General features: G+C 44.1%; 3 protein-coding genes across 11 annotated transcripts in view; 1 reads left to right on the plus strand and 2 right to left on the minus strand.

Moving 5' to 3' along the window:
* FMNL3 (formin like 3) overlaps nt 1-4,440 on the plus strand; it is a 170,891-nt gene extending 166,451 nt beyond the window's left edge. For all 4 annotated transcript variants that reach the window (XM_068267709.1, XM_068267710.1, XM_068267713.1 and 1 more), the window contains one exon: nt 1-4,440. This exon is cut by the window's left edge and continues 2,683 nt beyond it. The gene's annotated coding sequence lies outside the window, so the exon portion shown is untranslated.
* An 11,510-nt stretch (nt 4,441-15,950) lies between these two features.
* On the minus strand, nt 15,951-116,237 carry PRPF40B (pre-mRNA processing factor 40 homolog B). Of its 5 annotated transcripts, none has more exons than XM_068267716.1 (27): nt 116,154-116,237; nt 108,952-109,035; nt 100,272-100,415; nt 97,895-97,960; nt 97,417-97,474; nt 93,132-93,157; nt 87,847-87,906; nt 78,775-78,885; nt 77,548-77,668; nt 74,377-74,422; nt 71,948-72,127; nt 70,180-70,291; nt 61,248-61,312; nt 58,347-58,511; nt 57,021-57,129; nt 49,077-49,227; nt 48,446-48,579; nt 42,628-42,742; nt 42,115-42,206; nt 36,491-36,607; nt 36,258-36,395; nt 31,333-31,428; nt 30,340-30,486; nt 28,982-29,120; nt 25,520-25,581; nt 21,967-22,113; nt 15,951-16,427 (listed from the first exon to the last, which is right to left on the minus strand). In XM_068267716.1, the coding sequence occupies exons 1-27, from the start codon at nt 116,154-116,156 to the stop codon at nt 16,335-16,337; spliced, it is 2,781 nt and encodes a 926-aa protein (XP_068123817.1). In that variant the 5' UTR covers nt 116,157-116,237; the 3' UTR covers nt 15,951-16,334. The 5 variants fall into 5 exon arrangements, with proteins under 5 accessions (XP_068123817.1, XP_068123818.1, XP_068123816.1 ...); XM_068267717.1 differs by lacking the exon at nt 116,154-116,237 and adding an exon at nt 115,867-116,094 and having other exon boundaries at nt 97,441-97,474; XM_068267715.1 differs by lacking the exon at nt 116,154-116,237 and adding an exon at nt 115,867-116,094 and having other exon boundaries at nt 15,951-16,423.
* A 3,753-nt stretch (nt 116,238-119,990) lies between these two features.
* ATG101 (autophagy related 101) lies at nt 119,991-127,844 on the minus strand. Of its 2 annotated transcripts, none has more exons than XM_068267721.1 (3): nt 127,709-127,844; nt 125,968-126,237; nt 119,991-122,065 (listed from the first exon to the last, which is right to left on the minus strand). In XM_068267721.1, exons 2-3 carry the CDS (start codon nt 126,217-126,219, stop codon nt 121,661-121,663), a joined length of 657 nt encoding a protein of 218 aa, XP_068123822.1. In that variant the 5' UTR covers nt 126,220-126,237; nt 127,709-127,844; the 3' UTR covers nt 119,991-121,660. The 2 variants fall into 2 exon arrangements, with proteins under 2 accessions (XP_068123822.1, XP_068123821.1); XM_068267720.1 differs by lacking the exon at nt 127,709-127,844 and adding an exon at nt 127,470-127,668 and having other exon boundaries at nt 119,992-122,065.
* Between the last annotated feature and the right edge of the window lie 16,335 nt (nt 127,845-144,179).

Consider the following 144,179-nt stretch of genomic DNA (forward strand, 5'->3'; position numbering starts at 1 on the left):
TGTTCTTCAGCTGCTTGTTCAGAGCTGTGGTATTATAAGACTACATAAGAAATAAAGGCCTTCTAAATTGAGCTTGAAACTGTACCACTAATCTGCAGCTGCTGGTTCAGGCATGTGGTATTAATAGACCTTTCTTGGTTCCATTTCTTTATAATGGAAGCAAGAGACTGTACCACTGGTCTTCAGCTGCTTTGTCAGAGTTGTGGTATAAGGCAATACAACAAAGATAGGCATTTTAAAGTAGGCTTCAGACTGTAGCACTAGTCTTCAGCTGCGTGTTCAGACGTAGTTATTGGAGGCCCTTTCTTTGCTGCATTCCCTTATAACAGAAGTAAGAGACTGTACCACTAGTCTTCAGCTGCTTGTTGAGAGCTGAGACATTAGGGGACCTTTCTTTGTTGCACTCCTTTAAGGTAGGCTAGAAACTACACCACTAGTCTTTAAAGCTCAACTATATGTAAAATTGGACAGGGGAAATTCCAATAGCAATCATGCTGATGCATGACCACATACTGTGTATAGTGGTGCACAAAATACCAATTTTATTAGCAAAGTATACTTGGCAAACTGCGCACAGCTCAATCCCCCTGCTCCCTATATATTTAGCCAATAGGCAGGTCAATCTGACTATGTAAATCGCAAAGTAGGAAAACAATAGATGCCAGACTACATTTCCCAGCAAACCTCCATCACGGTACAAACCATGTGCCTAAACAGAGGTGGACAGGACATAGGTAGTGAGGTATTATACTATCTGCTAACAGGTCACTGCGGAGACTGAAGTCTTACGCCTGTATGGCTAGCTGGTGATCTGTAGGCAGGCAGAGCAAAACGATAACATTTTGTTTTATTTGAAAAACATTGTTTCAAAGGTAATACTTATAGTTTACACTAATTAACACTTTGATTCTTTGAGAATTTCCCATGTTCAGTTTGTATCTAGTTGTGCTAAACATGGTGCTGTGTCTGTGTGAATTGTGTAAGACACAGTGCTGAGATTTCAGCAGGAAATAATCTGGTTAGGAGATTAGACACCCTTTAGAATTATAAAAGGAATCCTAACTTCTGTTTCTTATAAAGTGTACCTGTCACCTACACAGAGCAGACAAATTGGCATTCTCACTATTCCATTCTATCTGAGCATCACTAAAGAGTGAGAAATGTTATGCCTCTTGAACACAGGGGGGACTATAGAGGTTGTAAATACATTCACAAGTCCCCATCATGATAGGTAAACATTAGTCCATTTACAAAAGCTGACTTTTTAAATTTAAATACAGTAGTTCTATCTCTGGTCTGCACACACACATTTTATTCGGATCTATATATTTGTATTTTAACTGTACCTGGACTGTGTATAAGCAGCGCATCCCTTTCCTACCCGTACATACGTCAAGGTGAAGTCTCTGTACTTGGCTAGGTTTGGCATTGGCGTATTGGACAGTCCTGTAAAGTCCTAATTCAGGTACATTTTTATAATTGAGTTTTGTATACATGTATTTGTTAAAACAAATATGTGTTGTGAAGATCTTTGTTTCTGCAATATAAAAAAAAAAAAAAAATCCACATTTTACTGGCTACCATGTGACTGATGGTGGAACAGCCCACAAGTACACCTTCCTGGTAACTCTCAGCCTATCCATTGGCTCTTGTTTACTTTGCAGGGAGTCTCCCCCCCCCAAAAAAAAATGCTGTGGTCCCCTGTGATCGCTCAATTGCCCCTCTAACATCGTGGGTCAGGATGGGTGCAAGGGGAGTCCCAGGTTTTTGGCTGTACAGTGACAGCATGCAACCAGAAATTTGGCTTTTTATTCTGCAAAAGCTAAATGTTTTGCAATATAGTTTTTAATACTTTTTGTTCTTAAAAGAAATTGTAAATGAATGTTTCCCAAGTATGCTTTATTCTACCCCTTTTATTTATTATTTTATGTTGCCCAGATCATGATATTTAAATCCAGAATGTCAAGTATGGAATGGCCAATTAGTTGATGCAGGATTGTGCAAAAATATGCTGCTTGAAAATCTCATTGCATCTAATTTTCCATCCCTTCCGTCAACCTAACCTCAAGCTAACTGGACTATTTCTGGCCACTATTTCTGGCCATGGGACTTTCTTCATATTTCTGGAAGTCTCACTGTTTGTTTGCTCTATTATGAGTTGTAGTTTTCTCCTATTTGATTTGTATTTACAATGAAACGGTTCTTATATGAAGGGCAGCTAAACCCAAGAACATTACCCAGCCATGTTTGTATAAAGTTGGTGAATAGGATGGTTGCCACTAAGGCTTCAGTGGATTCATCATAAAAGTTTATTTTTATAATTGAGAAGGTTGAATCCCAGGGTGATCAAAACAAATGGAATCAATTCCAGACAGCACTATCTTCAAAAGGCAGCCACCGTTTACTGTGAATAGAATGCAGCCATCAGCCCATGTTATCAACCGCTTTACAGGTACTCCAATGTAACTACCAATATCATGGTTACAAATGGATATGGCAACAGGCAAAATGTTATTTGTATAAGCTGCAGGTATTTTTATACTCATTTTCAGGATGATGTGAGCCATGTTGTTTTTAATTGTTTTCATGGTTTGTGGACCATTTTGATACATTTTCTGTGATTTGTATTTACTTTCTCCACATAACGGGGTCTTGTTTAGTTTTATTTGCTATTCTAATTGTTGGATGTATCCTTTCACTCCTGGGGCCCAGATGCACGAAGGGCCAGACAGCACACTGCAATTCAACTGCCACAGAAGGAGTAAACTTGCGGGGTAACGTGTGTTGCTATGGTAATAAGTTACCCCGGCAATTTGTGGTGTTCCAATAGCGTAATGTGCGCTGCTTCCCTGGGTTAGTACCATTAGGCCAATATTCACAAATCTTTTTGCCCCTGTGGTGACTTTATATATGACAATTATTTTAATCATTTTTACAGTTTTATTACTCCTTTTATTTATTTGATGCTTCATGAAGGACTTGTTGGAAGTCACGACTATTGCCATCGCTATCTGTAACCAGGAATTTGGTAATGATTACATTGGCGTACATGTGAACTTGCTTATCATGGGTTGATGGTTGAATTGCATTCTAGTCACAGTAATCTTTAGTTGCATTATGAATGTGAACTTGGACAGAAGAACAGTGCAGGTATTCCAGGGAAATTGCTGGATTTGGGCAGGTTGTTTTGTTCGCTGCCATCACTTTCTAACCTCGTGAATATTTTGGTAACTCGCATTCAATATGAAATGAGGAGCAAAGCATTGTAGGAGGGGTTGCTGCTTTACAAAACAGGCAACTGATTGGTTGGTGAACCTGCTATTAGACCAGGCATGGGCAAACTTGGCCCTCCAGCTGTTAAGGAACTACAAGTCCCAAAATGCATTGCAGGAGTGTGACAGCCACAGCCATGACTCATAAAGGCAAATGCATTGTGGGACTTGTAGTTCCGTAACAGCTGGAGGGCCGAGTTTGCCCATGCCTGTATTAGACCCTTTATAAAGGTTTGACCATGCTGTAGGAAAGGAACAATGAAAGTTAATTGAAATACAAGATATAACAAGCCTAATCCACAGTCTACTGGCCAGGAACTTGCTGAGATGGCAGAAACATTCCATGTGTTCTTTTTCTACATGCTGTACATTGTTGGGACCAATACAGTGTAAATGTGTAACATTCCATGTTTGCTGTCTGCTCTGCTACAATGAACATTCCCCAGTTAGCAGTGCGGCCAGCCCTCACAATGCTGACTCCCCATACACTGCACAAAGTCAGAGCGAGCAGCAGATGTGCACATTCTGTAGGCAGCCGTTCTGAGACCAAAGCCCAGCCCAGTCGATTTTCTGTGTGCTTTCTATCTAAAGTTGGGAAGAGCCATATTGGACACTGCTGTATGCATCTATTGTAGTACTCCAATTAAAAATACTGCTAGTTTGCAGGGCAGCCCTTATAATACACAACATTCCTGTCTCACTGTGACATCAGCACTCTCCTCAACATTCCATTTTTCATGCAATCTGTTTTTGTGTTGTAAATGACGTATTTTATGCCTGAGAACACAGTATCTTCTATATCCATTTCTGACTCAGAAATAACAGCTGTGATGGTTTAACTCTGGAAGCTGCCCACCTCCATGTAGATTTCTCCATAAACAAGCTCTTATTACTCAGCTGATTGTCATCTGCCCCTCACAATCGATTCTACACATTCCTCACCACCTCCAGAGCCCACAGGTCACTATGGTGAGTACACTCCAGCAATGGAGGAGGTGCCCGTACCTTTCAGTGTATTAATCCTGTACAGTATATTATTTCTTATGTAAGAAGCCAGTAATTGTTTATTACAAGTCATTTGTATCTGTCAGATTTCAGGAAAGTATTTAGTGTTCTGTTATATTGTCTTAATTTGTCATCAATAAATGTGCAGAGCCCTTCCATTTCACCTGTGTGAGTTGTCTCCCAATATTGCTTCACATGGAATACAAATACTGAGGCAGCTGGTTGTGAGGTGATGCAGACTTGTTGTGAGGGCAGAGACAGATTTGAGTATGAATGGTGTAAGTGAAGAATGAATGAGGGTTCAGTTGGCTGTGGCTTGTATATGCGCTGCCGTTCTGTGCGAGGTACAGTAGTGGTGAAGTTTGTAGTTATGAATCAGACTTATAACATGTCCTTGGTTTTTGCTCTTCTGCCATTTGCATATGATTACCACGGAAAAGGGTGAGTTGACACTATCGGCGTGCCTGCATGTCAACGTCCTACCCATATAATTCTATGGGCATGGTCACATGTCTGTGTTGTAAAAAGCCACACTGTACACGTTGCGTTATGCTCATGTTGTAGTGTGGACATTACTCAACGCTTATGTTTCAACATAAGCTGTGTACACTCGCTAGAAGAAGCTCTGTTGAGGCGGTGTATGACTGCTTTTGCCAAGAATCCAGCGTGTTTGCAGCACACACATGACCCCCTTTGGCCGCCCAGCCAGCGATCAGCCTGGCAGATCACTTTAGCAGGGCGCCAGCCAAGAGCATTGTTCTCACCTGCCTTTTAAGTGACATCACTCCAGTGCCACTCTGTTGGCTCTGTGAGTAGATGATGCAGAATTATGAAAGTTTTATGCAAATTTGTGCAGCTTGGAAATGGACCATTCAAATGAAAAGGTTTGATTCAGTTGGTCAATTTCCAATCTGCATAATTTTTTTGATACAGAATAATTTGCATTTCATGGACCAATCCCGATCTGAGTGGGACAGTACACAAAACACACTACTAGAAATGCCAATCCCTGTCATTCCTGCAGGCTTTTGCAGACCGCGTTGTCACTTCCTGCAAGCTTTAGTGATCAGCAGTGTAACTTCCTGAAGGCTCCTGTGGCCATCAATGTCACTTCCTGCAGGCTCCTGTGGCCATCAATGTCACAGCTGTGTCACTTCCTGCCATTCATATTATGGAGAAAATACTGCAACAACCTGACAATGGTTAAAATTTACAATTCATTTTTATTAGCATTCCAGTAAAAAGTTCCTTCTGTGCTGCGCAGTTTCATGCTGTAAGATTAAAGTTAAATTGTAATTTCTGCAACATAATGATGCCACACAAACATAGGTTAAAGCCAAGTATGGGTTCCACCTAGGTATAGTCAATAAAATGGAAAATATTCTGGCTTCCATGCAAGTTTAATGCAAATTAAATGCAGCCTGGAATTGGACCAATCAGAATGAGCAGGACTTGCATTTGATTGGCTAGCTCCATGCTGTATACAACTTATTTGCACTTGGTTGACCATCTTTAGTACCACAATAATTAAATATATACAACATAAAACCTAAATAAAGGGCACACAAATGATTTTCATAGGGGTTATGTAGTCATGCCAAAAAGAGCTAAAGGTGGCCATACATGGTACAATTTTTCAATTAGATAATTTAGTTCGATTATTCCATTAGATCGAATATAAAGATTTTTCCAACATGTCCGATCATTTTTCCAGAAAAAACGGGATAATCGTTCGAAATTTCTTGATCGAAAAAAAAAAAACATTTTCAACTTTTATTCAATTTGATCATTTAGATAGAAGAAACGGGAAAATCGAACGTTTTTATTGTACCGTGTATGGCCACCATAATAATGACTCGGCCACCCATGGAAACTCTTATTGCTGATACACAACTGTCGGAGTCTCTACAGAAGAGATAAATGCAGAGGTTTTTAAGCTCTGGTGCGGAGTTGTACTCTCTAGGAGGCAAGGCAATGTATGCTGCTGACAGTGCAAGGACCCAATGCTGGTTATGTTATACTACAATTTTCACACACCTACTGTACATTCTATTACTTTTTGGACCATTTGATCAACTACTGTAAAAGTCTCCCTCAGCTAAGTAGTGAGCCCTTGCAAAATCAAACTGGACAAGGTTTCAACTACACTAATGTGTATCCCAGCCAATGTATGGGCGAGCTGCTCCATTTATTCACATTTTGCTGGTCCCAATGATTTCCTCACATGGCAAAGCATCTTTTTGTTCTTCCAGGCCATTTTCATGAACTGAGCTGTATATGAAGAAAACGTACCCATTAACCATAAGGAGCATTGGAATGCTAACTTCTAACTTTGCAAGTCTGCAAAATATTGTGTGAAAGAATGCTCTTTGCTGGTGTATTGCTAAACTGCAGACACTTGTACAGTACTGTGATTTTTGTTTTAATGTCTGCTTTTTATTATGATTAGGACTAAAGATTTAAGATGTTTATTGTACTAAAGACCTTATCCTAGTTAGCACATAGCGGCTCTCAATTTCATAGGTAACATAAGTCATCCAATCAAAGTGTATTACTCCGCTTCTACCTGCACAAGCTTCTGGCCTACCTGTCCAGACACAGCCCCCAAGCCGCACCTCCAACTAGTACACTGAGGCAGTGCTGTGTTATGTTTGTGCTGAATCCACATATCTCTGTGTGTTGTCCATCCATCAGGATTTACACCTTGAAAAACATGACTTTTTGTCTAAAGTGAAAGTTTCATACAGGAAGAGGAAGGCTTGCAGCGATGTTCCCTCCCAAAAATCGTTTCTTTGTTGATTGAAATCATTTGAATAGTAGCTGACTCCTTTACATTTGACCAATGTCTTCCATCTTGCTCAACTGACCAATGTGATTCACTGAGATATCAGTCAGTTATTGTTGACCATGCGTACTGGAACACACTCAATTTTCTCTTGTTTCAAGAAAATGATTGAACCGGTTGGTTGATGGGGCCACCTTCAGTGTCCACTGACTTTGCAGAGAAAATGAACAAAAGCCCGTAACCTCTTAACCTTTTCAGCTATTTTTAGTATGAAGTGCATTAGCCGGTCTGTCTCTAATCATAAAGGTGAGTTCTTTAGGCTGGGAACACAGCTGAAAACGCATGTGAAGTCACATTCAATGAAAGTCTTTGGGCTGCATAGTAAATCTCATCTCTGTGATTCACAATGTGCAGGTTCCTTCTTCCCACATACTGTATGCAAATTGAATGTGATTTGCATGCAGTGATTTCCTATGGAGCCGCAAAAACACATGCATTTTTGTAAATTTAACCACATGCAAAAATACAAATCCAAAGATGCAAACGCAGAGAAAAATGCAGAAATGCACATGGCAAAAACTTTTTTTTTTTTTTTGCACAGACAAGTGTGCTCATAGCCTTAAAGAGAACCTGAGACGGGTCACTACCCCTTATTTATACCTGTACCTATACCACATGAGAACCGTGGCCTTTCTCGCTGTCCTGTTTGGCCCCTCCCTTCTGCCGCCATGACTCCCGGTAATCTGGGCAGTCGCAGCCTTCTGCACATGCGCAGCTTGGCCGCGCACGTACTTCTCTTTGCACTCGTCCCCTGGAGCGTTCTGCGCCTGCACAGTAGTAATGCGCAGGTGCAGAACGTTCCAGGGGTCAGGAGTGCGCGGCCGAGCCACGCATTTGCAGAAGCCAACAACTGCTGGCAACTGACTGCATTACTGGGAGTCTTAGTGCCAGAACGGAGGGGCTGAAGAAGACAGGGAGGGAATCTCCGGTGCTCATGGGGCTGGAGGAAGCCCCAGCTAAGTATAAATAAGGGCTAGTGTACCATCTCTGGTACACTTTAAGGTTGTAATGTGGGTATATGGGCATGACTGAGACAAAGGCACCATGTTTTCAAGCCATAAAACTTTAAACTTATTACCTGTTTTTTTTCTGGGGAAAACATTACTCTAGTCACTCCTGGAAGTTGCTTATGATGCATCTATAAATCTGAGTATTGGTGTTGGAAAAGGGATTGTTGAAATCTGGGAAACCCAATCTCACATCAGCACCCAGGCATGTGGAAAGGACCAGAACGAGTTCACTTATTTGCGCTTGAAATGAGTCACAAGAAATGCAACGTGAAGCACAAATAAGTGAACTCATCGACCCTGTCCACATGTCTGGGTGCTAAAGTGTGGTGACTGGCTTTTGCAGGTTTCCAAATTTCAACAACCCGAATTCGAAGACCAACGTTGTGCTACCTGTTTTATGTGAATATTTAAAGGATACCTGAAGTGACATGTGACATGAGATAGACATTGGTATGTACAGTGCCTAGCACACAAATAACAATGCTGTGTTCCTTTTTTTTCCTTCTCTGCCTGAAAGAGTTAAATATCAGGTATGTAAGTGGCTGACTTGGTCCTGACTAAACAGGAAGTGACTACAGTGTGACCCTCACTGATAAAAAAAAATTCCACTATAAAACATTTTCCTAGCAGAAAATGGCTTCTGAGTGCCAGAAAGAGATAAAGTGTCAATAGTTCATAGATTTTACCTCTGGCATACTTCAATGAATGTGTCATTGAGCAAAAACAATAAAACAGTTAAACCTTAAAAAGTGGATTTTAAACATAAAATAAAACTGGAATATCTTATGTCATTTTTAGGAAAAGGAAGATAGATGCAATTGTTTATTACATTAGTTTATTTTCACTTCAGGTGTCCTTTAAATAAAACATTAGCATTGACTGAAAGGTAGGAAAGCATTGATTTTTCCAGACAATACAATTATTTGTGAAGTCTTCAGGGCCTACAAAAAGTTGAGTGGTCTTCTGTGCCACGTTAAAGTTTATGTATTTGCAGATGTAGTTTCCCTAAAGAACATGGGTGTATAATCTCAGGGGAAAATGAATGTTCTAGGCTGGATTGCATCAATAGATGAATTATCTGGGTCAGTATAGTGGATATTCAATACTACACCATGATCACCAGTAAATGTATCTGATATAGAACCTACTGCTTTTGAGGTCCAGGCTATAAGTGCACCCCTATGATATTGTTTCTCTTTTATATCTCAGAAGGAGCACATCTGTGTCCATATTCAATTCACTTTTTCTCCTGAGTTTTCCCCTCTACTGCGTTAGGAGATATTTTTAATCTAGTATTTAAAATAACTTCAGCACTCTGCAATTGAAGAAGTACTGTCAAAATTATTTTGAGTATTTTCTTGCTGGTGGTTTAACTAGTTCACACCACAGGCTATTTACACTTACCGCCAAGAGCCATTTTCACCTTTCAGCCCACATGTGCGCTGGTGGGTTGTGTTTTATACTTTTGTGGACATCTTGATGCTTGACCATAGGTGAGTGGTGTGTTGTGTCTCCAGATGTTTTGCTTCCAAGACATGAAGGAAAAATAATTGTAGGTAAGAACAAATGTCAGCCTCCTGTTAATTTCTGGCATGCCTATTGTAATTCCCATCCTGCTTTTAGGAGGCTAGAGTAGTTTCCATGGAAACACAGAAACTTGTGCTCTCTGGCTTCATCATGCGTTTGCAAATATATGTAACTAATGCCTGTGTTTGTAATGGAAGAGATCTGCTGAAAGTAACCCAGAGCTCCTGTTTCCTATGTTTTGATACTACATGTCTGTTCACATTGGTAAACACCAGGCTATGAAGCTTGCATGTGTATCTGTTATGCAAACAATCCGCTGTGTAAAAGGCTTTGAAAGAGATCCACCTATCAAAGAGCTTAGAGGCTGCCATATTCATCTCTTAGAACCCATTACACGTTCACATAGCACAAACACTACTTTACAGAGAACATTAAAGGACAACTAATCCTTAACAAGAACAGGCAGATCAGGTGTTTCTGGCATTATTGGCAGATCTGACAAGATTAGCTATATGCTGGTTCCAGGTTTGATGCAGACACTACTGCAGCCAAGAAGACCAGCAGTACTGCCAAGCAGGGATGAGCAACGGATGAATACCGAATAGGTTTTATTTGGAATTCATCGTGATAATTAGCACGCCTGAGCGAGGAAGGGGGGGGGGGGGGGGAGGGATTAGCCGGGAGCCTTCTGCTTTATTCCGTCCCACGCTGCATTCCAATTAACGATCATGTGACTACCGCTCTTCCTCCTTTCGGGTTGAAGGAGGAAGTGCGCTGTGGGACGGATTAAAGCAGAAGGCTCCTGGGTAAGTTTAACCCCCCCCACCCCTCAGGTGTGCTAATTACCTAGATGAATTCTGAATAAAACCTATTTGGTATTCATCCGTTGCTCATCCCTGCTGCCAAGCAACTGGTATTCTTAAAAAGGAAATAAATATGGCACCCTCCATATTATTCTCGCTTTGGTTGTCCTTTACTGCAATGCTGGTCAACTGGCTGCAGTGCTTCCCAGGTTAGGCCTGGTTCACATTAGCGTTCGCTATCCGGATTTTCCGGATCTGATCCGGACCGCATACTGTACAAACGGAACGTACGTTTCGCATAGCAATGTAAAGTCTATGCGGACGTTCACACGCGTCCGTTCCGTACGTACCGGATCGGATCCGGACTCTTTTCCAACATGCGCTATTTTTTGGGTCCGGATCTCCGGCCCACGCACCCGGACCGGAGCCGGACCTGAGCCTGACAGCACCATCCGGAACACAGAAACCAATGGGAAACGGAAGGCACAGAACACACTGCCTACAAAAACCTGACGTTCTACCCCACTTCCTATGCGTATCCAAGCGGCCATTTCGGATGGGGACACATGGGCCAAGCATGTCTGGAGTGGAGCAGCAGTGACAGACGTGCTGGAGCTGTTTGGCAGAATGTCGGAGGTGAGGCCTACAGTGGAGGAACCTGATTCTACAGGTGCACCTTCTGCTGACCCCAACATTTTTTTTATTTAAATTTAACTATTTTTTGCCCACGGATCCGAATGGCAGCCTGATGTATGCCTGATACAAACGGTCCGGATCGGAACCGTAAGGTTCTGATCAGGATCAGGTCAGGATCCGGTCCGTTTACTTGCCAAAACGCAAGTGTGAATGGGGCCTTACTCACCTTTATGAGATCTGCAGATTGGAATTGTCAGAACAGAGGCAAGAGAACCTGATCTGCACTCATGTTTCCTGTTACAGACAAACTAGCATTGTCTAGAAAGTGGTAAACATGGCATCCTAGGAAATCTTCCAGACCAAGGCAGGCTTCACAATGTGCGCACTGCATAACATAAGCATTAATGTGTGTGTATTGCAATGCATACTGCGCTCGGTATCTCAAAGCCTGGCCAATATCTATGCACTGTGTGCATATAGCCACACATATTAAAAAAAAGTCACTGATATTTGCTTCAGTTAACAAAATATTGGACTACAGAAAACACAGTAACAGCCACCCTATACCGTATCTTTCGAACTCTTAAGACGCTCCTGACCATAAGACACACCTAGGTTTAGAGGACAAAAACGGGGGGAAAAAGTATATACTAAAGCTGGTGCATCCATGGTGATGGGGCATATTGTGGATTATGCCCCCCTTGTCCCCATGTGTCTGCCCCTTTGTGTCCTCAGTTTGTCCCCATGTCCTCCTCTGCATGGGCACAGTACAGGGAGTCTAGAACAAACTCGGAGACTGCACACAAACAGCTTTTTAAAGTGACTGTATTAACAGCATACAGAGCAAGCCAAGGCACACAACATGTTTCAGGCGTAGGAAGGGCTACGCCCGAAATAAGTCATGTGCCTCTGCTTGCTCTGTATGCTGTTAATACAGTCACTTTAAAAAGCTGTTTGTGTGCAGTCTCAGAGATTGTTCTAGTGTACGGGTCTGCAGGAGTGGTGTACCTGCAGGAGGCTTGCACCGGCATCTGGGTCTTGAGTCAGAGACCTGTAGAGGTGGTGAAGTGTGGTTGTCCTGCACAGTACAGGGAGTCCCCGACATTGCGGCAGGTTGGAGGTTCGTATTGGCAGGCGTTCACAAGTCAGGAACTCCCTGCATTTGGACTATAAGACGCAGTGACTTTTCCCCCCACTTTTGGGGGAGAAAAAGTGAGTCTTATAGTCGAAAAATACAGTAAATAAGCACAATAGCCATGTATGGTAGACCTGATGCTATGCAAACCTTAAAAATCTTTAATGGAATACTATCGATACCCAAGTGTTCTAAAATAACAGTGTGCAAATAATGTCTAAGTAGCTGTGTAAACATTTTCCTACTTTTCATGTTAAATATCAGAGGCAAAAACTGTAATTTATTGAGGGTAGGATTTAGCTATATTGGGACAAATCAATTGCAGAAGGGGTGTCTCCTTCAATGCACAGCCAGAGTTGCATATCAGACTACAGAAAGCAAATATCAAACTCTGAAAGCAAAAACAGTATGAAAAAGCTGTGACAATTAGTTACATTTCCTCTGCTCTCTTCAGACAGGTCAGTCAGGAACACAGGACACAGGATCTGCAGCTGTTGGGAGCTCTCTTCTCTGTCACACACAGAGCTACACATAGAGTTAACTGATCAAGTGTGAGGGTAATTTTTCCCCTCCTCATGGCTCAGTCAGCCGTCAGTCTTGGTGTCAGTAAAGTTTGAAAGTATTTTGCTAACAGTAAACAATTAAGTTGCTACTAAAATGTATACACCAGTACTTAGCAGCACTTCCCAAACAATTCCTGTGTCAATTGAAAAAAATATGTGAATCGATAGTATTCCTTTAATGCACGTCCTTAATGTCCTTCTCATACTTAAAGGGTGCTTAACCTCCTTAGCAGTAATTCAGAGTCAGGCTCGGGACGGAAATCCACAGCTCAGAGCGTTTATCCCATTTCTGAGTGAGTTATATGCAGGAGTTGCTGCAGACCTCTCTGTAGTATGTTTTTTTCCCTTGTTTTTAGAGTCTAAAAGCTTGTAGAAATAAATTAAAACAGCTTTATGGGCTGGAACCCACAGGAGCGCTTTTGGCAGCGCTGCGATATGCTAGCACTTTGCCAAAACTCTGGGCTAATGTTAATGGATGGGGCAACTTCCACAGAAGCGTTTGCGTTTCCAAGAAACGCAAACGCAGGACATGCAGCATTTTGGGAGCGTTAGCGCTTCAATGTAAAGTATTGAAACGCTCAGCAAAACCTAAACTGAGCGGTTTTGCTAGCGTTTTGCGGTTCAGCACACTAACAAAATGAAAAATAATTCACAGGACCAATCAAGATAAAAACGCGAAACGCAAACCGCTACGCAACCGCTGAGCAAAAAAATACACTGTTGCAAAATGCGACTGAAAACACGCATGAATCCGCTTGCAAACCGTTCAGACAAAACGCTAGCGTTTGCGTTTCGCGTTTGCTGATTTCGGTGGGTTCCAGGCCTTAGACCCTCAATCTGGGAATAATCATAACTCCAAGGAGGAACAGTAGTAAAAATAACGCAACAAATAAAAGGGTTTAATTTATAAATTATCATTTAAAAACAGTTCTTAGCTTTGCCCATTGTAAAATCTTCTCTCACCCCAAGTTAAAGTCTGAAATGTATCGATTTATATACTGAGAGTTCTGAAGCCAGTAATAAACATACCTGCTCTCCCAGAATGCCCTGGGAAGATGATTCTGCATATAGCCTAGGCATCACGGGAGGGTGGAGTTACATACCAATATATAGGAAGTGTTTCTGATGCTGTAACCAGGAAAATTGCTATAAAAGTGAGTATCCTGAATAATTTACTGCATTCTGCCTTGTGTCACTACAAGTGCCTCTTTAAAATTGGTCCCTGATCAAAAATACAAATGTGACCCTTTTTCTACTATACTGGTATGTCGGCCTCAGTATATGCAGTTTTAACTGCTGTACACTGACAGTATTCATTTTGCAGGTCTCTGTTTGAATTAAGTGCTTTGATACTTTATATTTTCAGTTGTAAGTTGACTCTCTGCACTCACTGGCACAATGAGCTTGGCTGCTGATGGACCCATTTTTATAATGTAAACAATGAACCAGTCATGTTTGTATTTTAAAACAGAATTAAAATCAGTAGTGCAAGTATGCTGCATTGCTGGCAGAGTTTCAGTCTAAGTACTCAACGTGAGGTACATAGATTTATTTCCTTTCAAACAATACTAGTTGCCTGGCAGTCCTGATCATCTTTCTGGTAATAGTAGTGTCTGAGTCACCCTCAATTAAAAAAAACAACTGAAGCGAGAGGAATATGGGGGCTGCCATATTTATTTCCTTTTAAGCCATACCAGTTGCCTAGCTCTTCTGCTCATCCTCTGCCTCTAATACTTGCCCTGAACAGGGCCGGCGCTACCATTAAGGCAAAGGAGGCAGCTGCTCCAGGGCCCCAGTGCTTGTAGGGGCCCCCAGTGGCTACAAGAGGAAAAAAAATTCAAATCGGCCTTATCGTTTTTGAGAAAATCGATTTTAAAGTTTCAAAGGGAAAAAAAAATACACATTTAAAAACCTGCCGACTTTAATGGTTAATAGCAAATCCACCTTAAATGCTAGAAACCCTAAATTTGCAGGATATGTTAAGAGATCATTAGGAATAAGAGGAAAAAACAATTTTTCAAAAAGACCTTATAGTTTTTGAGAAAATCGATTTTAAAGTTTAGAAGGAAAAAAGTATACTTTTAAATGCGGTAAATGTCACTTTTAGTAGCAAACCTAACGGTAGTGTAATTTTACATGCATCAAACGAAAGCGCAATAAATTTCCTGACGGGGTTTCCAGGAGGTCTATACGCAGCCGCAGCGCTTTAGCCAGGGATCGCTATACAGCCGCAATATGGCTGTATGAAGATCCCTGGCATTTTTTCCTATTTTCACAATTTATTTTTTTTATGTTTAGAGTGTGGGAATTAAAAAAAAAAAAAAAAAAAATGTGGGGTCCCCCCTCCTGAAACTTTTTAACCCCTTGTCCCCCATGCAGGCTGGGATAGCCAGAATGTAAAGCTCCAACCGATTGGGGCTTCATACCCTGACTATACCAGCTGCAAAAAAGGTCCCCTAATGCTGATTTTTGTTCCGGGGTATATGTTGGGGGGCCCCCCAGGTTTATTTTGCCCTGGGGCCCCATTGTTGCTTAAACTGGCCCTGAATAAACATGCAGCAAATCAGGTGTTTCTGGCATTATTGCGTGTTTTTCTAACTCTAAACCACGCATGCGCTGTACTGTCATGCCGGCCGCCGTGATGAAGACGAGCGTCACCATTCGGGAAGTGTCAGCCCAACACTCGGCCCCGGTGTCGCTGGTCGTGATTTCTGCGGAGGGACCGGGAGAGGACACCGAGGGACCTCTCGACCTAATGTGGGCTGGAGAAAGCCCCAGGTAAGTTCTGATTTTTTGTTTTTTTAACTCCTTGGAGTCTCTTTAAAAGTCTAACTAAAAGTATTAGAGACACAGGATCAGGAGGACAGCCAGGCAAGTTGTATTGTCTAAAAATAAATATGGCAGCTTCCATTTCACTCTCACTCAGTTCCCTTTTAATATAGGCACACTAATGCTTTAGAAAATAATTGTTAAAAATAGAGCAGATAAATGTTGGAATTGGAGGACAGCTGTTGGGTTTTGCTATAGCAGGTGTAGATGTGTAGTATAAATACTGGGTGGTGACGAGTTGTTGAGTCATATCTGGTTTTCATGCATTAGCTCTACACACATGAATGGCCTTAGGGACAGTCATCAAGGAAACCTTCCAGGACAGTTTCTTCCAGTTTTTTTTAATAAAGTATTTGCACTTTACAACAAATGTCAGCCAGCCACTATTGGGGAGTTGTACAATCACACAACTACTGCTGCAGAGGCCTCAATGCTGCGGATGACACGTTTCATGAGGACACTGATTGCTTTGGATCAATCCAAAGAACACATTAGACTTGATTTAATAAGAGTACAAACCAGTAACCTGTAGTGAGCAATCAGAGGTCTAGCTTTCATCAGTGTGAGTATTGCTGAAGACTGGAGACAGATCCGTTGCCCTGAGTTACTGTGTGATTGCACTGTTATAAATCAAGCTGATCTGAATGCAGACATATTCACAGCTGACGGCTCCATTACAAAAAACCCCAAACAAATAGAATATCACTATCTACTGATCGTCATCGAGCTGCTGTAGTAACGTCCGTCGCCTCTTCTCCAGCTCTCCTTCACTGAGCTCGCTCTCTGATGTGTCCCAGCCTGTCTGAAACATAGGCAGGAGTGAAAAAACAGAAAGAGGGGCTGATATTAAAGAGAGGGACAGAAAGAAAGAGGTCTTCCATGATTCAAAGAATGTTCTAATTTAGAGCTGAAAAGCTGCACTTGCCATTGAAATAACACTGTGTGCAAAGCCACCCAACTAGGTAAACGTTTCTATGTCCATGCAGTGGTGCACCTAATCTACTAGGAATATTGTACAACACACAGCAACTGTCCATTTATGCAACCATGATACATTACTGCACAACTACAGCATACAATTCAGGAATAAAGTTAATGCTAGAAGATACTTTTATCTATGCAGAGGCACAGGAGCTGAAACATGACAGTGAGGAGCTATCAGGCAGCTAGGCTGCAGGAGCTGTAATATGACAGTATGGGGCTTTTCAGGCGGCTAGGCTGCAGGAGCTGTAATATGACAGTATGGGGCTTATCAGGCGGCTAGGGTACAGGAGCTGTAATATGACAGTATGGGGCTTATCAGGCGGCTAGGCTACAGGAGCTGTAATATGACAGTATGGGGCTTATCAGGCGGCTAGGCTACAGGAGCTGTAATATGACAGTATGGGGCTTATCAGGCGGCTAGGCTACAGGAGCTGAAACATGACAGTGAGGAGCTATCAGGCAGCTAGGCTGCAGGAGCTGTAATATGACAGTATGGGGCTTATCAGGCGGCTAGGCTACAGGAGCTGTAATATGACAGTATGGGGCTTATCAGGCGGCTAGGCTACAGGAGCTGAAACATGACAGTGAGGAGCTATCAGGCAGCTAGGCTGCAGGAGCTGTAATATGACAGTATGGGGCTTATCAGGTGGCTAGGCTACAGGAGCTGTAATATGACAGTATGGGGCTTATCAGGCGGCTAGGCTACAGGAGCTGTAATATGACAGTATGGGGCTTATCAGGCGGCTAGGCTACAGGAGCTGAAACATGACAGTGAGGAGCTATCAGGCAGCTAGGCTGCAGGAGCTGTAATATGACAGTATGGGGCTTATCAGGCGGCTAGGCTACAGGAGCTGTAATATGACAGTATGGGGCTTATCAGGCGGCTAGGCTACAGGAGCTGTAATATGACAGTATGGGGCTTATCAGGCGGCTAGGCTACAGGAGCTGAAACATGACAGTGAGGAGCTATCAGGTGGCTAGGCTACAGGAGCTATAATATGACAGTATGGGGCTTATCAGGCGGCTAGGCTACAGGAGCTGAAACATGACCGTGAGGAGCTATCAGGCGGCTGGGCTACAGGAGCTGTAACATGACAGTATTGGGTTTATCAGGTGGGTAGGCTACAGGAGCTGTAACATGACAGTATGGGGCTTATCAGGCGGCTAGGCTACAGGAGATGTAATATGATAGTATGGGGTTTATCAGGTGGCTAGACTACAGGAGCTGTAATATGACAGTATGGGGCTTATCAGGCGGCTAGGCTACAGGAGCTGAAACATGACAGTATGGGGCTTATCAGGTGGATAGGCTACAGGAGATGTAATATGACAGTATGGGGCTTATCAGGCGGCTAGGCTACAGGAGCTGTAATATGACAGTATGGGGCTTATCAGGCGGCTAGGCTACAGGAGCTGTAATATGACAGTATGGGGCTTATCAGGCGGCTAGGCTACAGGAGCTGAAACATGACAGTGAGGAGCTATCAGGCAGCTAGGCTGCAGGAGCTGTAATATGACAGTATGGGGCTTATCAGGCGGCTAGGCTACAGGAGCTGTAATATGACAGTATGGGGCTTATCAGGCGGCTAGGCTACAGGAGCTGAAACATGACAGTGAGGAGCTATCAGGCAGCTAGGCTGCAGGAGCTGTAATATGACAGTATGGGGCTTATCAGGTGGCTAGGCTACAGGAGCTGTAATATGACAGTATGGGGCTTATCAGGCGGCTAGGCTACAGGAGCTGAAACATGACAGTGAGGAGCTATCAGGCAGCTAGGCTGCAGGAGCTGTAATATGACAGTATGGGGCTTATCAGGTGGCTAGGCTACAGGAGCTGTAATATGACAGTATGGGGCTTATCAGGCGGCTAGGCTACAGGAGCTGTAATATGACAGTATGGGGCTTATCAGGCGGCTAGGCTACAGGAGCTGAAACATGACAGTGAGGAGCTATCAGGCAGCTAGGCTGCAGGAGCTGTAATATGACAGTATGGGGCTTATCAGGCGGCTAGGCTACAGGAGCTGTAATATGACAGTATGGGGCTTATCAGGCGGCTAGGCTACAGGAGCTGTAATATGACAGTATGGGGCTTATCAGGCGGCTAGGCTACAGGAGCTGAAACATGACAGTGAGGAGCTATCAGGTGGCTAGGCTACAGGAGCTATAATATGACAGTATGGGGCTTATCAGGCGGCTAGGCTACAGGAGCTGAAACATGACCGTGAGGAGCTATCAGGCGGCTGGGCTACAGGAGCTGTAACATGACAGTATTGGGTTTATCAGGTGGCTAGGCTACAGGAGCTGTAACATGACAGTATGGGGCTTATCAGGCGGCTAGGCTACAGGAGATGTAATATGATAGTATGGGGTTTATCAGGTGGCTAGACTACAGGAGCTGTAATATGACAGTATGGGGCTTATCAGGCGGCTAGGCTACAGGAGCTGAAACATGACAGTATGGGGCTTATCAGGTGGATAGGCTACAGGAGATGTAATATGACAGTATGGGGCTTATCAGGCGGCTAGGCTACAGGAGCTGTAATATGACAGTATGGGGCTTATCAGGCGGCTAGGCTACAGGAGCTGAAACATGACAGTGAGGAGCTATCAGGCAGCTAGGCTGCAGGAGCTGTAATATGACAGTATGGAGCTTATCAGGCGGCTAGGCTACAGGAGCTGTAATATGACAGTATGGGGCTTATCAGGCGGCTAGGCTACAGGAGCTGTAATATGACAGTATGGGGCTTATCAGGCGGCTAGGCTACAGGAGCTGAAACATGACAGTGAGGAGCTATCAGGCAGCTAGGCTGCAGGAGCTGTAATATGACAGTATGGGGCTTATCAGGTGGCTAGGCTACAGGAGCTGTAATATGACAGTATGGGGCTTATCAGGCGGCTAGGCTACAGGAGCTGAAACATGACAGTATGGGGCTTATCAGGTGGCTAGGCTACAGGAGCTGTAATATGACAGTATGGGGCTGTGATAGGGTGTCAGTTGCCTTGCAAGAGAAGGTTGTGGATGGAATATATGTATCACCTCGTTTGAGGTATTGGGTTAGATAAAGCTCCAGGGAAAAAAAAAAAAAAAAAAAAAAACTGCATGAGTAAAATATGCTCTTTCAAGAGCTGGTTTAGGGTCCTGGAGTTGGCCAGGGGAGAGTGGGTGGGTTTCCTGGCCATCTGGCCCAGCCCGGGTTTTACACCTGTGCAGGGTGGAGCACAGGTGCTGTATAAAAGTCAGCCAGGCTGACCAGGAAGTAGCTCACTGGGTTCCTAAACTCTGGAGGGAACAGAGCTCTCACGCATGGAGGAAAAACTAATCTTTGCATGTCTAAATGTAAGTTGCCATTTGCTGGACTGTCTTATTGAAACCCTGTTTATGTGTAGTCAGTTAGGGACTAAAAGTGAGACAGGTAGTTGCTCAGCCGAGCAAGGTTTTGTTTTGCTGTTTGTATTTTCTGGCAACTGTTTATTTTCAAAAATAAACCAGGCAGGAGCCTGACTTTTACAAAATTGGAAGCCTGCTGTCTCGTCTATGAACTTTCCCATCCCCGTTGCTAGGGGAAACCGCTACAGGGCTTATCAGGTGGCTAGGCTACAGGAGCTGAAACATGACAGTATGGGGTTTATCAGGTGGCTAGGCTACAGGAGCTGTAATATGACAGTATGGGGCTTATCAGGCGGCTAGGCTACAGGAGCTGAAACATGACAGTATGGGGCTTATCAGGTGGATAGGCTACAGGAGATGTAATATGACAGTATGGGGCTTATCAGGCGGCTAGGGTACAGGAGCTGAAACATGACAGTATGGGGCTTATCAGGTGGCTACACTACAGGAGCTGTAACATGACAGTATGGGGCTTATCAGGCAGCTAGGCTACAGGAGCTGTAATATGACAGTATGGGGCTTATCAGGCGGCTAGGCTACAGGAGCTGAAACATGACCGTGAGGAGCTATCAGGCGGCTGGGCTACAGGAGCTGTAACATGACAGTATGGGGCTTATCAGGCGGCTAGGCTACAGGAGCTGTAATATTACAGTATGAGGTTTATCAGGCGGCTAGGCTACAGGAGCTGTAACATGACAGTATGGGGCTTATTAGTTGGCTAGACTACAGGAGCTGTAATATGACAGTATGGGGCTTATCAGGAGGCTAGGCTACAGGAGATGTAATATGACAGTATGGGGCTTATCAGGCGGCTAGGCTACAGGAGCTGAAACATGACAGTATGGGGCTTATCAGGTGGCTAGGCTACAGGAGATGTAATATGATAGTATGGGGCTTATCAGGTGGCTAGGCTACAGGAGCTGTAACATGACAGTATGGGGTTTATCAGGTGGCTAGGCTACAGGAGATGTAATATGATAGTATGGGGCTTATCAGGTGGCTAGGCTACAGGAGCTGTAACATGACAGTATGGGGTTTATCAGGTGGCTAGGCTACAGAAGCTGTAATATGACAGTATGGGGCTTTTCAGGCGGCTAGGCTTCAGGGGCTGTAACATGACAGTATGGGGCTTATCAGGCGGCTAGGCTACAGGAGCTGTAACACGACAGTATGGGGCTTATCAGGTGTCTAGGCTGCAGGGGCAGTAGAGTATTTTTTCCCTGCTAGGTTACAGAACACTCCCTTTTGATTACTTTTGGCACTTCAGAGACTTTAAAAAAATGATAATTTTCTAAATGTACATTACAAAAAATAGATATTCTTGGGAAAACAAAGACAAGCAGGGCAGTACTGAGGCACTAGCAATGCTTTTGGTTTTCCATTTTTAGATGGGTGTAAAGGGTTATGGGATTATGGGATGGTATTGGGTCCATTGTTGCTAGTGATAGAAGAAATGATGCCAGTGAAGGCACAACTAAGGTAAATGGAGCCATGCGCCATGGGCTCTTGTAATTAGGAAGTTGTAGATGCACTAAATCGTGGCTAGCTTTGGGGTTGCTCACAAAGATCACTAGTTGGCACAGTGGCGACAGCTGGAACAATGGTTGTGAGCATTGGATAGTTGTACAATTTATCATACAATGGACAGTGCAGCGTAGTTTGGAACCATTTTCAGAGTCGTCATAGCAATAAATAACTAGCAGGAGACGATGGATGCTCTGAGAACTGCACATCTTTGCTTTGCTTTTGCTGCATTCACAAGTTTAGCAAACATGCCATTATGTCAGCCACTGGATACATTATGGATATTAAAAGAGGTCTTTGGATGGTCATAAAAGCAATAAGCCCTGCGTTGTATGCTGTATGTATTACCATAAGCGTAGAACTCTACTTGATGATCATGCAGAATGATGCAGATAGCGGTATGGTTAGGGGTACATGCTTTGCCCAGTTGAGAACCACCCACTTACTTTCTCCTTCTTTATGGCTTGCTTTATTGCTCTGCAGTGACTGTCTGCAGCATCCTCTTCCTCCTTCGCTCTCTCTTTCAGCTGATCGCTTTCCCCATCTCTATCTTGCTTCAATTTCACCTTCTCTGCTTCACTTTCAGGACTGTTCTATCAAACAAAAAGATGGCACAAGTTTATTTACGTTCTTTAAATACTATAGAATCTGCTTTACAAAGGCGCTCCTGAGCTGGAAAACATGAAGTCCTCCAACAAACCTGGCCTGAATTTATTAAAGGAAAAGGAAGGAATATGGAGGCTGCCATATTTATTTCCTTGTAAACAATATCAGTTGCATGGCTATCCTACTGATCTATTTGGCTGCAGTAGTGCCTTAATCACACCAAAAACAAGCATGCAACTAATCTTGTCAGTTCTGACAATGTCAGAAACACCTGATCTGCTGCATGGTTGTTCAGAGTCTATGGCTAAAAGTATTATACATGGGTCGATCCGGCGGCCGATTAGCCGCCAGATCGACCCCCTCCCCGCTCGTGCGCGCGGATCGATTCCTGCTCGTCCCTGCCGACGGTCCTTATCAGCCGCTCGATTCCCTGCCATTGTCCGCCGGCGGTAATCGAGTGGGCGGGGGTCGAGCGGCTTAATCGGGCCAGCCGAATATTATCAGCTGGTCGATACACGGTACAGAAACGTACCGTGTATCCCCAGCATTAGACATTAACCGAAAAGCGAAATACCAGGGGAAACTGAAATGAACACTGTAGTCCAAAGGACACGCAGGTACATAAGGTACATAAAAAAAGTTTGTAGCTTTATTAAATAAATTAGAAAACAAAACGTTTTTACACGTATGTTAGCACCTTTCTGTGTCCACCCATCACTTTTACGGATGTGGATGTGAAGCAGCACCTTCTGGGCTCTACCACTGTCTGTCAGCTCTGCCACTGTGACAGGGTAGTAACCTGTCTGTCAGCTCTGCCAGTGTGACAGGGTAGTATCCCTTGCCCTCGCTCTGCTACAATTGACTGGTGAAGTTTTTTTTTCAACCCACTGTGGGATAGCTCCACCCCACTCCTTCAGACAAACAGGAGGGGAGGGGGATAAGCAAAGACCCCCTCAGTTCATTTTGGGTTGACATACCTATTTAGGGGCTTCCCAGTGGAACATCCACGACGGTGGGGATCCTTTTATTTTAGATTTCTAATTTATTTAATAAAGCTACAAACTTTTTTTATGTACCGTATGTTTCGGGCCATAAGACGCACCTGACACCTGACCATAAGACGCACCTAGGTTTGAAGGACAAAAAACAGTGAAGAAAAAAAAATTTAATAAGCCTGGTGTGTCCATGGTGCAGGAGTGTCTTGTGGAGCTTTTTCCCTAAACTTTCTCTATCTAAGCTACACTGCCCAGCTAAAATAACCCATACCCCCCCCCCCCCCCCAGCTACAGTAACCTTCACCTATACTAATCCCCACTGCCCCCCAACTACAGTAACCCCTACCTACACTAATCCCTACTTTCACTCAACTACAGTAACCCCTACCTACACTAATCCCCATAAACCACTCTAAACCTTTCGTGCATAGCACAATAAACATATGATATAAAAATATATATATTTTATATCACTAATCCCCACTTCCACCCAGGTGAAGTAGCCCCTACCTACACTAATCCCCATTGCCCTCCAACTACAGTAACCCCTACCTACACTAATCCCCACTTCCACCGAGGTGAAGTAGCCCCTACCTACACTAATCCCCACTGTGATCCTGTAAAGTAACAAACTACCTATGGTACATTAATCTGGGGACTCTACACCGACATGCTGAGATGTCAGCATGGGGAGAGCAATCGATATCGGAAGTGTCACCCGGTGCTTCTATTTCACCTTCCGAGTATGCAGAAATGGAAGGTCTTGGTGGGCGAGGAGCTGTGGTCGCGCTGGTACAGTGCTCCAGGAAGCCGGCGCTGCTTCCTTCCTCCCTGCGGATCAGATGCCGGGTCACGCTGGTGCAGCACTACCGAAGCGTGATGCCCAAGGTCCAGGAAGCCGGCGCTAGTTTTTTCCTCCCCATGGGCGAGATGCCGGGTCACGCTGGTGCAGCGCTACCGGAAGAGTGATGCCCAAGGTCCAGGAAGCCGGCGATGGTTCTTTCCTCCCCATGGGCGAGATGCCGGGTTATGCTGGTGCAGCGCTACCGGAAGTGTGATGCCCAAGGTCCAGGAAGCCGGCGATAGTTCTTTTCTCCCCATAGGCGAGATGCTGGGTCACACTGGTGCAGCGCTACCGGAAGTGTGATGCCCAAGGTCCAGGAAGCCGGCGCTGGTTCTTTCCTCCCCATGGGCGAGATGCCGGGTCACGCTGGTGCAGCGCTACCGGAAGTGTGATGCCCAAGGTCCAGGAAGCCGGCGATGGTTCTTTCCTCTCCATGGGCGAGATGCCGGGTCACGCTGGTGCAGCGCTACCGGAAGAGTGATGCCCAAGGTCCAGGAAGCCGGCGCTGGTTCTTTCCTCCCTACGGGTGAGATGCTGGGGCACGATGGTTGCAGCGCTACCGGAAGCGCAATGCCCACAGTCTAGGAAGCCACTGATGTTCTTTTCTTAGTGGGCGAGGTGACGGAGTTGCGCAGGTGCAGCGCTACAAGAAGTGCGATGTCCGCAGTCCAGGAAGCCACCGATGCATCCTCCAGCAATCCATAGCTTCTGACGGACTCCTCCTCACGGCTAGGCTGAGTGCTTCCGGGTGCCGTGGCCTGTGGTTGAGCTCGCAGTTACTGGCAGACCTCCTCCTGTTGGGTAACCTGATGGCACCGAAGTCACGCTGTGAAGACGCTGGATCAGGTAATTGATTTACCGGAGACACAGCAGGGCTGGCTGCGGCGGCGATAGTGTTTTGAGGTCACTTGGCGGTGGTCAAATTTGTATTATTCGGAACATAAGAAGCACTGACTTTTTGCCCCAAGTGCGTCTTATGGTCTGAAAAATACGGTACCTATAGGGCTTGTCCTTTGGACTACAGTGTTCACTAAAAGCATTAGAGGCAGAGGATAAGCAGGAGAGCCAGGCAACTGGAATTGCATAAAAGGAAATAAATATGACAGCCTCCATATCCCTCTCACTTCAGCTGTACTTTAAAAATGTATTTCAAGTGCTAAAGACAGCATTGACGGCACACTGATCATGAAGACAGATGCGTGTTCATGGGTACCATATTTCATGCAGTCATTGACTGCAAAGGATTTTTGGCAAGTTTTAACAATGATTATAAAAAATGGCTAATTCCAAAACAACTCATACAGTCTTATTTTTAATTCAATCACATATTGTTGGCTGCATTTCAAATCCACTGCAGTGACGGAGTCCTAGTTCTTCAAATTGTGTCACTGTCCAAATACAGTACATGTACAGCCCTCACTGTACAATACTGCGGCACTATTGGGCTGCATGCTTTTGCCACCTAATAGCAAATCTTGAATCCAGGCCAGGTACTCAGCCCCTTGTGTGAGTGATGTGCAGATTGCACCGTGTCAGCATCCCCCCCAGGCTTACCGATCGGTGCCTTTTCTTCTTGCCCTTCTTCTTTTGTCTCTTGGATTTTTTGGAGCTGTGCTCTGTGTATGAAAACACAGGTGAGGTCAGTAACAGACAGAAGGGGTGGGAGGGAACATCGCAGCAAGCCCGCCTCTTCCTGTCTTAAAATCAGACTTTAGCCTAAAGTCACATTTTTCAAAGAGTGATTATGGGGATCTATAAAAAAAGAGGAGAAGGGACAATGCACAAAGGTATGTGGATCCAGCAGGAATGTGTCTGTGCTCACCTTTAGTAGCTTTGCCTCAGGTCTGGTGTGGTTATAGAACTGTAGTGAGAAAAATATAGAGACTGCCATATTTAATTCCTGTTAAAACCAGTTGCCTGGCAGCCCTGCTGATCTATTTGGCTGCAGTAGTGTCTGAATAACACCAGAAACAAGCATGCAGCTAGTCTTGTGAGATCTGACAATAATGTCAGAAACACCTGATCTGCTGCATGCTTGTTCAGGGTCTATGACTAAGGGCCCGTTTCCACTAACAAGTGATGCGAGTGTGGCTACCTAGCCGCATTGCATCACTTCCGCTGGTGTCCACGTCACTTCCGCATTTCCCGATCTGAGAATCGGCATGCTGCAGATTCTCGGATCGCTCCGCACGCAATGTACGCAATGGAAACTGTTCCATTGCCGTGCATTGGGTTCAGGACACCCGCGGTGCGATGCAGCTATGCAGCCCCATTTCACCGCTTCTAGTGGAAACGGCCCCTAAAAGTTTTAAAGGCAGAGGATCAGCACAACTGCCAGACAACTGGCATTGCTCAAAAGGAAATAAATATGGCAGCCTCCATATACAGTACCTCTTGTTACAGTTGTTCTTTAAAAACAAAAAGAAGACTATGGTTGTACTTTCAAGGTAAATTATAAAAAAAAAATAAAAAAATGAAAAATTAAGAATGTAGGCTTTTTGCATAGGCAATAAACACATACCTTAGCATTCCCCCCCCCCTCCCCCCTCTTTCCCTAGACTGTTTAACTAACTCTTGTCCAAGTTGTTCTGTAGCAGTGCACCTTCAGAGTATGCTGCTAATGTTAAGCATAGAGATTGGTATATTTATTACACTTCCCTGCAGGACTTTCCTGCTCCATCAGCAAAAGCCTTCCTGTGTGTGAAACAGGCACATCTTACTATTGGAACAATGAAAATGCTACTGTAGAGTAAATAATTACCCAGGAGACACGCTGACTGATTTGCATCCTGACATTCCTCCACATCACAATAAATAACAGCCATGCAAAACGTGACTCAGTCTATTCCCTCAATCTCTGCGCTGTGATTCCCACACACATGCATGTGCAGCAGCATGTAGACTGCTACAGGTGGGGAGGAGAAGGGGATCTACTGTTGCCAGGGAATACAACAGAATTCAGCCAACAAAATTGAAAGGGGACATTCATTATTTCTATAAGGGTCATCTGTGCAGACTGTACAGACATTAGTTTTTTTAGACCACAGATATCCAATCGATTTTTACGCTTCATAGTTTTTTCCAACATATCTGATCAGGTTTTTATTGAAAACTATACTACCTACACTGGGGGCAACTATACTAGCTACACTGGGGGCAACTATACTACCTACACTGGGGGCAACTATACTACCTACACTGGGGGCAACTATACTAGCTACCTATGCTGGGGACAACTTTATTACATATACTGGAGCAACTATGCTACCTATACTGGAGCAGCTATATTACCTATACTGGTGACACCTATTCCTGGCATTACCTGACGTGGCACGCTTAGTATGCTGCACTCGCTCCTTTCCTTTTTTTGGCGGTGCCCTTGTGAGCCCCGCCTGCCAACCCTTGTGCCCCTTTTGAGTCCCTCAAAAATGTGAAGCAGTGTAAAATGTACAACGGTGTAAATTTGCTGTCTTATGAAAGTAACTTAACACGCAGCCTTTACGGTCTAACCCGCTGACAACAAAAGTGAGAACACCTCTAATTGAAGAATGTCAAACATGGGCCCAAAGTGTCAATATTGTGAGTGCCCTAATTTATTTTCCAGCACTGCCTTAACTCTCTTGGGCATGGAGTTCACTAGAGCATCACAGGTTGCCACTGGAATCCTCTTCCACTTCTCCATGACAACAACATGAAACCGGTGGTTGTCAGAGGCCTTGCACTCCTCTACCTTCCGTTTGAGGATTCCCCACAGATGCTCAATAGGGTTTAGGTCTGGGCACATGCTTGGCAAGTCCAACACCTTCACCCTCAGTTGCTTTAGCAAGGCAGCGGTCATCTTAGAGGTATGTTTAGAGTCATTGTTGTGTTGGATTACTGCAGCCCAAATTCTGAAGGGAGAGGATCAGGTTTTGCTTCAGTATGTACTGTACATGTTGCCATTCATGGTTCTCTGAATGAACTATAGCTCTCCAGTGCCGGCAGCACTCATGCAGCCCCAAACCATAACACTCCCACCACCATGCCTGGCTGTAGGGAAGACGCACATGCTTAATCTCCTCAGACCATATGACATGGTTCCAGTCATTGCAACATCACACCTATGCGCAGAGTGCTTTCGGCTGCGGTTGCAAGCTGTAGTACACCTACAGTCCATCCAGCGCAGACACACTGGATCCCAACCAAGCCAACCGGAAGACGGGGCCACAGGGCAATTCCAGGTACAGGAGGGGGCAGAAAAGAGAACGGGGGGAGCGGTGAGCATCAGGACAGCTAATCATACATGCCTGCTTCCCCCGTTTCTCATCTTCTTTTGAGCTCTGGTATCCTTTAAGGTGGCTGCCGCACCCCCAATACATATGAAAAACAGTAGAGAAGCATAGTGAGACTAGCAGGGCAATGCTAAACTACTAAGCACTAGCCCTGTGGGTCCCCCCCCCCCCCCCCGAACTACTAAGCACTAGCCCTGTGGGTCCCCCCCCCCCTGAAATTAGAGTTTAAATGCTTATAAATGCCCATGACTAGGGGATGGTCATTGAGATGCAAATAATTCTGAGTTGATACTGGATTATGGAAATGTTATATGCTAATTTATGCAGCTTGAAAATGGAGCAATCGAACTCCACCTGAGTGGGATTTCATTTATCCATTTTTAAAGCCGCATGCACTTGCTCACAGTCTTGTTTAAACTCTTAAAGTGACCCTTAAGCCAAAAAAAAAGAAAAAAAAAAAAGAGTTTTACTCACCTGGGGCTTCCAATAGCCCCCTGCAGCTGTCCGGTGCCCTGCTATAGCATATAGCATGAAGCGTATAGCAGCATAGAGGGAGCTATTGTGGCTGGGAACACGCGTGAGGGCACCGGACAACTGCAGGGGGCTATTGGAAGCCCCAGGTGAGTAAAACTCATTTTTTGGGGGGCTTAAGGATCACTTTAACGATTTGCATATCACTGACCATCCCTATCCATGACTTTCATCCTCCACATCCAGTGATCACACACAAGCACGCTGGATAAACCTGAATCAACTGATGACGAGATGTCAGAACCGGATTCTAAATGATTTCTCTTCTTTCTTTTCTGTGATCGATGCGGATTATTCTCCTCATCGGTTTCAGAGGCCTTGGATGAGATAGCAGAGAACTCAGTTCTAAGAATCTGAATAAATGACATGAGCAAAAAAAAAAAAAAAATTACACCCAAAAAATACCTACATATATTTAAATGTATTTACATGAATATTTATTGCAAACACATTATTTTATGACAAAACTCAATCTCAAAGTGAAACGCCTGTTGCAGGTGCTTGTGAGGAATGCTAATCTTCTTCACATCACAAGCTACATACTGCTACTATGGGAGCTATTGCCAGAGATGTCACTGTCTTGGGTCTATGACATGCACTGTTGTGAGAGGCAGAATTTATCATTGGTTAGGGCTTCAATTAAGGTGGCCTAATCTGCTACCAGATCGACCATGAGATAGACCCCTCTCTAACCAAATCTGATCAGAGAGGGATCTATTGCCGTGTATGTATGAAATCGACGCCAGGAGACCTGGGCGCAGGGTACAGCCGATATACAGCTTACCCTGCTCCTGCACAAGTCCCGGCGGCGTTATTTACTATTCCCCCTCCAGGTCCACGTGGATGGTGGGAAATGATGTAATTCGGTGGCTGAATTAATGTTTTAAAAGTAACTTCAGCTGGGTCTTACTCACGTCGCGAAGTTACTCACAGTGCGCTGCTACAGCCGTAATTCCTATTACAGTCTATGGTGGCGCTGGCTGTGCCCAAATTTTCTGCGCTGTTATTACAGCGCTCATCTACTGCCTACCCATTCACTGCACACAGATTCCCTATAGACCAGTGTTCCCCAACTCTGTCCTCAAGGCCCATGAACAGTACATGTTCTGTGGAAATCCAGAGAGGCAGTTTATAAGCTCTGCTGAGATGCTAATTACCTCACCTGTGCATGTTTGTGGTTTTCTGCAAAACATGTACTGTTGGTGGGCCTTGAGGACAGGGTTGGGGAACTGTGCTATAGACCACAGCATGAAATCTATTAGAAATCATCCTACTGCCACCTCCAAAGTTTATATGTTTCCCCCATCCCTGTGTGCAGTGTTGAACCACCCTGTCATACGCTGGCGCAAATCCTGGCCTCCTGTAATGCTCGGCTTCACCGCGAACACCTGTACCCCGTGCCCATGTGCAGTGTCCCTCACAATCAAATGATCGATCAGGTGGCCAATGTTGTGGCATCTATTTTCCTTCAATCTGATAAAACTATTGGATCGAAAGGTCGATCTACCCGCAAAATGAAGAGATGCATGAGCACCTTTAGGATTTAGTTGTGTGATAAATTCAGTATCTCACCTTCTCCATGGCCCCGGGATTGTCCCATGCATTGAACTCCTTCTTCAACCAATCTGTAGGACTCGGGGAGTGAGAACGTTTGCGGTGGTGTTTCTTGGATTTCTTTGAGTGCTTTTTTCCTTTCAAGTGATGATGCTGACAATCAATCTACAAAAGTTAAGAGAATGTTCCAACATTAATGGTTTATTAGCATCCCTGAACGTTACACAAATACGCAGGGAATTGAATCGGTCAGTCCTCCTAGATTTGTAAAGGTGGCCATACATCAGGCGACTTGGCGGCCGATCAACCATCCGATTCGATTATCATAATCAAAATGAAAATCAGTGCCTCCAAGTGCATGCCCGACTGACAATGTGACCAATTTTGGGACGAAAATTTGTCGCACTGTCAACCGCGCACGCTGCAAGATGTTGGGTTGACTTGCTCGTTCGGGTGTGCAGCAGGAACGGAGTGAAATTTTGCAACGATCGCCGAATGCAAAAAAAACAACAAAAAAAAGTTGCATTTAAACTGGCTGGGGGGGGGGGGGGAGTTGGGGGGGGGGGGGGAGTTAGAAACTTACCTAGGTAAAGGGCAACCTCTGGATAGTCTAGAGGCTCATGTCCTCCTCAACCCACTGTTGCCATGATCAAACCCTCTGAACATATCACAAGAGCTTGTCATATACCGTATATTCCAGTGGTCACACCCCCTGCCGTGTATGAGTGTGGCCATACTTTGCCTGCACAGAAAGCCGAAGCCGCTTGTCAAACGGGGGCACAGCCACAAACTGTCAGAGGGTCTCAGCCAGCAGAAGTGGGGTCATGGAGGACATGTGAAGCCTCTGGGTCGGTCAGCTGAGTGCAGCTCAAATATATGAAGAGTGCACGAAAACGAAAAAAAAAGTTGTGTGAGAAAGTGCAAAAGTCAACTTAAATAATTCACTTAAGAATTCTAAAAAAAAAAAAAACCTTAAACTATGATAAAGACAAATTTTAAGGTGCAGCAAACCTCGACAGATGGAAGAAACTCCTTAAACAGGCGAATCCTTTCCGATTCTACAGTGATTTGATTGAAAGCACTATCTCCAACAAAGCGCTCCCGTACCTGAGGAAACAGGGATATCATACAATCTTACTCACTGTAGTACAGACATGGTATCATCAGCTGCTTCAGGCTTCATTTATACTGTGTGCAGTGCAGTACAGTGTTGTGCACTGCCTATTGTGTCCAGCACACAGGAACACCAGACATTGTATAGAAAGCAAAGTCCAATGTTCCCAGGGCCAGCGCTACCATATAAGCAGGGGGGGGTGGCAACTGCCCCAGAGTCCATAGGGCCCCCCCAAGTGTCCCCCATCACCTTCACTCAATATGAGTCACAGCCACTGACCGCCTGTGCCAGGTACGGAATTATGTGAAAAGGACAGGGCACTGGGCAGCAGGAGGAAGTGGACATACATTACTTGCTATGGGTGTTTGGTCCTGTCTCTTGGCTCCATCTTGGGTCCACAACCTCTTCCTCTCCAAATCCCTCACCATCCTCGCACTCACTGAGACATGGCTCACCCCCTCTGACTCTGCCGCAGAGGCTGCCCTCTCATACCGGGGGCTTCACCTCAGTCACACCCCTAGACCAGACAACAGGACCGGGGGAGGGGTGGGTCTGCTCCTCTCCCCATCCTGCACATTCCGTGTCCTCACTCCACCTTCCTCCCTACAATTCACATCATTTGAGGCCCACACTATCCGCCTCTACAATCCTCTCTCAGCCATTGTTGCAGTCTTATACCGCCCTCCGGGCTCCACACGACAATTTCTCGACAACCTTGCCTCCTGGCTCCCACACATCCTCTCCTCTGACCTCCCCACCATCATCCTCGGGGATTTCAATATACCCATCAATGAACCCAAGAACTCTGTTGCGACCCGGCTACTCACCATAGCCAACTCACATGGCCTAGTACAACACACCAACGCCCCCACTCACACTGCACGTCACACTCTCGACCTTATATTCACTAAATCCACCACCATTGCAGACCTCGACATCGCACCATTTCCACCCTCAGACCATTACCTTCTCGCCTTCAACCTCCTCACGGAAGGCACCTCCAAACTTTTCGCCCACCCACCTGGTCGATGGCAGCGAGACCTACGCAAGCTCAACCCTGGCGTCCTTGCTGACTCCCTCCATGGCCTATCCTCCACCTTCCCCACCCTAACCTGTCCTAATCTTGCTGCAGCTCAGTATCACCAAATTCTCTCATCAGCCCTAGAGAAAGCTGCTCCACCAATATTCCGCCGCAACCGACCCCCTAACCCCCAGCCCTGGCGCACTACCCATACTCGCAACCTCCAGAGGGAAACACGCGCCACTGAACGAAAATGGCGGAAAACTCGACTAAACCAGGATTTCCTACAGTACAAGACTAACCTGCAGCAGTTCCACACTGCCCTTGCTCATGCGAAGCAGGAATACTTTACCAAGCTCATCGGAGCACAAGCTTCCAATCCCCGGCGTCTTTTTAGCACCTTCAACTCCCTGCTTAAACCCACCCCCCCCCCCCCCCCCCACCTTCTGTTTCCTCCCTCTCTGCCACAGATTTAGCCACCCACTTCACCAACAAAATAGTCTCCATCCGTCAGGAAATATCCAATCTTCAATCTTCACCTCCCACCTGCTCACAACCTACTCCTTCTCCACCCTATCCTCCCCTCACCTCCTTCACTCCTACTACCACTGAGGAGGTCAACCACCTACTGCAGACTTCCCATACCACTACCTCCCCCCTTGACCCTATCCCTTCTGATCTACTTCAGCCTCACTTCACGGATCTGGCCCCAGTCCTCACTACCATGTTTAACCTCTCCCTATCCACAGGCACCTTCCCCTCAGACTTCAAGCAGGCCACTGTACTGCCTCTGCTCAAGAAACCCTCCCTCGACCCCTCGCTACCCTCCAACTACCGCCCGATCTCCCTCCTCCCCTTCGCCTCAAAACTCCTTGAGCGTCTGGTTCACAAACCCCTGACCCAGTACCTCAATGCCAACTCACTACTAGACCCACTGCAATCTGGATTTCGGCCTGCCCACTCAACCGAAACGGCTCTCACCAAAGTGGTCAATGACCTTGCCTTAGCTAAAGCTGAAGGTAAATACACCATTCTCCTCCTCCTTGACCTTTCAGCAGCTTTTGATACAGTAGATCATCCCCTACTCCTCCAGTCCCTCCAATCCATGGACATTCACGATCTCGCCCTGACCTGGCTTTCATCCTACCTCTCCAACCGCTCCTTCACGACCTCCTTCAATGAGTCCTCGTCCACCCCCAACCACCTCTCAGTGGGAGTCCCCCAAGGCTCGGTCCTTGGCCCCCTACTGTTCTCCCTATACACATCCTCCATTGGCAAGGTTATCTCCTCCATGGGTTTTAACTATCATCTGTATGCAGATGACACCCAAATCTATCTCCACACCCCTGACATCTCCACCACTACCATGGACAAGGTCTCCTCCTGCCTATCTGCCATCTCCTCCTGGATGTCCGCTAGGTTCCTAAAACTAAATCTAGACAAAACGGAATTTATGATCTTCCCACCCCGGTCATCCCTGGACCTCCCAGATGTGCAGGTCACTGTTAACCACACTACTATTCACCCTACCTCTCAACCCCGCTGTCTGGGTGTCACCCTGGACTCCGCACTCTCCTTCACTCCCCACATCCAAAACCTCACAAAGTCCTGCAACTTCCACCTTCGTAACATCTGTAAGATTCGCCCTTTCCTGACCCCTGCCACCACCAAACTCCTCATCCATGCCCTCATAATTTCCCGCCTCGACTACTGCAATGCCCTTCTGTCTGGACTCCCTAAGACCCGAATAGCCCCACTGCAGTCCATCATGAATGCGGCTGCCAGAATTATCCACTCCTCCCATCGCTCCACCAGGGCGACTCCCCTCCGTGAATCCCTCCACTGGCTTCCTATCCAGTCCAGAATCAGATTCAAGATATTGTGTCTGACCTACAAATCCATCCACAAAACCTGTCCAACCTACATTTCTGATCTTACTCAGAGATACACACCAAGCCGCTCACTCCGCTCCTCCAATGAACTTCGCCTGACCGTCCCCCGCATCACCCAGTCCCATGCACGCCTCCAAGACTTCTCAAGAGCCGCTCCGACACTATGGAACTCCCTACCTCCACCCATTAGGGCAGCCCCCTCCTTCAACACCTTCAAGAAGGCCCTCAAAACTCACCTTTTCACTCTTGCCTACCACCCCTCACAATTGCTCTAAACCCAGCCGAACTCTGGTCCCCTACCTTTCGTGTCCCTACCTCTCCCTCTAGATTGTGAGCCTTTGGGCAGGGTCCTCACTCCTTTTGTGTCCTACCTGATCATGCACCTCTATTACTGTGCACCCATGCTATGCATTTGAGTGAACCTAACTTGCCTAACTCCATGCTCCCATCCAGTGACTGACTAAGCATTACCTTGTACTCATACTGTGCTGTGTGATCTGGTTTTCTTGTATTCCTGTATTGTCATATTGCTGTTTGTCACCCCTAAATATTGTCTGTAACCTAAATTAATGTCCAGCGCTGCGTAATATGTTGGCGCTTTATAAATACAACAAATAAATAAAATAAATAAATAATAAATGCCGTGACCCATTGCTATGGCTTCTTGGACAGCAGCAGCAGTGTCACTCCCCATGATGTAGGGGGCAGCGGGGAGGGGTCTCAGAGTGCCTGCCATTAATGTCAGGAACACTAGATCTACCAGGGAATACTGTGTGGGGCTGGGTCGGATGGGGGCACTATTAGGCTGGCAGTGAATACTGTGGGAGGATGAAGGAGAATTTTCACCAGAAGCAAAGGAGACCCTAATCCCGCTTATGGGAGGAGGAGGCTAGGGGTGTCAGGGGCCCACAGGTTAACTTTACTTTGGGGCCCCATCACAGCTAGAACCAGCCCTGAATGTTCCTGCATTGGGCTACAGTGTTATGTAAGAACACACTGCTCCATGCATATCTGTGCACTGCCCTCTTCAGTGGAAAAAGTAACAGTTGGTGGCTCTATTCAGTCTAAATAAAAAAGGGCAGTCTTTATGGAAAAAAATCTCTGATAGGATAGATCAGGTAATATTGACCATTCTATACCATTATATACAATGACCTAGTTAGCCCCCCTGAGCAGCAGGGACTGCACTGACTGCCAGATGCACAGGTCTCTCCAGCTGGACTGTACTTCCTGCACAGCAGCTCCGTCCTAACAGGTGGGCCACTTTTTTTTATGGCAAATAAAAGTTTGTATTCACACTGTGATCGGAGGGGTGTTTATTTCTTGTGTATGTTTTGTTTGGTAACCAAAGTTTTAGTTTAAAATAAACCTTAGGAAAGATTGCTTTGTGAAATGGGGTAATTAGTGTAAGGCTACGTTCACAGAGGGCGTTGCGTTTCCTGTGACAACAGGAACGCAACAGATCAGTAAAGAGAAGCCTGACATTATCTGCCTGTTGCGTCGTATACAGTGAAGCATACAGTCAAAAGTATGCTTCACTGTAACAGTTAATGCATGTTTTGTGGTAACACCCTGCATGCAGTGCATTACGATGCTGCATGCTGTAATACCGAAACGCACTGGGCCTGGCTGCACTGTGAACGTCTTATAGGTTGTGCACTGCAGTGCGGCAAGTGGCATTACAAAGTGGCCGTTCCACCGAAGCGCAGCAAACCATTGTGGATATAGCCTTAATGTGATGTACACCCTGTAGCATGAGCTAAAAGTGTGTGCCAGCAGGCTTTTATGTATCTGAAACTACTGGAAGCTGAACAACCATAAATAGTCCATTACAGTCATGTGATCTATGATGTCACGTCACCATCAGTAAACCCCCTGGCAGGCCCATCAGTACACACTGTTCTCTTACATCATCCCAGCTGCAGTCTGGTTCCAGAGGAGGAGCCGCCTGCTTCAGCATGCTCTTAAATGCAGCTTCCTTCCTTCGAAACTTGCGAGCTTCCTCCTTTCCTCGCTCACGCTCCCGAGCCTCGGCTTTCTCCAGCAACTAGGCCAAATTAAATAAGGGTATGAGTCCTGCAGCAAGCTGCATCCTGCTGCTCTCACACTCTCCACACTTGGCAGACGCACAGACTCACTTACGCTATTAAACGTTAACTTAATGTTTCCTGCATCAAGTGTAGCTGCTCGCTTGTCAAAGCTGATAATATGAGCAAAGTCTTCAAATGTTGTGTTCACTTCTACCCCGAAACTCCGATCCTAAAGGGACAAAAAAGACACAGAGAGAGCACTGCACAGGATTAGGATAAATACTTAATGAAGTTTTAAAGCAGGATTGTCATCCATAAAATCAAATTTCCCATTACCCATTGCTCTGTGTTTATTATGTAGTCTACATCCTGACCCTGCATGGCAAGCATTCCAATATAATCATAAATGTGTCTGCTGTAATGATGAATCTTATCTCAGTAAGCCTGGCTCTATTCTGGTACATTGCCGGGGAGAGGGAAGCTTGTTATCTCCCCTTCCATGTTCCTGCTCCACACTGATTGGCTGAGGGCAGTTCAGTGTGACAGGTTTTACTGCATAATTGACATAAGCCTTGTTACCCTACTGCCGAATAAGGCCAGATCTATAAATGGAGGGGAGCCTGTAGATAGATTAGTAGTTGAGCAAAAGACTGCTAGAAACTTAGAACAAGAGCTTCTACCAACATAAAATCATACCTGACGTGGGAAATAAAGTGATAAACTGAACATGTCTCCGTGTAATAGGGTGTAAATGTGCAAAACTGCAACAATTATTTTCTTCCTCCCCATCAATAAACTGGAGTAATCCCTTCTGTTAAATGGAACCCAAAGTAAGACATATGGAGGCCATATTTATTTCCTTTTTGGACAATACCAAGTGGTTCTCATGATCTTTCTGGTAAGTAGATTAATTACGCAAAACCATAATGTAGCTAATATTGTCAGATTTTTGGCAGAAAGTTCTGATCTGCATGCTTGTTCAGGGGCTATAGGTTAAAGTATTAGAGGCAGAGGATCAGCAGAACAGCCAGGCAATGTGCAGAGTTTAAAAGGAAATTATCCAGCCTCCATATGTCTCTCACCTCAGCTTTCCTTTAAAGAGATTCTGAAGCGAGTCTTAAATCATGTTATTACTGTAAAGCACTATAGATAGTGCTAAACTGCCGCATCCCCGCAGCAAAACTAGGGTTTTTTACCCCCCAAATGCCCTCTGTAAAATCCACCACTTTCTTGATCGTGGATTTTGCTGCTCATGGAGGCAGAGCTTTGAGCTGCAGCTCTGCCTCCATGCGCGTCAATTGCCACGCATGGATCTCCGGTGATCAGCGGGGATTGCCGCGCTAAGAGGCAGAGCTACAGCACTAAGCTCTGCCTCATCAGGAAGCGCTCCCCCGAGTTTGCAGAGGGGATGTGGGGGGTATAAACCCCTTATTTTGCCGCAGGGATGCGGCGGTTTAGCACTATCTATAGTGCTTTACAGTAATGACATGCTTTAAGACTCGCTTCAGAGTCTCTTTAAGTTCTAGGTAAAGCCAATTGTCAGAGCAGTCACCTGTAGCTCAACCTGGATGCATTGGAAGCACTGCATCTCTCTGCCCTCTCTGTAATGTAAAGGTGAATACACACATCCAATTTTGGTTGGCCAATTTTACCACCTCCATGTAGTTTGAGGGCTTACCAACAGGGCCCTATAGAGGGCTTTATAGTATTCAAAATCTGTTGGCTCTCATAGTACATGGAGGTGGTAAAATTGACCACTCAAAATTGAAGATGTGTACCAGGCTTAACTCTCTGCCCACCTTCCTCTTGGAAACCTTAGTGAGGGAAAATCGGGAAAAAAGTGATAATTTACTGTGGGCAGAGAAGGGCGAAGGCTGCTTCAGGCTATTACACTCCTGACTCACTGACATCTCCCACAGTACTGTAAAGAGTATATATAGTCTTGTCACTAGCTGTCCCTCCGAGGGGCTCACAAACTAATCCTTACCATACTTTTATGTCCATCATTGTCTACAGCCAATTTTGGGGAACTCCAATTAACTTATTTTTAGGTTTTCGGATGTGGGTAGAAACCAGATAGCCCTGAAAAAAACCATGCAAACCCACAGAGATTGTGTACTGGCCCACATTCAAACTGGGGACCCAGCACTGCTAGGCAAGAGTGTTGCCCATGTGTTGTGCCAACTATGTGCAGGGTAATGCTTTTTCTGTAAAACTACTATAAACTCTACATGTAATAGATTGCACAAACAATTTCAAACAGCCATCAAATAATCTATTAAAAATATGGCTACCAGTTATCTTTCATTGCAGTAAACATAGATCCAGCTAATGTCCAGGAGGACTACTCAAGGGATTTTACCCGCAAGCGATGGGCAGCCAAATAGCTTTGTACTGTATCAAGTTAGAAGCTAGCAATTGCCAGCATTCTAATTTATTTTATATTAATATGGAGTTGTACACGAAGGTAGAAAGATAAGTTATTCTCCGATCTTCATGCTCACCTTTAGGATAAGTAAAGCAGAAGAGGCGCCCAAAGATGATAAAATATATTAAAACTATAAAATAAAAAGTAACGAGGTGGTAAGCCCTCTCATCAGCCTTAGATGAAACTGTCCCTCTAACCTTCTGCCCCAACAACCCCCCCCCCCAATCCCCAACCCTGGCACACCACCCACACATGCAATCTCAAGAAAGGGACACGAGCCGCTGAGTGGAAAAGGAGGAAATTGCCTCTCAATTCCGATTTCCTGGATTATAAAACTAAGCTGCTACTTTTCCACACTGCACTATCAGAAGCTAAACAAAAGTATTTTGCAGCCATGATTGGAACTCAAGCCTCCAACCCAAGATGTCTCTTCGCCACCTTTAACTCCCTACTTAATCCCACTCCTCCCCCCCCCCCCCCCCCTCCTAGCTCCACCATCTCAGCCAATGACTTTGCCACTCACTTCACCAGTAAAATCACAGCTATCCGAAATGAAATCTCCCTCCTACATTCTTCAATTCCCTATAACTCCCCCCAGGCCACTGCCATGCCTCACCTTCCAGGTCTCTCCCATGCCACCCCCCCCCCACCTCCTCCATCCTGACTGTTCCAATGCACCCCCCCCCTCCCTCCTTCACTCCTGCCACCATTGAAGAGGTGAATCTATTGTTTGCCACTTCCCCTGCCATCTCCTCCCCCCTCTACCCCGTCCCCACTTCCCTGACCTGGCCCGTGTCCTCACCTCCTTGTTCAACCTCTCCCTCTCCACTAGCACCTTCCCCTCAGCTTTTGAAGAGGCCACTGTACTCCCCTGCAGAAAAAAAAGCTCACTCGACCCCTCCCTACCCTCCAACTACTGCCCAAGCTCTCTCCTCCCTTTTGCCTCAAAGCTCCTCGAACCCCTGGTCCACAGATGCATCACACACTACCCCAGCACCAACTCCCTACTCGACCCCCTACAATCTGGTTTCCGCCCTGCCCACTCCACAGTAACCACTCTTGTCAAGGTAGTAAATGACCTTACCCTTGCCAAAGCTGAAGTAAACTACTCGATTCTGCTACTGCTTGACCTTTCCTCAGCATTTGATACAGTTGACCATCCCCTCCTCCTTCAATCCCTGCAGTCCTTAGGGATTTGTGACAGTGCCCTGGCCTGGATCTTCTCATACCTCTCTCATCGCCACTTCACCACCTCTTTTAATGGTTCCTCCTCAACTCCCACACCCCTCTTGGTTGGAGTCCCCCAGGGCTCTGTTCTGGGCACCCTACTGTTCTCAATTTACATCTCCTCTATCAGCAAAGTTATCTCCTCCCTGGGCTTCAAATACCACCTATATGCCGATGATACCCAAATCTATCTCCACACCCCCGATCTCTCCCCCTCCACTATGGACAAGGTCTCCTGCCGGATGTCAGCTAGGTTCCTGAAGCTTAACCTGGATAAAACCGACCTCATAATTTTTCCACCCCGCTCTGCCCCACCCCTCCCAGATATTCACGTCAACAGCACTACCATCCACCCTACCTTCCAGGCCCGCTGCCTGGGCGTTACCCTAGACTCTCTCTTTCCCTGCCCTCTCCTTCAGCCTACACATCCAAAATTGTTACCAGAACCTGAAACTTTCACCTTTGCAACATCTCCAAAATCCGCCCCTTTCTGACCCCGGACACTACCAAGCTTCTCATCCATGCCATCATCCTCTCTCGCCTTGACTGCTGCAATGCCCTACTATCTGGCCTCTCCTTAAAAAGCATTGGACTCCTTCAATCAGTCATGAATGCAGCAGCTAGACTCATCCATCTTTCTTACCGCTCTGCTTCCACTTCTCCCCTCTGCAAAGCCTAACTGGCTCCCTATCTGCTTCAGGATCAGTTTTAAGGTTCTGTGCCTTACCTACAAATCTGTGCACAAGACGTGCCCAACCTACAATTCTGAGCTCGTCAACAGATATATACCTGTCCGCCCCCTGCGGTCCTCCAATGATCTCCGCCTGACCTCCCCACGCATTTCTCATTCCCATGCATGCTTACAAGACTTTTCAAGAGCTGCCCCCACCCTATGGAACGCCCTTCCACTCCCCCTCAGACTCACTGCTTCCTTCAACACCTTCAAGCAAGCCCTAAAAACACATTTCTTCAAAATGGCCTACCCCACATCTACCACACTCAAACTCTCTCAGTCAACCACCTTTTCCACAGTCCTACCTTATGTGCCCCCCCCCCCCTTTAGATTGTAAGCCTTTGGCAGGGCCTCTTTCCTCCCTTAGTTTGTCCTTCTTTCTTAATTTTACTACCCCAGCAATGACACCCTTCATTTTATACTCTGCATGTATAACCTTGTGCTATGTTGTATAACCGTTTGCTATCTCTCCGTCTGTCACCCCTTGTTGCAATGTATGTATCCCTATCCCAGCACTGCGTAACATGTTAGCGCTTTATAAATACAATTAATAATAATAATATATTTTATCATCTTTGGGCTCCTCTTCTCCTTTACTTGTGCCTTAGGGCTCTTTCACATTAGGGCAGATTTTCTGCGTTTCAACGCAAAGGATAAAGTTTGCGTTACCCAAGGTGAAATGAAAGTCCATAGACTTTCATTTTAGCTTTCACATATAACGCAGCCTTTTTGTGCGTTGCGTTCCACTGCACCCAGGCGCAGTTTTTTGGCCAACGCTAGCTTTATGCGTTACAATGTTAGTCAATGTAAAACGCACACTATGCGCGTTTTTAATCCGTTAACGCAGGCAATCAGTCCCAGAATGCAACAGAGGAACAATGTAGAAAGTTGACAACTAAAAGAAAAAAAAATTACCTGCGTTTTTCTATGTGCAGTAACGCATTGAAAACGGATTAAAAACGCACACTCACTGCAGTGCAACGCATATCAAAACGCAGTAAAAGGCATACAACAAAACGTATGCTTTGAGCGTTCTCCAACGCAAGCTCTGATGTGAAAGAGCCCTTACCCCCCTCTCCCTGAGGGAAGTACCTTAATGTCTAACCTTTATATCAGAGTGTAGGTTTCTTTTAAAGAGACCGACCAGCGACCAGCACCCGAGTGGAGTCGGGGTTGTGCTTCTGTACCTGTCTCAAGCGTTCGTTGCCCTTCTGCAACCCACCTTTGTGAGTATTATTTTTTCAGTTCATGCATTGTACACATCTAATGTGACGTACTGCACCATTCGGGCTCCCGTTGTCTCTGTGTTTTTTCCTCTGTAGTGTGTTACACTCCACCCACAACTCACCTTTAGAATATCCTTAATGATCTTTTTTTCGTCATGGAACCGAGCCTTTAGATCTTCCACGTAGAACTTGAAAAGATCAAGAGGAGTAGAGCCTGAGACATTCACAAGGGTGGAGAATGTTAAAATATTACACTCAACATCACACACACAGGCATAAAACTCCAATAACTCATACTATTATTTTTTTTTTCAACAGAAGCATATTAAATATTATAAACAAAAATATTTAGTTAAATAGTACATCCCGAGGAAGTTCCTTGGACCTGGCCAGGTAGTTTACTATATCAGACATTTACTATATCACAATTTGTCATACACTGTATATTCATACAGGCACATGGTTAGCACCTGGGGACAGAGTTTACTATAATGAGATTATACTGTATTTAAAAATGATTATAAAGAGAGGACTATTTATGAAACAAGTGGCAAAGGCTGGTCTGCTACATATGCTCCTTCCAATCATATAATGCAGATAAAGGTTATCCATTTAGTATGTATAAGCTAGAATACCTGTCTGCCCCAGCATGCTAGCAAAGCGATCATCTGTGCTGACAAATGGGTAGAGCTCCATCCAGGTAGACATGGAGTGTAATTGGCCAGTCTCATGAAGCTCATCAAGAAACACCTGAAAGAAGGAATATATATGTTACAGCAAATCTGGATGTCGGCATACAAGAATCTTTAGTTCTCTTATTCGCAAGGCTATAGGTTGATATGCTAAAGTGTACTGAACAGGTGAAACCTAAAAGCAAATGTAACATCACCTGAAAAGAGAGTTAGATACTCACCTATGGAGAATCCCATAGAGCCTTCCAGTCTAGAGCCTTCAGTCCACCACTGCCCCCCATTAAAGAGTGTACCTATCTGTGTGGATTTCTACAAAACATGCACTGTTGGCGGGCCTTGAGGACAGGGTTGGGGAAAACTGCTCTATGGGATCCAGAGCCTTCCATCTACTTAGGTATCTAACTTTTTTTTTTCAGGTGGCTCCAGTTGTACTTGAAGAATATAAGTGATCCTCCAAACCTGGACTGGATTTTTCAGAAGTGTCTGCCATTAGATGTGTACAGTTTGGGGTCCTCTCCTGGGTCACACTGAACTAAAGTGAGACATGCAGAATGTCTGGTTAGGAGCGTTACTACACAGTAGCAAGCACACATCCATCACAAGAACTTTTGTTTAATTAGCCCAGACATTATTAATGATGTCTAGGAATTGCGGCCATTGAGCTGAGGGAAATTTTTCCTCATTTACATGCCAGTAATAAGGGGACAGATGCAATAAACTAAGTAAAGTTTAGAGCACCGCACGTTAACGCATTAGCGCCATGGGCGTTACTGCGGAAAAGTGAACGTTGCTATGGTAACACATGGGGCTTGATTTACTAAGAGGTGCTAACCTACTTAGCACGTCTAAAGTCTTAAGACGCGCTAACCAGGGTGCTAAGTAGGTTAGCACCGGATTTCTCAATCAGATCGCGCGCAAAGTTTTGCGCGCAAAGTTTTACGCACGCAAAGTTCTATGCGCGCGCTAAGTCCCATAGGCTTTAATGGGCACTTCGCGCAGAGCGCCCTGCGCTCTGTGCAGTGCGCGCGCAAAACTTTGCGCCCGGTACTTTGCGCACGATCACTACTTCTCACATTTCAACTGAGTTTAGACGTGCTAAGGGCCAGTGCTAAAGTTAGCACCGTTTTGTAAATCAAGCCCATGGTGTAACTCACGTTGGTCCATTTTCAAGGCGCATAAATTTGCATAATCCTGCATCATCCCAGAATGATTTGCATATCATTAGCCATCCCTACTCATTAGTATGCCCCATTAATACTGTCACCAATATAGGGTCTCATTTTGATGCTCCTCTCCTTATGGTGTTCATCCACTGATAATTCCCATCACTTCCCTGCAGAGTGTGGATACACAGGGTATAAGAGGTGACAGCACATCCACCTTCCCACATTCCAGCTATCAGAACTCCTCTGTAGTCTACACTGCTCATGCAGCAGTATTCTTTGCAGTTCATGTGACTACACATATGCACAGCAAGGCTGTAACAGTGAGGGCCCGTTTCCACTAGAGCGAATCTGCATGCGTTTCCTGCATGCAGATTCGCATAGACAATACAAGTGGATGGGACTGTTTCCACTTGTGCGGGATTCTGTGCGGTTTGTTGTGCAGAAAAAATCTGCACGGCAGACCCATCAGAATTTGCACGCCTCACACCCGCACGCCATTCGTTGGTAATGTTACTAAATAGGAAAACCGCAAGCATTTGAGTCTTGCGGTTTTCCCAGCGTTTCCGCATGCGTTTCCGCTTAAAAACCCATGTCAATGCTTGCCAGCATTGGCATGGTTAAAATCGCGTTGTAGAAACCGTGAGTGATTCCACGTAAAAATCCGCATAGAAATGGCAACGAAACCGCAACTGCATGCGGATTTGTTGCCGCGATTTTCCCGTCTAAATCGCGCCGCAGTAGTGGAAACGGGCCCTGAGGAATATAGAGGCTGGACTTCTCTATCTGACTTAACCTTTGTCATGTTCTAAATAACTAAATAATATGTTTTTATTAGTGCATAGTGTCATCTCACTTTGCTGACCAGCGCTGCAAAATATAGGGTCTTTAAAGTGTACCAGAGATCAACTAAAGTAAAGAATCGATACTTACTGGGGGCTTCCTCCCACCCCATAAACACTTGTGAGTCCCTCGCCATCCTCCCGTGGTCTGCCGTTCAGCCTCGATCAGCCCCGGTAACTTGCTCAGTCACGTCCAGTCTGGGTCTTCTGCGCATGTACGGACCTACTGCACATGGGCAGTAGACCCGGACTGACGTCACTAAGCAAGTTACCGGGGCTGATTGCGGCTGAACGGGAGAGCATGGGAGGATGGCAAGGGACTCTTGTTTAAGGGGCGGGAGGAAGCCCTGGGTAAGTATTGATTATTTACTTTAGTTAATTTCTGGTTTCCTTTAAGATAGCTGCCACCAGCACGGCAGTGGTTATTAAATGAAAGCTAACAGTTGCTATGGACACTTGGGTTATCTCTACTTATTGCTTACAGCAGTTTGATTACAATAAAGGGGCAAAGCCAGGTCCAACAGTCAAACAGTGCTGTGAAGTTAATAAAGTCAGTGACAGAGGGAAATTCCTACTAAACAGAGCTGCACCTGCAAGTAAAAGGTATGTGTGGCGCTATGCTTGAGAAGGGAGCTTAGCTATGTATCTGAATATAACAGTTTTAATTTTTCATGTCTTTTTTTTTTTAGGGTAAAAAAAAGTTTGTTTATATTTGAATAAATGTCAAGAATGAATATTAATATTCAAAGATATCTATTTAGAATTCTGGAGACCAGAAATGGAAGCACATAAAGCACATGCTGAAACTGAATGCGAGTCCCAAAACTTCTCTTCAAGTAAACGAAGACAGGAGAGAAGGGAGGTGCTAAGAAGAAAGTCAGACTTCACCCTTGCAAGTAAAGTCAAAACCTGCATATTATTCACCAGCTCTTTAAGCTCGCAGGATTCTTCAGGACTGAATATGGGTAACAATGTGATTTGTGAAACTTTCCTTCATTTTAAAATGTAATTGTATAACTCTGTTTTGTTTTGGTTGGTGTAGAAAGACCAGCATGCAGAATCTTTTTGGAATATTGGGAGAGGTCGTGCAAACTCTGATTTCACTCTAACGTTATCTACATGTTAGATCTGTAGGAAATATTACGTTCAGGAAGAGGTTCCTTCCACCCATTCTCTCCTGTGCTGGGATGCGCATAGCTGGATAACAGCTTCTTCTTTGTCTTGGTAATGACTGCCCTCTGCTGGTGGCATCAATGTTATTACAGCTAAATTAAAGCGGAATATAACCCTGCATTTTAACTTTGCTCTAAAACATTATTTACAGTATATTATATGCAACCAGCATTTTTTTTTTATTAGACCAGCATTGGAAGGGTTTCACAGGGCTTTAAAGTTCCTGGAGATTTCTGCAGATGCATCCGAAGCTGAAATAGAAACATTTTGTTTACATAAATGTATCTAAGTGTTGAATGTGACTCATCTCTCTGACTGAGAAGGAGCTTGGAGAACAGCCAAAGAGTGTGTAACATTTATCAATAGATACATATAACTAGATAGAATGTAACAATCTGAACTTCTGCATATCTCTCCACAGAACTTTAAATTTCTGTGTTTAACCCTTCCAATGCTGGTCTAGTAAAAAAAAAATGCTTTTTGCATATAATATGCTGTAAATAATATTTTAGAGCAAAGTTGAAATGCAGGGTTATATTCCGCTTTAAACCAATTGTGTTCTGGGGAATAAAATACTGCACTCTCCTGATCAGACAAAAATACTGTATTTGAAGGATTTCAAGTTAGCCATACATGGGTCAATTATGGCACAATATGCCAAGCAGATTGGTCCCTATCAGCTTGGAATTCGCTCGCACAGGACAAACACAATTTTGATGGATTCTGAACTGCAGTTGAACTGTTCAATGCATGTAACCCTATTGGTCTTCGATCTCCCACCACTCCTGCCGCACCTGCATCGCACTGAGATTTTCCAACAGGTTCTGATTACAAAATTGCACAAAATTGATAGAAAGGCAATTGACCGCATTTGTTGATCGATTAGAGCTAATTTAAAGTGACGGAATCTGCCAGAAATGGAGCAGATTAATTGATACAGGTATAGGCATCTTTAAAGACCACTATAGTGAAAAAGTAAGCCGTTAAAATCTGACAAAACCAACAGGTTTTCGACTAGTGCATCTCCTCATGGGGATTCTCAGGGTTTTCTTTATTTTCAGGAGCACTACAGTGCTTAGGAGGATACCAGAAGTTGCTTGACAATCTTATGCCTGCTACTCACCATGCAATATTCCATCAGATCGATGGGTCATCTCAAATCAATAATTTATGATAGGTCCGATCAGATTTCCAATCGTTTTTTTCTGATGGATTTTCCGACCACTTCTGTACAAAATAAATCGAAAATCTGATCGGACCTGTCGGAAATTATGGATTCGACCCGTCAACAGTTAATTGCATGGTGTGTACCAGGCATTAAAGCAGACCTGTCAGAAACCTGGGCAACAAATGATCACATACGGTAGTTAAAATACAATTAAAGGGGACCCAAACTACAACTGATCATGCCTCGTACAATAATTAACATTACATTTTAAAATGAATTTTTTTCTTTAATATAATAAATATTCTTTAAACTGCTTCCATGCTGAAGTCTCTCCCCCCTTACCATTTTGCTTAGGCAAGAGATGCAGCAGAATAGTGTTGCACGCTGGGACAACTACTATGCAGTCTCCTAGAATCGCATACTCAAAAAAATCACATTGGTTTGTGTTTTCCAAGATAGCGATAGCCTGCATTTTATGCAGAAACCCACTTATCAAAAATGTGCAACAGTGGGTGAGGTTTATCTAGATAGTATTGGTGTATTTTCTATTTATAATGATGTGGGTTTAATAAGTTCAAAGCTCTTTTTGAATTCAGTTTCTCTTTAAAAATATAAATCCTGTGAAAAACAGGCAGCTGAAAATGAATGTGTGACGCTCCAGAGCTTTCGTATTCGTCAATAAAGCCGTCTATCACATTATAAAACAGAAAGATTTAGGCCCCTTTCACACATGTAGTGTTGCGTTGAGGTACTCTCCCCTGCCTCAGTGGCCATTAATATCTATGAGACAGGCCACAGTACCCGCAATGCAGCGGAAGTGCCCCGGGTGCCACAGGGAACCACAGAAGCTGCAGTGCGTTATCCTGTGATTCCCAGAAGTAAACTGGAAGTCCAATGTTTTTTTTTTAATGGTTGCAATGCGGGAGTAATGCGTGGTGCAACTTTCCTAGGCCGTTGTGGTGCAATTATCTAGGTAACGATGGATGATCACACTGCTGTAGTGCACAACCAGCCATAAGAGGCATAAGGGGTTAGGACATGTTCTCCACTCTCAAAAGGTCTTAAAATGTGCATGTTAATGTCTGCCATCCTCCACTACTGCTATAGCACTGCAGTACTATGGCATACTCCCTCTTATGCAGGCACAGTGCTGCTTCATGATTGGCAGGAGAAAAATCAGTGACAGAAGAGCCTGCATTATGTAAGCCATTTCCATTTTAGGCATTGGTTGATAATGCATGAATTGTGAGGTGACTCTGCCTGGAGTTACTTATTATGATTTTTGTATTACGATGTTTATGCCTCGCATTGCTCCTCTTGTGAGTAAACATCTCCTCAGCAACTTCATGCATTGAAATACCTAGATTATTTTTAAAATGGGCCCTAGACAACAGATTACAGAGATTTAGAAATACCTGAAAAGACTCTCGATTTTTGCGCTGTTGACGCCTTTCCCGAAGTCGGCTTTTCTCTTTCTCATCCACTTCATCTTTCTCCAGAGCCCTGATATGCTCCTCAAAGCAAATGAGAGCATCTTCTTTGTCCATATCTAAACGAATAATAGTAAAATTGTGCTGGCTATGGTTCTTCGCACGCACGCGCACACACACACACACGCACGCACGCACGCACGCACGCACGCACACACACACACACACACACACACACACACACACACACACACACACACACACACACACACACACACACACACACACACACACACACACACACACACACACACACACACACACACACACACACCTCTTCCCATTATGATATGGGAGGGGGGATGGCTAAGCTTTCACTTAAGTACCCTCCAATACCGTTTCAATGTGGTGATGACGTAGCTAGAGGGTGATAGAGCTGTGAAGGAACAGCTCTCTAATTATGACCATGCTGTCACTCACACATAAAAGGTACAGGAGTGGCTATCAGACACCAAATTAAAGTATATTGTCTTTTTTCTAACTTGTCAAGCTTTATATTACTAGTGGGTGGGGGGAGGAGGGGGAGTTTGACCTGAGAAGGGCTATAGGCACTTACTCTGGAGCTCTTCATCTTCAGCAAACGCAGGATTGTCCATGAGGTACTGCTGTGCCTCTGACCATGTGGTCTGGAAGCTGACGTTGCTCATATTATCTAAAATATTCTTCAGTGCTTGAACATTGCGTTTCCTCAGCTGCTTTGCCTGTTCCTAAACAGTAAAAGGAAAAGTTAGTGCAGTACTGCAAACTCATTTCTGCACTGCACAAAAGTGCCACCAAGGCTACGTTTCTTTATCGTAAAATCCCATTCCTGAAAAATATCAGATTATCAAGCAGGATAGCACTGCAGTGAAAGGTGCTGTGAGTAATCTGTCTGAAGTGCATTGATGCATTGTACGGTATGTCTGATGAAGACTTGTCTGCTGGCAACCTGAATAGCTACACTGTCCCTTTGTCTTTATTCACAGTATCTCTGTAGGCATGTGGCAGGGCAATTTCAAGGAGTGATCCATCACAGAGGCTAGTACAATGACAAGTGTAAACATTAAATAACACTCTGTATTATCCATGTAATAAATCAGTTGCTAGCTTCAATAACAATCAGTCTTCTTGCAGAGTTGTTTATTTATGAAGAAGAACTAGAATAAATGCAGGGTGATCTCAGACATCTACCAAATATGATATGAACTGCTGTTGGGTAATACCTCTATTATTAAGTTAGGTTATATTTGGCATTTATTTTCTGCCGCAGGTTAGAATAAAGATGTGTACACATGTGCAACTACTGTAGCCCTTAAAGGGGACCTAAAGTGAAAAAAGTGTCCCTATGGGGTACTTACCTCGGGAGGGGGCAGTGGATTCTAAAGAATCTTTCCCTGTCCTCCTCCGCAGGCTCATTCCAGCCTGGACCCCCCGAAAAAGAGCTGGCCAACAATTCAAACAAACACACTAGCACCATCCTGCTTTCTTCTGTAAAAGCCGGGTCAGATCTGGTCCACCCTACTGCGCTGGCACGAGCCGTCTTCGCCTGCCAGGTAGCACAGGCTCAATTGGGCTCAGCCATTTCCACCAGAGCCCAAGCCGGACAGTGCTGACACCACTCTTCAGGGCTGCCAGTGCTTGAGCGGGTTGACGAACGAGGACAGGAGTAGCCTCTTTAGTATCCAGAGGCTTCCCCCTCCCAAGGGAAGTACAGTGGGTTGCAAAAGTATTCGGCCCCCTTGAAGTTTTCCACATTTTGTCATATTACTGCCACAAACATGAATCAAATTTATTGGAATTCCACATGAAAGACCAATACAAAGCGGTGTGCACATGAGAAGTGGAACGAAAATCACACATGATTCCAAACATTTTTTTACAAATAAATAACTGCAAAGTGGTGTGTGCATAATTATTCTGCCCCCTTTGATCTGAGTGCAGTCAGTTGCCTATAGACATTGCCTGATGAGTGCTAATGACTAAATAGAGTGCACCTGTGTGTAATCTAATGTCAGTACAAATACAGCTGCTCTGTGAGGGCCTCAGATGTTGTCTAAGAGAATATTGGGAGCAACAACACAGTGAAGTCCAAAGAACACACAAGACAGGTCAGGGATCAAGTTATTGAGAAATTTAAAGCAGGCTTAGGCTACAAAAAGATTTCCAAAGCCTTGAACATCCCACGGAGCACTGTTCAAGCGATCATTCAGAAATGGAAGGAGTATGGCACAACTGTAAACCTACCAAGACAACACCATCCACCTAAACTCACAGGCCGAACAAGGAGAGCGCTGATCAGAAATGCAGTCAAGAGGCCCATGGTGACTCTGGACGAGCTGCAGAGATTTACAGCTCAGGTGAGAGACTCTGTCCATAGGACAACTATTAGTCATGCACTGTACAAAGTTGGCCTTTATGGAAGAGTGGCAAGAAAAAAGGCATTGTTAACAGAAAGCATAAGAAGTCCCGTTTGCAGTTTGCCATAAGCCATGTGGGGGACACAGCAACCATGTGGAAGAAGTTGCTCTGGTCAGATGAGACCAAAATGGAAATTTTTGGCCAAAATGCAAAACGCTATGTGTGGCGGAAAACTAACACTGCACATCACTCTGAACACACCATCCCCACTGTCAAATATGGTGGTGGCAGCATTATGCTCTGGGGGTGCTTCTCTTCAGCAGGGACAGGGAAGCTGGTCAGAGTTGATGGGAAGATGGATGGAGCCAAATACAGGGCAAACTTGGAAGAAAACCTCTTGCAGAGTGCAAAACACTTGAGACTGGTGTGGAGGTTCACCTTCCAGCAGGACAATGACCCTAAACATAAAGCCAGGGCAACAATGGCATGGTTTAAAACAAAACATATCTATGTGTTAGAATGGCCCAGTCAAAGTTCAGATCTAAATCCAATCGAGAATCTGGGGCAAGATCTGAAAACTGCTGTTCACAAACGCTGTCCATCTAATCTGACTGAGCTGGAGCTATTTTGCAAAGAAGAATGGGCAAGGATTTCAGTCTCTAGATGTGCAAAGCTGGTAGAGACATACGCTAAAAGACTGGCAGCTGTAATTGCAGCAAAAGGTGGTTCTACAAAGTATTGACTCAGGGGGCCGAATAATTATGCACACACCACTTTGCAGTTATTGATTTGTAAAAAATGTTTGGAATGATGTATGATTTTCATTCCACTTTTCACATGTACACCTCTTTGTATTGGTCTTTCACGTGGAATTCCAATAAAATTGATGCATGTTTCTGATAGTAATGTGACAAAATGTGGAAAACTTCAAGGGGGCCGAATACTTTTGCAACCCACTGTATCCACCTTACAGGTTTGCTTTATCAATTGTGCAGCAATAGTGTGCTTCTGTCAGCTTCTGTGCATTTTTCGGCACTGTGTGTTTGTATGTAACTTTGATGTGTAGCCGGAAAATAGACAGAAGCATGCTAGTGTGTTCACATCCTAAGGCCCCATTTACACTTAGTCAGTGTAAGTTATAGCTGAAAGGACAGCAGATTTTCAAAGTAATGCCCATGTTTTCCTATGGCACAGTTCCCACTACACACATTTTAACTAAAAGCTTTTTCACAATGCACTGCTATGGAGAAGGTAAAAAACGCATACTTACTGATTAAGTGTAAATGGGGCCTTAGTGAAGATTTGGGACATGAGTGCTATACAGACACGATGCTTGGCTAGAGAGGGAAGAAGTGATGACAGAGGGCAGGACACAAGTGAACGGCTTCCAGCAGTTGGGATATGATGAATAATAATGTGCTCATTCAAAAGTTGCCATGTCGCGATCACGATCACTAAACAACATCAGGAGGCAGCTGTACACACGCTAGAGTCTCAGCTGAAGATTGTCTAGCGTGTGATTGAGGCTTTAAAAAGTTTAGAGTCAGGTGAAAGGCTGTGGCTAGTAAGTTATACTAGGTTCACACTACACCTGGTGTGTTCACAGTGTAGCCTGAGTGGATACACTGTGTCCATCACATGTCTGTCACCATGCAGATACACTGTGTCCATCACATGTCTGTCATCATGCGGATACACTGTGTCCATCACATGTCTGTTGCCATGCGGATACACTGTGTCCATCGCATGTCTGTCACCATGCGGACACACTGTGTCCATCACATGTCTGTCCCCATGCGGATACACTGTGTCCATCACATGTCTGTTGCCATGCGGATACACTGTGTCCATCGCATGTCTGTCACCATGCGGATACACTGTGTCCATCACATGTCTGTCACCATGCGGATACACTGTGTCCAACACATGTCTGTCACCATGTGGATACACTGTGTCTATCACATGTATGTCACCTTGTTCATACTACTCACCACTGTGCATACATTTGGACCTGTAACTGCAGGGTATAAACACTGCTATAGCGTTGGGAGCCAGGCAGAAGCATAACCCACTGGGCCTGCCCAGTGGTGATGGACCAATAAGAATCCTCCATGGGGAGGGAGGGTTCTTGTTGGTTTGTTTTAATTCAATGGGAAACCTCTGTGGTTTATGATGCTGCCAGGGCTCGACCCCCGGGAACATTAACAATACAGAAAAAAAGATAACAAAGCAAAGGGTGACAGAGAAAGGCAGAAGATGACAGAAGGCGACAGAAGAAAGTGCAAGAAGGTATATGGCAAACAGGCCATGAGTTTTCACACCACTTCGACTATGAGAACAAAAGGTGCTTCTATAGATAACATTGAATCCTTCCACAGGTCTGTTTACACATTGTTCTCAGTTGCAGAACATGGTACGTTTTTGTCAGTAGTGTGAACTTAGCTTCAAGTTTGGGTACACAGCCTGGGTTAAGTTGTTCAGGTTTGTGGTTAGTAAAGGGTTGAAGTAAATGTTCCTTTAAAACTAGTAAAAATGTGCTTATTCTCCAAGGGACTATAAATAAGTTAGATTGGGGAGGTGCATAAAGGGGTGTGATATTACATTTGATAAAATACATTTACGTATATTTATCCCTGAGCACACTTGAGATGTCTTTCACAGTAAGTCTCGGCACGCTGCCCTACACGAAATCATTAATTGCTTACTCTATACAAAAATAATTCTTAAGGTACTAATACACTATGCATCAAATCTGTCATGAATCGAATGTATGTCTGGCTAACTTTATTCAGATCACATGTCCTCTCCCCTGCACTGTCTTTGCAGGTACCACTAGGTTCTGTCTTTGGTCCTCTTCCTTTTTTCCATGTATTTGCATGGTCTTGGTAATTTAATAAATTAATTTAGTTTTCAATACCACTTATACACTGATGACACACAACTGTACCTCTCAGCCCTAGACCATCATTCCCTCTCATCACACATTCCTGACCGTTGTATCTTCTTTCATGACCTCTTGCTTCTTCAAACGTAATAGGAGTAAAACAGAACTGATCATTTCTCCAGCATCTCCTTCTTCCTTTCTGCCCAAATGTCAATAACACCCTAATAAACTCAGTTCACCAAGCACATTGCCAAGGGATAATACTTGATTTTTTTCGCTCATTTGTTCCTCACATTCACTCTCTAACCACCTCCTGACATTTTCAACTCAAAAACATATCTTCCATCCTAACCTTTTTTCACTCAGGACGCCAATAAAATGCTAACACATGCCTTAATAATGTCTTGCCTTGATACTGTAGTACCCTGCTTTGTGGACTGCCTACTAACAGACTTACATCCTTTCAACTCATCTCCTCCACCTCTCCTCTCGCTCTACATCTTTTGCTCATGCGTCACGTATACAGGACTTCTCACAGGCCGCTCTCCTCCTCGGGAACGCTTTCCTAAAACATAATCGCCTCTCTCTCTCCAAATCTCTTTCACCTGAAATGCACCTTTTCAGACTTTCAGCATCTGGACAAGCTGTGCTCCTTTCTGAACGTAGTCCACAAACAGTACAACACTGGATGGAAACCTTATATATTTCCTTACCTCTTTCAGGACTCGCTCCCTTTTGTGTCTTGTAAAATCCTGTTTGTTTTGTTAATCAATATACATTGGTTTTTTCACTTTCACCACTCCGCAAGTTCGCGGATGATACCACCATCCTTGGTCTCATAGAAGGAAGCGACGAACGAGCCTATCGCCAACAGATTGCGGATATCTGCAACTGGTGCAAGGCAAACAAGCTTGTACTGAACACAGCCAAAACCGCAGAACTGATCATTGATTTCAGAAAAGGCCGTCCCGAACTCCCCCCGGTCCTCATTGAAGGCACGGAGGTGGCCACGGTCCCGCACGCACGTTTCCTAGGCACCACCATATCCAGCAATCTAAGGTGGGAGGCAAACGCCACAATGGTACAGAAGAAAGCGCAACAACGGCTGTTTTTCCTACGACAGCTGAAAAAGTTTGGAATGTCGCAAGACATTATGACCTGCTTCTACACTGCTGCCATTGAATCAATAATTGGCTCTTCCATCATCGTGTGGTATGCAGGGGCCTCTGTGAACGACAGGTACAGGCTACAAAGAGTCATAAAGTCTGCCGAAAGGATCATCGGTACTCCCCTCCCACCACTCAACACTCTCTACTCGTCCAGACTACGCTCAAGGGCCGCTAGGATAGCAAGTGACCCCACCCACCCTGGAAACCGCTATTTCAGTCTCCTCCCCTTGGGCCGCCGCTACAGGTCCTTACCCACCAGGACCACCAGACACAGGAACACCTTCTTTCCACAAGCCATCGACCTCCTCAACGGTCCCCCCCTAGCCCCATTGCTTACACCCGGGAAGTAGCCCGCCCATGGCACATCACCTTAACAAACCTAGAGCTATCCAACTACGCTACTGCCCTCCTGTACTAATACTGTTTTAAATTGTATATCTGTTTATGGTAAATGCATATCTGTATATCTGTATTACTTGTCTTGTGTATATCTGTTTAAATGTATATCTGTATATCTGTAATTACCTGTCTTGTGTATGACTCGAGCCCTGCCTGTGCCAAAAACAATTCCAGGTGCAACCCCTGCACTTGGCCAATAAACTTGATTCTGATTCTGATTCTGATTAAGGTCCTCGGAGCTCTCATGGAGGCTGTTCTATCATTTAATTGTTTCTACTATGCATACAGATTTATGCACCTTCTTAGTATAGTACATTAGACGTGCTTTTCATGGCACACCTAAGTACACTTCATGCATTATTATAGCCACACTGCACTGCTATGTGCTTCATTGTTCACGCTTTTATGATCGTATGTGTCATTGCAAACGCATCGCATTTTTTTTTTCCCCCCCACAGGAAGAACTTGTGCTCCACTTGACCCTGGTGGAGTGCAAGGCTACTTCCTGAGTTCCAGTGACTACTTCCGGTACAGGAAGTGCCTGCTTTTTAGCTAGAGAAAAGTTTTTACATAGGAAAGACATGCCCTAGGGCAGAGTAATCAATCTAGCTTTTAATTTAGCCCTAACTAGCCTACTACGAATTGAATATGCAGGTAATATTGCATTCACCTCTTCTTATTCACACTATCTGAGAGATTTTTTGCTACTTTCCCTCTGACACAATGCAATTTGTTTTATTTTGTGTTTGATGCTTTCTGCCTTTGACTAGTGTAGTCTGAATAAGGTGGAGCTTAACCACTCCCACTTTTTAATTCAAAAATGTTATAAAGTTGGTGCTGGCCGCCTGGTCGCCTTTCTCCCCTGATGACGCAAGATTGCGAAACCGGTCGGGAAGGCGACAGGCGGCACCATTTTATTTGAGGTCTTCTATTGACCATTTTATGCGCGCTACTTTTTCGGGGTTCCCAGTGCACGGGCCCCGTATGTGAGTTTTCCTTTATCCTTGTTTTTAATTGTTTTACTTGTTATGTAATAAAGACGGTTTACACTTAGATGTGCCATACATCTCTTTCATGTCACTATCCTACTGGACTCCGCTTTGGCGAGTCTCTGCGACCTCAGGATATCTACTATATTCCGGAGGAATTTGTGGTGTGCAACATCACTGGTGAAACAACACCATTTGAAAGTTCTGCGGACCATCTATCAAACTCGTTTACAACCTTATAATGTGGGTTGTTGGAATCTGGTAAGCCTTGCTTCTTTACCTTTTTTGTTCGAAGATCCTGTATACCAGAAAATGACGAAAGCTGTATTACTATAGACCTGCGCTGACTTTATATATTCATTGCTTGTGTGGACTTTTGGACATTGTCCTTCTCGGCTGCAATCGCCTTCTGCCTTGGCGCTGACACTTGTTGTTTATTTTAATATACATTGGTGACTATTAAGGCGCGTACACACGCCTGATTTGTTCAAATGGCGGGTCGTCAGAACGGCCGCTCCGCTGGCGGGTCTGACGACCCGTCGTTTGAAGAGTTCAGACGTGTGTACGCACCTTTACTATCATACTGTTTACCAGTTCTGTATTATGTAACAATTTCCCTAACCGTATGTATCCTTGCCTGTTTCTTACTCTGTACAGCTCCACTAAACCTGATAGTGCTATATAAAAACATCATTAATAATAATAATGATTCAAAATATAACCTTTTCTTTCCTTGCTAGAAAGAACAGCACATCTTCATAAATTTCTTTGCGATCTCGCTCAGGAACAAGAGCCCACACTTCCTGTTCTCCAAACATTTGTTCAGCTTTCCTATTAAAAAGAAAAAAAAGGAAGTTAGAGAAAAAAAAGGAAATTAGATGAAAAAAATAGGCCATTACTACCTGTTTCTTAGGTTGAACTCTGTTATCAATTGCAAACCGACACATTTTAAACTTCTGAGTAGGAAATCAGTCAGAACTTATAAATAAGATGTTAAGCAGAAGATGTTAACTTGTTCTGATGTCCCCCGTCACTGAGCACAGCCCCCCTCCACATCGGGGTCATGCTCCTCCCCAGTTACCAGCGTGGCTGTGCTGTAGTCACGCAAGCACAGTAGCAGAAGAGAGGGTGCGCACCCCTGATATGATTAGCAACAATGCCTTGTCGCTAAACTTCGGGGGGAGGGGGGTGGGGTTGCGCTCAGCGACTGGGGACGTCAGAGCACCGAGGGAAGCCTCAATAAAATCCTGAAGCATCCCTCTCTTTAGGTAAGTATCTCATTTTGTACCCGAGCTTTGGGTACACTTTTGGTCAGAGCACCTGATCTGCATGCTTGTTCAGGGCTACAGAAGGGCCCACCGGAGATTTACCCATCCCCCTGGTGACCCAGTCCAGTACTGTTCAGTGTCTATGGCAGGCAGATGATCAGCCATGCAATTTGCAAAAAAATATGATAACAACTGTATCACCCTCACCTTAGATTCCCTTTATGTGTCCATATACTAGTCTGGCAACTGGTGAATTTTAACAACATTCTTATTCAGACAACTGGAATTCCTGACAGCAGCTATCAATGGAACACATCTTGCATTTCCTCCCATGATCACTTTCAATAGCACTGAACATGCTGCTTGGAAAAAGAGCCAGGCAAGCATGTATGTCTGAAGATATGATTAAGGACCAACTCTGGCCCAAAACATGTCAGCAGTGTGTTCTTATTGCTGTTTTGGGATAAGTCCCTAATAAACCTTTTCAGAGACATTGAAGCGGCCCTCTTTTCATACTTCAAGTTGACTGGTTTGGGCTGCCCTAGGTCCAGCTCTGTCTCTGTGGTGGAGTGTAGCGGTATTTTTTTCCAATTTTATTATGTCTGAAGATGCGTGGCTGGAGAACTATCCCCAGAGTTGGGCATAAAAGATTGTTTTGCATAACTCAATATTGTGTATATAGCTTAAGTTAGGTAGGTGATCGATGGATAAATATGCAGATTGCCTGCAGATAGTATACTGTACATCTACCTTTCTACATAATCTGCATAGTACATCTACCTATAGCGAGTGGTAGAAGTCATCTTCTCATGTTGCTCTAGGAAATGCTGCAGACTCTCTTTTGCTTCCTTTGCTCTTAGTCTTGCCTCTTCCTTTTCCTCCTTCTCTCGCTGTGATTTGTATGCATTGAATGCCTGCTTCTTCTCACTCAGCTTGGGTAGAGCACTATGAGGAAAAAAAATTCAATACACTGCCCACAAAAATGTCATTATCAGGAATGGCATTTGAACGCCACATTTACCCACAATCGTAAAACATTATTTGTGAAGAGTAATAACCTAATAATAAAGGGCAAAGAAAAACACACTATGCAATGTCTAATACAATGCATTGACAGTAATATGTGGTCAATAATGCCTTTTTTTTTTCTTTTTGCACTTGAGCTTTTGAGTAGGGTTTATCAATCTATTGATTTATTGACGTCCAGTGTGGCCATCATAGCTCTTCACTGTGGGTACATACACAAAACCACACCTGAATGAAAATCCGTTCCTCAGTAGTTGACTTTTGATAGTCCAGAGGCTTCCGGGATCCTCAGAAAGCCCACCGTTCCAGCACAGGGTCTCTCTTTTTCTTCTGGCTGTGCTCCCGGCCATGGACAAGTGCCTCCAGACTGGGCATGCGTGAGTAAGGTCGCGCATGTGCAAAAGAACAAAGCCACTCGTGCACAGCTTTTCTTCTCTGTGCATGAGCCCTTTGTTCTACTGGGCATGCATGGACCTTACTCGTGCATGCCCAGTTTTGTTGCGTTTGTCCATAGCCGCGCTTATGACCAGAAGAAGCCTATTTGACTAATGTGAGTTGAATGGGTATAGAAGGACCCTGCGTGGAACCATGGGCTGCAGAAGGATCCATGAAGTTTCTGGACCAACCAGAGGCTATTGAGGCATTTATATAACTTTTTTTTTCCATTCCAGATGTACTTTAATGACCTTTCAGTATCTCACCATGTTCTAATATGACCTACATGGGGGTTGAAAACCTTTGGCACCTATTTTTTTTTTCATCCAATACAGATTGCTCAATCGCTTACGTTATCTAAAAGCAGAAAATCACATGGTTCATTACTAATGCAAATCCAATGCACAAATTAAAAGTCAATTAATTCCTTTTGGATTTTCTGAATGTGACTGTTAACTCTGTTTCAGTGGTCCTCTCTATCTCCTTGGCCTTTCAGTGTAATATGCAATTCTGTTAATAGAAATGGTATGTTAAGTTCAGACAATTGAACACTTAGGGCTCTTACACAGTGGGACGTTGCGTTGCAGGGGACGTTAAGGTCGCATAACGTTCCCCTAACGCAACGCATGGTGGTGCTAAAGGTGGACGCTTCATGGATCCGCGTTATGCGGCTCTTGGTGCGCCGTTTTCGTTTGATAGAACCGGCAATGATTCATATGAATCATTGCTAGCAGGCAGAAACTGAGAATGATTCATATGAATCATTGCTAGCAGGCAGAAACCGAGAATGATTCATATGAATCATTGCTAGCAGGCAGAGAATGATTCATATGAATCATTGCTAGCAGGCAGAGAATGATTCATATGAATCATTGCTAGCAGGAAGAGAACCGGCATTGCAGTGCAGTGAATATTAATTATCCATGTGGCTAGGCAAAATAGCGGACTCTCCCCTCCTCCTCTCCTGCACACAAAAAACATAAAACAACAATACTGAGCATGTGCAAACAGTCTAACGCAGCTAAAACCACCTATAACGCACAGCATGCAGCACTTTCTAAATATTGCTACACGTTACACACAAAGCAACTGGTGCACTGTGAATGTTGCGCAGACTTTGCATTGCTGTGCGTTAGTCTGCGTTGGAACATTTTGTAACGTGCGACTTTAATGTCGCACTGTGAAAGAGGCCTTAAAGCCTAAAAGTAGCCATACATCTAGCGACTTTAGCAACAGCTCGACCAAGAAACAGATTTTTCTCTGACTGAATCTGATAGGAGAGAGATCTCTTGGCTGCCATAAACCACAGGCCAATTCCTGATCAATTTCAGCTTGAAATATTGCGGGAATCTCTTATGACGCCGCCTCACTGCCCCCAGCGCTGTCCTCCCTAGTGTTTCATGCACCCCCCAGTGCCCGCGCAGTTATACTGCCTGCAGCTGTCTGTGTGTGTTCTCGTACTTCCGCATTTGTGCCCCCACATGGTTGCTGGCGTTTCGGCACGTGGGGAGCGTGTGTGACATCACATAAAACACTGGGGGACATTGCCGGGGTTACATCACTCTTCCTGACAGTGCACACTGTTACCCTATCAAGTATGTCAGCCCGAGATTTTCCAGCAGGTCAGATCGATACATTGGCCCAATATTGGTCACATTGTCGATCGGGCAAGCTCTTGGGGGCACCGATTTACTTCCAATTCTAGTATAATTATCAAATCATATGGTCTATCGGCTGCCAAGTTGAGAGGTGTATGGCCACCTTTACTGCAGACACAAATATTTTCCTACAACTTTGTTGGCACTCAGTTGCAGAGAATGTTTTTATCTGTATAAAAATCCCCTTAATCAGCTGGTGCCAAATAATTAACTTTTAAATCATCTGTTGGTCAGGATCTCAGAGAATGACTACTTCTTGCACCACTGACTGTGATCGTTGTATGCTGCAATTTTCTCAGAGAAATCCAAACTTTGTTTTCCCCTTTGCAATCTTTATTTGTATGTATCTCATATCAATTGCTACTGGTCATGTGATAAAATTTATAAAACAGGATTTTAAACTGCAGAAAAATAGGTACGGCTGCCCATTTCAACCATGTGGGAAGCAAAGATGCAATTGAAGAGAGTTTCTATGGACAGAAGGTTCATACTTTGTCTCACATACAAATGTATACATGTGTGAAGGCAATAACATTCTACGTATAAGATCAAGACTTCTTACCTATAGCGGGGATCATTTATAATCATTTTCATTGCTTGCTCCCATGATGCAGTGGACGGAACCCCCTGAAATGATTAACAGGACAGCTTACTACTCCCATAAACTTACACAGATGCACACTTTAGGCTCCTTTTACACTTGTCTAAAAACCTGCATTGTGTTACCCTCTGCAGACACAACATGCCGCTAAAGCAATGAAAGTCGATGGGGCTTAGTGGCATCGGAAGTAATGTAAGTTAATGGCCGAGATTTTAAATAAATTGGTGGCGGTGGTGCAGCATTCATGCGCGGAACAACGGGGAAACCCGGGAATCCCAGTGACATACTTCCTGTCCAGCAGGGAGTAACGTCACCGGACGAGGGGAGGCGAGGGCGTGCAGGAGGGCGGCACTATGCCTGTGATCCTGTCCGCACACTCTGCCTCAGGGTCATATGAATTCTGTTTTCTGTGCTGTGATGTGATGGGGGTGGAGCACAGCAGGGCAACACAATGGCCAAGTGTTTCTTTTTGCATCTTACAGACAATTCCACACATACCTTTTGTTTGTACATCTCAAGCGTTTTTCAGAATATAAAGACTTTTATTACTTAGTTATCAGTTTATAAAGTAAAGAGCTGTGAATGTTGACAGTTGCCTGTCAGACTTTACTCTGTAAATACTTTGCCTCTGAGCTCTCACAAGAGTGATAGATGACCCTTTAGTGTTTGAAGGAAGTGTCATGTGTTAGTTAAAGGAGCTCTGTAGCTCCAACAAATTGTAAAAATGTTAAGTACATGTAAACACATACAAATAAGAGGTACATTTTTTCCAGAGTAAAATGAGCCATAAATTACTTTTCTCCTATGTTGCTGTCACTTACAGTAGGTAGTAGAAATGTGACAGAACTGAAAGGTTTTGGACTAGTCTATCTCTTCATGGGGGATTCTCAGCATGGCCTTTATTCTTTATAAAGACACCCTCTGTAAAGGATTAATACAAAGATGCTGGCCAGCCTCCCTGCTCACTTAACCCTGGACACTTTTTTGTTGGGAAGAGCAACTGCCATTCACAAAGTGCTTTTGAAAATAAAGAAAATGATGAGAATCCCCCATGAGGAGATAGGCTAGTACACAACCTGTCAATTCTGTCAGATTTCTACTACCTACTGTATGTGACAGCAACATAGGTGAAAGGTAATTTATTGCTCATTTTACCAGTGCTGTGGAGTCAGAGTCGAGGAGTCGGAGCAATTTTGGGTACCTGGAGTCGGAGTTAGTGGTTTCATAAACTGAGGAGTCGGAGTCGGGAGTCAGATGAATTTTGAACCAATCCACAGCCCTTGTAAGTATTAGACTAAGGAGTCGGAGTTGAGGAGTCTGAGCCATTTTGGGTACCTGGAGTCGGAGTTGGAGTCGGTGGTTTCATAAACTGAGGAGTCGGATGATTTTTGTACCGACTCCACAGCCCTGCATTTTACGCCCTATCTCCCTCTCCCCTTTTCCTCAAAACTCCTTGAGCATCTGGTTCACAAAAGCCTGACCCAGTACCTCAATGCCAACTCCCTGCTAGCCCCGCTGCAATCTGGATTTCGGCCTGCCCACTCAACTGAAACGGCTCTCACCAAAGTGGTCAATGACCTTGCCTTAGCTAAAGCTGAAAGCAAATACTCCATTATCCTTCTCCTTGACCTTTAGCAGCTTTTGACACAGTGGACCATCCCCTACTCCTCCAGTTTGTGAGCATTCATGACCTTGCTTGGCCTGGCTCTCATCCTACCGCTCCAACCGCTCCTTCACGACCTCCTTCAATGAGTCCTCGTCCACCCCCAACCACCTCTCGGTAGGAGTCCCCCAAGGCTCGTTCCTTGGCCCCCTACAGTTCTCCCTATACACATCCTCCATTGGCAAATGTTATCTCCTCCATGAGTTTTAACTATCATCTGTATGCAGATGACACACAGATCTACCTCCACACCCCTGACCTATCCACCACTACCATGGACAAGGTCTCCTCCTGCCTATCAGCCATCTCCTCCAGGCTGTCTGATAGGTTCCTGAAACTAAACCTGGACAAAACGGAATTTATGATCTTTCCACCCTGACCATCCCTGACTCTCCCAGATGTGAATGTCACTGTTACCACACTACCATTCGCCCTACATCTCAAGCCCACTGTCTGGGTGTCACCCTGGACTCCGCAATCTCCTTCACCCCCCACATCCAAAACCTCACAAAGTCCTGCATCTTCCACCTCCATAACATCTGCAAGACCCGCCCTTTCCTGACCGCTATCACCACCAAACTCCTCATCCATGCCCTCATATTTTCCAGCCTTGACTACTGCAATGCCCTTCTGTCTGGTCTCCCAATTACCCGAATTGCCCCGCTGCAGTCCGTCATAAATACGGCAGCCAGAATTATCCACTCCTCCCATCGCTCCACCATGGCGGCTCCCCTCTGTGAATCCCTCCACTGGCTTCCTATCTAGTCCAGAATCAGATTCAGGATACTGTGGCCGACCTACAAATCTGTCCACAAAACCTGCCCAACCTACATTTCCAATCTTATTCAGAGGTACACACCTAGCCGTTCACTCCGCTCCTCCAATGAACTTCACCTGACTGCCCCCCCCCCCCCCCCCCGCATCACCCAACCCTATGCATGCCTCCAGGACTTCTCAAAAGCTGCTCCCACACCATGGAACTCCCTACCTCCCCCAATTAAGGTTTCCTCCTCCTCAACATCTTCAAGAAGACCCTTAAAACTCACCTTTTCACTCTGGTCTATCCCCCTTACTAGTGCTCTAAACCCGTAGCTGAACTCTGGTCCCCTACCTTTCGTGTCCCTACCTCTCCCTCTAGATTGTAAGCCTTCAGGCAGGGTCCTCCTTATGTTTCCTACCTGTTCGTGCACCTCCATTACTGTACACCCTTCCTATGGATCTGAGTGAACTCTTGAGTGAACTCAACCTGCCTAATCTCCATGCTCCCATCCAGTGATTGACTAAGCATTACCTTGTACTCATACTGTGCTGCGTGATATGGTTTGCATGTATTCCTGTATAGTCTTATTGCTGTATGTCACCCCTAAATATTGTTTGTAACCTTAGGTAATGTCCAGCGCTGTGTGATATGTTGGCGATTCATAAATACAATAAATAAATACTCTGGAAGAAACGTACTTCTAAATTGTTTGTTTACATGTATTTTAAATTTTTCACAATATTGGTTCTTCAAAATCCTGTTCTCTGCAGGAAAGTACATTTCAGAGTTTGCAGAAAGCAAGATGGAAACTCCCATGAACTTCCATGAAACAGAGACAGCACATTCTGTAGTTCTGTATTTCTGACATTCTTTAGTTCTGCCCAGAAAAGTTAGTTGACAATATGCATTGGTAAATGTTATTTAGGTATGCAGAATTTTGCAAAGATGAGGTCAAGAAAGGAAAGCTTAATTCAGGTTAAGAACTAGCTTACATTGTGAGTGTTTACTGAATGTATTTGGTGCTCTCCAGCAAAAGGCTAGGACAATATAAACTTCAGAGGTCTCAATGTGGCCAGGCCACTTCACTGTACAAGGCTCTGACACTGGCCGGCTTTCCCAGAAATCCTACTGAAGGCATTTGACCTTTAAAAGAGCCAATTAAAAAATGACTGTCATCACCACCATAATCACAAGCAATCGTCAGTCAGTGCATTTCAGCTCTAGTTGATGAAAGCGTCAGTCTGAACCTACTTAAAGTGTCTGGCAGCACCCGTAGAGGGACAGCCAATGCCAAGCAGTTCCTGCAAAGTTGCCAATCGCTCTTAGCACTTTTTTTTTTTAGCACTGGTAATGTGAACATGCGTTGAAGGTAAGATATCTTTCCTAACAAACAATGATATTTATATTATTTATCTATATGGTATTGCCATTATGCTGGACCTTACTGTGTGCATAGAACCTACATTCATAACTTTTACATAACAAAAATCACTATGGAGTTAAAAATCATAATACATTTTTGCTGCCCCTACTTTATATGATTTACTATGGGAATGCCCCACCATTTCTCAGTATTGGCTGCAAGTCACACAATTTCTACACAACAAAAATGGGGTGCCCAGTGGAAATGGACCAAAGGTTGTGCCTTTTGGGTGTCATATCTGATGAGTCAATGCAAAAGCACACTAAACGATTTATCTCTGAATCTTTCTTCTGTGCCAGGCAGGAAACAGCACTTAAAGAGTAACTGTCAGGCATAAAATCAAAAATCAATTCTTTATTTTTATCTGGTATACAAGTAATAAGGATGTTAATCAGGCAATCCAAAAGTTAAAATCACTATTACTTTTCTTGTTGATAAATTATCATTCCCCAGTTTATATGACTCTTATTTGGTACACAGAAAATTTGGTACACAAAAGAGAAGTTGCAGGGCATGCTGGGTTGTCTTTTATTGCTTCCCTACTTCCCTTCAGACTTAGCTAATGCAACCTGATTGGCTGAAGCCTCTTTCCCTCCTATTTTCCCCTCCCACACCTCTGTTCCTCTTTGACTGGCCAAAATTTCTCAGGCTGAAACAATGCACTTTCTATAGTGAAGGGCGGGCAAATCAGGCAGAGGAGACTAAGGGCGGATATTACATCCCAGAATTATAATTTGATAAAAAAACAGTTCAGCACTCAACAGGTAATAAACATAGTCCTTCTCAGTGAGAACTCTCAAAATTCCTATATCTGATCACCGATTAAACCACAATCCATAGACACGTCAGTCTTTATAAAGAGAACCAAGTCTTTGTAGCTTGATGCTAATAAATTGTGTTATCTTCATACATTCCCCATAGTGAAACAATATACGCTCACCAGATTCTGTGGCTAATCCTTTCAGATCAGCAAAAAGCGTGTTTGGCTTTGCCAGCTGTCATCAATCGCATCCGCTCCAGTGATGCTCCTCAGATATCCGGATACATACAAAGAAAATGAACAGCAATAGCATAATACTGTTTGAATACTCTACAGTTTAAAATTGCCACCAGTGCTCCCAGTTTCCAATACAAACACCGCGTGTGCCTCCACCTCATGGATACACAAGCCTCTCACCAGATGCGGGCGCCGACCCGTAACAGACCAGCACAACAGCGTTTTTCTATATCAGTAGTATCGTTTCCTCCAGATTAATACTCCTAGAGCTCAAATAAGGTTGTACATAGCGTAATTCCGTTTTATTTAATACATAAGTAAAAGTAGTGCACTTACAATTTCCATCTAAAATTTGCGCATGTAAAATTAAGAACAGGATCCTTCAGCATCTCGCCGGCTCCTCAGGCTCCGCCCAACTAGTTTCGTCACTTGACTCATCAGGGGCTTGGCCATTCAGAGCCAGGAGACGCCTTTAGTATCTTCCCCCCACATCACATGGTAACCTGCTCAAGCCGTTCTCATTGGCCACTACTGCTGCCATTCACTTCCGCAGCCTACATTACCCATAGTGCCCGTTCTCGCAATGTTTTCTATTGGTGCTAGCGCCGCTCTCAGCCTACATCTCCCAGAAGCCTTGGGGTGTTAGGCTGTCCGCTTGTCTATGGACTACATTGCCCATGATTCCCTTCTACCCGCAACATCGCTGAATATGTCAGCGTATGCGGATTCCAAGTCTTAGTAGAACCAATTACGGCAGCCTAGGCGGACTACTAGTCAAAGCGAGCCCGTGTTTTATTTTCTTTGCTTTAACCAAAAAACATAGGGGGAGGGGGGAATTTTTGGATTTAATGTGCATATAGACGTCTCTTTAGACATCTTTTACACAAACATCTGCTCCCTTCTATAAATTCGACAATCTTAACCCATAAGTAAAAAATTAAAATATAATTAAAATGAGACAAGCTCATCCTTATTTAATAGCCCTAAAGAATTAAATTCGAATAGCCCGGGTGATTTATCCTTGTTGCTAGTGGCCCATGAGGACTACTTAAACGTCCCACACTTTTCAGTATACCATAATGTTCACATCATACATCATTATTCATCTATACAATAAATGTTAGTTTAAAATTGAAATGACAATGATGGTGACCACCTGGGTCTCCCGGAGCCTGAGGAGTCGGCGAGACGCTGAAGGATCCTGTTCTTAATTTTACATGCGCAAATTTTAGATGGAAATTGTAAGTGCACTACTTTTACTTATGTATTAAATAAAACGGAATTACGCTATGTACAACCTTATTTGAGCTCTAGGAGTATTAATCTGGAGGAAACGATACTACTGATATAGAAAAACGCTGTTGTGCTGGTCTGTTACGGGTCGGCGCCCGCATCTGGTGAGAGGCTTGTGTATCCATGAGGTGGAGGCACACGCGGTGTTTGTATTGGAAACTGGGAGCACTGGTGGCAATTTTAAACTGTAGAGTATTCAAACAGTATTATGCTATTGCTGTTCATTTTCTTTGTATGTATCCGGATATCTGAGGAGCATCACTGGAGCAGATGCGATTGATGACAGCTGGCAAAGCCAAACACGCTTTTTGCTGATCTGAAAGGATTAGCCACAGAATCTGGTGAGCGTATATTGTTTCTCTATAGGGAATGTATGAAGATAACACAATTTATTAGCATCAAGCTACAAAGACTTGGTTCTCTTTATAAAGACTGACGTGTCTATGGATTGTGGTTTAATCGGTGATCAGATATAGGAATTTTGAGAGTTCTCACTGAGAAGGACTATGTTTATTACCTGTTGAGCCCTGAACTGTTTTTTATCAAATTATAATTCTGAGTGTAGCACACACTTTTTCGCAGAGAGCGATCCAGGGGCATATTTGGCAGTTTTTTGGGCAGTCTGAAAGTGGAGATTAAATACAGAGGAGCGCACGATATTATTAAGAATTTTAGGATATTACATCCCGACTGGCTTCAAAATAGCCACAGTAAATATGGAAACTGTCTAGAATATGATTCTCTACTCTTCCTTTATACAATTCACAGGAATCATAACGTGGTCAGTGCAATACATATGTTATGTAAGTAGAGCAAGTATTTATCTACTTATATATTTTTTTTTTTTCCTGAGATAGTATGGCTGACCAAAAGTACCATAAAAAATAGGTTCAAAAGTACTGTCAGAATTATTCTTTGTAAATCCAATTAACCCAATTAACTTCATTTCACTTCTCAAATATCACTGTGTGTGTCTCCTATATAATATATTTAACTGACATTTTTTATCCAGGAAAATCATGACGATTAACAAGGTTGCCCAAACTTTCGCATCCCACTGTATATGCCCTTTCCTTATATCAACTGTGTCACCTCCTTAGCGTAAACCCCGTGCTGGACACGGGGTAAGCCGCTCAGGAGGATTTCTCAGGCCCCGCTGGGCCGATCTGCATAATTTATTTTTTCATACACGCAGCTAGCACTTTGCTAGCTGCGTCTTACTTACGATCGCCGCCGCCCCGCGCCGATTCGCCGATACCCGCCGCAACAGAGGGTGCCCCCCCCCCCCGAGACCTGTGCGCTGCCTGGCCAATCAGTGCCAGGCAGCGCTGAGAGGTGGATCGGGACTCCCTCTGACGTCCCGACGTCGATGACGTCATCGCGCGTGTCGCCATGGCAACGGGGGAAGCCCTCATGGAAATCCCGTTCAGAATGGGATCTCCGGATGGGCATATGCGCCAGCGGCGATCGGCGCGTACTGGGGGACGCCGCAGGGAGGGGGGAAGCATGTAGCTAGCGCTAGGCTAGCTACATGCTAGAAAAAAAAAGTGAAAAAAACCCTCCCGCGGCCGCGCAGCCGCATTCATCATACCGCCAGGGAGGTTAATACTGCAGAGTTACTGTGGAGAGTCCTCTCTCAATTACTGGCTATAAGTGTATATATGAAGGCAATGGCCCCAGATGTATTTATTGGCAGTGGCAGTGTGACAATTGCTTTCGGTTGCAATGTAATACTTGATATGCAAACATTGTAAACTGTTGCCTGAAGTACCATTGGACTGTAATTCCAGATATGTGTATGCACAAAACTCAGTATATTTGGTATTTCCACTTGCTAAATGTATCTATGCTGGATGTATAATTACCTAAAATAAACTTCCCTGCTGGTTTTAAAAAACACATAATAAAACTGCAATAATTATGAAATTACAAACGCAATTACACGAATATACATCAGTCATGCTTTTGGAATAGCATAATGTGCTCTCTCTAATTTAGGTCATAGGATGATAATTACCCAATATTCTACAGTTCTGATAGGTCCTAACAATGATTAGCCTGCATATGGGACCACCAATACTGCAAGAGATTTCAAAAAATCTCATTATAGTGGCCATACATGGTACAATAAAAACGTTTGATTATCCCCTTTATTCTATCTAAATGATCGAATCAAATGAAAGTTGAAAATATTTTTTTTCTCGATCAAGAAATTCGAACAATTATCCAGTTTTTTTGAGAAAAATTAGATCTGACATGCTGTAAAAATCTTTATATTCGATCTAACGGAATAATCCAACTAAATTATCTAATCGAAAGACAGACTTTTCAGCGAACAGCCTGTTCATCCCCATAAGGACTGTACATTGGATCCATGTGGGCTGCCTAGACATGCATTGTTTTGACCCTACAAGGCTGTATGGCTGGTATAAGATTCTCCTGTATGCCTGGTACACACCATGCTATTTGCCATTAGATAAACAGGTCAAACCAATGATTTCCAACAGGTCAGATATGATTTCCTATCGTTTTTCTGATCGATTTCATATAGAAGTGATTGGAAAAAACGATTCGAAAAACGATTGGAGATTAGATCGGACCTGCCAGAAATGATTGATTCGCCCCATCTATCTGACGGGAAATTGCATAGTGTGTACCAGGTATTAGATTCCCACATTCTCTTACAACTTATATTGCACTTATGCTGATGTCATATATACTATTGTGTATAATGTACACCAGCAGATGTCATCCTACCTTATCCTTTAGCAAGTCCTTGAACAGCTGTTTTGCTTCTTCCTTTGTGCTCCAGTGATAAAATCTTTTCTCTGGTTCCACATCAATTCTATCCACTACTTTTACTGAATCACTAGAAACAGGAATATATTAATCAGTTTTTTAGGATGCCATGTAATAAATACAGTAAATTAATTCAGAATCAGAATCCACTTTATTAGCCAACTTCTTCTTCAGAACCTCTTTGGCCAAGTACGATGGGGTTGCACATGGAGTTGTTTTAATACACACATAGGCTCAGCAATAGCGCAGCTGAACCGAAATGAATATAAATTCAAGAAGACAAATGATGCAACAATGATAATAATAATAACAATAATAATACAGATATTGGAGATTAGGTTGGGAGGAGGTCCTGACTGAGTTCAGGAGCAGGACAGCTTGGGAAAATACTTCCTGTGCCTAGATGTGTTAGTGGGGTTGGATCTGTACCGGTGGCCATATGGGAGAAATTTGAGGAAGTAATTGCCAGGGTGGAAGGGGTGGTTCGTTATCCTGTTGGCCCTGGTTCTCTGTCTAGAGATGTGGAGGAGCTCCAGAGGTGGCAGAGGTGTTCAGATGAGCCGTGCTGATGAACCTCTGTAGTGCAGCGGGAAATTTGTGTGCCTGCTATGGTTAGAAACCTGGGCGCTACATAGGCACTATTATAAATAGCGGCCATAGTGTGAAATTTGGGCGCCGATAAATAGCAACTTTTACACTAAGGGCACCCAATAAATAGCAAATTTCACACTTAAGCCGCTTTTTATAATGGCATCTATGGTGGCGACTCAAAATAGTAATAGCAGCGGACATTGCTGTGCGGCACGTTGCCGTGCATTGGGCTCAGGACACCCGCGGTGTGATGTGGGTATGTAGCCGCATCGCACCACTTCTAATGGAAACTAGCCCTTAGGTGTATGGGGGGCAGTTAAGGTTAGGCGAGGGGGGGGGGGTAAGGTTTAGGTGGGAGACGGTTAAGGTTCAGCATGGAGGGGTGTCTGTAAGGGTTAGGTGTGAGATGGGAGGCGGTTAAGCTTAGGCGTGGGGGGAGGGTTCTAAGGGTTAGGCGTGGGGAGATGGTTAAGGTTAGGCATTGGTAATGGAGGGTTCTGTGTGAGAGTAGTGTATGGATAAATTGCACTAAAATATTGGTATTATTTTCTGAAATTTTACTACGATAATTTACGCTTTTAAAACGTAAAATATTGGTAATTATACCGATATTCTACTAGCCGAAATTGGGGGCCCAAATTTCCTCGCATCCCCTTATTAGTGCACGTCTCTGTAGTTTGTACCTTACAGAAGTACCTGCGTACCAGGTAATGACAGAGAAGCAGTGCATTGATTCAATGGTGGTGGAGTACAAGCTGGTCAGTAGCTTCTGTGACATTCCACATTTTTTTTAGTTGTATCTAGAAGAACAGCCTTTGCTGAGCTTTTTTTTTTTTTCCTGGGTGTTCTCCACCCATCTCAATGATGGTAGCACCTAGGAATGAAACATTTACTAGCAACTTCAGTGCCTTCTATGGAGACTAGGGTGTGTGTGTGAAAATGTGAGAGGAATGTTTCTTCTAACATGTTGATGAATCTATGCCGAGAAGAATTAAGGTAATTCTGAAGGCAAAAAAGGGTCCAACACCGTATTAGACAAGTGTTCCTAATAAACTGGCCAGTGAGTGTATACTTTCTTACTTAGGTGGCTTCTAAACTTAAATTGGAATTGGTATGACTTTAGAGGTGGGATTACCTATTGAGGTCTTCCTGGTACACTGTAGATTCCTCCTGTACAGCTTCTGTTTCAGCTATGTCAATGGGCTCTGGCAGGCAGGGCTGTGTGGCCTTCATCTCCTCTGTAGGTGTCATTTCTGCATCAGACGGAGCTGTAGAACGAGGACTAGATGCAGCAGACTGGCTCTCATGGTCAGCTCTAGTATAGAAAAAGACATTCCCATTATATCCTTTCATCATTTTCTAACATTATTATAAACTGTTCCTATTATCATTACGCTATTATTTCCTGTGATTGATGTATAGTTATTTTCAGCAATAAAAAACATAAGCTTCTGCTAGTCATAATAAAGTCTGCATACAAAACACTCTGAAGGGTAGCACAAGGGAAACAATATGCAGCATGACCAAGTGGAAATGCCCTATATGTACTCGGAACAGCAGTTAAAATATAACATTTATCAGATCATACGAAAAAGCTGAGTTCCGCCAGGTGTACTGGTGAGTACAGATACTACAGAACAGAAAGAACCCCCACCTCAAAATAACCCTGTCACAGATGTGAAGTGACTCCAACAAGAGCTCTTATCACACTTATGGCAGAACGCTGCATTTTAGTATAATATAACTAAAGTTATGTTTTAACTACTGTTCTAAGTACATATAGGGCATTTCCATTGGAACATGTTCCACAATCAGAGCTGCACATTTTTTTGTGGGGGAGCGGAGTGTATCACTATTCATAAAGCAATTTTGATATTACAGCATAATCTCCTTATAGTAAACGCTCATATGCTGTAGTAAACCTTGCGGTATAATAAACTAAATGTCCAGGTCCCGGTCAAGCTCCATTACAAGTACATTAACCACTTGAGGACCCACCCTTTACCCCCCCTTAAGGACCAGCGCTGTTTGAAGGGATCTGTGCTGGGTGGGCTCTGCAGCCCCCAGCACAGATCAGAGGGCACGCAGAGCGATCAGATCGCCCCCCTTTTTTCCCCCCTATGGGGATGATGTGCAGGGGGGGTCTCATCGCTTCTGCGTGCAGGCTAGTTGCGGGGGGGGGGCACCTCAAAGCCCCCCTCCGCGGCGACATTCTCCCCCCTCCCTCTCCTACCTCTCCCTCCCGGAGATCAGGGCTGCACAGGATGCTATCCGTCCTGTGCAGCCAGTGACAGGACGTCCCCTGTCACATGGAGGCGATCCCCGGCCGCTGATTGGCCGGGGATCGCCGATCTGCCTTACGGCGCTGCTGCGCAGCAGCGCCGTACAATGTAAACAAAGCGGATTATTTCCGCTTGTGTTTACATTTAGCCTGCGAGCCGCCATCGGCGGCCCGCAGGCTATTCACGGAGCCCCCCGCCGTGATTTGACAGGAAGCAGCTGCTCGCGCGAGCGGCTGCTTCCTAATTAATCAGCCTGCAGCTGGCGACGCAGTACTGCGTCGCTGGTCCTGCAGCTGCCACTTTGCCGACGCGCGGTATGAGTGCGCGGTCGGCAAGTGGTTAAAGTAACCCCAGGTATAGTCTATAGTAAACCTGGATATAGAACTTCTATTATAGTAAGGGCCTGAGACCACTAACACAGTGTCCACTTTTCAGCAACACATCAATGTTATAGATGCTGAAAAGTGGACACAACGGTGTAAGTGGGCTTAGGCCCTAACCCGTTATTTTGGGCCCCTGCAGTATTCTATATCTGACTATAGTGGAAAGTACACGGAAGCATGAATCATACATCAGTCGGGATAAAAGGAACCAAAAAGCCCTCCTACTAAAAAAGCAAAGCTTGGTGTAATTGCCTTCTTAAAACAGAAGGAAATTTGCAATTATCCCCCTATACATTCCTAGTAGTTTGGGTCACCCTGAGCTGCTTGGTTACTCTGTTGTACTGGTCCAAGCCCTATTTCATACAGCCTTATCAATCCCTGCCATGTACTGATGAGGGCCAAAAGTCCGAAACAGGCTGTCTACATGTGGGTTTGATATGGCTGTGTAAAACTAAAAGCTATAGGCTTGCTATAAACCAGTGGTTCTGGATGCTTGATTGGCTTACAAGGGCGAAAAGGGATAATTTGCATATTTAGTGGTAGTGCATTGTGGGTAACCACAAATGTTCACTTATAACTGAATTATTGCAAATTTCCTTCTGTTTTAAGAAGGCAATTACACCAAGCTTTGCTTTTTTAGTAGGAGGGCTTTTTGGTTCCTTTTATCCCCCTATACATTCCTAGTAGTTTGGGTCACCCTGAGCTGCTTGGTTACTCTGTTATTCTAGTAACTGAGGGTAGTTTGAACATTTTCATCCAACAGTCATTTAATGTCTATCTACAGCACCCAAGAAATGGATAATAAAGGTCTTCACTGCTGTAACCTACATAGTTATGTAGTAATGTATAATAGAATATATTTGTCTAATATCTTGTAACTGATTTAAGACAAATCTTACCCAGCTGTTACTGCTGCTGCTGCTGCTGCTTCTTGTTTTATCAAAGCTGCAAAGCAAACACACAAAGTTCAATCATATTTCCTCAGGATATTGGATCACCTGTTCTGAAATGACTACTAAAAAAGTTATATCAATGCAACCACACAAACATAATATAACGTATTTAACACTTAGAGGAATACTAAGGTGAAAATAAATGGATGAGAGAATTTTATCTATCCTTCAACTCCTAAAAATTACTCAGATAGTGAGATATCCCACTTTTTAATTTCATGTTTAAAGCGGAACTGAAGATTGACTTAAAGCGGATCCGAGATGAAAAACTAACTATAACAAGTAACTTGTCTGTATATCTTATCTAAAGTTTAGATAGTTTACACAGCAAATCTAGCTGCAAACAGCTTCAACAGAATATGATTATTTCTTCCTGTGATACAATGACAGTAGCCATGTTCTGTGTGTCACATTGTTACAGGCTGGAGATGCTATCAGCTTGACTGTGTGTAAATTCAGTCCCTTCTCCTCCTCCCTCCTCCCCTCTGCCTCTGAAATCAATGGCTAATAACTTCCTCCTCCTCCTGCCCAGACTGAGTTCCCATAAGCCCTTGCTACAAGGCACAAAAGGAGCTGTGGGCAAGGTTTATTTAGTTTATAGGGAATTAGAGTATTAAAACAAAACAAGAAAAGTATTTGGCTTGAGGAATTCCCTATAAACTACATGAAAGGAACACAAAGTTTATCTCGGATCCACAGAGTTTCACTTACCTGGGGCTTCTGCTAGCCAATTGCAGTCCTGTCCTGCGCCGGTCCTCAACAATCCTCTGTTTTCCAGCCACGGTGCAGTTTTGTTACCACCAGCTTGTAAGTCACAGGTGGTGGCTGGATAGTGTAATGGTTAAGGGCTCTGCCTCTGACACAGGAGACCTGGGTTCGAATCTCAGCTCTGCCTGTTCAGTAAGCCAGCAGCTATTCAGTAGGAGACCTTAGGCAAGTCTCCCTAACACTGCTACTGCCTATAGAGCGCGTCCTAGTGGCTGCAGCTCTGGCACTTTGAGTCCGCCAGGAGAAAAGCGCGATATAAATGTTCTGTGTTTGTTTGTTTGTAAGTCGATGGCAACTGCCCCTGTGCAGCCTTAGCCATGTGTATCCTTCTATGCGTTCCCGTCCCTATAGCGTCCTGCGCAATAGATGTAGTATGCCATACTGCAGTGTAACAGGTAGCGATTATCACTACTATGCAATTCAGTGCATAGTACACTCACCTAAAAGATTATTAGGAACACCTGTTAAATTTCTCATTAATGCAATTATCTAATCAACCAATCACATGGCAGTTGCTTCAATGTATTTAGGGGTGTGGTCCTCAGGGCTGTGGAGTTGGTACAAAAATCATCCGACTCCTCAGTTTAGGAAACCACTGACTCCGACTCCAACTTCAGGTACCAAAAATGGCTCCGACTCCTTAGTCTAATTCTTAAAGGGAATGTCCAAGCAAAATAAAAAAAAAATGAGTTTCACTTACCTGGGGCTTCTACCAGCCCCATGCAGCCATCCTTGGAGGTCAGCGGGACGCATTGCGTACATTTTTACGCATTCCCGCTAGTGCAGGAACATTAACACATACATTGTTACGCATTACTGGTTCAATGCGTACATTTATACGCCTTGAACAAGTAATGCGTAACTTGTGTTCCTGCACTAGCGGGAATGCGTAAAAATGTACGCAATGCGTCCCGCCGACCTCCGAGGTCGGCAAGCTGCCAGCGAGGGACTGGAGCAGCAGTGAGTGACTACGAGGGCACAGGATGGCTGCATGGGGCTGATAGAAGCCTCAGGTAAGTAAAACTCATTTTTTTTATTTTGCTTGAACCTTCCCTTTAATAGGGTTGTGGATTTGGTACAAAAATCACCCAACTTCGACTCCTCAGTTTATGAAACCACCGACTCCGACTCCAAGTACCCAAAATTGCTATGACTCCTCTACTCCGACTACAACTCCGACTCAACAGCCCTGGTGGTCCTGGTCAAGACAATCTCCTCAACTCCAAACTGAATGTCAGAATGGGAAAGAAAGGTGATTTAAGCAATTTTGAGTGTGGCATGGTTGTAGGTGCCAGATGGGCCGGTCTGCGTATTTCACAATCTGCTCTGTTACTGGGATTTTCACGCACAACCATTTCTGGGGTTTACAAAGAATGGTGTGAAAAGGGAAAAACATCCAGTATACGGCAGTCCTGTGGGCAAAAATGCTTCGTTGATGCTAGAGGTCAGAGGAGTATGAGCCGACTGATTCAAGCTGATAGAAGAGCAACGCTGACTGAAATAACCACTCGTTACAACCGAGGTATGCAGCAAAGCATTTGTGAAGCCACAACACGCACAACCTTGAGGCGGATGGGCTACAACCGCAGAAGACTCCACCGGGTACCACTCATCTTCACTACAAATAGGAAAAAGAGGCTACAATTTGCACAACCTCACCAAAATTGGAAAGTTGAAGACTGGAAAAATGTTGCATGGTCTGATGAGTCTCGAAAGAGTCAGAATTTGGCGTAAACAGAATGAGAACATGGATCCATCATGCCTTGTTACCACTGTGCAGGCTGGTGATGGTGTAATGGTGTGCGGGATATTTTCTTGGCACACTTTAGGCCCCTTAGTGCCAATTGGGCATCGTTTAAATGCCACAGGCTACCTAAGCATTGTTTCTGACCATGTCCATCCCTTCATGACCACTTCTTCTGATGGCTACTTCCAGCAGGATAATGCACCATGTCACAAAGCTGGAATCATTTCAAATTGGTTTCTTGAACATGACAATGAGTTCACTGTACTAAAATGGCCCCCACAGTCACCAGATCTCAACCCAATAGAGCATCTTTGGGATGTGATGGAACGGGAGCTTCGTGCCCTGGATGTGCATTCCACAAATCTCCATCAACTGCAAGATGCTATCCTATCATTATGGGCCAACATTTCTAAAGAATGCTTTCAGCACCTTGTTGAATGAATGCCACGTATAATTAAGGCAGTTATGAAGGCGAAAGGGGGTCAAACACCATATTAGTATGGTGCTCCTAATAATCCATTAGGTGAGTGTATGTATGTTGTATTTATGTATGCATAGTATGTACAGTGCATCAGTGCACACCATGTTAACTCAGGTCTTACCGTCCAATTCTTCCAGATCTTTGGGCTTGGTCCAGCGTGACTCCTTGGTCCGGGAGTTATAGTAATAAGGTTTACCGGTATCAGATTTATATTCCTTCCAGCAACACTGTGACAAGAGGAGCTGCAAGCACAAATGCAAACACCTTAGTATACCAATAACTGCTACACAACTGTGATGCTATCTCAGAGGAGATTCCTGTTTTAGTAAGCCGAGTATTCTATTGTGTTTTCCATAAACTGTTTGTTTCTTATATTGTGTCTATATGTTGAAATTGCTTTAAATATATAAAGGGAAGCTGAAGTGAGAGGGATACCGATACTGCCATCTTCATTCCTTTATAAACAATGCCAGTTGCCTGGCTGTCGTGCTGAGCTTTTGGCTTTAGCTATTTTTGAGTCACACACCTGCAACAAGCATGCAGCCAGTGAAGTCAGACCAGAGTCAAAGCATCTGATCTGCATGCTCATTCTGGGCCAGTGACTTCAGGTATTAGAGACAGAGCATCAGCAAAGAAGCCAGGTAACTGGCATTGTTTATAAGAGACTCAAGATGACAGACTCCATATTTCTCCCCCTTCAGGTTTCAGAGGAGGATAAGTAGAGGACAGAAGGAGGCTTCTGCTCAGGGAAATAAAATAGGAATTGTCCAAACAAGCCCAACACGGCCACTTGCTTTTCCCTTAAACAGGACCAGGTGCAGAGCAAGAGAAATGCCCATACAAGTAGACTGTCACCCAAAATGATCATGGAGTGACAGGCATCTAATGACTGTATGGAGGGGTGCATACAGAGTGCATACTGTGTGCAGGGGTGCATACAGAGCTCTCCTTGAGCTGATACACACACACACACCCAACACACACAACCCCCAACACACACACACACACACACCGCACACCACACACACCCAACCCCCCAACACACACACAGGCCACACACATCGAATAATCGATCGGAATTGAGTATAGATAATATCGGGGCAATTGTATTGAAGAAATATAGAGAAATATATTTTTACATTTTTGTACACAGTAACAGAAACCTATGAAGGTAACAGAAGAGTTTGCAGAAGGTATGTTTTCATATAGGTGGATATTCTGGCAGATCTCTGGAATGAATAGTCAGATTATTCTGAAACAAGGCTCACTTGAAAGCTCTTGAGTTATCCAGGAGCCTGTCTGACCCACTGTCCTTCAGTGTCTATAAGCAGCTTTATGAACCTCTTACCTCCGTTTTAGATTTCATGTCATCTGGCTTTTCCCATGTAGATTGCTTGGTTTCAGGGTTGTAATAGTAAGTTCGTCCATCTGGTGCTTTGTGCTCTGTCCACAAAAATTTCTAAGGATCAAAAGTTAATAAAAACAGATTTTATTGTACAATAACTTTAGTGTATATTTACAGGTGTTCCTATAAGAGCATTTGTCGATTTCTCCAAGCCTGCCTGTCAGCTCAGCCTTGTGGGTTTCGGCACCTGAGCTGTCAATGCCAAGCGATGCAGGGAGTGCAGACAATTAGTTTTACCCCCTGAGTACCCACTGGTATCATAAAAGCTACTCCATACACAGTCACTGCCATCTAGCATTCCACCCTTTCATGATGTGGGTGGAGCACTCGGCACATGAGCACTTTTGGCAATGAATCAAAAATTCAGCTGTCATATCTCTGCTGAGTGCATCATCACTCCTTAGTCTGATTTCTTTTATATCTGCTTGGGAACCGAGTAACTTTCTGACCAGAACTCACATAGCCCATTCAGGTTTCTGTACTGGGCCTTTTAGGTTACATACACAGTGGTGCGTTGTGGCTTAACTGCCACTTTGTAACACGGCTTGATGCACTGCATTGCACTGCCTATGCAACGTTCACAGCGCGGTCGGTGCGTTGTGGCATAATGGTGTACAGGAGTGTAATGCATTGCATGTAGTGCGTCACTGCAAAATGCATGCTCTAACAGTTACAGTGAAGAATTCTTTTCATCGAATGTATGCTTCACCATATTTGACACAATGCACGGATAATGTGCGGTGCTGCTTTCCCGATCCGTTGCTTTCCTGCTGTGGAAGGGAATGCAACGCAACAGCCACTGTGAACCTAGCCTTAGAGTCAGATGTGGAATTTCATATACTGGAGAAGTACATAAATCGCAGGGCTCTTGACATCTGGGTCCCCTTACATGACAGCTTCTTCAGAGGCATCACTGCTAACTGACCCCTTCTGCATGTCTGCAAGCCAATCTGCTATGCTGTCTAAACTGTGCTATATCCTAATGCCTCTGAAGAAGATAGTGGTGTGAAACCGCTATCAGGCATAATAAACAGGTCTCCATGTTGTTAAGTATGTGTGCCACTTTGCTCTAGTTCACAGCTCGTGGCTGTAGAGCACTGCATGCTATTACATCCAGTTGTACTGTATTGCTCTCTTTTGCCTCATCTGTGCATCACTAAATATCAGTACATTTAGGACCCGTTACCAATAAATGCGAATTTGTGAGGATTTGCTGCAAACAAATGCGCATATCAGTGCATTTCAATGGGCCTGATTAGATTATATGAGAAATTTGCATCCAGGAGAAAATCTTAAGATTTTCGTGTCTGTTTTTGCGGTCGAATACCACAGACGGGCAAGCACCATCAACCAAACCACGGAGTCAGGGCTATCAGAGAGTGCAAAAAGGAACTAGAAACAGTAGTCACAAAAAACAAAAAGAGGAAGTTCCCTCAGAAAACCGCACCACTCCACAAGGATCATAATGATCATCATTATGATCCTTGTGGAAATGATCATCATAATGATCCTTGTGGAGTGGTGTGGTTTTCTGAGGGAACTTCCTTTTTTTGTAACTACTGTTTTTGCGGTCGAGTATTTTTGTGTGCTTTCACGTGCTTTATTGTTAATGTCAATCAAAATGAAAAGCAAAAAAAATGTTGCAATTACGCATGCTAATTGTCATGTAAAAAACAGATGTATGCGTATGCAAATCCATGTCCAAAAAAAGTATGCAAATGTGCGTGCTTCTAGTGGAAATGGGCATTTCTTTAATCACTTATTTTAGGGAAATCAAAGCTAAAAATGACTGTACTTTTTTATTTGCCTTGATAGACTTAACAGGTAAACACAACTTTTCTGTACACAGGTAGTTTAGAATCAGGGTGATTCCATGTATTGCCTAACTTAAATGAAAAAGAGCAAGCTTTCAGCTAATAAGTCTTCTTCAGACTCAATTCCTATTGACTGACAATGTTAGAACATCAGAAGGAGGTATACAGGTTTTTTTTTAAAAAAAAAATGTAAATATTTAATGCTGGGAATACACGGCTAGATTCTGATCCATTAACCACTTGCCGACCGCCTACTTCATATTGGCGGCGGCAAAGTGGCAGCCCCAGGACCACGTAACGCAGATTGGCGTCAGGTCCTGGGGCACTCTCTGGCCGGGGATCGCGCGCTGGGATGCGCGCGCATCCACCGGCAATAGGCTCCGCCCACCCGCGACGTCAACCCGCCGGCCAATCGGAAGCGCCGGCGGGTTGTTAACCCCGCGATCGCCGCTACAAAGTGTATAATACACTTTGTAATGTATACAAAGTGTATTATACAGGCTGCCTCCTGCCCTGGTGGTCCCAGTGTCCGAGGGACCACCAGGGCAGGCTGCAGCCACCCTAGTCTGCACCCAAACACACTGATCTGCCCCCCCCTGCCCCCTGATCGCCCACAGTACCCCTCAGACCCCCCCCTGCCCACCCCCCAGACCACCATTTGCACACAATCACCCCCCTAATCACCCATCAATCACTCCCTGTCACTATCTGTCAACGCTATTTTTTTTTTTAGTCCCTAAACTGCCCCCTGCTCCCTCCTGATCACCCCCCCACCCCTCAGATTCTCCCCAGACCCCCCCAGACCCCCCCCCCTGCGTACTGTATGCATCTATCCCCCCTGATCAACTGTCAATCACCTGTCAATCACCTGTCAATCACCTGTCAATCACCCGTCAATCACCCCCTGTCACTGCCACCCATCAATCAGCCCCTAACCTGCCCCTTGCGGGCAATCTGATCACCCACCCACACCAATAGATCGCCCGCAGATCCGACATCAGATCACCTCCCAAATCCATCGTTTACATCTATTCTCTCCTCTAAACACCCACTAATTACCCATCAATCACCCATCAATCACCCCCTATCACCACCTGTCACTGTTACCCATCAGATTAGACCCTTGCGGGCACCCAATCGCCCGCCCACACACTCAGATTGCCCTCAACCCCCCCCCCTTATCGATTCGCCAGTGCATTATTTACATCCGTTCTTCCCTGTAATAACCCACTGATCACCTGTCAATCACCCCCTGTCACTGCCACCCATCAATCACCCCCTGTCACTGCCACCCATCAATCAGCCCCTAACCTGCCCCTTGCGGGCAATCTGATCACCCACCCACACCAATAGATCGCCCGCAGATCCGACATCAGATCACCTCCCAAATCCATCGTTTACATCTATTCTCTCCTCTAAACACCCACTAATTACCCATCAATCACCCCCTATCACCACCTGTCACTGTTACCCATCAGATTAGACCCTTGCGGGCACCCAATCGCCCGCCCACACACTCAGATTGCCCTCAACCCCCCCCTTATCGATTCGCCAGTGCATTATTTACATCCGTTCTTCCCTGTAATAACCCACTGATCACCTGTCAATCACCCCCTGTCACTGCCACCCATCAATCACCCCCTGTCACTGCCACCCATCAATCAGCCCCTAACCTGCCCCTTGCGGGCAATCTGATCACCCACCCACACCAATAGATCGCCCGCAGATCCGACATCAGATCACCTCCCAAATCCATCGTTTACATCTATTCTCTCCTCTAAACACCCACTAATTACCCATCAATCACCCCCTATCACCACCTGTCACTGTTACCCATCAGATTAGACCCTTGCGGGCACCCAATCGCCCGCCCACACACTCAGATTGCCCTCAACCCCCCCCCCCCCTTATCGATTCGCCAGTGCATTATTTACATCCGTTCTTCCCTGTAATAACCCACTGATCACCTGTCAATCACCCCCTGTCACTGCCACCCATCAATCACCCCCTGTCACTGCCACCCATCAATCAGCCCCTAACCTGCCCCTTGCGGGCAATCTGATCACCCACCCACACCAATAGATCGCCCGCAGATCCGACATCAGATCACCTCCCAAATCCATCGTTTACATCTCTTCTCTCCTCTAAACACCCACTAATTACCCATCAATCACCCCCTATCACCACCTGTCACTGTTACCCATCAGATTAGACTCTAATCTGCCCCTTGCGGGCACCCAATCACCCGCCCACACCTCAGAACGCCCTCAGACCCCAGCCCTGATCACCTCGCTAGTGCATTGCTTGCATCTATTTCCCCCCTCTAATCACACCTTGAGACACCCATAAATCACCTCCTGTCACCCCCTAGCACACCTACCCATCAGATCAGGCCCTAATTTGCCCCGTGTGGGCTCCTGATCACTCGGCCAAACCCTCAGATCCCCCTCAGACCCCCTTCCGATCACCTCCCCAGTGCATTGATTGCATCTATTTTCCCCTCTAACCGCCCCCTGAGACACCCATCAATCACCTCCTGTCACCCCCCTAGCACTCCTATCCATCAGATCAGGCCCAATACATCCTGTCATCTAAGAGGCCACCCTGCTTATGACCGTTTCCACAAAATTTGCCCTCTCATAGACCACCTGTCATCAAAATTTGCAGATGCTTATACCCCTGAACAGTCATTTTGAGAAATTTGGTTTCCAGACTACTCACAGTTTTGGGCCCGTAAAATGCCAGGGCAGTATAGGAACCCCACAAGTGACCCCATTTTAGAAAGAAGACACCCCAAGGTATTCTGTTAGGTGTATGATGAGTTCATAGAAGATTTTATTTTTTGTCACAAGTTAGCGGAAATTGGATTTTTATTGTTTTTTTCACAAAGTGTCATTTTTCACTAACTTGTGACAAAAAATAAAATCTTCTATGAACTCACCATACCCCTAACGGAATACCTTGGGGTGTCGTCTTTCTAAAATGGGGTCACTTGTGGGGTTCCTATACTGCCCTGGCATTTTAGGGGCCCTAAACCGTGGGGAGTAGTCTAGAAAACAAATGCCTCAAAATGACCTGTGAATAGGACGTTGGGCCCCTTAGCGCACCTAGGCTGCAAAAAAGTGTCACACATGTAGTATCGCCATACTCAGGAGAAGTAGTATAATGTGTTTTGTGGTGTATTTTTACACATACCCATGCTGGGTGGGAGAAATCTCTCTGTAAATGGACAATTGTGTGTAAAAAAAATCAAAAATGTGTCATTTACAGAGATATTTCTCCCACCCAGCATGGTTATATGTAAAAATACACCACAAAACACATTATACTACTTCTTCTGAGTACGGCGATACCACATGTGTGACACTTTTTTGCAGCCTAACTGTGCTAAGGGGCCCAAAGTCCAATGAGTACCTTTAGGATTTCACAGGTCATTTTGAGACATTTGGGTTCAAGACGACTACTCACGGTTTAGGGCCCCTAAAATGCCAGGGCAGTATTGGAACCCCACAAATGACCCCATTCTAGAAAGAAGACACCCCAAGGTATTCCATTAGGAGTATGGTGAGTTCATAGAAGATTTTATTTTTTGTCACAAGTTAGCGGAAATTGATATGTATTGTTTTTTTTTTCACAAAGTGTCATTTTCCGCTAACTTGTGACAAAAAAAAAAAATCTTCTATGAACTCACCATACCCCTAACGGAATACCTTGGGGTGTCTTCATTCTAAAATGGGGTCACTTGTGGGGTTCCTATACTGCCCTGGCATTTTAGGGGCCCTAAACCGTGAGGAGTAGTCTAGAATCCAAATGCCTCAAAATGACCTGTGAATAGGACGTTAGGCCCCTTAGCGCACCTAGGTTGCAAAAAAGTGTCACACATGTGGTATCGCCGTACTCAGAAGAAGTAGTATAATGTGTTTTGAGGTGTATTTTTATACATACCCATGCTGGGCGGGAGAAATCTCTCTGTAAATGGACAATTGTGTGTAAAAAAAATCAAATAATTGTCATTTACAGAGATATTTCTCCCACCTAGCATCTGTATGTGTAAAAATACACCCCAAAACACATTATACTACTTCTCCTGAGTACGGCGGTACCACATGTGTGGCACTTTCTTGCACCCTAAGTGCGCTAAGGGGCCCAAAGTCCAATGAGTACCTTTAGGATTTCACAGGTCATTTTGCGACATTTGGTTTCAAGACTACTCCTCACGGTTTAGGGCCCCTAAAATGCCAGGGCAGTATAGGAACCCCACAAATGACCCCATTTTAGAAAGAAGACACCCCAAGGTATTCCGTTAGGAGTATGGTGAGTTCATAGAAGATTTTATTTTTGTCACAAGTTAGCAGAAAATGACACTTTGTGAAAATAAACAATTAAAATCAATTTCCGCTAACTTGTGACAAAAAAAAAAAATCTTCTATGAACTCACCATCCTCCTAATGGAATACCTTGGGGTGTCTTCCTTCTAAAATGGGGTAATTTGTGGGATTCCTATACTGTCCTGGCATTTTAGGGGCCCTAAACCGTGAGGAGCAGTCTTGAAACGAAATTTCTCAAAATGACCTGTGAAATCCTAAAGGTACTCATTGGACTTTGGGCCCCTTAGCGCAGTTAGGGTGCAAAAAAGTGCCACACATGTGGTATCGCCGTACTCAGGAGAAGTAGTATAATGTGTTTTGGGGTGTATTTTTCCACATACCCATGCTGAGTGGGAGAAATATCTCTATAAATTGACAATTGTGTGTTAAAAAAAGAAAACAATTGTCATTTACGGAGATATTTCTCCCACCCAGCATGGGTATGTGTAAAAATACACCCCAAAACACATTATACTACTTCTCCTGAGTACGGCAATACCACATGTGTGGCACTTTTTTGCAGCCTAACTGCGCTAAGGGGCCCAAAGTCCAATGAGCATCTTTAGGCTTTACAGGGGTGCTTACAATTAGGCACCCCCCAAAATGCCAGGACAGTGAACACACCCCACAAATGACCCCATTTTGGAAAGTAGACACTTCAAGGTATTCAGAGAGGAGCATAGTGAGTCCGTGGCAGATTTCATTTTTTTTTTGTCGCAAGTTAGAAGAAATGGAAACTTTTTTTTTTTGTTTTTTTTGTTACAAAGTGTCATTTTCCGCTAACTTGTGACAAAAAATAAAATCTTCTATGAACTCACCATGCCTCTCACTGAATACTTTGGGATGTCTTCTTTCCAAAATGGGGTCATTTGGGGGGTATTTGTACTATCCTGGAATTTTAGCCCCTCATGAAACCTGACAGGTGCGCAGAAAAGTCAGAGATGCTTGAAAATGGGAAAATTCACTTTTTGCACCATAGTTTGTAAACGCTATAACTTTTACCCAATCCAATAAATATACACTGAATGGTTTTTTTTTTATCAAAGACATGTAGCAGAATAACTTTCGCGCTCAAATGTATAGGAAATTTTACTTTATTTGAAAACTGTCAGCACAGAAAGTTAAAAAAGTCATTTTTTTGACAAAATTCATGTCTTTTTTGATGAATATAATAAAAACTAAAACTCGCAGCAGCAATCAAATAGCACCGAAAGAAAGCTGTATTAGTGACAAGAAAAGGAGGTAGAATTCATTTAGGTGGTAGGTTGTATGACTGAGCAATAAACCGTGAAAGCTGCAGTGGTCCGAATGGAAAAAAAGGCTCTGGTCCTTAAGGGGTTTTATGACTGCAGTCCTTAAGTGGTTAAAATGGTTAGATAGATAATTTCCGACATGTCCGATCTCCGGCCCAATTTTTTTTCTGCTCGATTCACCATTGAGGTTAATTGAAAAAAAGATAAGAAAAAACGTGCGGAAGATAAGAGAATCGAGCGGGCAAAATGATCAGGTGCAGAATCGTGCGCCAGAATTGACCCGTGTATTCCCAGCATTAGTGTCATCAGATGCATCAATTGCAACAGGTCATCAAACGGGCTCTTGTCAGGAAGGCTTATTAGCCAAAAGCTTACATATAGTAAAGGGGAGCCTTTGTATCCTCCAGAGGCTTCCTGTGTCCTCATGGAGAGCACAGCTATTTTGTAATTTTGCCTCGGGTACACTGTTAAAGGGACTCCGAGCAGTGCATAAACTATTGGAAGATGCATATCATTTCAAAGCTCTCTTTCTCCTCTTTCCAATGATATATAAGCCGCCGCCCTACGCCTTTTAGTTTTCACTTTTTCGCGATTGAAATTGCCGCTGCCGCGATTTCGTTCGCGAAAATAGAGAAAACTAAAAGGCGTAGGGCGACGATTTAGGTGTCGTCAGAAAGAGGAGAAAGAGAGCTTTAAAATGATATCCATCTTTCCATAGTTACATTGTATTACACAGGGCGACTTTTTCTGCTCAATAGAGCTGCTGACTTTGAGAAAAAGTCGCCCTGTGTAATACAATGTAACTATAGTAAGATGGATATCATTTTAAAGCTCGACCCCTAAATCGTCGCCCTACGCCTTTTAGTTTTCTCTATTTTCGCGATCGAAATTGCGGCCGCGGCAATTTCAATCGCGAAAATAGCGAAAACTAAAAGGCGTAGGGCGGTGGTTTATATATTATTGGAAAGAGGAGAAAGAGAGCTTTAAAATGATATGCATCTTTCCATAGTTTCTGCACTGCTCGGAGTCCCTTTAAGGTGACCATACACTGATAGATTTGCAGCATATTCGGCCATCAGATAGATTTCTGTCAGATGCCTGTCAAGTCTAATTTATCTGATGTGTGCCACACTCTAGGAACAGATTTCCAATAGATTTCAGAATGAAATCTATTGGATGTCTATTGAAAATCTATCTAAATGCATTATTGCACCATTAGATCCAATGCAACTCTATGGGCCATCCATCTGCTGCCAGAAGCAGAATGACCTAGATTTTCCATCCTGTCAGATAGATCATATCAATTGAAATTGATCGAAATCGATCACAAATCAATCGATTTGCTGATTTGAAAGAATCGATTTCTGATCGATCGATTGATGACTGAAATCGACCAGTGTATGGGCCCCTTAATTTAGCCAATAAATGGTATCATCCTGATTCTAAATGCCCTGCTTTCACTTATGGATAACACAGTTCAATACTCTACAGTCTGTGTACATGTGGAAACCTCTATTTTCATTGATGCAGATAATTAATTAATCAATATCAAATGCATAGGATAAAAAAACATAAATAAACCTTTTCCTTTTTTGGAATGTCCTGAGATAGTGAGTTGTCATCCAGAGCCATCTTTGGTATCTGTACAATGTAGAGGAAAAGTACATGAGTCTTGCAGGTCACATGATCATGTAGAGGTTTGTTACCGTGCAGAATGTGGAAAGTGAAGGGTTGGTCAGTCGTGTTCTTTTCTCCTTCTATGCCACAGGCTGGTATGACAGTATGAGTTTGAATGGGCTCATATATCTCAACTGTATACCTGTCCTCATAAGGGTGCCCAGTATGGGAACATATTATTATTATTTATTTATTTAGCACCAACATATTACGCAGCGCTTTACAAAGCACAGTAAGACAACACGGGGAACATAGATACAACCAAAAAATGTACAGCAGAGTCCCAAGCAGCACAAATATTGCAACAAAACAGTAAACATTAGGAGGATGACCCTGCCCTTGCGAGCTTACAATGTAAATCTAAGCATATACAGGATCTTCTCAAAAAATTAACATATTGTGATAAAGTTCATTATTTTCTGTAATGTACTGATAAACATTAGACTTTCATATATTTTAGATTCAAATACACACAACTGAAGTAGTTCAAGCCTTTAATTGTTTTAATATTGATGATTTTGGCATACAGCTCATGAAAACCCCAAATTCCTATCTCAAAAAATTAGCATATTTCATCCGACCAATAAAAGAAAAGTGTTTTTAAAACAAAAAAAGTCAACCTTCAAATAATTATGTTCAGTTATGCACTCAATACTTGGTCGGGAATCCTTTTGCAGAAATGACTGCTTCAATGCGGCGTGGCATGGAGGCAATCAGCCTGTGGCACTGCTCAGGTGTTATGGAGGCCCAGGATGCTTCGATAGCGGCCTTAAGCTCATCCAGAGTGTTGGGTCTTGCGTCTCTCAACTTTCTCTTCACAATATCCCACAGATTATCTATGGGGTTCAGGTCAGGAGAGTTGGCAGGCCAATTGAGCACAGTAATACCATGGTCAGTAAACCATTTACCAGTGGTTTTGGCACTGTGAGCAGGTGCCAGGTCGTGCTGAAAAATGAAATCTTCATCTCCATAAAGCTTTTCAGCAGATGGATGCATGAAGCGCTCCAAAATCTCCTGATAGCTAGCTGCATTGACCCTGCCCTTGATAAAACACAGTGGACCAACACCAGCAGCTGACATGGCACCCCAGACCATCACTGACTGTAGGTACTTGACACTGGACTTCAGGTATTTTGACATTTCCCTCTCCCCAGTCTTCCTCCAGACTCTGGCACCTTGATTTCCGAATGACATGTAAAAGTTGCTTTCATCCGGAAAAAGTACTTTGGACCACTGAGCAACAGTCCAGTGCTGCTTCTCTGTAGCCCAGGTCAGGCGCTTCTGCCACTGTTTCTGGTTCAAAAGTGGGTTCATGCTTAGTTCCATCTGCTGAAAAGCTTTATGGAGATGAAGATTTCATTTTTCAGCACGACCTGGCACCTGCTCACAGTGCCAAAACCACTGGTAAATGGTTTACTGATCATGGTTTTACTGTGCTTAATTGGCCTGCCAACTCTCCTGACCTGAACCCCATAGAGAATCTGTGGGATATTGTGAAGAGAAAGTTGAGAGACGCAAGACCCAACACTCTGGATGAGCTTAAGGCCGCTATCGAAGCATCCTGGGCCTCCATAACACCTGAGCAGTGCCACAGGCTGATTGTCTCCATGCCACACCGCATTGAAGCAGTCATTTCTGCAAAAGGATTCCCGACCAAGTATTGAGTACATAACTGAACATAATTTTTTGAAGGTTGACTTTTTTTGTTTTAAAAACACTTTTCTTTTATTGGTCGGATGAAATATGCTAATTTTTTGAGATAGGAAATTTGGGTTTTCATGAGCTGTATGCCAAAATCATCAATATTAAAACAATAAAAGGCTTTAACGTCTTCAGTTGTGTGCATTTGAATCTAAAATATATGAAAGTCTAATGTTTATCAGTACATTACAGAAAATAATGAACTTTATCACAATATGCTAATTTTTTGAGAAGATCCTGTATATAAACATACATATAAAAAGAGGTATAAAAACACCTAATCAAGACAGGGAGGTTCAACTTTGTAAAGCCTGAACTATCTACATTAGTAAATATAGATATTCAGGGCCGGTTTAAGCAACAATGGGGCCCCAGGGAAAAAATAAACCTGGGGGGCCCCCCAACAGATACCCCGGAACAAAAATCGGCATTAAGGGACCTTTTTCGCAGCTGGTATAGTCAGGGTGTGAAGCCCCAATCGATCGGAGCTCCACATTCTGGCTACCCCAGCCTGCATGGGGGACAAATTGTTAAAAAGTTTCAGGAGGGGGGACCCCACAATTTAAAAAAAAAAATTACCACACTGAACATAAAAAAAATTGGGAAAATAGGAAAAATGCCAGGGATCTTCATACAGCCATATTGTGGCTGTATAGCGATCGCTGGACAAAGTGTTGCGGCTGCGTATGGACCCCCTGGAAACCCCGTCAGGAAATTTATTGCTCTTTCTTTTGATACATGTCAAATTATACTACTGTTAGGTTTGCTACTAAAAGTGACATTTATCGCATTTAAAGAGAGTCTGAAGCGAGAATAAATCTCGCTTCAGACCTCATAAATAGCAGGGGCACGTGTGCCCCTGCTAAAACGCCGCTATAGCGCGGCTTAACGGGGGTCCCTTCACCCCCAAATCCCCCTCGATACACCCGGGGAGCGCTTCCTGGTTGGGGCAGGGCTAACCGCCGCAGCCCTGCCCCACGCGCGTCTGTCAGCGCGTATCTCCGCCTCTCCCCCGCCCCTCTCAGTCTTCCTTCACTGAGAGGGGCGGGGGAGAGGCGGCGATGCGCCGCTGACAGACGCGACTGGAGGCAGGGCTGCAGCCGTTAGCCCTGCCTCCAGGAAGGGAAATTCTGCGACCTTTTTACGACACACTTTTGCGGGGGGTGGGTTGGGGGTGAAGGGACCCCCGTTTAGCCGCGGGATAGCGGCGTTTTAGCAGGGGCACACGTGCCCCTGCTATTTATGAGCTCTGAAGCGAGATTTATTCTCGCTTCAGAGTCTCTTTAAAGGTATACTTTTTTCCTTTGAAACTTTAAAATTGATTTTCCCCAAAACTATAAGGTCTCTTTGAAAAATTGTTTTTTCCTCTTATTCCCAATGAGCATTTAAGGTGGATTTGCTATCAACCGTTAAAGTCGGCGGGTTTTTACATGTGTATTTTTTTTCCTTTGAAACTTTAAAATCAATTTTCTCAAAAACTATAAGGTCTTTTTGAAAAATTTTTTTTCCTCTTGTAGCCACTGGGGGCCCCTACAAGCTCTGGGGCCCTGGGGCAATTTCCGCCTTTGCCTCTGTGGTAGCGCCGGCCCTGTAGATATTAGATGTAAATATCACAAACAGTACTAAATCTCTCAACCTCCATAGCGGTAACCCCGAGTCAGGCTCGGGACGGAAATCCGCAGCTTAGAGCGGTAACACCAAGCTGGATCCAGGGAAGGTGTGAAATATGCAGGGCTGCCGTAGATCAATCTAGCAGTATGATTATTAGGGTCTAAAAGCTTGTGAAAAAATTGCACTACTTTTAGACAAAATCTGGAAGTGATCATACCGCTAGAGACGTTAAAGATGTACAGTATTTCAGATGAGGTAACTGATCTATATCTACCTGGTACTGATAGTTTACCTGCATTACCTCCTTACAACACTAGATGTTTGGTCATATTTCAACATATAATATGATACAAACATACATACAAATATGATCTAAGATCACCTGATTTGTACAGTACTGCTTGATGTATTAAAAATATATGCTGCCATCAATGACACTCCTCCCTGAAACCCCTCTGCGCTCATATGATGCTCAAGCAAGCAAACAGCCACCTTTCCCAATCAATGTTTGATGAATCAATGAAAAGACTAAAAACATTAATAAAACGTGCTTTAAGGCGGCCATACGCTGGTCATTTTTTTTTATCATTAACCAGCAGATATGATCATTTGATCAAACCTACTAGAAATCGATGCCTCAAACAATTCCTAATTGGTCGTTTTTGGCTGAAATCGATTAATATGGTTGATCACACCAGATGGTAAATTTCGATCCATTGCCGGCGGGTTGGAAGCACATTGCTTGCAGTGTTTGATTTTGCAGCGAGCGACATACACAACACCTGTCCACCAGCATTTTCTCCCGAGCCTTCTCTGCACCGCCAGGTGCTCTTCCCTGTCTCATCTCTCCAGGGGTGCCTGTGTCAAGTAATGTATGTGCCACGGTACTTCTACTGGTTTGTCAGGGACACAGGTTACCCGGGAGAGAAGTCAGAGAGAGAAATGCCCAGCGGTGGAGAGAAGACACGCAATGGAGAAAAGACACCAGGGGGGGGGGGGGGGGGGAAGACCAGGGGACCCAACAGGCAGAGCACACAGATTTTCAATAGATTTCATGCTGACATCTATTGAAAATCTGTGTACAGTGTGTGGAGGGATTTCATTAGATAGATCCCTCTCTGATCAGATAATGATTTGAAAAAAATCTATGGGCTAGTTCACACTGGGCGCTCGGAGCACCTCTAGCCCGCGATCGGCTTGCGATCTTAACATAAATCTTGCGATTCTTGCGCGCTTTGCGCTTGTGATTCCCGTTCAATAGAACGGGGATATCACAGAGCAATTGCCCCCAAAACGCTGCATGCAGCACATTTACGATTGATCGAAAGCGCAACCGCTGCAGTATGAATGTATCCATAGGGATATATTGTAGCAGCGCTTTGCTGATCGCCGGTGATCAGCAAAGCGCTCAAGAATCGCCCCAATATGAACCAGCCAAATCGACCAGTGACTAGCCAGCTTTATGAAGAGTTTCTGGCCACACACCTTACAAACTGATGGCAATACACAATTCTTTTTTTTTGGCAGATTTACTGGCCGATCGATTTCTGATCGTATTTCCCAATCGATTTCCATTCACTTCTATGAGAAAATCAATCAGAAAAACAATCAAAGTCATATCAGACCAGTCGGAAATGATCTATTGAGCCATCTACCTGCCAAAACTCATCGTATTCCCAGCGTGGAAATGTTATTAACAACTGTAATGCGCTAGTAGACATGCTGAATGGAATTTCAATAAATCGTTTAGTTTGGCTAAAGTGTAGGAAGGCTCTACAACCAGACTGTAACATGTGATAGGATTTCAGGTGGTGCCTGACATCATGTTACTACACAATGTACTGATGTTTGATTTAAAAGGTTTTTCTATTACTCACAGAAGGAGGTGGCTGAAGCACTGGAGCTGGAGAAAAAAAAATACAATTTCATTTTTGCAATCAGCAGCCCAACAGTAAATTAAGCTGTCCATATACTAACAGCATGCAATGCAACCTATTTGATTAGTAAACTTTTCTTAAGGAGACATCTGCTTATGTGTGACCACTTTTAAAGGACAATTGTAGTAAGAGGTATATGGAGGCTGCCATATTTATTTCCTTTTAAGCAATACCATTTGCCTGGCTATCCTGCTGGTCCTCTGCCTCTAATTCTTTTAGCCATAGGGCTCGTGGACATTGCCAACTGATGTCGCGCGTTGGAGATCAAACGTGTGACAATGTGCTGCGTTACTACTGGGGAAAGACATGGGGCCAAAAAGTGGCGCACGCAGCAGGTGAGGAAGAAGCGCTGGCAATGGGATCAGCATCGGTGGGGTTGAGTAGATCCATCCAGCAGATCGCATGCATGTTGGGCGTCGTGGCCTGTCGGGTGCCATACACACGTGTCGGCTGAGGCCGTCATTATCGGCCATCTCAGCCGACTTACAGGAATCGTCAGGCAAAAAAAAAACTATGAGTTTCACTTACCTGGGGCTTCTAACAGCCCCATGCAGCCATCTTGTGCCTTCGTATTGTCACTCACCGCTGCTCCAGTGCCCCGCCGCCAGCTAGTTTCATTTTTGCTGACCTTGGGGTCGGCGAGCCGCATTGCTTACATTCTCACACAGGTGCAGGAACATTAACACATACATATTTACGCGTTAGTGATAAATGTATGTGTTAATGTTCCTGCACAAGCAGGAATGTGTAAAAATGTACGTAATGCGAAAACGAAACTAGCTGGCGGCGGGGCACTGGAGCTGCAGTGAGTGACTACGAAGGCACAGGATGGCTGCATGGGGCTGGTAGAAGCCCCAGGTAAGTGAAACTAATTTTTTTTTTGCCTAACGATTCCTTTAACCATTTCAGCCCGTGGGAATTTTCCACCTTATGCATCAGAGCAATTTTCACCTCGCATTCATTCGCTAACTTTATCACTACTTATCACAATTTATTGATCTATATCTTGTTTTTTCTGCCACTAATTAGGCTTTCTTTGGGTGGTACATTTTGCTAAGAATTATTTTTTTATAAATGCATTTTAACAGGATTAATAAGAATTTTTTTTAAAAAATTCATTATTTCTCAGTTTTCGGCCATTATAGCTCTAAAATAACCCATGCTACCATAGTTAAAACATATGTATTGTATTTGCCCGTTTGTCTCGGTTATTATACCATTTAAATTTTGTCCCTATCACAATGTATGGCGCCAATATTTTATTTGGAAATAAAGGTGCATTGTTTCCGTTTTGCGTCCATCACTATTTACAAGCTTATAATTAAAAAAATGTTCGTAGTATACCCCCTTCAAATGCATATTTAAAAAGTTCAGACCCTTAGGTAACTATTTATGTCTTTTTTTTTTTTTTTTTTAATTGTTTTTTTTTTTCCATTAAAAATTTTATTTGGGTAATATTTTGGTGTGGGAAATAAACAGTTAATTTTTAATGTTGTTATATGTGTAAATTGTAATGTAAAAGATATGTAGATGTAATTTTACTATTTGGCCACAAGATGGCCACCTTGAGTTTTTTATTTTCTCCTTGTGCTTCTCGCTAAGCGGAAGCACAAAGGGGATGCGGAAATTTTGACGTGCAGAAACACTGAAGCCTCTTGTAAGAGCGCTTCGGTTTTTCTGCTGGGGACACGGATTGGTGATTGGGAACCATGTTCCCGTTCACTGATCCCAGGGCTACCGGGGGACACCACGGGGGCACGAGGGTGCGCCCGCGATCGCGCCGAAGCGCGGTACCGCAGCAGAGCAGCCGCCCAGACGTGAGCTTCACGTTCGGGCGGCAGAAATGGTTAAGTCAGGCATGTGTACAAGGCTATAGACCCTGAACAAGCATGCAGCAGATCAGGTGTTCCTGACATTATTGTCAGATCTGACAAGATTAGCTGCATGCTTGATTGTGGTGTTATTCCGACACTACTGCAGCCAAATAGATCAGCAGGACTGCCAAGCAACTGCCATTGTTTAAAAAGGAATAAATATGGCAGTCTCCATATTCTTCTCACTTCAGTTGTCCTTAAAGCCTGGTACACACCATGAAATTTCCCATCAGATAGATGGGTCGAATAGACACATCTATCTGATGGGAAATTTCATGGTCCGATCTGATTTCCGATCGTTTTTCTGATCGATTTGCATAGAAGTGATCAGAAAATCGATCAGAGATCTGTTGGGAATTATCTATCGACCCATCTATCTAATGGGAAGTTACATGTTGTGTACCAGGCATTAAAGAGACACTGAAGCGAAAAAAAAATTATGATATTATGATTTATATGTGTAGTACAGCTAAGAAATAAAACATTAAGATCAGATACATCAGTCTAATTGTTTCCAGTACAGGAAGAGTTAAGAAACTCCAGTTGTTATCTCTATGCTAAAAAGCCATTAATTTCTATGACTTTCAAAAGTCGTGGAGAGGGCTGTCTTCTGACTTTTATTATCTCAACTGTTTACTTTTTCTCTGCCAGAGGAGAGGTCATTAGTGCACAGACTGCTCTGAAAGACTCATTTTGAATGCTGAGTGTTGTGTAATCGGCACATATTATAGAATGATGCAATGTTAGAAAAAACACTATATACCTGAAAATAAAAGTATGAGAATGTTTTCTTTGCTGCTAATCTTCTAGTAATTATTCATAGTACACAACCAATTCATTATATCATTTTTTTTCTCGCTTCAGTGTCTCTTTAAGCCGTGAATAGTCGGAAGATGACAATCATTAGGTCTGTGACCAGGCTGGATCCTGCAACAATCCCGTGTGAGAAGATATTAAAAAACCCAATTTGATAATTCTCGGGAGGATGGGGAGAAAGCACAATCACATAGGTAAGAGCTTGTTCCCACTATAAAATGCAAAAACACACAAGAAGAAGGAATACATTTTTACTGTGTTGTCCATCCTGTTCTATACACTTCTGTAAGACCCTTTGAAATACACTGAGTAGCGGCACACATAGAAATGCATGTAGCAGTGCATTCTTAAAAGGATCTGCATCTTAACACATTAATGGTAACATCAGACAGAGCTTTCTATATGAAATCAAAGTCCTTACAGACTGTAATGCATGCATTCTGAAGGCTGTACTGTGGCACTATGAATCATCCCACTCATAGTTGGAATGAGCCCTAATACAAATTATTCTGAATGCTATTGCTCCACCCCAAGCTGACCATTTGTGCTTAAAAGATATAGCATTTTTTTAAAATGTTGCTGTCACTTACACTTGGTAGTACAGATCTGACAGGTTTTGGACTAGTACATCTCTTCATGGGGGATTCTCAGTTACATCGTTATTTTGCTTGAAAAAAAAAACACACATCTGTCCATCAAGTCCAACCAGAAAAAAAAATATATAGAGGTATTTATTTATTTAAAAAAGCACCTAAACGTCAATTACTGCCAAAATAGAGTGTGAATGAGCAGGAAGTCCAATCAGCATTTTTGTATTGATCCTCTCCAGGGAGTGCTTTTGTAAAGAATAAAGGTAATACTGAGAATCTCCTATGGACAAGTTCAAAATATGTCAGATCGGACAGCTTTTTTTACTACCTGTTATAAGCGACAGCAACATAATAAAAAGGGAATTTATAGTGCATTTTACTCTTGGAGAAATTATCATTTTATAAGTATGTATTTTAACAAGCATTTAAATTAGAATAACCATGCAGCTGATGATTGTCCTTGTAAAATCAACTGTCTTCTTTATGTAGCCTCAGAGCAGAAACTGAGCAATTATAAATTATAAACAGAGCAACTGAGAAATTATAAAGTCTAAATTCAACATTGCATGCATGGTGTTCTCATAAACACTTATAATAACTTTAGAGCTGTATTTGCTCCAACTCAACTTTCCTTTCCCCATATGCACCGCCTTCTGCCATGCAGCTCCGCCCCTTGCAGACGAGTGCCATGACACCATGAAAGCACCACAGCACTTGTCTGCAAGGGGGTGGGCTATGTGCTGGAAGCCGGTGCATACAGGGCTGGAAAGGTGAGCTAGAGCAAATACAGCAGTAAGTCATAATAAGGTTTTTTTTAGTACACCATACATGCAGTGTTGTATTAAGACTTTATAATCTCTTTAAACAGATAAAACACATGCACACAAACACACATTGAGGATGTTCCACTGTACATTGTTCCACTATACGTTGTCGTTCCCTTACCTTTTACCAAAGCAGAATACTCACAGCTCAAAGACTCTTCTCCTGGAACAGTCACCTGCTAAGAGAAAAATCCAAATATCCCTTATGTATCCTAAAACTTGACAAGACAATTAACATTTACATTGCCCTTTTCGCCTGGTGCACTCAAAGCGCTTGAGCTGCAGTCACTAGGGCATGCTTGGTAGGCTGTAGCAGTGTTAGGGAGTCTAGCCCAAGGACTTGTTACTGAATAGGTGCTGGCTTACTGAAAAGGAAGAGATGAGAAAAACACAGCTTTTCCTAGTGTTTCCTGCATGTTATCCGGATGTCTGAAGAAAGGGACACATTCAGCCAGTTCTCAGTTGTGGTCACTGAAGGAGTTGTGAGTATGGAAATGCAAACCGTTCAATAAACACCATAGAGACTAAAACCAGATGATCAGTTTTTACTTTCATATTATGAAAACCATTAATTCATGTTGTCAGAATAAAATACTTACTGCTGAAGAAGGTGTTACTGGTGGTAGCATCATGGCTGGGATTAACGGAGGAACCAAGTTTGGGAGCTTTTGAGAAAGGAAAAAAATAACTAAGTGTCATACAGTGTTCAGAGTTATCCTATATATCCTACACAAGTGCCTTTCATAACCCTCAAACCACTTTGTGTGCACTTGGGGAGCTTCAGCCAGTTTGCCCACCAGAAGGCTTCAGCTTTCCTGATTGTAAGCCAAGTTCACATAGTAGTACTTTTACTTCCCCCACCAAACATTTAACATTCTAGTGAAAAACAGTGGCAGACACATAAATGAGCATATTGATAAGTGAATAAATGAAATGAAGAAAAATGTTTTTTTCTTGTATATTGTTTATGTGGGTTTTATTATTAGTCTATTTCACATGGAAGCATTTCCCTCGATTAACCCATTAGCAGCTTCAATAGAGTTATCTCATTTGAGATAAGTGCACTGCTTTCGACCTCAGACAGAAGAACTCTTTGGGTCTGATTCACAAAGCTTTTCTGTTAAAGTGGATCCGAGATAAACTTTTACTCATTGCATAATTGTGTTCATTTCATATGGTTTATAGGGCATTCCTCAAGCCCAATACTTTTTTGTTTTAATACTCTTATTCCCTGTAAACTAAACAAGCCTCGCCCACAGCTTTTCACAGTGCCTTGGCATTTTCAGACAGTAGCAAGGGCTTATGGGAGCTCAGTCTGGGCAGGAGGAGAGGGAGGTGTTACTAGCCAGAGATTTCAGAGGCAGAGGGTAAGAGGGAATTAGGTTTTCACAGGCTGAGGGCTGGAGATGCAGATCAGCTTGCCTGTGTGTAATGTTTACAAGCAGAAATGGCTGCTGTCATTGTATCACAGGAAGAAATAATCATATTCTGTTGAAGCTATTTGCAGCGCAAACTAACAAACAAACAAACAACAAACACAGAACATTTATATTGCGCTTTTCTCCTGGCGGACTCAAAGCACCAGGGCTGCAGCCACTAGGGCACACTCTATAGGCAGTAGCAGTGTTAGGGAGACTTGCCCAAGGTCTACTACTGAAATAGGTGCTGGCTTACTGAACAGACAGAGCCGAGATTCGAACCCAGGTCTCCTGTGTCAGAGGCAGAGCCCTTAACCAACTATCTAACTTTAGATAAGATATATAGAGGAGTTAGTTGTTATAGTTAGTTTTTCATCTCGGATCCACTTTAAATTATCCCACCTTATTTATTAATTTCCTTGGCGGTTCAATTTTTCCGCCAAGGAGGCTGCATTGCACTTTGCACCTGAGTGGTAGCTACATAAAACACCACTAGATGGCACATGTGTCCCTCTAGTCTGATCGCCGCCGGCAACAAAAGTAAACAGGAGATTGCGTATAGAACGCGATCTCCTGTTTGGCTTCTCCTGTCGCCATGGCTACGATCGGAATGACGTCAGCCGACGTCCTGACGTCAGACCCATCCGTTCCAGCCCTTTGCGCTGCCCGGGACTGATTGGTCCGGGCTGCGCAGGGCTCTGGCGGGGGGGCCCTCTTCCGCCGCTGCGTGCGGACGATCGCCACAGAGCGGCGGCGATCGAGCTGGATGCGCAGCTAGCAAAGTGCTAGCTGCGCGTACAGCACTTTTCGGAACAGAAATCGCCCCACCAGGGGCTGAGATATCCTCTGCTGCGGCTTACCCCGAGCTCAGCTCGGGGTTACCGCTAAGGAGGTTAACTCACAATTTATCTCTCCTTTAATAACTTAACCCATGATTTAGCTCTCCTTAACTAACTTAACTCATTGTTTAGCTCTCCTTATCTAACTTAACTCATGGTTTAGCTCTCCTTAACTGACTTAATTCATGGTATAACTCTCCTTAACTGACTTAAATCACGGTTTAGCTCTCCTTAACTGACTTAATTCATTGTATAACTCTCCTTAACTGACTTAAATCATGGTTTAGCTCTCCTTATCTATTTATCTCATAAATGATCTCTCCTTATTTGTTTATCTCCTGCATTAGCACTCCTTAGAGTTAAGGTAAAAAATAAGTAACCTTTGTGAATCAACCCCTTTGTGCTGTAAATTCTTAAAATGCTTTGATCTCTCTGTCTGCTAGCAGAAAATACAGAAACTGAAAGCAGAAGTCCTCTATTCTTGTCTCATACTGCCCCCTAGCGACAAATAGCCATAAATACACATTACAGCAGTACAGTTTAGTGGCAAACTAATGTAACAAATAAGAAATACAAACATGTGCTAAAATAATTTGGCCTGGAGCACTTGTAAGACTCCAAATAAATTGGCTGCTAAAACGGTTAATCAGAATTACGTGGAACAGTATTGGTAAAGAACAAGCATATATTGTGAATATTTTAATGTCACAAACCCTTACCTGAGCAAGCGGGGGTGGTCCAGCCAAGGGAGGGATCATTGGTGGCATCAGGGCATGTGGAAGTGGGGGCATTGTAGGAGGCCTCTGGCCAATAGGTGGCAGCCCAATAGGTGGGAAGGGAGGGGGAAGGCCTGGAGGTGGCATCTATAAAAAAAAAGGCAATAACAAAAAGAGTAAATACTAATTAATTAATTCTAAATGGTCACTGTGAGTAATGTTTCCTGTGCTCTGCCTCTTGTTCCATTGTACTAATAAGGATACATCTTATCACAGCAGATGGGCAGGAGGCAAGAGCTCCTGACATAGCACTTTCTAGGTTGCAAACCACAGTGACTGGGGTCGCATCATTTTTCCAAACTCCCCTTTGGGACATTTTCCTTTTATGTCATAGTTAAAATTTCTACTTCAAGGTCTCCATAGAAATGCGTAACTTCATCTTACCTAATAAGCCTCACAACCGGTTAGCAGAATTCCTCGTCTAGCCTCCTAAGCATCACAACCTATTAACAAAACTGCCCATAACAGGAGGCCTGACGCTGATTTTAGAGGACAGACATTTTCCAGGATCTGGATGACTTATACCAAGGGCAAACAGCTAAGCCTATACAAAGACATACAAGCTCCACTACATGCCTGCAAATGATACAGCTAGCAGATAATCAACTAAAAAGTAAGCAAAGGTTAGTAATAAGCATGTCAGCTATGGTGCTATTACGATATTTACCATAAAGCCTATTTCTGTAGACCCACAAATGCCATGTTAACTATTAGTATGATGGTTTGGCAAAGGATTTGACAGCACAGTATGCCATATATGCAGCCTAGCTGACTTTTAAGTAAAAGCTGCAGTCTTGCCAATACGCACAGGATTTGTAAAACATGGAAATGACATGGAAATCTCCTGACTAGACAAGACATTAAAGAAGAATTAGGAATAACTGAAACTATATCCGTGTGGGGATCACCACACCACACCTTGTCCTAATAAGAAAAATTGTGATACCCAGTAACTGCAAATCAAAAGCTGCTTTATTATTCAGTATATCAATGTATAACAAGCAAGGCAATAATCCATAATATGACCTGTGGATAAGACAAATACGGCCCCATCCAATTCACTTTTTCCTAGGAGATATTTTTTTCATCTTCTGTTTAAAAGAACTTATCAGCCCTCTGAAAAAGTACTAAAAAAAAAGTAGGTGAAAAGTACTTGCAAAATTATGCCGAGTATTTTCTTGCTTGCTGGTGGCTTAAGGAGACTCTGTAACTAAAAAAAGTTCCCCTGGGGGGAGGGGGGGGGGTACTCACCTCGGTAGGGGGAAGCCTCTGGTTCCTATTGAGGCTTCCCTCGTCCTCCTGTGTCTCACGGTGGTCTCGCTGCAGCCCCCGGAACACACAGTCGACAATTTGTCAGGCTGTGCAATATTTACCTTTTCTGGCTCCAGTGGGGGCGCTGTTGCAGCTCTCCGCTCGGAAATAGCCGATCTCTGTCTGGTCCGCTCTATTGCGCAGGTGCAGGAGACTTGCGCCTATTTCCGAGCGGAGAGCTACTACTATGCCTGTGCTGGAGCAGGGGAGGTAAATATTTACATCCCCGCTGTTCGGAGGGGCACAGCAAGACCGCCGTGGCGTGGGACATAGGAGGATGGGGGAAGCCTCGATCGACTCCAGAGGCTTCCCGCTACTGAGGTGAGTACCCCCTCAGGGAATTGTTTTTAGTTACAGATTCTCTTTAAAGCGCATTTTATTGGAAAGATGTAAAAATATCACCTAGGAAAACTTAGCAGAAAAAGTGACTTGGATCAGGCCAATATCACAATCGTACAGCACATGTACTTCCCATATCATAAAATTAATAGATAAAGGCCCTACACTTTATTTGCTTTGCATTATACACTGAGTTCAAGTATAAGACGCACCTAGGTTTAGAGGACAAAAACCAGGGGGAAAAATATATATATATGTTACGGCCAGAACCCGAAGTGTGGCCACTTCGGGTTCTGGCCGGTCAATGTGCGAAGTGGCCGCTGCGCTGCGGCCAATGTTAGAAATGGAATGTTTCCTGTGAAGTATTTTCTGGCCGTCTCTGGCCAAATGTAGCAAAAGTTAGTTAATTTAATGAAATGAAGCCAGCGGCTTCCGTTCTCTCTCCTCCCCATTGCCTCCTCTCCTCCCCAATACTAGCAGCCGGGGGGGGGGGGAACATGTGTCTCCCAGAGTTGTTTGTCGCGGCAGGCAATCCTGCCGTTCGTGCAGAGCGGGTGCTGGCAGAAACGATGCCTGCAGCCTCCCCGCTCTGCTTCCCTGCAGCCACGAACAACTCTGGGGGGACATGCGTCCCCCCCCCGGGTGCCCATAGGAGAGAGAGAGAGAGGCAGGGGGAGGAGAGAGAGCTGAAGCTGGCGGCTTCATACGTTACATTGCCGCCGGCTTCATTTCATTAAATTAACTAACTTTTGCTACATTTGGCCAGAGACGGCCAGAAAATACATTAATCTTCACAGGAATCATTCCATTTCTAACATTGGCTGCAGCGCAGCGGCCACTTCGCACATTGACCGGCCAGAACCCGAAGTGGCCGGCCAGAACGTGAAGTGGCCACACTTCGGGTTCTGACCGTAACATACAGTGCAGTGTTCTCCCCAGGATCAATCAAGTGGGCGGGCCGCCCGGGTAAAATCAATTACCGCCCGGCTGGCTTCGTTCCCAGCTGCCATCACCACGTGGCCGGCTATCACTGCAAAAACCAGCGCTGTGAATCTGCACAGAGCAGCGCTGCAGAGTAGCAAAGTAGTCGTTACCCGTAGCGTAGCGTGTCCGTCCCTTTCCTGCATATACAGGCTCCATTAGCAGAGTGAACGGCGGAAGCTTTCACTCACCGCTCCTCGCCGTTCGGGTTCCCCTGCTTGCCTGTCACCGGCTCATATCTATGATGCCCTCTAGTGGCGAGGCGCCACTGCATAGCGTCATAGATGTGACAGGCAAAGCAGGGGAACCCAAACGGCAAGGAGCGGTGGAGTGAAAGCGTCCACTCTGCTAATGGAGCCTGTATATGCAGGAGGGTGACGGACAAGCTGCTGGTATTGACTAATTTGCTACTCTGCTCTGCCGGGGGATGTTTGAAAACTCGGGGGGGACGAGGAGAGGGGGCGGGACATCTAACACATCCGCTCACTGAGCTGAGATTCTGTCCGCAGGTGAACCCGAACGGCGAGGAACGGCACATCACTTGTGTCTAATGGATTTTTTTCCAGAAAATGTAGATGTAAAGTATACAGTTGAAAGATCTTTGCTTAGCTTCAGAATTTGTTTTTTACACTGTCTTTGTCTTATGAACATTTGCCTTCTCTTTATATAGCTATACAATTGGAGATCCCAGTGAGTTATACAGTATATATTTACAGCACAGTAGTCATCTGGTGTAAATAGGAGGAGGAGAACCAGTCAAATATTACTCGGGATAGTTTTAGTTTCTCTCAATGGTCTTTGAGGTGGAGAATCAAACCACGTCTCATTACTTGTCCTTTATGTTATGACTGACATTTCAGGTTTTTTTAGTTTAGTTTAAAGAAACTGATCTGACAGTTCAATTGAACTTGCATTGTTATAAAAAAAAAATCTGTTAATTAATCCACTTGCTGTATGTTCAGTTATACTAAATTATAATGCATACAAACTGCACAATGTTAGCAATATTGCTTTTCTTACTCAAATGCTGCTCAATGGAATGGTGTTACAGCAGAGATGTTTGATCTCTGCAGTGCTCATATATTACTGTATTAAGTGAATTTACCTGCAGAACTTTAAATTAGAGCCCATGGTTATGTTACAAACTGTGCCTCAGTGGAGCTCACAATCTAATGTTCCAGTCTGATATCTCTACCACAATCTAGGTGAAGGAACCAATTACCATATTAGCATGTTTTGGCATGTGATGGTAAACAGAAGTGACCCAAGGAAACATGGGTAGCACATACTTGGGCTGTATTGTCTCTATGGTGATGAGACTCTGGATTCGTGTATTTTTTGGAAGTGCTTGATCCCTTTTGGGGATTATGCAGTGTTCTCCCCAGGATCAATCAAGTTTGGCGGGCAGCCCGGGTAAAATCAATTACCGCCTGGCTGACTGTGTTCCCAGCTGCCATCACCGTGTAGCCGGCTATCGCGCGCTGCTCCCGAATCTGCACAGCGCTTCCCGGCGAGCTTGTGCAGTCATTGGCTCTGCGGTAGTAAGAGGCGGGACCAGCGCCCGAGGCTAAGCCGACAGTCTGCAGAGGAACGCATAAAGGCTGTCATCGTGCACAGACACTACCGTCAAGCCTGTAAGTATCTGCCGCCTACCCCCCTAATGTGCAATGTGCCCCCTGCCCCTATACTTTACCTGTCCACTGCTAGCTCCGGGATGCGTCCTTCATCCATACACATGTCCTACATAGTTGCCATCGTACACGTGGGCGCATGTGTGGGACATAATTAGTGCATATTTAATTTTCCACACCGCCAAATTTCCCCGTGCTGCCCCACCCGGCTACTTTTTCATGCCACCCGGCTGGAAAAAAATCCTGGGGAGAACACTGCAGTGGCTTGCAAAAGTATTCGGCCCCCTTGAAGTTTTCCACATTTTGTCACATTACTGCCACAAACATGAATCAATCTTATTGGAATTCCACGTGAAAGTCCAATACAAAGTGGTGAACACGTGACAAGTGGAACGAAAATCATACATAATTCCAAACAATGTTTGCAAATCAATAAGTGCAAAGTGGGGTGTGCGTAATTATTTGGCCCCCCTGAGTTAATACTTTGTAGAACCACCTTTTGCTGCAATTACAGCTGCCAGTCTTTTAGGGTATGTCTCTACCAGCTTTCCACATCTAGACACTGAAATCCTTGCCCATTCTTCTTTGCAAAACAGCTCCAGCTTAGTCAGATTAGATGGACAGCGTTTGTGAACAGCAGTTTTCAGATCTTGCCACAGATTCTCGATTGGATTTAGATCTGGACTTTGACTGGGCCATTCTAACACATGGATATGTTTTGTTTTAAACCATTCCATTGTTGCCCTGGCTTTATGTTTAGGGTCGTTGTCCTGCTGGAAGGTGAACCTCCACACCAGTCTCAAGTCTTTTGCAGACTCCAAGAGGTTTTCTTCCAAGTTTGCCCTGTATTTGGTTACATACATCTTCCCATCAACTCTGACCAGCTTCCCTGTCCCTGCTGAAGAGAAGCACCCCCGAGCATGATGCTGCCACCACCATATTTGACAGTGGGGATGGTGTGTTCAGAGTGATGTGCAGTGTTAGTTTTCCGTCACACATAGCGTTTTGCATTTTGCCAAAAAAGTTCAATTTTGGTCTCATCTGACCAGAGCACCTTCTTCCACATGTTTGCTGTGTCCCCCACATGGCTTGTGGCAAACGGCAAACGGGATTTCCTATGCTTTTCTGTTAACAATGCCTTTCTTCTTGCCACCCTTCCATAAAGGCCAACTTTGTGCAGTGCACGAGTAATAGTTGTCCTATGGACAGATTCCCCCACCTGAGCTGTAGATCTCTGCAGCTCGTCCAGAGTCACCATGGGCCTCTTGACTGCATTTCTGATCAGCGCTCTCCTTGTTCGGCCTGTGAGTTTAGGTGGACGGCCTTGTCTTGGTAGGTTTACACTTGTGCCATACGCCTTCCATTTCTGAATGATCACTTGAACAGTGCTCCGTGGGAAGTTCAAGTCTTTGGAAATCTTTTTGTAGCCTAAGCCTGCTTTAAATTTCTCAATAACTTTATCTCTGACCTGTCTGGTGTGTTCTTTGGACTTCATGGTGTTGTTGCTCCCAAGATTCTCTTAGACAACCTCTGAGGCAGTCACAGAGCAGCTGTATTTGTACTGACATTAGATTACACACAGGTGCACTCTATTTAGTCATTAGCACTCATCAGGCAATGCCTATGGGCAACTGACTGCACTCAGACCAAAGGGGGCTGAATAATTATGCGCACCCCACTTTGCACTTATTGATTTTTAAAAAATGTTTGGAATCCTGTATGATTTTTGTTCCACTTCTCACATGTACACCACTTTGTATTGGTCTTTCACGTGGAATTCCAATAAAATTGATGCATGTTTGTGGCAGTAATGTGACAAAATGTGGAAAACTTCAAGGGGGCTGAATACTTTTGCAAGCCACTGTATATACTAAACCTGGTACATCCATTGTGAAGGGGCATCTTGTGGATTATGTCCCCTTGTACCTCATACCCCCTTATACCTCTTGTGTCTCCCTGTGTCCTCCTATGCCCCCTTGTGTCTTCCTGTGTCTCCATGTGTCCACCTCTGTCCTCCTTGTGTCCTCCTCTATGCCCCTTTAAGTCCCCCTTCGGTCCTCCTATATGCCCCTTTGTGTCCCCTGAGTCCGCCTCTGCAAGGGCACAGTACAGGGAGTCCCCTACACTGCAGTGGGTTGGAGGTTCGTATTGGCAGGCGTTTACAAGTCAGACGCAGTGACTTTTCTCCCCCACTTTGGGGGGAGAAAAACTGAGTTTTATAGTCCAAAAAATACAGTATTATGCAAATTTTGTGTGTCATAAAGATTACATATTCTGTTTTTTTTTTTAATAAAACTCATGGATGGTATTGTGTCTCAGGGTTCGTTTCATCACTGAAATCAATCCTGGACACCCGTGATAGTGTCTTAGGTGAGCCCAGTGGCGTAGCAATAGGAGATGCATTTGGGCCCCTGGACCAAAAGGCCCACTAGGGGTTCCTCCATCTATCTTATTAGCTTTGCATTGGTGCTATGCTGGTAATGAACACCTCTATATGTGCATTGCATAGTAGTAATCGTTAACACAGGGCATTGAGGCTCCATATCATAAGAGTTCTTGGGGCCTCATGTAAAGCTCACACTGGGGCCCCAAGCTCTATAGCTACGCCACTGAGTGAGCCAAACTAAAGGAAACACTACTAAAAAAGGGCGTTCCACATTATTTATTAGACCACCATTTTCAAGCAATATGGGAAAGAAAAATTATCTCTCTGCTGCTGAAAAGTGTGAGAAAGCTGAACACCTTGGACAAGGTATGAAAATCTTAGATAGTTAATGAAAACTTAAACATGATCATTGCAGGGCCAGTTTTCTGGAAAGTCCACAAAGGCTTGGGCCTGGGCGGCTGCAGTCTAAGGGGGCACCTGTACATAAAAAAGGGGTTGCTACATATGAAAGAGGAGGCTGCAAATAGGGAGAAACACATGAAAATGGGAACTGATGCCTAAATGAGTTGTACATAAAAGAGGGTCTGCAGTACATGGATGTTACACATGGAAGAGGGGGCTGCACATGGAATGGGAGGGGAGCTGCTGCACCTTAAAGGGATGTCCCAACATACATGGCCTAGGGGTAGAAAAAGTATAAATCCGGCCTTGGATCATTGTACTGTTAAAAGATTTGAGGCTGACTCAGAGCACACATGACGGGTTTATGTAGATAATGCAAAATGAGGAAGATTTCTGCTTTTAATTTTCAGTAAATATTCAACAAATGACCATTTTTAGTTCTTTAAAACCTATAAAATGTTTGTTGAGCGTAATAATTTGGAACAGGGCAATTTAAGTTTTGTATTTTTGAAAAACACCATTATCATTGGGAGTTTTGTTCAGTAACAATTTATACACTAATGGTTAATGACTCAAATTCTGCTGACTGCCAGTTGCATCAGCTATTGAGGAAAAACAATAAAAAAAATTAATTTTCATTATAATTTGGAACTCTGTGTACACATAGGAATATAAGCTGTAAACCAAATCTGCCATTCAGTACAGTATAGGGATGATCAATTAAATGCAAATCATTTTTCCTAGCATTCCAATTTCATGTAAATGTTATGCTGTTTGAACTTGGACCAAAAAATATTGACAGGAAATTAATCTGATTGGTCCAATTTTAAGCTGCGTATAATTTACATAAAATTTCAATGTCTCATTGATCCAGTATGATAAACTAAATACAGATTCTTACGATAACAGTCAATTTCTTTAAAGCCCCTTGCAAGCTTTCCAGGGGTAAAACAAAAAACAGGGTGTCCTGCTAGGTAAACCTGGACTTTATTCAAAATTAAGATGGATGCAGGGGGGAAGTGGAAGACACAGAGGATATAGGGGGACACAGGGCACAGGATGACAGGGGATAGATAAGGACACTAAAAGGTACAAGGAGCGCACAAGAGGTGGATCCAGTAAAGGAAGAGGCGGCACAGCGCAGAAGGCAGGAGAACACACAGCACATGTGTGTTCATAGAAATATAAGACATCCCCTGAAAATAAGCCCTAGCACATCATTTGCTGCAAAAATTACACTACAATACACTGTCTTATTTTTGGAGAATCACAATACAAGATAAAGACTGACAGTGACATCCCAGGAAAATGATATAGAGTTTCCACAGGTTGAGAAAGTAGCCAGCTGAGGCAAAGAAAAGCAGTAATAAAAAAAAATACAAATGTTTACCTTATCAATGCATGATGTCTGGAACATAAGGCTTCACATGAAAAGATCCTAAATGGTAAAGGAGGCTAACCATAAATAATATGCTACAAGTACATCATGATTCAGTGCAGCCATGTACAGTTACTGCATCAAGAGAAGCACTTACAAAACAAAGTAATGGCACACCTTAGACAAGGTACTTACAAAAGGTGGAGGCATCAGGGGAGGAGCAGCCGGGAAAGATGCAGGTTGGCCAGGTGGAGCTGTTATTCCTGAGTCTGGTGCTGACTGCAAGCATCAAAACAGCAAACTGGTAAACATTCTCTAATTAAATACATACAGTATATGAATCCCCAGCTAACGTGAGCAACACAATCAGTTTACTGAGCTGCAGTGCTTCCCAGAATATTTACTAAGTGACACTACCCCATATAACTAAAATTGAAATACACCATGATCTAGTTTTTTAATAATAAATATTACATGTCAAATGAATTCCCCCGGATCAGTTATGTTTTAATCCATTCTAAAGAATATGAGTCATTAACAGGCTTAAAATGTATCTGAAGTGTAACACACACTGTTAATCTGACCTTACGCCCATGTACATAGTCTAGACCAGGCATGGGCAAACTTGCCCCTCCAGCTGTTACGGAACTACAAGTCCCACAATGAGTCATGACTGTGGCTGTCAGACTCCTGCAATGCATTGTGGGACTTGTAGTTCCTTAACAGCTGGAGGGCCAAGTTTACCCATGCCTGGTCTAGACACAACTTACAGTCAACAGTATCTTTATATTCTTGCTCACTAGTAGATGACTGTAATGTCATTTTTCAAAGTCTGTGAAAACCCAACAACACAACCTAGCAGCTGTGCTGTAGGAGTCAAAGAGAGATCAGTGCCGAAAGGGAACTGCTATAAGCACTACTCTACATATTGGGGGGTGACCTACCTAATACTAGGGGCACATCTGGCTATCTATACTGGGGAGGTGAAGAGAGCTGCCTAATACTGGGGGCACATGTGGCGACCTATACAAGACGAAGGGGGGCAACCTAATACAGGGGCACATTTGGCTATCTATACTGGGGGACACACCTACCTGATATGGGGGCACATCTGGATACCTATGCTGGGAGGGGGCTACCTAATACTGAGGGTACATCTGGCTACCTATACTGGGGAGTGGGGATTACCTAATACAGGAGGCACATCTGGCTACCTATACTGGGGAGGGTGGCTACCTAATACTGGGGACACATCTGGCTATCTATACTAGGGGGCAACCTATCTAATACTGGGGCACATGTAACTACCTATACTGGGGAGGGGGGGCTACCTTACTGGGGCTACATTTGGCTGCCTATACTGGGGGCATATATGGCAACCGATGCGGGGGGGGGGGGGGTGCAACATCCTAATACTGAGAGCACACCTGGTTGCACTTTCCTATATTGGGGGCACATCTGCTGCCTATACTGGGGCGAGCATAATTTGGGGGAAGCACACATGCATCTGCTCTTGCTCTAGCCCCTTTGTCAAATGTAAAGGACAATTCTAATGAGAGGGGTATGGAGGCTGCCATATTTATTTCCTTTTAAGCAATGCCAGTTTCCTGCCTATCCTGCTGATCCTCTGCCTCTAATAGTTTTATCTATAGACCCTGAACAAGCATGCAGCAGATCAGGTGTTTCTGACATTATTGTCAGATCTGACAAAATTAGCTGCATGCTTGTTTCTGGGGTGATTCAGACATTACTGCAGCAAAAGAGACCATCAGGGCAGCCAGGCAACTGGTATTGTTTAAAAGGAAATAAATATGGCAGCCCCCATATACCTCCCACTTCAGTTGTCCTTTAGGCATCAATTGTGGCTCATAAAGTTTGCTCAACCCTGGAGTAGGGATACTCATCCTTTCTGAAAATAACGAAAGAGAGAAATGCTCTCATAGAGTAGATTATCCTTTGTTTATTGGGCAACTCTGCTATAATCTTACAATGCATGCATAAAACATAAATATCTAAGGGTGACCCAGCCGCACAACCAGTCAGTATACTGTGTCAGTATACTCCTGCTGCTCGCCAGGGTTTCACGGCTTACTAGAGGAGGTTCCTGGTTAGGCGAGCCATTACCGTATATACAGTACACACGGATAGGCCGCCACGCGCATAAGCCCACCATAAGCTCTAAAAAATAGGCCAAAAGCTAAGACACAACAAAAAGAGCACCACCCTTCAATGTGCCACTGTGATACTCTGTGAGAAGTATCCCTATTCATTTACATGCTAGAAATTTTCTAAGTAAAGTGACTTAATGTATATGTAATTTGAATACTTATACCCTTTATGGGCCAGTGCACACCTAAAAGCACTAGCATAATCGCAAACGCTAAGCGATTTTTTTAAGCTATATTTCAAAGCGATTTCAGGCATGTGCCTATCGATTTCTACTTATGCCTAGCGATTTTCGAAGCGTTTTGGTGTAGCACTTTTTATTTTTTGTACAGCAGAGCTGGAAGTGAACAGCTTTTGTAAGAAAAAAAAAACTTGGAAAATCACTCTGTTCTAGCGAGTGATTTTCCACTTTCCTATACTTAACATTGAGGCTGAATCACCTCAGAAATGCTGCTTTTGAAAAAAATCACATCACTCTGGTGTGATCCATCCCATACAAATACATTAGCCTAGCGCTTAAAAGCGCTCAGAAGGGCTCTTGGTGTGCACCAGCCCTAACATTTCATTACTGATTTGTCTCAGATGCGTTCTGAGAAAAGGTGCAGCAGGCAGCATTTTTTTCCAAGCACGAGGCTTAGATGCAGCCTAATGAATTCAATGAGCTGCATTCGACATCCAAAACTGCTTGCAGGAAACCGATGCGATGCAGCTGCAGTGGAGACGGGCCCCTAAAGTTAGGGTGCATACACATATCCAATTTTAATTGGTCAATTTTATCACCTCCATGCAGTATGAGGGCCAACAGATTTTGAATGCTATGCACAGATTGTGTAGGTAAGCTCTCAATACTACATGGAGGTGGTAAAATTGGCCAGTTATTAACCAATCATAATAGGATGTGTGTACGCATTCTAAGCATACTGAGAGATTGTGAAAAATGCCATTACTGACTTTGATCAAAAAGGTGCTTCCCCAGATTTGTATTGATTCGCTGTATTTAATACTTTCTGACCCACAATGAGAATTAGGCAGCATTTGTAATTGTCTGTTAGTTTTCTGGGTGTGTTTTTCTGCAAACCACGTGTTTTGTTAATTCACCCTCATCCATGTCCATGCTTCATGTCGTGCTGTATCTCTGTGATACGTCCTCCTTCATAGCCAGGAGGAGGACGTTTTGGAGAGATGGAATGGGATGTGGAGCAAAGTGGGCAGAGGTTGCAACAAGGGTGAGTTGTCCTGCCCAGGGCTGTGGAGTCGGTACAAAAATCCACTGACTTCGACTCCTCAGTTTAGGATTCCACCGACTCCGACTCCTCTAATTTGCATATTACAATCTTGTTGATTGAAAGTATGTAACATGAAATTTGTCTCTTAACTGCCAACGCTTAGGAATTTTAAAAGACAACTGAAGTGAGAAGGATATGGAGACTGCCATATTTATTCCCTTTAGTCATAGACTAAAACTAGTCCTTGGTAAGAGTACTTGTAAAAGGTACAGACCGGAACAAAGAACATCTATCAGGCCCTAGGCAATGTAACTGTGGGTACATGTAAGAGTGATGTGCAGGTACTCTGCAGGGGAATAAGGAGATTCTTCCTCTTACACATTCTTCATGCACAATCTGAACCAGGTTTATAGGTGATAGACAACACCTCTGTGTTCAATGTGCACAACATTCTCAGTGGATTCCCTGCAGCTCTGTGGAGAGTGCATATGTAGAGTATAGTACTACTGTGTAACAAAGTAAACCTGAGACAGATGAAATTAAAGTTTTATACGTAACTGGGGCTTCCTCCAGCCCCCTTCAGGCTAATCAGTCCCTCGCTGTCCTCCTCCGCCACCTGGATCTTCTGCTATGAGTCCAGGTGCTTGAGCCAGTCTGGCGTAGTGCGCATGCACACACTCCGCCGCCGGGAGCGTACTACACCTGCGCAGCACTATTGCGCAGGTGCAGAATGCTCCTGGCTGTGGAAGCGGCATGCGGCCGGACTGCGCTGACTGGCTGAATTACCAGGACTCATAGCAGAAGATCCAGGTGGTGGAGGAGGACAGCGAGGGACTGATTAGCCTGAAGGGGGCTGGAAGAAGCCCCAGGTGTGTATAAAACTTTGCTTTTCATCCTTCTCAGGTACCATTTAATTTGTATTCACCAAACTAAATTTTAGAGAGTGCATACATTTGCATAAATCAGAATCAACGCAGAATTATTTCTATCTCATTGACCATCTCTATTAACCCCCTTGCCATTCCAATTCTGTCGGCAAGGGGGCGGCGCAGCAATTTTTTTTTAATTTTATTTTTCATGTAGCTAGCCTAGCGCTAGCTACATGATAGCCGCTGACAAGCGGCATCCCCCTACCTATATCGATCTCCGCCGGCGCTCTCTGCAAGCAGGAAATTCCGTTCAGAACGGGATTTCCTGCTCGGCTTCCCCCGTCGCCATGGCAGGATGACGTCACCGACGTCATGGACATCGGGACGTCAGAGGGAATCCTGATCCATCCCTCAGCGCTGCCTGGCACTAATTGGCCAGGCTGAGCAAGGGGTCTGGAGGGGGGGGGCAGCGCATCGGGTAGCGGCGAATCAGCGGCGGCGATTGAAATATGCACGCAGCTAGCAAAGTGCTAGCTGCGTGCAATAAAAAAAAAATTGTGAAAATCGGCCCGAGCGGAGCCTGAGAAATCCTCCTGCGCAGGTTACCCCGAGCTGAGCTCGGGATAACCGGCAAGGAGGTTAATGACACGGCTACACATCAGGCTTTATACTTACAGCATAGAAGTTATTTAGTATATATGAGATTCCTGTGTACACATCATATATACAGTCACAATCAGAGGTGTATATCTGACTTTAAAAATACAGGGACTGCTTTATTGAAGCAGCACAAGTAACTAATTTTGATTGGTTTATTTCATTTTTGTGGACTAAGCACAGCTTTTACAGTATGTATAAATTATTTATGATGACTATTATCTGAGAAATAGAACATTTTATCATATTTTCTATTTTAATTACAGTTTAAATTCATTAGGAGTCGGAGCATTTTTTTCCAACTCTGACATCCGACTCCAGGCACCCAAAATTGCCCCGACTCCACAGCCCTGGTCCTGCCCTGTCGGGGCCAGAATATGTAAAGGTTCTGGTTCTGTGCCGACGCATTAAGAAATGGCGCTTGTGGAGTAGTACAATACAGTATTGTGTTCTGAAATTTGTAAGCTCATCCCTAATGCTGACCTGTGCCTACATTACCTGCATGCTTGTTGCAGGTGTGTGGCTAAGATTAGTATTTTTTATAAGCATCGCATGAGGTTTTTTTTAATAAGAATCGCATGAGTTTTCCCCATAGCACATTAGTGGAAAACGTATATACGATTCTGCCTAGTGCGTTCCTACCCTGAGGCTGGGAGCACACTTTGCATAATTACAAGCATTTGTCAGGAGAGCACATCTGAAAAACACATGCAATTCTGCAAAGTGTGCTTCCAGCCTCTAACAATTCATTGTAGATGCCATTTCTCCACATCCTTCAAAGGACATTAACAAACAAAACACTTATACCCCTATAATTATGAACATGGGACTAGGTAGATCTTATGAACTAGCAAGGGCTGTATAGCAATCCTTTCCAATGTACTGATGGTCTGAGGGAGCATGGTCTGTGTCATAGTCAGGTTTGAGGAGTTGGGAGCAATTTTTGGGTGCCTGGAGTCTGAGTCATGGTTTCATAAACTGAGGAGTCGTGAATCCGATGTTTTTCTATCCACTCCTCTGCCCTGCAAGGACGGTGGAGTCGGAGTCGAGGAGTCGGTGGTTTCATAAACTCAGGAGCAGAGCCGGTGGTAGTAACAATGGGGCCTCTGGGCAAAATACATCTGGGGGCCATGCTGACAGACACCCAAACTAGAAAGCGGCATGAGGGGCCCTTTGTTGCAGACAAATTTCCCCTCTGAGCTGGCTGCTGTCCATTTCCCCAACTTAACTGTGCTCCCCGGGGCCCCTGCAGAGTAGCGTTTCACCTGTTCTGGTGGACACACTCCCCTGTCAGTGTCATGGCTTCATGCAGTCCAAGATATCATCTTCACAGGGTACCTCTCTTCCATGACCTGGCACATATTATGCCGCAGGTCACAGAGAAGTTGCAGCCAGCAGTGGATAAAGACAGGAGTGCACGAAGCCCGGACAGGTGAGACACTACTCTCCCAAAGACTGTGCAAACGTCCCAGGGAGCAATAGTTAAGTTGGGGGGGAGGGGGCTCTGGAGCCCTGGAGCAATTGCTCCCTTTGTCTTTATGGCGGTAGCACCGGCCCGGCTGAGGAGTCAGATGATTTTTGCACATATTCCAACAGTTAGCTCTGGTAATAGCACCCCCAGAGTTGTGCGCATACCTCAGGCTACAACACATGTGACTCACTAGACCCTGCATGAAATATATAGTTTGTAAACATTCTGTAATGATCCAGTTATGTCAAATGATATCTAGTTACCCAACAAGCCACCGAGAGGCAGCTCATGACAAATTTAAGGATTGAATTGCACTCAGTACATTTATATCTACTGTACTAACACTTGTACTTGCAAATCCTTTAGGCTGGATTCACAGTGGTCCGTTTGCATATGTGCAGTGCGTTGACATCCAGAATTATATTGCAACACAACTGATGCACTGTGAACCACTTATATGTGGAAATGCACACTTAGTTGCTAGTAGTGTTTACGAAAAAAAATATATAAAAAAAAAAACGTGAAAAAGTTTAGATGCAATCATACAATTATAAACTGGTAATACAAAGAAAATAAAAATATTAGGCACGTGGTTTACTCCTGGATATCACTATGTGCTTCTCATCAGTATTCCCTGTGAGCAAAGCCAATACACAACACTATTTGTATGCTACATCTTCCCTACATTGCTGCACATTGTTACATAAGCTTTCTCAGTGACCTCCACAATTCTTTCAGTCATCCATCCCAGTCATCACGCGCTGCAGCAAGGGACAATCTACAGGGCATTCCCTTATATATAGACTCTCCTGTCATTGTATAAATGCTGCTCGCCCATAATAATCCTTATTCCCCTGAAGTGCTGCGTCTACATTCTGCATGCTAATATATACATGCTAAGAATCTGCAGGCACCGTCTGAGTGGCTGCTTCCCTTCCCGTCCCTGAGCCCACCCCGGGCTTTCCCCCACCCGGGTACCCAGCACCCAAATATGCAGAGACCCGTTACCATCTCTGCTCCAGCCGTGAGCCGCCACAAGCTCCTCCCCCTCAACAAACCGCACCATCATTGGCAGAGAAGGCAGCGAGGGAGGGCCTTGCAGAGTAACCTGTGCTATGCCAGGCGGAGACCATCTGTCTGAGCTCATCATCAGACAGGGGGAGTGGAGGTGCTGCTGTACTGATGTGCCATGCAAACGCTTTACCAAGTCTACAGTGTAATATTACGGGATTGTGTTATTTGACATTTGTTTAAAAGCATGCGGTACGGTAATTAGTTGGGCGTTGAATTAAGGGGGAACTGTACTGAAATAATGTAATGTATAAAATTGCTTACATTTTACAACATTACTTTTATACATGATTTATCCCGTGTTTGCCCATTGTAAAAGCTCTCCTCAGTCTTTCCTTTGCCTGATTTACATTCTGAAATTTATCAGGGGTGGTGACATATTCAGTGCTTACACTTGCAGCTCTGCCGAATGTCTGTATGCTTCGTGTTCCAAGGTCAGTAGCTAAACAGCCTAGGTTGTGACATTATTGTAAGGATGGGGCTAGATACCCAATATATGGATATCAAGTGTTTCTTATGCTGAAAGCAGGATGATTAACGTAAAAATGGGTATCCTGAATAATTTTCTACATTCTACTACTGTCACTATGGTGCCTCTTCAATTGCGTTTTGTGTTTTTTAGAGCATGGCAGTGGATCAAAGCTCATTTAAAACAGACCCACGCTATTCTATGGCAAACAGAAATTTGCCTTCTTAAAACAGAAGGTATTTGTGATTATTCAGGTTGGAGTGAGTATATGAGATGTCCCACAATGCATCACTGCTGAATATACAAATCATCACTTTGTTGTCCTTGAAAGCTAAACACACCTCCAGAATCGCTGGAATGCAATAATGTGTCAGTTTGTTAATTGTACAGGGCACATCATTGCATTCCAGCAGTTCTGGAGGTGTGTTTAGCTTTCAGGGACAAGAAAGGGATAACATGCATATCCAGCAGTGATTGTGGGAAACCTCATATACTCATTCCAATCGCAAATACCTTCTAGTTTAAGAAGGCAAATATCTATTTTTACATAGCCTTTTAGTAGAAGGTGTTGATCCTTTTTGAGGTGTTGATCCTAGGAGTTTTTGTTCACCATGAGCTTGCTGGGCAATCTGCTATTCTATGGCTCTATTCCCACAATTAATTATCTTATGCTGGTTTGCAGTAATTCCTTAAATCCATATCAATCATGACACACATGGTGTTATTAAAAACTACCATTCGGCTGCATGCGATTGCACCCTAATGGCGCTTGTGGCTGGCAGCCATAAGGCTGAACTGCCTGACAAGTGAGCAGTTAAGCCAACCGTGAAGAAAAATAAATAAATAAAAAAAAGGCTTTAGTTGTATCATGTCTAGTTCATGGCTTACTGAAGTCCCATTGGAGAGAACTCAATTGAGGCACTGTCAATACAGAAATGTATGTATATTTGTGTAATGTGTTTTCAACAGTGGAAGTACCAGAAGCCAAGTCATAGACCAAAAGTGGCAGAAGTAGAATGTAATGACATTTTTCGCATACAAAGCCCAGGGATGGTGGAAAATATGAGGGGAGGGGGTTCAGAGAGGGTTACACTGGGACATTGGCTTCAATCAGGGACAACTATTTTTGCATGTGTTTGGTTACTAGGTGTTGAAAAGTTATCAAATTGTTAAGGAGAGAAAAAGTAAAGAAATGAGATAGCTCATGTAAAAAAGGTTCATGTGCCGAGGCTGAAAAACATTATACAGGAAACCTAAACTGGGCTTTTTGCAGTTTCTGCAATTCGGTAACAAACGTTTACAACCTGGGTCATATTTGAATATAAAGAGGACAGCTGAAAGGTTAGTAAATCTGAGCTTGTTTTATTGCAGCTGCATTTAGGGCCCACAGACAGGTACTCCACGTTTTCAATCTGTTGGCAGTTACAAAATATAGATTTGTTAAGATTTTACAATCAAAATTGTATGCTATATGGCCAGCCTTACATCCCTCTCCATAAAACAATTATTTTCAGACTCCTTTGCTCATGACAGGCTTACCTTTAACCAGACAAATACAATATTGTTTGCAGTTCAATGCTAGAATAAGAAGTGATTTGAGGGCTGTGTGGAACTTCTCCTTCGCACAGGGAATACACATAATAGCGGGTTTCTACCTGAAGTCTCCTGGGTTATAAAGCAAGATCATGCTTGTTCACACAGTGTGTCATTAATTCAGGGCTACACTGAACGCAGAGCTGCGACAAGGTCCTCCAGCACTCAAGGCTGAACCCCCCCCCCCCCCCCAACACCATAGTCTCTAGTTATCTGGCTTGCAGACACTGCCATTTATCCCCATTTCTTATTTCTCTCTGCTTTAAACACAGTAGAGAAACGATAGCTAAGTGAGTTGTGCGTCTAGTGAGAGTGAGTCTACACTGCACACTGAGGCTGGAGCCTCTCTCGCCTCTGCCTCGGCCCTGACTGAATGTAATGCCTGTCTGCCATTTCTCTGAGGCTAGGTTCACCGTGGGACGTTGCGGAGGTGCATTATAAAGTCTTATAACGCAGCTTACCGCACTGCCATGATAATCCTACAGAACGTTCAAAGTGCAACGTTAACGCCACATTGTAACGTGTAGCATTATGGTAATGCACTGCTGCAATTGATAAAGTACCAAAAAGTAGGTGAAATAGAGCTGTCAAAATTATTCTGTGTATTGCCTGGCTTACTGGTGGCTTAAAATGCATTTTATTAATAAGGTTTGAAAATTTCCCGTAGGAGAAAACCTGAATTGAATAAGGGCCATAGTGTTCTATAAATGTCTGAGCAGTGTGGCAGAGGAGTAAAACTAAGAGAAGCCCAGCAAAATCAAAAGCCATTTGTCAGCTAAAGCTGTTCACCCATATACTGTACATTTCAAGTGTTTGTATGACATCTCTCACAGCTGAGTCACGGAACCTGAACTCTGGCACAGGACAGAAGGAAAACAGAGAGAAATGCTCCCTGTTTGTAATTAGAGAGTGTAGCCTGTCTAATTCCCCCTCATCTGTGACTAATCACAAGTTGTAATTTGATCTCTCAGCTGGTTGCCCCATCATAGCAGCTAATTTGTAAATGCAGGATATTCACCCTATGTCTGCTTCCATGAAAGCAGGGAGCAGACACACTGCAGATGTATTGCAGGATTTGTATCAGCTGTAACAAATGTTTTTTTTAAAGGTTATTATGCTGTTGCATATATTTTAGACCAGAGAGGAAGTCGAGTTCAGGCCCGCTTTAAATCATTAGTATATAAAAGAATGAGGCCAATCATCTGTACAGGCTTTTATTGGTTATTTATAAGAATTACAGTACTTACACATCCTAATCAGAGGAGAATGACTATTTACAAACTTGAGGCTACTTCAGGACTTCCTGACAATCAGTGTAATTAAGTTAAAGGGACTCCGAGCAGTTCAGAAACTATGGAAAGATGCATATCATTTTAAAGCTCTCTTTCTAATGATATATAAACCACCGGCCTACGCCTTTTAGTTTTCGTTATTTTCGCAATCGAAATTTCCGCGGCCGCGGCTTCGATCGCAAAAATAGAGAAAACTAAAAGGTGTAGGGCGACGATTTAGGTGTCGCCAGAAAGAGGAGAAAGAGAGGTTTAAAATGATATCCATCTTTGCATAGTTATATTGTATTACGCAGGGCGACTTTTTCTCAAAGTCAGCAGCTCTATTCAGCAGAAAAAGTCGCCCTGTGTAATACAATATAACTATGCAAAGATGGATATCATTTTAAACCTCTCTTTCTCCTCTTTCTGGCGACACCTAAATCGTCACCCTACGCCTTTTAGTTTTCTCTATTTTCGCGATCGAAGTCGCGGTCGTGGCAATTTCGATCGCGAAAATAGCGAAAACTAAAAGGCGTAGGGTGGTGGTTTATATATCATTGGAAAGAGGAGAAAGTGAGCTTTAAAATGATATGCATCTTTCCATAGTTTCTGCACTGCTCGGAGTCCCTTTAATAAGCATATAATGAATGATCTAAGTCCATTCCATCAAAGATCAAACTGTTTACCTTCTTACTAAAGTGACGATCTAGACTTCACAAACCTGATGGTGTCATTTCACCATAAAGCATTTGGGAACTGAAGCCAGTCTCTCTATTTGAAATCAGAAGTTTGCAATGCATGCCATGTCAATAAAATGAAAGTTAAAATAAAATTAAAATCTTCATATTTAAAAGACCACAGTTACCAAATATTCATCAATTTCAAATCAATTACAGAGGGTATGAAGATAAACAAAACACCCTTATTACTTTTCAGCAACTTGTCTTTACATGAATAAAAACTCTGTTGCTGGCAATAATCATCAGGTCTAATGAAGTACACACCACATATCTACCACTTATTAAAGGACACATAAACTCAGAGGAATATGGAGCCTGCCATATTCATTTACTTTTAACTGATACCAGTTGCCTGGCTGACCACCTGCCATTAATGCTTTTAGCCATACACCCTGAACAAGCATGCAGATCAGAGGTTTCTGATTGAAATTTGACAAGTTTTGCCACATGCTTGTTTCAGGAGTGCAATCCAGATACTACTGCAATCAAATAGATCAGCAGGATGCCAAGCAAGTGGTATCATTTAAAATGAAATGAATATGGCAGCCTCCATACACCTCTCACTTCAGGTGTCCTTTAAATGAATGCAGCATGTTCAAATTGAAGCAGTCACAGCTCAGCCCCTGGAATCTACAAGGAACTTTCAATTACAGGTGATCAGCAGAGACATACGCAGCCTGTATTGTGGCTAAAGCATCTCCATGGCAACCAGCATTGGAGACGCTAACAGGCTATTGACTTCTTCCTCTTGCAGGATAAGCACCGGTCAATGCATAAATGTTATCCTGTAATGCATTCTGTAAATAATAAGCAAGGTACTTCCACAAGATTTATGTGTGTTTATGTGGAGACGCTGGAACACAAAGATGTAGTGATGCAACAACAGCAGCAAAAAAAAAATTCATAAAAATATAAAATGTGTTGAAGCAAATAACACCACCAACTTTAGACTTCAGCAACTGCTGACCAACACATAACTTGGAACATTTTGCTTAGTCTGAAATACACCGTTACTGGGCCAAAGCTATTTTATGAATATTTTGGGACAGTGCTCCTTTAACTACGGCTAGCAGATGAGTCCAGTAGCCTGTTGTGCAATATTGCACCTAAAAATGAGGAGTTTAAAATTAAAACTGATCTTTCAATCAGTATTGGCTTTGCAAAAGGGTATGTTGGGAAAATCATTCGCCTATCATTGGATTCTGGAGATTTGGTGCGAGTTTCCAGATCCAGGTGCAGTGCTTGTCAGCAGCCTGCAATGCTTCCTGTGAATATCTCAATTAGATTGGTACTGTATATGATGAAGCAAGAAGTGAAGCAGTTCAATGAACTTTTGTCCATCCTATAAATACGTCAGTAGTGCATGCAAGGCTACAGAGCCAGTGTGTCTTTGATGAGTCTCCGCATTGTAGTAGTGACAGATGTGCCCAGAGAGTCAGTGATCTGATAGGAAATCTTGTACAGATAAGGCTGGACATCCTTCAGGCTAGTATCAAACACATTGTCCACTTCTGATTGGGTTGGCATTTTTGGTAAGTATTCATGTCTGTTCATCACCTCCACGATGTTTATGATCTTCTCTCCCAGTTTCTCTCCCACTTTCTCCCTACAGATCTGCCGCTCCTGCTCAGTGGCCAATGACACAATGTTGACTTTGATTGCCCAAACCTCCCAGGGGATGCACTCATCCGAAAATGGCCAGCGGGACTTCTTCTTCTGGTAGAACTCAAGAGAAATCTGACCAATACCGTCATTTCCAGAATTCCTGAGCGCATCCTGCAAAATGAATGCTCAGATTTAACTAAAGCAACTTGATTTCTATAAATTTTAACATGTATGAAAAAACAAGGTTATTGAAGAAGGGCACGTTTCCACTGGCGCGGTTTCTGCGCCGAATCCGCAGAGTTTCCCCGCAGGCAAATCCTGCAGGGAAACTCTGCCATAGGGTATAATGTCTAGCGGCGTGCGCTACCGATTCTGCCGAGAGGGATATGGAGGCTGCCATATTTATTTTCTGTTGAAAAATACCAGTTGCCAGTACTGCTTATCTATTTGGCTGCAGTAATATCTGGATCACACACCTGAAACAAGCATGCTGGTAGTCCAGTCAGACATTAGTCAGAAACATCTGATCTGCATGCTTGTTCAGGGTCTATGGCTAAAATCATTAGAGGCAGATGAACAGCAGGACAGTCAAGCAAATGGCATTGTTTAAAGGCATATAAATATGGCAGCCTCCATATCCCTTTCAGTTCAGGTCTACTTTAACAGGGCATCTACTTTAACAAGGAATATTTATAATAAGCCTTTATTGGTAAGAGGGCTATTTGGTCTCTTTAAGCCCCTTATACTTTCCTAGTGGTTCTGGGTTACCATTGACCTGTATTCGTAATCCATTAATATATCAGCAAAACATTAGGTGTGATACGTCAAACTCTTTTAGTAAATGGATAAAAGCCTTGATTCTATTTCATGCCATTATCTGATGCAGATATGTATCCCCAAGGACATAGAGCTCTCAAGTATACATACTTGGAAAAGAGGGATGAGAAGATGGCCTCTCAGCTGTTAAAGTTGACCCAAATTAAAAATACAAGATTTCAGAAATAAAATCTATTTTCTAAATAATAATAATAAATAGCAGCCTTATTTCAGCAGCATGATGACAAATATAAAATATTTTACATTTATTGGAGGAACCCCTCCCTTCCTTTCAAATTGCCGGGACAAAATTCGGCAAACTGATGGAGTAGATGGTGTCCAGCAATGGAGTAATTGCTAATGGCTGCCACCTGTATAACCCTAGTTATGAAAAGAGGAGGGTGAAAAGCATGCACTGAAATGTTCATAGGCTTGAAGGAGTGTTTGTTTATCTTTGTATGTGTCAAAGTGGTGCAACTAAATATTTTGAATTAAAAAAAAAATGTTTGGTTTGAGTCCGCTTTAATAAGGTAGCTCTGATCTGACTTGATCTTTTATTTTATATATAATACACCCAATTAGGGTGGCCAGGTCCTGTCCAACATACTAGTTGATATGCCCATAATGCAAAAAGAAGCCGGGCACCTTTCACACACATTTAACAGGTTAGATGTGTGTCAAGCTACTGGGAAAAAATTGAATGTGTTACCTGTTGTCACAAGTTAAAGGGGCACTATGGCAAAAAATTGTAAAATTTAAAATATGCGCAAACAGACAAATAAGAAGTACGTTTTTTCCAGAGTAAAATGAGCCATAAATTACTTTTCTCCTATGTTGCTGTCACTTACAGTAGGTAGAAGAAATCTGACAGAAGTGACAGGTTTTGGACTAGTCCATCTCTTCATAGGGGATTCTCAGCAAGGCTTTAATTATTTATAAAGATATTCCCTAAAAAGGATTTATTCAATGGTGCTGGCCATCTTCCCTGCTCGCTACACAGTTTTTTGGCAGTTGGAGAGAGAAATTTTAACATTTTTTGCCATAGTGCCCCTTAAAGTGTACCTGAGACAAAAGGATTGAAAAGTTTTATACATACCTGGGGCTTCCTCCAGCCCCCTCCATGCAGATCGCTCTCTTGCCACTGTCCTCCACCTCCTGGATGGTTCGGTAGATGCCCCTGTTATTTTCAGGCAGTCGTGCGTACTGTGCATGCACGGCTGCTCGTGCACGCCCCTCCTGTCGCCAGAAGCGTTCTGTGCATGTGCAGTAGTATTGCGCAGGTGTAGAATGCTCCCGTGACAGGAGCGTGGCAGGGCGCATGAGCAGCCAGGCATGCGCAGTACGCTCGACGATAACGGAGCATCTACCGAACCACCCAGGAGGTGGAGGACAGCGGTGATGGAGCAATCTGCTCAGAGGGGGCTGGAGGTAGCCCCAGGTATGTATAAAACTTTTCAATCCTATCGTCTCAGGTTTACTTTAAAGGGAACCTGAGGTGAGAGAGATATGGAGGCTGCCATATTTATTTCTTGTTAAGCAATACCAGCTGCCTGGCAGTCCTGCTGATCTCTCTGACAACAGTAGTGTCTGAATCACACACCTGAAACAAGTATGCAGCTGATCTAATCAGACTTGTGTCATGGCTCTATAGGAAAATGGTAAATGTCTTAGAATCACTTGTGCAACTCAAGGATTTATCCCCTGCCCTGTTCTGAGCTAAAAAAGGAAAAGGTGTTAGTTTTTATTATATATATAAATTTACCATTGTTAATCTCCTAGCTTACTAAAATGAATTGACTACAGCTAGTTCTAGTATCATCTGAGCTCAGCAAAAGTACCCCCTGCAATGGGCACACTGCGTGGTGAGAAAATCTAGCTCTAGGTCCAATTAATAGTTTGTAAATCAGTCACTTTGAAAAAGAGCTGCATGCCCCAGCTTTGGGCACTCAGGTATTATGCATTCACCACCAGTCAGCCGCTCCTGTGCACCGGCCAGGCGTTGGTCAAAGCTCCACATGGGCCGCCTGGCTGCCATACAGCGTTACATCTGAGTGCAGCCTTGCTCAGATGCAACATGGAAGTGGTTTTGTGGTTGGGTAATGCCACTGTGTCTCAAACATTCACATGCATGGGGTTACAACTATAGCCATTCAGCTGCATTAAACTGCAGCTGAAAGATACTCTTCGGCTGGCAGTCAGAACAGCTTTACAAACAGGCAATTCAGATGTCCATCTGAAAGAGGCTTTAACCTGCTGAGCGGTCTGGACGAGCTCAGCTCGTCCAACACCGCCAGAGGCTGCCGCTCAGGCCCTGCTGGGCCGATTTCCACCAAATAAAAAGCAGCACACGCAGCCGGCACTTTGCCAGCCGCGTGTGCTGCCTGATCGCCGCTGCAGCGCGGCGATCCGCCGCGTGCAGCGGCGAAAGAGGGTCCCCCCAGCCGCCCGAGCCCAGCGTAGCCGGAACAAACAGTTCCGGCCAGCGCTAAGGGCTGGATCGGAGGCGGCTGACGTCAGGACGTCGGCTGACGTCCATGACGTCACTCCGCTCGTCGCCATGGCGACGAGGGAAGCGAAACACGGAGGGCCGCTCATTGCGGCCTTCCGTGTTATTCCTTGCCGCCGGAGGCGATCGGAAGATCGCCTCCGGAGCGCCCTCTAGTGGGCTTTCATGCAGCCAACTTTCAGTTGGCTGCATGAAATAGTTTTTTTTTAATTTAAAAAAAACCCTCCCGCAGCCACCCTGGCGATTTAATCAGAACGCCAGGGTGGTTAAAGAGCTCACGTGTTGCAGTGATGGTAAATTCTGGACAGTACATTTTATTTCTCATGGCTGAATGAAAGTATCTCTTCTGAAGTGCACATATACAGACAGAGGAATACTTAAAGTGAACCCGAGGTGAGAGTTATATGAAGGCTGCCATATTTATTTCCTTTTAGGCTATACCAGTTGCCTGGCAGTACTGCTAATCCTCTGCCTCTTTAATACTTTCAGTCATTGATGCTGAACAGGAAAATGCAGATCAGATATTTCTGACATTATTGTCAGATCTGACAAGATTAGTTGCATGCTTGTTTCTGGTGTGATAGACACGACTGCAGCCAAATAGACCTGCAGGACTGCCAGGTAACTGGTATGGTTTAAAAGGAAACAAATATGGCAGCCTCCATATCACTTTCACCTCAGGTTCACTTTAAATAGTTTCTTCAAAATTCAGAAGAGGTATAATTCAGCAAATCAAGTCGAGAGGTCTCACCTTAAATTCACTAACGGCTTTCCTCAGTGCTCTGTCCAGCTCATCTGAAGAGATTTTGACGTATGTAAACTCTATGAAGTCACAGTCAATATCCTGAGTTCCAACAGTTCCGATGGAATAGGTTCCCTCTTTTTTGTAGTGGAACTTGCCCGTGCTCCGGTGAAGAAGTATGGTGTGTAATACTGCCAGCATTGCCTCTTCAACCTGACGGCTCTCCACTGACACTTCCAACACCTCTGAACGGCAGTTCATCTTGACTTAGCAGGAAGCCTGATAAAGACAACAACATATTGTTTGTATGAGAAAAGTTGGCTGAGACCCAATCAAGCATGTCCGTATAAGGATCACTGCTCAAGTGTCACCTGCGTTTATCATGAAATACTGCATTGGGGGATAGAAGCTATATGAGACTAAGTTACAGACCTAGGCTTTGATTCAAGCTGGTTAGTGTGCTTTAAGGACTAGTGGGCGCAAACCACAGAGTTATGCCTGCAATATTTAAATGCAGGCTATAACTAAGGGGAAAATATGTTTCAAATGTAATTGTAACACATGTTCATAATTGATGTGAGAAGGGACTTTTATATAGTACATAATAGAGCAATTCTTCAATGCTGGTCACATTTTACTGCAATAATATATTTAAAAATAATAATTTCAAAAGGACTGCAAAAAGTATGCAAACTGATCGATTATTTGTTTTTAAAATGATTTGATTGAAACCAACACCCTGACATCGCAGTGACTGGCAGAGTGTTTGGGCCAGTGGCCGCTGCGCAGTTCGGGTCCATTTTCGAGTGACGCATCAGACGTTGCCAAGCCGATATATCACTACGAGAAAAAGAGTATAACTAGCAAAGAGTATGAAGGTACTGCACACATTGGTAATTGAATAAATATATATTTCTAACCATCACACAAGGATCTAATGTGAATACTGATATCACCCAGTCATGAGCATTGCTGATAGCAGTCTGTTGTGTCTGTAATAAGCAACACTACTGAACTATTATTATTCTATTGTTGTCACTGCAGTAGGGCACCTCCTACTTATACTACATCCCTCCCCCACCATAGAGTAGATGAGGCTGCTTAGCAGGCCAGGTAGCTAGTGTGTCAGTACAGCAACTGTTCATGAATTGTTACCCAAAACAATTTAAATGGTGCACGTGTATCCCACCCATTGACAGATTGAATTGTAACAAGTTAGTCAATGTGATTTTAATGTTCTGGCTGATTGGTATGTGTGTTGATCTGCACTGCATAAGAGGCATACACATACCCTACTGGAAGTCCAGTGTCTAATCACACTGGGGATGACTTAACAAAACCAGTGTCCAAAATGTAGAGCTGTTGTCCAGAACATCCAATCTGGTAAACAAAAACGGGCTGTTCTGAGAATATGATCTACCTCTCTTTACATGGCTTTTAATGATAGCCATTAGCCATATTATATTACGTATAATGCCATCATATTATTGTGTATAGACGGATTCACTGACCTGTGAGCGGAGCCCAGAGCCAGGAAGAGTGAAGATGAGGCAGCAGGTGTTCCGACCGGCCACGGTACTCATGTATAGGCACAGCAGTGCAAAGGCCCCAGATGAACACTGGCCATACACTGACTGTACGGAAACACGACCCCAGCAGCCCGATCTGCTCCTGCTCCGTCCGGGGATGACAGAACCAAAACAATGCACGTCACCAGACTGTACCATTCCACTAAAAATATTCCACTCACCTTCTCTCACAGCATCATTATTTCTGCGAGAAGCTAAGTCACCCTGCCAGCATGCATTCAGTATTGTTCTTTTGTCTGGTACAAAAAGGGTTGAAAATGGAGTATGGATTGTTTTCTTCCTCTTTTGTGTAATGGTATGTTCCTCCTCAAGACGTCTCAGTCACTTCCGCCCTAACTTTCAGCCATCCAGCTCCACCTGCTGGTGGAATGTGGCTGGTGCAGGAAACAAACGAGGCTGTGTTGTCTGATTATTGGAGGGCCTGTGAGCAATGTACACCTACTGAGTCTGACGTTACAGATTGCCCAGCAAGCTCATGGTAGGAGCGTGTAAGGGGCCAATAAGGACCAAAGCCCTCGCAATGCAAAACAGAAATCCTGCGCAGCTGGCAACTCTCCCTTTTTCAGATGCACAGTCCCTCTTTGGGAACTAAAATCCCTCTGTCCTTCTTCTTTCTCTCTTATTTGTCCCTCTTTCAGGACTGATGCACGGATCTATGTAAATACTGTACAGCATATGTATTTTTTCTACTAAAAAATGGTTAATCTAAAATGTTATATTATTTAACTTGATATATTTCTTGTTTTAATATGAAGGAGAACTATCAGTGATAGAGAGGACCAGTGTGAATGAATGTTAAAGCGTCATATTTTGCTTCAAATTCGTTTTGGTATCAATGCATTGGGGCATGATAAGCAGGGCCACCATAAGAAATTTTGGGGCCCCTCACACATCATCAGGCCTGGGCCCCCCTCCCCGGGCCCACCCACTGGTTGCTGACCCAGCTCACTAGCCATTCCACACCCGTGTCTGTGCGTGAAGTGCGCTGCAGCGAAAAATGTGCATGGCTCCGACACTGAAGAAAGTGGCATGCACAGCGTGATGTGGCAAAAAGTGGAGGTAAAGGTAGCCAGGTATAGGAGGTGCCCCAGTATAGGTAGCTTAGGTGGTTCCAGCCCCAGTATAGGTAGCCAGGTATAGGTGGTGGCCCAGTATAGGTAGCCTGTAGCCAGATATAGGTGGTGCCCCAGTATAAAAGTGTAGCGGACTCACTCATCTGTTCCCCACGTTCAAGAGCTGATGTCATTCTTCTCTCAGTGCTGGAACGCGGTTTACTGGGTAGTGAGCCACAGGCCCGCAGCCAGCACATGTAGCCCTTCCAGCATTTTCGGGGGGCCCCCAGAAACTCTGGGCCCCTCACTGAAGTGTCAGTTGTCCCCCCCTGATGGCTGCCCTGATGATAAGGGATGTGTCTTATCTCAAAAAGTTTGGAGGTATGTGACTGTGGAAACTGCTGGGAAGAAATGTGTAGAACTTTGAATGGACAGAAATTCTGATTACATTGGGTCTATGTAAGGGGAACTTTTAGGCCCCGTTCACACTTGCGTTTTGCCATGCAAACGGACCGGATCCTGATCGGATCAGGACCTGATCCGGATCGGAACCGTACGGTTCTGATCCGGAACCGATATGGTTCCGATCCGTATCCGGTCCGTTTGCATCAGGCATACATCAGGCTGCCATCTGGATCAGTGGGCAAAAAATAGCGAAATTTAAATAAAAAAATGTTGGGGTCAGCAGAAGGTGCACCTGGTGCACCTGTAGAATCAGGTTCCTCCGCTGTAGGCCTCACCTCCACCTACGACATTTTTCCAAACAGCTCCAGCACGTCTGTCACTGCTGCTCCACTCCAGACATGCTTAGCCCATGTGTCCCCATACGAAATGGCCGCTTGGATACGCATAGGAAGTGGGGTAGAACGTCAGGTGTTTGTAGGCAGTGTGTTCTGTGCCTTCCGTTCCCCATTGGATTCTGTGTTCCGGATGGTGCTGTCAGGCTCAGGTCCAGCTCCGGTCCGGGTGCGTGGGCCGGAGATCCGGACCCAAAAAATAGCGCATGTTGGAAAAGTATCAGGAGCCTGGATCCGGTCCGGCTCCGTACTGTACGGAACGGACACGTGTGAACGTCTGCACAGCCTTTGCATTACTATGCGGAACATACGTTCCGTTTGTATAGTATACGGTCCGGATCCGGCCCGGCGAATCCGGACAGGGAACGCTAATGTGAACCGGGCCTTAGAATGAGTTTTTACAACAGATAATCAAAGAATAAAGAGACATCACAGCAGCTGTGAGCACATGAGCATTACGGTGATATCATGGTTTCCCTGCTGTTTCATTTCATTCTTGAGGTAGGAATCACACTGGTAAGGTCCGATTTTGCACTATACATGTTGCATTGAGATACGATCGCAACTGTGGTGAAACGTTGCACAGCTTGTTAAAAGTTTGATGAGAATTAAGAGTGAAACATAAAGTACATTGAAAGCATGTTTCACTGTCACTGTAAATGTCCATGTTGTCCGTACCCTGCTGCTGCACCACATTCATTGTGAAACTACAATAGAAATATAATTGCATTGCATTGGGAAGCTAATATATTGTCTGTTGTTCAGCATCCCACGGACACACTGTGAAAGGACCAATCAGAGGTTAACTTGTTTACTACATGTTGCCTCTTTAAATGTACCACACACTTGATAGCTGTGTAACATTCACACTATAACACAATGTGCATACTATGATGTGCATGGTATTTTTCATAACATGAAGACTGCTATGTAAGCTCATTATCACACAGGTTATGCAGAAACACACTGTGTAAGTGCATTTGGATAATGTGGTCTGTGATACACAGGGATGTGAACATGCCCACACAACTGAATGGGCAATATGTGCCAACACAATAACACAGTATACAGCAACACTCATAGGGCTTGATTCACTAAACTGTGATAACTCATATCACGGCCGCGCTAGCGTCTTCAAGCTTTGCGCGCATTTTCGCATGCAATCAAAAATTGCTAGCTTGGCCGTGATATGAGTTATCATGTTTTAGTGCAGCCGTGCCCAACCTACGGCCCGCGGGCCATTTGTGGCCCGCGAAGCCAGTTTCTGTGGTCCGCGCGGTGTCTGCCTGCGGAGGGGGAGAGGATCGGGTGGTATTGCGTAGTATGGCACTCGGCGGGACGCACATACACCAGCGTGTGCTTGTATTCAGCCCCGGGTAGCGCTGGGATAGTCAGAAAGCCTCGCTCATTGGTTACTGCAGGAACCTTCCTCCAATAGGAATCAGCCTAATTCCTATTGGAGGAAGGTTCCTGCAGTAACCAATGAGCGAGGCTTTCTAACTATCCCAGCGCTACCCGGGGCTGAATACGAGCACACGCTGGTGTATGCGCGTCCCGCCGAGTGCCATACTACGCAATACCACCCGATCCTCTCCTCCTCCGCTGGACACCGCGAGCAGACACCGGGGCACGCGCTGTGACAGCCCCCTCAGCCCCACACAGAGCTGACAGCCTCCTCAGCCCCACACAGAGCTGACAGCCTCCTCAGCCCCACACAGAGCTGACAGCCTCTTCAGCCCCACACAGAGCTGACAGCTTCCTCAGCCCCACACAGAGCTGACAGCCCCCTCAGCCCCACACAGAGCTGACAGCCCCCTCAGCCCCACACAGAGCTGACAGCCTCTTAAGCCCCACACAGAGCTGACAGCCTCCTCAGCCAGCACACTACAGGCCACGTGTGGGTAATTAGGCCTCTGTTCCTCCTCAGCAGAGCTGACAGCCTCCTCAGCCAGCACACTACAGGCCACGTGTGGGTAATTAGGCCTCTGTTCCTCCTCAGCAGAGCTGACAGCCTCCTCAGCCAGCACACTACAGGCCACGTGTGGGTAATTAGGCCTCTGTTCCTCCTCAGCAGAGCTGACAGCCTCCTCAGCCAGCACACTACAGGCCACGTGTGGGTAATTAGGCCTCTGTTCCTCCTCAGCAGAGCTGACAGCCTCCTCAGCCAGCACACTACAGGCCACTCTGATACCATTGCTGCATTAGTGAATCAAGCCCATAGTGTGAACACACCTTTATAGGGATTTTTTTTATTTATTTTAGTATTTATATAGCGCCAACATATTACACAGGATATTGTCTTGTCACTAAATGTCCCTCAGAGGGGCTCACAATCTAGTCCCTACCATAGTCATATGCTGATATCGTGCAGTGCATGTATCGTAGTCTAGGGCCAATTTAGGAGGAAGCCAATTAACTTATCTGTATGTTTTTGGGATGTGGGTGAAAACCAGAGTACCCAGAGGAAACCCAAGCAGACGCACAGAGAAAATACAAACTCCTTGCAGATGTTGACCTGGCTTGGATCCAAATCAGGGACCCAGCACTGCAATGCGAGAGCACTAACCACTATGCCACCGTGCTGCCCAGGAATGTTGAATCTGGTCAAAAGGCTGGGTATAATATTTTCGCCTTCGTTGTGGCTTCTGTATGGTGATATACTGTATATTGTCTTGTTACAGTCAGTGAAAAGTATGCTTCACTGTCATTACTAATGCGTGCAATCAGTGGCGTATCTAGGCAAGACAGCGCCCATGGCAAATACTAAAATTGCGCCCCCCCCCACACACACACACACACACACACACCTACAATCAACAGCATCCTGTCTAACCTTTTTGGACAGGGTCACCTCTTCATGCATTCAGAACACACACACACACACAGATACTAGAATATAATGGTCACTTACTATGAAATAAAATAGGCTATACTTCTGATCCTCTGCCTTTAACACTTTAAAGGGGAACTGAAGTAAGAGGTATCCAGAGGCTGCCATATTTATTTCCTTTTAATCAATACCAGTTGCCTGACAGCCCTGCTGGTCTATTTCTCTGCAGTAGTATCTAAATAACATCAGAAACAAGCATGCAGCTAGTCTTGTCAGATCTGACTTTAAAGTCTGAAACACCTGATCTGCTGCATGCTTGTTCAGGGGGCTATGGCTAATAGCATTAGAGGCAGAGGATCAGCAGGGCTGCCAGGCAACTGGTATTGCTTAAAAGGAAATAAACATGGCAGCCTCCATATACCTCTCTCTTCAGTTCCCCTTTAAGGCAGGGAACATACTTGACTGTTTTCATACGCATTTTCTGCACAGAAAAAATGAAAACTCATGTTAATCAAAGGGCTAGTTCACACTTAGGGCCCGTTTCCACTATCGCGAATCCGCATGCGGGCAACGCATGCGGATCCGCACAGTCAGTAGAAGTGGATGGGACTGTTTCCACTTGTGCGTTTCCCCGCACGTTTTTCTGTGCAGAAAAAATCTGCAGGGTAGGGGCCTCAGAATTCGCCTGCGTGTGGAATGCAGGCGAATCGCACACAATGTATTTAATAGGGAAATCGCATGCGTTTTCCCCATGCGTTTTTTGCCGCGATTTCGCATGCGATTTCGCATAGGTACCCATGTTAATTCACACAGGCAGTGACATGGTTAAAATCGCATACAGCCTTACCTATGCGAAATCGCATGCGAAATCACGGCAAAAAACGCATGCGGAATCGCACCCGCATGCGATTTGCCTGTGGTGATTCGCCGGCGATTTCGTAACGCTACAGTGGAAACGGGCCCTTAATGTGTTTTTCTTGCACAGAAAAAAACTGACATTCTGCATGATAATTCTGCACATTTTGTCAGTTTTCTGTATCAATAACATTAACTGGTGTGAAAAAACGCACATATTTTTCTGCATAGAAACACACTTGGTGTGCAGAAAATGTACGCAGAAGAAGCCAAGCTGAAAACTGAAAAACAAGTGTGATCCCTGCCTAAGCCATAGACCCTGAACAAGCAAGCAGATCAAATGTCTATGACACATCTGACAAGATTAGCTGCATGCATGTTTCAGGCGGGTGATGTAGACCCTACTGACCAGAAAGATCAGCAGGATTTCCATGCAACTGGTATTGTTTAAAAGGAAATACATTTGGCAGCCACCACTCTCATATGAATGAAAGCAATGACATATTTGCAGTGACGGTTATAACATAATAAAAGCCTGACAACCTATTAAATATCAGTAGATAGGTACTGAGCTAGAAATATAATGCATTTTAACAACTGAGGTATACTGTACAACTTACAAGAGAGACGTTAAGACTGGACACAGAGATGCCAGCAGGGTAATGGTTAAAGTGCAGAGAGTGTCATAAATAAAAGTAATGGCCCATACTCACGGGCTACAAATGTCGCCGCAACACGCGCCGCGCGCATGTTGCAGCGACAGGTCACCCGTGAGTATGCGGCGTTGCACGGGCGCGCACCCCTAACTGTCGCTCGTCGCTGATGTTGCCGGGCGATTGAACCGCTGAATCGCCTGGCGACAGTTGCCGCCGCAACTCCGCCGCAACTGTCGCTAGTCCGCGTGAGTACGCGGACTAGCGACAGCAACAAGATAAGAAATACATTGGGCCTCCGGCAGGGGGAGAAGCAACAGGGACAGCTTCCGCCGCATCAGTTGCCAGGTCCCTCCGCCGTGTGTATGCGGAGGGACCTGGCGACGAGCTGTCGCCGGCCTGTCGCGCACACGCTCACGTGTGCTGGTGACAGGCCAAAAAGTTGCCCGTGAGTATGGGCCATAACAGAGTAACCAAGCAGCTCAGGGTGACCCAAACTACTAGGAATGTATAGGGGAATAAAAGGAACCAAAAAGCCCTCCTACTAAAAAAGCAAAGCTTGGTGTGTAGAAGGCAAATTACACCAAATAAAAGTAAATAAACAGCACACTGAGATAAGGCTGAGGAATGTATGAATGACAGAGAGCTGAATTGATGGGAGACCTTGTAACCTCCAGACCAGAAGTATCTGCTGCTATCTCAGGGGACTGATACATGATATGTCTTAGGGAGTGAGGGAAAACGTTGGAGCTCATCTCTCAATAGCTTCTAATGTAGATATATGAAAGGCTGAGACGGACATGCTGCTGGATGATTGTTACTCCCTTAGACTCAGGAATGCTGTCAGCAGCACTGCGCCCCCCTGTTGTTTGAAGAGGGAGGTCGCCTGGGGCACGCGCCATGCCTGCACGCCTCCAGATACGCGTCTGCGTGCAATATTTGTTAATGCACTGCATGCACTGTGTTCGAATGCTGTAGACCATTGGATCGCTGCACCGGATGCACTCTGAACGTCACATAGAACTACTATTGCTTTTATGTATCACCATGTATGGACCATAAAGACTCTTATGGAATCCAGAGCCTTCCTTTTACATAGGTAAGCATCTTACCTGAAACAAGTTTCCTTGCTCCAGGCTTACGTCAAGATTTTGCCGTGCAATGCGATGCTTCTGCCGCATCCCACCTCAACAGAAAAAAATACAATGATATGACCCTGTGGCAGAGTGCAGTGACAGGGTCATATGCGTAGTGCCCCAAAAAACACCCTCAGTATAGGTAGGTAGCCAGGTATAGGTGCCCCCAGTATAGGTTAGCCAGCCAGGTACAGTTACCCCCAGTTTGGTTGTCCAGGCACTCTCTTCACTTCCTGGTGCTGCCCCCAGACTTCTGAAGGAAGTTGCCTCACTTGGCATTATGGGCGGACCAGGCCTGGCGGTCATCACATCATTTCCAAACTGCCTTCACTTTTTGCTGACCACATATATTTAGTTTATTTATTGGTAATGTATTAACTATTATGAACTACTCTATACAGTATTGTATACAGTATTCTATACAACACATTAGAAAGTGCAATAGATACAATTAGTAAGGGGTACATGTGATGAACATGAGAGAAACATGACAGAGGAGATGAGAACATTGCCCTGCCAGGTTTATCATTTTGTGCAGAGCAAAGCACACCATTTGGCAGGAAGCCTGCATCAGCAATGCCCAGTTATTTCATTACAATATAGCGCCGGTTCACACAAATGCTAAAAATAAAGTACATCCGCAGCATTTGGACACGCTGGATGTGTGACCCCATTCATTTGTATTAAATGAGCTACTTTGAACAACAGTTTGGCTGCTTGGCACTTCCACTTCCAGTGTGAACAGGCCCTTTGAGCTGAAAGTTTTCACCAGCGAGAAGGAATTAGAACTTCTGTGTGCTTTATTACTGTCTGTGTTTGGGAAATTTCAGTTTGTTGCACCAGGAGGTAAGAGAGGGGCCCATATGCAATTAACTTTTTCTCCTGAGTTATCTCCTAGGAGATCATTTTTATATTCTCTTTAAAATAACTTTTAAGCATTTTAAAACTGAAAAGGTACCTAAAAGTTGGTGAAAAAGTACTATCAAAATTATTTTGTGTATTTTTTTTGCTTGCTGATGGTTTAAAAGGCATTTTATGACAAAGTCTGAAAATATCACCTCGGAGAAAATTCAGGAAAAAAACGTGAATTGCATATGGGCCAATGTCTCCATTAGGTATTCAAGCAGCAGTAGAAATTAAACATTAATGAAATGCTAACTTTTGTATAGCGGTTTTCTTCCCCTCCTCAGACTCAAAGCTGTTAAGAACTGCAGCCACTCAAGTTACACTCAGGCCACCTTGGACTGCTAGGGAGTCTTGGCTAAGGACTCCTTAGGCCTCTTTTTCATAAGCAGCTGAAGGTAGTGAATTCACTGCCTGTCAGTTGCTCCTGTACACGGGCCGGGTGCTTGCCAGCGCTCGACACAGGTGGTGGATAAGTGGCCCCTTTTCCATGCAACCCTGCTCAGTCGCATGATGAGACTTTTTTTTTTGCACCAGGGGTAACACTGCCATGTGACACGTGGTCTTATCAAATTCGGCCAGCTGTGGAAAAGAGGCCTTACTGGCTAGGAACTGGCTAGCCACGATTTGAACCTTGGTCTCTTACATCCAAGGTGGTGCATTAACCAGGGATCAATGCCTGGCTTGAGCTAGTAACTAATGTTTAAGGACTCAGTACTTTTTAGTAGTCTAGGAATTGATAAAGCTTATTCCTGTTATTAGCAACACTGCAGTTATCAATATAATTTTCCTCAACAGATACAAAGACAGCAATACAGACATAACAGAGGTCTTTACACACTTACTCTCTGCATGAAGTGGAATTCCTGACATTTTTTTGTGGCTCTATATTCTCTGGAACACATAGGAGGAGCTCACAACAAACCAAGATCATGCAAATGTCTTTGATAACAGTAGTTCAGTGTCTTTGGTTTAGAGACTGTTCTAGTCCATAAGAGGGGTCTCAGACAGCGAGATTGCATAATCAAGCTGGAAGCACTAGGGAGGAGGGCCCTGCCAGGTATGGTGCATGCTACTTCCTCCTACCCCTCTCTCCTCTCCCTGCTCACTTCCAGGCTGTCCTCCTCAGCACTTTCTGGCTTTCTTCCAGCCTCTTTTGCTCAGAACTGCAGGACACTGACATCTTTGGCTGGCAGGAGAGGTACAGCTTGTTCACATGGCCATTTTCACTGCTGCCACCTGCTGTCCATACAGTGTTGAGCCAATTGAGTGATATTTTCCATCTGGTGCGATGGACACTGAAAATCGATCATTCAGGAATCGTTTACATCATCGATCTATAGCAGATTTGATCAAATTATCGAATAAGATGGATATCGATAAAAAGTATTGACCAGTGTATGGCAATAGATTAAGATTTTTTTTCACATTTGTGGAATTTTCAAGTGAGTATTTAATTTGGGAAAAACAGTATTATTATGAATACTGCACATACAGTGGGATGCGAAAGTTTGGGCAACCTTGTTAATCGTCATGATTTTCCTGTATAAATCGTTGGTTGTTACGATAAAAAATGGCAGTTAAAAATATCATATAGGAGACACACAGTGATATTTGAGAAGTGAAATTAAGTTTATTGGATTTACAGAAAGTGCGCAATAATTGTTTAAATAAAATTAGGCAGGTGCATAGATTTGGGCACAGTTGTCATTTTATTGATTCCAAAACCTTTAGAAATAATTATTGCCACTCATATTAACTTGTTAAGCTCAGTGACCCCTGACCTACGTACACAGGTGAATCCAATTATGAGAAAGAGTATTTAAGGGGGTCAATTGTAAGTTTCCCTCCTCTTTTAATTTTCTCTGAAGAGTAGCAACATGGAGGTATCAAAACAACTCTCAAATGACATGAAGACAAAGATTGTTCACCATCATGGTTTAGGGGAAGGATACAGAAAGTTGTCTCAGAAATTTCAGCTATCTGTTTCCACAGTTAGGAACATATTGAGGAAATGGAAGACCACAGGCTCCATTCAAGTTAAGGCTAGAAATGGCAGACCAAGAAAATTTTCGAATAGACAGAAGCGACGAATGGTGAGAACAGTCAGAGTCAATCAACAGACCAGCCCCACAGACCTACAACATCATCTTGCTGCAGATGGAGTCACTGTGTATCGTTCAACCATTCGGCGCACTTTACACAAGGAGATGCTGTATGCCAGAGTGATGCATAGGAAGCCTTTTCTCCGCCCACAGAACAAACAGCCGCTTGAGGTATGCTAAAGCACATTTGGACAAGCCAGTTTCATTTTGGAACAAGGTGCTGTGGACTGATGAATATAAAATTTAGTTATTTGGGCATAACAAGGGGGCGTTATGCATGGGTAAAAAGAACACAGCATTCCAAGAAAAATACCTGCTACCTCCAGTAAAATATGGTGGTGGTTCCATCATGCTGTGGGGCTGTGTGGCCAGTGCAGGGACTGGGAATCTTGTCAAAGTTGAGGGATTCCACTCAGTATCAGCAGATTCTGGGGACCAATGTCCAGGAATCCGTGACAAAGGTGAAGCTGCGCCGGGGCTGGATCTTTCAACAAGACAACGACCCTAAACACTGCTCAAAATCCACTAAGGCATTCATGTAGAGGAACAGGTACAATGTTCTGAAATGGCCATCTCAGTCCCCAGACCTGAATATAATTGAAAATCTATGGTGTGAGTTAAAGAGAGCTGTCCATGCTCGGAAGCCATCAAACCTGAATGAATTAGAGATGTTTTGTAAAGAGGAATGGTCCACAATGCCTTCAACTAGAATCCAGACTCTCATTGGAACCTACAGGAAGCATTTAGAGGCTGTAATTTCTGCAAAAGAAGGATTTACTAAATATTGATTTCATTTCTTTTTTGTGGTGCTCAAATTTATGCACCTGCCGAATTTTGTTTAAACGATTATTGCACACTTTCTTTAAATCCAATAAACTTAATTTCACTTCTCAAATATCACTGTGTGTGTCTCCTATATGATATATCTAAGGGCCTGTACACACTGCTGCGCTTGCGTTGCGTTTTTAAAAACGCAAGGTCTTTTGAAAAAGAATGAAAATCGTGATGACTTGTACACACTGGTGCGATGCGTTTTTAGAAAAACGCAATCGCAGTGCCTGCTGAGCGCATGAAAAACGCATTAAAAACGCATGCGCTTGCGTTTTTGCCTGCGTTTTTTAGAAGTCAGTATCCCAGAAGACTCTGCAATCTCCTGATTCCTGTTGAAATGTAAACTAGAAAAAAAACAAAGGATTCTTTAGCCAATCAGCAATTGCAAGAAAAACGCAAACGCACAAAAAACGCAGGCAAAAGCGCATGCGTTTTTAAAACTACATGCACTTTAAAAACGCATGCGCTTGCGATTTTGCTTGCGTTTTTCAGTGTGTACAGGCCCTAACTGACATTTTTTTATCGTAACAACCAACAATTTATACAGGAAAATCATGATGATTAACAAAGTTGCCCAAACTTTCACATCCTACTGTAGTTTTGTCTTATTCTGAATTACTCATTGCTCTCTCAATGTGGAAATTATTTTAAAAAGATGCCAATTTTTATCTGCCTTATCTGTTGTATACTTACAATCATTTCCCTTGAAGAAACAAAAATCATTTCCCTTGTACACTTCTCTTTATACCTCAATTTCCACATCTGTAATTTGTAGGTTAGGTCTGATGGTGGGTGTGGTTACAAGGCTTGTTGTTTCCCTTTCATATTTCAAGACACTCAGCTGCTTCCATAATTCCCATTCAGCATGCTGTTCTTCATGCGTCCGCCCAGTAACAATAAAGCCAGTCATACTGTATGTGCTCCTAGTAAAAGTGCTCCTGCCATATTATTCTACATGGATGCCAGACTCCTTTAAAATTCTGCACCTCATTATGTTTGTACCCTGTTTAATGTTCAGTCTATTATGTGTACCTGCAGCACGTGCATATGTCCTCATTGGTTCTCACCTCATTGCCTATTCCTACCAATAAATTACAGGTTATCATTAGGACCCTTTTAAATTAGCGGGCTCTTACGTGCCCTGTGTTAAACTCATCATTTGCCCCCTTTGCTTGGCCAGAAGGCCCTCCAACTCCCAGAATACAATAGAGAGAGTGATTTAAAGCCATGATTATTTAATACTAGCCGATTACTCAGTGACCTAGTTTGTGAGCTTTGCAGTGTTTGGCATCAATAATTTGCATTGAAATGAAACACATCTGATTGGCTGTGGCTCCACCCCTTTTCTGAATTTGAACCCCAGTCACCCAATGACCAACTGTACCAGGTTTGCGGCTTGTGCCATTAACAGTGCAAGAATGGCAGCAATTACATATTCCCCTTTAAAATCAATAGCTGAATTTTGATTGGCTTTTGTAGTTTCCACCCACTTTTCTGAATATTAATCCCAGTCACCCAGTGACCAACTGTGCAAAGTTTAAGAACAGTTTACATTTTTCCAGTGAACTTTGTATTTGTCTCCTCCCACTTTTTGGTTATGGGGATAAAAAGTATCCTATATGTTATTCCAGGTAATGTACTATGTGTGTGCCAAATTTCATTCAAATCCGTTCAGCCATTGTTGTGTGATTGCGCAACAAACATCCAAACTTTCGCATTTATAGTATTACTGAGATAATGTATTGCCCACAGCTCCTGGCACCTGGTAGAAAATCTAGGACATTTGATTGGTCATGTACCATGAGTCACATGACCAAAAGCAGCCCTCAGGGATCTCTTGCAAGACTTTGGAATCCAAGAGGACTCCTGCCGGGGCAAATAAATATTATGTTTTCCAATATCTTTATTAACTGCACAGTGCAGTGGTATGCCTTCTACCCGAATAGAAAGCCCAAGATCTGGGCCATCTGGTTGAAAACTGAACATGTGGCAGACCTGTACAGATCACATATACTGTATGTGAGTAAACACTTTAGACAGAAATGGACTGTAATGAGGGGAGCAGCATGGGAAGCTAGCAGAGCAGCATAGTGCAGAGCCTGAAACACTGGTGTGTGTTTGTATAATATAAAGTTGGCCAGCACGGTGGTATAATGGTTAGCACTCTCTCCTTGCAGGACTGGGTCCTCAGTTTGAATCCCAGCCAGGGCACTATCTGCAAGGAGTTTGTATGTTCGCTGCATGGGTTTCTGCCTACATCCCAAAAACATGCAGATAACTTAATTGACTTCCCCCTGAATTGACCATAGACTACGATACATACACTGCACTACACTATACATACATTGGCCCTAGACTACAATACATACATAGACATATGACTATGGTAGGGAATAGATTCTGAGGGACAGTTAAGCGACAAGACAATATACTCTGTACAGCGCTGCAGAAGATGTCAGAACTATATAAATACTAAATAATAATATACAGTTGGATGTGAATGAAATGTGTTTCACTGCATTAGGCGGATAGGATTCTCAGATCTCTACAAGGGAGCGAAATCATAAATGCATTATAAGTGCCATTGATTATACATCTAGGTATATGTAAGTAGAGCAAAGTAGGGTTTTTCTTTTTAAAGAGTCCAGCTTAGTATGAATACCAGATAGTGTCACCACAAAGCCATGTGAGCTGCAGAATGAATGCTTCCTAGTGCCTCTGTGATCTCCGACACATGGGATCACCCAGTGCGATTTGCTAGCATGAGGCATGTTTCTTGGCATTAAATAAAGAACTGGACGGCTGCCTAGGCCAGGGAGGCTCCTGCTTGGCTGGATACTGGCTTCACAAAGCTTCACGCTATTTCTTCCTGGATCTAAGATTGAAGAGTTGGATGGTCCTGAGTCACTAAGCGGAGGCAGCTGCTGTCATAGCAGGATGACCTACAGCTTTAACACTGAAATGTAGTACACAAGCAAAATGATATAACCAATCAGAATGTACGGTATATCTACAGCATTATACTAAATATAGGGCAGTTATTCCATATTTAGGGTGATACCAGTGGTGTAGCAATAGGGGGTGCAAAGGTTGCGACCACACTGGGGCCAGATGGACTCCCCTTCAGCCACTGTATAAGCTCTTCATTGGAGTTATGTTAGTAATTATCACCTCTATATGTGTTTTGAATAGTGGTAATCATTAACAAACTGTTATTCTCCCCTGATTACATGTCTCTGAAACTGTGGCTTTCCTTGGCAGCTTTTGGTACTCAAAATCAATTGTTCTGTATAGAGTGCTCAAGGGGGTCCAATGTAAAACTAGCACTGCGCCCCATAGCTCTTTAGCCATGAAACAGGATAATACTATTTATTGGCTAATTATGCTGATAAAGGTCAGTTATATATGGAGGCATGACTGCCTATTCTGTAGATGATGTTGGTATGTAAATAATATATATGCTAACACGAGATGCAAAGACACCCTGAAGCCACACATTGCCTGGCTTACTATTGTGACCTCCATATAGTCTGCTCTGCTCCCCAACCCTACAAGTAACATATGTAATAGCAGAGGACCCCCTCCACCCTAGTGAACCAATGGATAAACGTCTAATCAGATGCGTGAAGTTTCTGTTCCTGTATTTAAAGAGAATCTGTACTCTAAAATTCTTACAATAAAAAGCATACCATTCTATTCGTTATGTTCTCCTGGGCCCCTCTGTGCTGTTTCTGCTTCTCCCTGCTGCAATACTGGCTTGTAATTGCCAGTTTTATCCAGTGTTTACAAACAAAAGACATAGCAAGCAATAGGCTGAGAATTCTTACAAGTGTGAGTCATACAGAGTGTGCAGGGGGGCCTGGAGAGGGTGTGTATAGCTTCTAGCCAATCACAAGCAGCACAGCACATTCCAGCCTGACTGCCTCAGCCCGACAGAGGAGAGAAGATTAGATCATATAATAGAGATAATACAGCCACTGTGCAACTATGAAAGGCTGCAGTTAGACAGACCATATTAGAACAGCTATAGGAACTTATAGGATAGAAGAAATAAGGATGAAAATTTTGTTACAGAGTCTCTTTAAAGGGATACTTAAGTCTTAGAAAAAAAATGACTTTTACTCACCCGAGGCTCCCCTCAGCCTCCTGCAGCTGAACGGTGCCCTTCCCGGGTCCCTCCGATACACCTGGACTCGCTGGCGGCCACTTCCGGTTTGGCCGTCACCGGCCAACAGGCTGGGAATGCGGCTGATTATCCACGTCCCTGGCCGCAATAGCATTATAGAGGGCGCTGTTGCGGCAGGGACGCGGTTAATCAGCTGTGTTCCCAGCCTGTCGGCCGGTGACGGCCAAACCGGAAGTGGCCGCCGGCGAGTCCAGGTGTATCGGAGGGACCCGGCGAGGGCACCGTTCAGCTGCAGGAGGCTGAGGGGAGCCTCGGGTGAGTAAAAGTAATTTTTTTTCTAAGACTTAAGGTTCCCTTTAAGTACTGAATGTGCTTATTAATATTCAGATAGAGGAGAATGGGTTATATATTTCCAAATTGTGCATTTACATATTTTCCGTCTGAACAATATTGCACATGCACAAGTTTAGTTGGTCAGCACAGCGGTAACCCAAAGCAAAAAAAAAGGAAGGACAAGGCAGTTCTTGTGGATTGACAAGGCAATACATCTGGAAGGGCTTGGCAATATATGGGATGGGTTGTGGGGATCATCATCATGGCAATATTTTTGGGGAGACATGCCTATACCTTTGGTAGTACATGGCAATACTTGTTGGAGGACATGTTAGTAGCTATTGGGGTGGCAGAGGGGTGGTATAGTTCAATTTGTTTCTTGTGTTAGCTATTACTCGACTAATACCTGAGTCTTCATATTTTCCATTGTAAAGGGGTCAAATGTAAGCAGGTTGACTCATACTTGAGCTTCATACATGATAAATGATAGTTCTCGGTCACTTTGGCTGATCTGCCTGGCAGACAGTAGTTCATAATTAAGAATGTGTACAGGAATCAGTAGATTATGAATTATGCATCCATGAAGTGTGGCTGCATGAAAAGAAGAAATGCTTTTTCTGGCTGTGTGCACAAATAATCTGACAATTCATCGGTAGTTTACAGTGGTGTGTTTTATGCACCATCACTAGGGATGCATCGCTCATGACTCGATCTTCCATCATTCATTGTTCATTTTGAACGACTTCCATCTGACGTGTGTACGAAGCTTCATAGTCAAATTCATTAGGCCTCTTTCACATTGTTGGGCAGTTCAGCCTCTCGACTGCCATCCACGAGCGCCTCTTGGCTGCAATTACATGTAGCCAAATGGTAGCGTTTGTAACCCCAAGCATGTAATTGTTTCACACACGCATAGCAGTAGAAAACTATGACATGTCCCCTTGGCCTTGCTTAGATGTGACTCCATAGGGTGCCCCTCTCCATCACCTGTACTGAGGGCTAACAAGTGCC

This window comes from Hyperolius riggenbachi, chromosome 2 (assembly GCF_040937935.1).
Source record: "Hyperolius riggenbachi isolate aHypRig1 chromosome 2, aHypRig1.pri, whole genome shotgun sequence".
NCBI lineage: Eukaryota > Metazoa > Chordata > Amphibia > Anura > Hyperoliidae > Hyperolius > Hyperolius riggenbachi.

Coding starts and splice junctions, on each gene's coding strand:
- PRPF40B (XM_068267715.1), bottom strand. CDS start 115,887: ATGACTGAAAGAATTGTGGAG. Junction 87,907..93,131: donor TGCTTCAGCCACCTCCTTCT/GTGAGTAATAGA, acceptor TACATTGTACAG/ATACCAAAGATGGCTCTGGA. Junction 16,424..21,966: donor AAGCCATAAAGAAGGAGAAA/GTAAGTGGGTGG, acceptor TGTTTCAGACAG/GCTGGGACACATCAGAGAGC.
- ATG101 (XM_068267721.1), bottom strand. CDS start 126,219: ATGAACTGCCGTTCAGAGGTGTTGGAAGTGTCAGTGGAGAGCCGTCAG. Junction 122,066..125,967: donor AAGCCGTTAGTGAATTTAAG/GTGAGACCTCTC, acceptor TTCATTTTGCAG/GATGCGCTCAGGAATTCTGG.